At 44.4% G+C, this 142722-nt stretch overlaps 4 protein-coding genes and 1 long non-coding RNA gene across 28 annotated transcripts; 3 read left to right on the top strand and 2 right to left on the bottom strand.

Moving 5' to 3' along the window:
• The first annotated feature begins 13738 nt into the window (after positions 1 to 13738).
• On the top strand, positions 13739 to 15483 carry LOC310684086. Its single transcript, XR_014514682.1, has 2 exons — positions 13739 to 13819; positions 15237 to 15483. It is a non-coding gene; the product is annotated as an uncharacterized lncRNA (long non-coding RNA).
• Positions 15484 to 25481: 9998 nt separating this feature from the next.
• On the bottom strand, positions 25482 to 52408 carry SPOCD1 (SPOC domain containing 1). Of its 13 annotated transcripts, none has more exons than XM_083453092.1 (16): positions 52298 to 52407; positions 49891 to 51414; positions 48815 to 48868; positions 45597 to 45701; positions 44764 to 44916; positions 42652 to 42754; positions 39274 to 39409; positions 38747 to 38906; positions 38268 to 38384; positions 37712 to 37837; positions 36956 to 37058; positions 36530 to 36671; positions 34859 to 35012; positions 32133 to 32222; positions 29316 to 29502; positions 25482 to 27518 (listed from the first exon to the last, which is right to left on the bottom strand). In XM_083453092.1, the coding sequence occupies exons 2-16, from the start codon at positions 51196 to 51198 to the stop codon at positions 26722 to 26724; spliced, it is 3735 nt and encodes a 1244-aa protein (XP_083309218.1). In that variant the 5' UTR covers positions 51199 to 51414; positions 52298 to 52407; the 3' UTR covers positions 25482 to 26721. The 13 variants fall into 13 exon arrangements, with proteins under 13 accessions (XP_083309218.1, XP_083309220.1, XP_083309221.1 ...); XM_083453094.1 differs by having other exon boundaries at positions 52309 to 52396; XM_083453095.1 differs by having other exon boundaries at positions 52282 to 52351.
• A 3372-nt stretch (positions 52409 to 55780) lies between these two features.
• Positions 55781 to 82139, bottom strand: PTP4A2 (protein tyrosine phosphatase 4A2). Of its 4 annotated transcripts, none has more exons than XM_083453182.1 (6): positions 82041 to 82139; positions 67611 to 68267; positions 65614 to 65706; positions 61254 to 61384; positions 60119 to 60193; positions 55781 to 58141 (listed from the first exon to the last, which is right to left on the bottom strand). In XM_083453182.1, the coding sequence occupies exons 2-6, from the start codon at positions 67704 to 67706 to the stop codon at positions 58033 to 58035; spliced, it is 504 nt and encodes a 167-aa protein (XP_083309308.1). In that variant the 5' UTR covers positions 67707 to 68267; positions 82041 to 82139; the 3' UTR covers positions 55781 to 58032. The 4 variants fall into 4 exon arrangements, with proteins under 4 accessions (XP_083309308.1, XP_083309309.1, XP_083309306.1 ...); XM_083453183.1 differs by having other exon boundaries at positions 81790 to 82059; XM_083453180.1 differs by lacking the exon at positions 82041 to 82139 and adding an exon at positions 81413 to 81887.
• Positions 82140 to 90105: 7966 nt separating this feature from the next.
• Positions 90106 to 115078, top strand: KHDRBS1 (KH RNA binding domain containing, signal transduction associated 1). 5 transcript variants are annotated; one of them, XR_014514351.1, is made up of 12 exons: positions 90106 to 90682; positions 98651 to 98775; positions 99814 to 99930; positions 101980 to 102126; positions 103852 to 103985; positions 104124 to 104153; positions 105190 to 105403; positions 106949 to 107016; positions 107664 to 107722; positions 109498 to 109690; positions 112754 to 112803; positions 113912 to 115078. XR_014514351.1 is itself a non-coding variant. In XM_083453134.1 (10 exons), the coding sequence occupies exons 1-10, from the start codon at positions 90340 to 90342 to the stop codon at positions 109593 to 109595; spliced, it is 1335 nt and encodes a 444-aa protein (XP_083309260.1). In that variant the 5' UTR covers positions 90107 to 90339; the 3' UTR covers positions 109596 to 110814. The 5 variants fall into 5 exon arrangements, 2 of the variants coding, with proteins under 2 accessions (XP_083309260.1, XP_083309261.1); XR_014514352.1 differs by having other exon boundaries at positions 90107 to 90682; positions 114675 to 115078; XR_014514353.1 differs by lacking the exon at positions 104124 to 104153 and having other exon boundaries at positions 90108 to 90682; positions 114675 to 115078.
• A 2405-nt stretch (positions 115079 to 117483) lies between these two features.
• Positions 117484 to 131330, top strand: TMEM39B (transmembrane protein 39B). Of its 5 annotated transcripts, none has more exons than XM_083453126.1 (9): positions 117484 to 118260; positions 122726 to 122958; positions 124469 to 124688; positions 125441 to 125524; positions 126490 to 126644; positions 126757 to 127093; positions 127812 to 127999; positions 129029 to 129149; positions 130821 to 131330. In XM_083453126.1, exons 2-9 carry the CDS (start codon positions 122831 to 122833, stop codon positions 131055 to 131057), a joined length of 1470 nt encoding a protein of 489 aa, XP_083309252.1. In that variant the 5' UTR covers positions 117484 to 118260; positions 122726 to 122830; the 3' UTR covers positions 131058 to 131330. The 5 variants fall into 5 exon arrangements, with proteins under 5 accessions (XP_083309252.1, XP_083309249.1, XP_083309250.1 ...); XM_083453123.1 differs by having other exon boundaries at positions 125441 to 125533; XM_083453127.1 differs by having other exon boundaries at positions 118128 to 118260; positions 122838 to 122958.
• Positions 131331 to 142722: the final 11392 nt, after the last annotated feature.

Genomic DNA, 142722 nt, shown 5'->3' with positions numbered 1-142722 from the left:
CACACCCGCACAGTTAAGAAGAAAAGAATACTTAAAGCAATGCAAAAGTTTTAAAGACTGAAAAAAAATTCCAAAGGTCTTGTGCAAGTGCCCAAAAGACATCAATGCACTTCCACGAGGAAAACATCCCCCAAGTGGCTGTCGGCATGCAGAGGGCCGGGATGCCAGCTAGTTAGCCCCGGCTGGGCCGTCTCCTTCCTGCCATCCCGCTGCGAAGAACATCACCTCTGCCCAACATAAATCAGCTACCCGGGCTTACTCAGCCAGGGCACACTGTCAGCAGATCAAACTGCGCACACAGAATAGGTGTGAGGCTTGTGGAAGCATACTACAACTACTACAGATTCATTAAGCATAAATCAGGACAAAGAAACATGTCATCTCTCTCTCATGTTGTCTCAGAGAGAACAGCAAAAGCTATACACACAACGGAAGTTCCCAGCATACTGTGCTGGAACGTAAACAGACGTGTGACATGCAACAATTCCACATGCCTGTTCCTTAAGGTGGAATGGAAATGTCAACAGTGGCATGCCACTCACTGCTGTGAAAGGCGTCTTCCCCCTCCACCCACCAGAGCCGCTCCAAGACATTTTACTACTTAAAGGGCAGGGTGCACTTAAGAAACACATATTTACCAGGCCTTTGACACCTGAGATATTTATTTTAGGACCCACACAATTCTTTTGATCATAAAGAATTATTTTAACTGAGTTCAGTATTGTAGTTTTACACCATTGTAGCCTGTCCTGGGACCATGGGCAGGTAGTAAGAATAATAACGGCAGGCCCCTTGCTGTTCCACCTACAGAATCCAACCAGACTGGTAGGTGGGTCTTAGTTCAGTGCGGGTGATGATGGGATGACAGTGTCGTCCACTGCCTCCAATGGCAGGATAGCTTAGGGGCCCCAGGGCTGGCCATCTAGCACAAACAGTGGTGTCCCCCAACCCTATGCCATTGCTCCCCCACCTCCCTGAGGCATGGACGTAGCCAAGATTTTTGTTGGGGGGCAGGACCAATGTGATCGATCAGTTAGTTAAGCATTTTTATTGTTTTACTTGATCTAGGGGGGGCAGCTGCGCCCATGCCCTGAGGTGAATGCTTCTCTCTACCTAATGGAAGGGCTGACCCAACCACCTCCCACGTTTCAGGCAGCCAGAAGTGGGTCTGAGGCTAAACGTGTGGGCAGAGTCATGTTGTAGAAGGGTCACCTTCCCACGGTTCTCCCCGAAGGCGACGCCAGCATGTGAATTGTGCCCAGAAACAGAGCAGCAGCTGGCAATGGTGTTCTTCAAGCACTGCCAAGGTATCAGCTAGTCCCAGTTAGCCGCATGTCAGCTGTGCGTTCTGAACTAACTGTACAAGGAATGGATCCTGCCATTTCGTGCGTTCTCATGCAGCTCTTAACAAGCGAGCCAAGCTGTGTGTTCCACAGGAAGGCACATGTTGCAGGGGGTTGGGTCAGATGACCCTTGGGATCCCTTCCAACTCTACATTCCTATGACTCTATCTAATGTTTACTTGTAAGGATCTCACCGTTGGCGCAGCCTTTTACATTCCTCGGTTTCCTGTTGCTCCCATCCCTCCGTTAGCCTTTCAGCAGGATATGCCATTTCCCCTACAATTCGCTGCCCCCCTCCCACTGCCATCCACCTCCCTTCCAAGCAGTTGACGGCTGTGCTCTGCTGCAGATAATGATTTTGACATTTAAATTGTAAAGGGAGGAAGAGAAGCCGGGGTGCGCCTTCTGCTCAGGCAGAATTTGCTTCACATTTCCCTGATGAGACGTGACTGCCATTTGCTGCCTTCCGAAGAGCACGGAGGTGGAGGGGATAACAAGGAGGCCCGACTCTTGTGGCCTGCCCTTAGGCCGCTTCCTCAGGCATGGTGGGGCTCAGGGTCAGAGTCCTGAGCCCTTGAGAGGCTGGAGGAGGGACAATAAGCTGGAGTTCAATGCCAAGAAGACAGTAAGTAGGGAGTCGATGCTTCCATGGATCCAGCTTTGCCGCTCAGGGAGCCTTGTTGACAAGCTGGGGCTGCTCCGCCAGCTGCAGACACCTTGGGGCAGAGGTTGCTGCAACGGGGCAGGGCTTTGGGCTGTAACACTTTTGGCTTCTCTCAATGTCTCATTTTCCCAGTCCTAAATTCAGTTCACTTCATTCCTGAATCAGTTTGCAATACATACATACATACATACATACATACATACATACATAGGCAAAAGGTAAAGGTAAAGGACCCTGGTTAAGTCCAGTCAAAGGTGACTCTGGGGTTGCGGCGCTCATCTCGCTTTCAGGCCAAGGGAGCTGGCGTTTGTCCACTGACAGCTTTCCAGGACATGTGGTCAGCATGACTAAACCGCTTCTGGTGCAATGGGACACTGATGAGTGCCAGAGCTCACAGAAACACTGTTTACCTTCCAGCCACAGTGGTACCTATTTATCTACTTGTACTGGCATGCTTTTGAACTGCTAAGTAGGCAGGAGCTGGGACAGAGTAATGGGAGCTCACCCGGTTGAGTGAATTCGAACCGCCAACCTTCTGATTGGCTAGCCCAAGAGGCTCAGTGGTTTAGACCACAGCGCCACCAGCATCCCTTATACAGTGGTACCTCGGGTTAAGTACTTAATTCGTTCCGGAGGTCCGTTCTTAACCTGAAACTGTTCTTAACCTGAAGCACCACTTTAGCTAATGGGGCCTCCTGCTGCCGCCGCGCCGCCGCAGCACGATTTCTGTTCTCATCCTGAAGCAAAGTTCTTAACCCAAGGTACTATTTCTGGGTTAGCGTAGTCTGTAACCTGAAGCATATGTAACCTGAAGCGTCTGTAACCCGAGGTACCACTGTACATACATACATATATACATGTGTATGTGTATATGTGTATTTTGAAAACACTTCAGTGCTTATTTCTCCAATTATGCACATTTTGGGCATGCCATTTTGCCTAAGATGCATGCTAAGCTTGCCATATGTCCCCTTTTTCCAGGATACATCCTCTTTTTCATGGGCAGAGTCGTCATAGTGATCCATAGTTAAAAGTAGAAGTTGGCAGGTGTGTCCTCTTTTCGGCTCTTCAAAATATGGCAACCCTAAATAATGCATTGCTGTATGTTGTTTTCACAAATATATGCATTTACATGCACACACACACACACACACACACCAATGTACACATTTTGGCATGTGTTTTGGCTGGAGAACACCTGTTGCAAAATTCAAAGAAGTGTGAATGGCAAAGGGGTGACACGATGTGCTTTGTGTGTTTCTTCAGGAAGTGCAAATGAGGCCAGTTCACACACTGAAATGTGAACTGAGCGGCATTTCTCCCCCACCCCCACCCCCACCCCTGGCTGCCAGTGACCTCGATCAGGGGAAACCAGGCCTTAGCAATTGTCAGAGCTGGGCGATTTAGAAGGGGTCTCCAACAGGCCTCGCTGTCAACCACGGCTGTAATAGGGATCATGTGCTATTGATTTAATGGCAACTAAATTGATCTGATGTTTTCATTAGGCTAAACAAATTCTCACCACACAGGTTCATTCAAGATGCGCTCACTGGAGGAAGCAGGGCAGTCAGATCGCCTTCCCTTTTCGTCGTCGAAAGATGATTTATCAGGAACAGCACAAATGCTGACCAGAGGCTTAATAAGACCAGGTCTTTGAATCCATCTAGCAATCTTCATGGGTGAGACCAGGGAGAAGTCCCTTCAAGAGAATACAGCAGTCTCACAGAGGGAGGAGTAAAGGAGCTTATATGGCAGGCAGGGCTGGCACACTTGAGACAAAACACAAAATGCCCCCTGCCTCTGATACCTCTTCTGTCCCCACACCCGTGCTGCCATCGCCGCCTCCTCCACTGCTACTCAAGGCAACTGGAGGCAGCTTGGGGCACCGAAGAGAGTGGGGCAGGGGGAGAAGGAGCAGGCATCAGGGGGGCAGAGGAGGAGTGTCAGGAGCGAGCCAGCAGTAAATCATACCGTGTGAGTGAAGATAACTCTTTATTAGAGAAAACAGGATCTGCACAGAAGTGCAAGGCCTAATGAGCACAGCATCTCATCTCCAGTAGGTTTTGCCCCTATGAGGCAGTTTTGGAGATTTCCATCTTCCCACAGTTGCCTAAGTCCCCTCCTCTTCAGAGCTTTCCCAAGCAATCTGAGACTGTGCCTGCCTGCCTTTTCCCCTCCCACTTCATGCCTTTATGGGTACTGGGAGATCAGGCAGGAAGGGAGCTTGTCGCAGTATGGTAGATCGCCACAAACCTGGTGAGTACAGTTATCTTTTTTTCTAGGAAAAAAAAGCACTGGAGCACACAATAGTCATCATGTTTCTCCCACCGGTCTGGTCCACAGATGAGGTGGAGTGAAGCAGCCACCTTGGGCAGGAGAATCCCATGATGTGGTGTACCCATGGATATTCCACACCCCCTGCTGCTGTATTGATTTTAACACTTGATTGGGAGCCGCCCAGAGTGGCTGGGGAAACTCAGCCAGATGGGCGGGGTATAAATAAATTATTATTATTATTATTATTGCTAGGAATGCATGGCTGTGGCTTCTGGAGAGATCTTGCAAGAATCCTGCAAGACCTCACACAATCTTGCTAGAGGCTGCAGCAGCAGCAGAACTCCAGTAAGTGAGGCTCTGGTGGAAGGCAGTGGCTGTGTCACCTTCCCATTTTGCCTCCGGCACTGAAACAGGGCAGGCCACCCCTGGCCACAGAGCTCGTTCCCCAGCAAGGCTCTTCCTATGTCTTTGTGCAGTTGCCTGTAATCAAACAGGCCTTTTCCAAAGAAAAAAAGCCTCCCAGGAAGGAAGGGAAAGCGCTATCATCTATTCCCACCAGAAGTGACTGACACTGCCCTTTTAATCAGTGCTCATTGCATCATGAAAAAACATCACCGTTCATCTGCCTTTAATAGGCTTATTCATTTGCCCACTTAGACCCATGTCCCCTGCTCATTAAAACTCCATTCATAGCAGGGTGCTATTTCATGAAGTTCATTTCCCTAAGAGCTTCCCCCACCACCACCAGCAATCTGGCTCGATAAGGCTGTGTGGTGTGCCCAGCCTGATCGACATTCACTCATTCTCTCTCTCTCTCTCTCATTGCACAGACCTGCTTTTGCCATTTCCCTTCCTGGCCATCACTTGCCCCACCTGTGTGTTTGCCAGGTTTGGACGCCTCCTTCTGCAGCATGTGGCTCAGCAGGGGCACACAAGCACACACACACACACACACTCCACTGGACTCCTTCCACAAGCAGGTTGGAGATCACAACAATCTGGGCTTGCAGGAAAACTAGCCCACTGGCCCAACTAGTGGGGGAGGGGGCATCAGCCAGCCATGAGAGACAGAAGGAGGGGAGTCAGCTCTCTGGAATCACAGAGTTTGTTTGAAACCAATATGGGGCTAGCATGCAGCAGCATTTGCCATCTCGGCCCCCTTCTGCCAGGTGCACTATTTTAGATTTCAGGGAAGGGATGGTCAGACCAAGGTGCTCAGGGAAAACCTTCATGCAGTGGCGTAGCGTGGGTTGTCAGCACCCGGGGCAAGGCAAGTAATTTGCGCCCCCTAACCCGTGAGTGAGCCAGGTAGGGGCAGAGAGCTGCGAGTGCGAGCGCCCCCCCCCCCCGATGTTGCGCCCGGTGTGGCCGGCCGCCCCTGCACCCCCCACGCTACGCCACTGCCTTCATGCAGCCAAGATAAAAATACCCCAGACCAAAAGTTGTCTATATTAAGGGGGGGGGGATTCACAATAAAATGCTTCTGAAATTTCATGAAGACTTTTTAAAAAAGTTTGTGGAGATGCAAAGCACTGAGAGATGAGAAACAGAGAGAAACCAAAATGGAGAGATTCCCTCGCCTCTGTTGCTCATACTGGGACTATTAATGACACATTATATACTATGGTGCTGGAGGAGACTCTTGAGAGTCCCATAGACTGCAAGAAGATCAAACCTATCCATTCTGAAGGAAATCAGCCCTGAGTGCTCACTGGAAGGACAGAACCTGAAGCTGAGGCTCCAATACTTTGGCCACCTCCTGAGAAGAGAAGACTCCCTGGAAAAGACCTTGATGCTGGGAAAGATGGAGGGCACAAGGAGAAGGGGACGACAGAGGACGAGATGGTTGGACAGTGTTCTCGAAGCTACCTGCATGAGTTTGACCAAACTGCAGGAGGCAGTGGAAGACAGGAGTGCCTGGCGTGCTCTGGTCCATGAAGAGTCGGACACGACTAAACGACTAAACAACAACATACTAGATGTTGAAGAAGCACCAGTTGAAGAAGCCCCTTCTCAAGGGATCCAGAGCCAGGATTATGCCCTGTGCAAGCATTTTGGCTTGCAGGGGTGGAGGGTGCGGGGGCAAATGCTTAACTGCTCTGCCATATCTAAAGCAACAGCAGCAGCAGCAACCACCAGCCGATTCTCCCTGCCCATTCAGAACTACCCAATGAGGGAGAGTCTGATTCTCAGCAAGTTTCCTCTCCAACATGCTACCTTTGCAAGTGTGAATACCCAACCCCCAACCCCCACCTGAATCTGAAGCGATCCTGTCCAGAAATAGATACCTAAGCAAGAAGGGAACAAGAAGCAGCAGAGAGAGATTAGCAAATGCAGGTGGGACAGTGGCTGGTTGGCCCAGGAGCAAATCTGGTTTGAGGTGGGGGGGGGTCCCCTGCCAGGGAAGCAGACCACAGAGAGCGGCTGCCTCTGCCTTGCCACCCCAAGCCTTTGGAGACCAGAGCCCCCTCCTTCTGCCTGAACGGTAAAGAGAGAAAATTAGTCATCCCCCTATTGACATCCAGCTAACCTGCTCTATTCTCCCCTAATTATCCCACTGGTCCCTCAGCCAGCCATTGATTGGAGTTCAATGACAATAACCGTCTACCACTCAGAAGCCGCCCAGGGTGCTAATTAAAGGTTGCTCTTGATCTTGTGCGTTCCCCACATCAATGAGGACCAGGCTCTTGGGAGTTTGCTGCTACTTAGCTCGGGGGGGGGGGGTGACATCTTTGGCAAAGGCCTCAAGGGGGTTCTGGGGGTCATGCTCTGATGTATGTGAGTGTGTGGTGACCTGAGAAGAGGCAGTGGGGGGCAGGGAGTGGCTTGGCCTACCATCCAACTTTTTCAAGCCCCAAAACTGGACAAAAGTGTCTTCCAGGGTGGGTCGCGTGACCCATGCCTCACTCATGCACTGAAAAAGTGTTTCTTTCGGCATGAGAGGACACAAGAATTCAGAACCCAAAATGGCCATTACAATCTCATGCGAAAAAACAAGAGGTCTGGGGGTTTTCAGGGCATTTGGCAGGTATGGCTTTGGCTAACTGGCATAGGGCCTGTGTAGAGATGGGAAGGCCTCAGGGGGGAACAGAAAAATTGGAGGGGTCTGTTTTTTTCCTGTCCCCCCCATTTTTTCCATTTTCTTCCAAAGCCATTTTCCCCCCAGAAAAAATTGGAGAAAAAACAGTTTGATATAGTTTGAATATTCCACACACTTTTTCTTTCGATTTTTCTGGGAAAAAGCAGCTTTGGGGGAAATCAGGGGGGAAACTGGGTTGTTGTTTTTCAAATTTTTCGAGGGTTTTCCAGGCCTTCCCATCTCTAGGCCTGTGAAAGGCTTGCTGGGAGGCATTGCTGCCTTTGAGGCAAACAAAGGTTAGCCACACACACATGCCCTAAAAAGTTCCTACTCTAGACTTGCATTTGCTTTGCATGGGCCTGCCACAGCTCTGGGGCTCCATGCACGGGTGTGTAGCCACTGAACTTTGCTGCACAACTAGAATCCTGCTTATGGAAACCACCTTTGCCTTTTTAATTTCCTGCCCTCCCCAGCTGGGCTTCAAGTTCCTGCAAACGTATCTGAGGTAAGGAAATGTGTTAAATAGTAAATGATGCAAAGCACTAACACAACCTATTTCCAGCAGTCACCTCCCCTGCTCACTTGTTGGGTGTCATGAACTGGCGGGGCCACAGGGAGGAGGAAGGGGTTCCTGGTGAGGGGTGTAGCAGGACTGGGACACACTGGGACAAGCTGGGGAAGGGGAAGGAGTGGGTGCTGTAGGAAATACAGGGTGATATAAGCTGGTGAGGGGATGGGGGTCGATGGGCGTAGTCAGGATTTATTTTATGGGAGCAGGGTTTCTGTTGTGGGAGCAGAACCGAGTTATCTGTGATCAGTTAGTTATGTATTTTTTTTATTTACTTGGTTTGGGGGGACAGCTGCCCCCGTTGGCTATGCCCTTGTGGGGGTCAGTGCACAGGAACCAGAGCAGCAGGACCCATCACCGGAGCCAGAGGGGCCCCTGTCACCATGAACACAGTGGGCTCTGCAACATAGGGAGCAACGGGAGGGGAGCTCTAGGAGGCTGAGTCAGGCAAGGGCCCACAGCCCTTGGGACAGGTGGGGCTCACTAGCTCTGGGAAGAGGGATGTGATTCCTCAGATGGAGTAGGAACAGGTGAGGGTCCCATGTCTTGTCAAGCCCAGATGCTGCAGTCAGCATGCAAGGTATAAAAGGGCAGCAGAGCGGAGGTGCTGGGTCTGCTCAGCTGCCCATGATGGTTGGACCATGACTTGGATGTTCCAGGGAGCTCTTTGGGACTGCTGGTGTGGGATTGACTTCCAAGTGCCTCAACCCCTGGATTGACTGCAGAGGTGGGAACCTGGCCTCTCTGGCCCTGTTGGCCTGCTGGACTGTGTGGGACTTGCTGCCGGATACCTCGTGGTTCAGGACACAGGGTATGATGGCTTCCAGCATAGGGTGGTTTCTGCTGGTGTAATTTGGAAAAACGAGTGAAACTGCACTAAGTGCTTGGGCCATGTCTTGAACTGCCCACCCCCTCTGTCTGGCTTCTGCTGCACTGGGTGGCTTAGAAACAGTCCAAGGCTAAATGCCTGGAACATGACTCATCCACCCTCCCTTCCTCTAAGGAATATGTGTACCGGCAGAGGTGGCTATAAAGTCAAGGCTGCATTCAGCAGCGTTGACAAGAGTGTGAGGTATTCATTGAGAAAAGGTTTTTGTTCAGTGCAAGAGATCTATGGAGAAGCCCTCCAGGCCTCCCCACCTCGCCCTCAGACCCCTCCCAGCCACGCCCCTTCTCCCTAGGCCACACCCCTCACCAGCCCTGCTTTGCACCCTCCCTGAGTGTACTTGCTTGGCTGGGATGTGCCCTTGAACTCTGATCATGCCCTTTGCTTTTATAGCATTTCACCTCCTGTTTATATTGTTCTCTGAAGTCCCTGTGCCCTCTTTAATTCCATTTTCCATTTCATCCTTCTCTGGTCTGCTTTCATTCACCATTACATCAATTTCTGCTCTAATAACTTTTATTTGCTCATCAAACAATTGCTAAAGCATGCCAACAGTGAATGGAATGTCCAGCAATGTATATTTGCCATACTAAACATTCTTCACCTTATTCACAAGTCCGTCTCCACCTTAAGATCTTCAATCTCCCATCTCCACCTTAGGATTTTTACAGTGTTCTCTCTTATCAAAACACATTCCTTTCCCACAGAGGAAATATGAAGTAGCAACATTTCAATTTCAAGGCAACGCTTTCGTCGGGAAAACAGAGAATTAAAAAAATTAAAATTCTTAGCACTCAGAACTCCCTTGATGGTTTAAAACTTTCTTGGTTCAAACAATTAGAACATGCTTTTTGTTCTGCCTTCAACCCTTTAATGTTTATTCTTCTTAAAGTCCCTTGCTTTTATCAATGAAGGATGGAGAGTGGGGTCTGAGTGTATGGAGAAAGTAGCCTACTGCACAAAGGGAACATTTACATGTCGTTGCTCTGGTCCTGCCCACTGACAGAACAGAATGGGACCCTCAGGCAGCTCTAACAGCTGCAGAAATCATGATTCTCACTTTAAAGAGGAAACATGACTACTCCTCTCTCCTCCCTTACTGGCCCTCCCCCTGTGTCTTTAAAAGCCCAACACAGTGGAATTAAAGAAGAGGTTTCCCTGCCACTCTTCTCCAGGGAAGACCACCAGTGAAATAATGCCTGTCAGGCTGCTATTGAAGGCACAACAAGGTGGCAACCAAACTGACAATTGTCCAGATAAAACCAGAAACAGCTGCACGGCCCAAACTCGCCTCTTGGCCAAATCCAGTGATGGGCTGCCTTGCCATCCAGAGTCCAGGAGAGATTTCAGGCTGAAAGGAATGAGTTTCTCTCTGATGCACTGAGTTGGTCCAAAGTGTTAGGATGGGGAGTGCCTGGAGCTGCCTTCAACCTGGTGCCTTTCTGATACATTGGAACTACAACTCCCATGAGCCACAGCTGGCTGGGACTCCTGGAAGTTGTAGTCCAAAATTTATGGAGGGCACCAGGTTGGCAAAGGCTAGCCTTGAGGGAGGCAGGGAGATTCCATGGGAATCAGTCTCCAGCGGGGGGGCAGGGGGGAATCCATCTCACCCAGGAGAGAGGGTGATTCCCTGGGAACTGGGCCAGCGAACAGCATTCCTGTTGAGTTTGGGGGTGCTCAGCGTACACTTCTTGCCTGAGCAACAGGATTATTCTGATCACGTCTGCGCAGGCCGGGAGATTTATTGACTAGTCTCTTCTCCATCACAATCCCAGGAAGAATTTCCTCCAAGCTTTGCAGAGCAAAAGTGGCAGGGAAGGAGAGAAAGGAGGGTGGAAAAAGAGAAAGAGAGAAGGGGGAGAGAGAGAGAGACGACTTCAATTGTCTGTTAATTAAGTGTTTCGAATTGGCCGTGGCTCTGCGTGGCGTAATAGGGCATTAGAGGGCAGGAATGGATTTTGTGCAGGCTTTTTCAGCAGCTACAGGATGGATCAGGAGGAGAGTGCACAGCTCAGAGTTCCAGCAGCACTGTCCATGCATAGCCCTGCTTGGCAACTAGAATTGCCATTTGGCAACTTGGAAGGCGGGTTGGAGGAATGTGATGTGACAAAGGCAAAAACATCCCTCTGCTGACAAGACCCATTGCCACAGCACCAGCAACTTTTGCTGCCCCCCTCCTTGAGTTTTCCACCCCACTTGTAACTAAGAACTTGTACCTACCTGGGTTTGCTTATTTCCTCCTTCCTCCTAATTTATTTTCCTTTAGTGTCATGCCTTTTCAGTAAGTCTGGGGGACGATACTGCATATTTTTTTTGGTGAGAGATTTATAAGCTGCTCTAGAAGCCTTTTATTTTGGTGTAAGAGCAGGGTTTTTTTTTTAATATACAAATCTTTAGACAAATAACAACAAGCACATGTTATTATAAGGTCACAGACCCAGTAAAACAAATTAAAACTCCAAAACCATGCCATTAGTAACATACGCTGAGTTAAAATATATGGTACTTATATAAATAAAGCACAGAAGCTAACCAAGATATAATTATATTAACAAAATCCTTTTACCAGTCCTTGCAGCAGCAGAAAAAAAGAAATCTAGCAACTGATTATGTTATTATTCTGTTCATGCCAGCCAGTAAATAGGCCAAATACCATTCAGAGGTCCTTCCCTGGGAATTTAAGTAGGCGGAGAGTAAATGATCTACTCTGTAATAGCTGCATACATAGAGAGCATGCAGTCATGTCTCCGTTGCTCCATATAAATGCCTGTCGCCGGCAGTTGTGGCTGGTGCCCATTGGGACTGGTGGGGTAAGAAGCGAGGAGCCCAACAGTAGGTGGCGCCAGAGCAAACAGCAGGCAGATCCAGCTCATTCTAGTTTTGCTCCCCATCTGCACTACACATTTAAAGCAGTATCATGCCACTTTAAACAGTCATGGCTTCCCGCAAAGAATTCTGAAAACTGTAGGGTGACGAGAGTCGTTGTGAGACCTTTATTCCCCTCACAGAGCTACAGTTGGCAGAGTGGTTTAACAGCCAGTTCCTTTTCCCAGAAAACTCTGGAAATTGTATCTCCATGAGGGGAATAGGTAAAGGTAAAGGGACCCCTGACCATTAGGTCCAGTCACAAACGACTCTGGTGTTGCAGCGCTCATCTTGCTTTATTGGCCGAGGGAGCCGGCTTACAGCTTCCGGGTCATGTGGCCAGCATGACTAAGCTGCTTCTGGCGAACCAGAGCAGCGCACGGAAACGCCGTTTACCTTCCCACCGAAGCGGTACCTATCTATCTACTTGCACTTTGACGTGCTTTTGAACTGCTAGGTTGGCAGGAGCAGGGACCGAGCAATGGGAGCTCACCCCATCGCAGGGATTCGAACCGCCGACCTTCTGATCGGCAAGCCCTAGGCTCTGTGATTTAACCCACAGCGCCACCAATGTCCCTTATGAGGGGAATAGGGGTCTCCTAACAACTCTTATGCTCTGGAACACTTAACACTTATGCTCTGGAACACTAGAGTTAAGCTCTGGGAGAGCTGACGTTGTCTCCCCCACCCCACCCCACAACTTGGAGGGGGGCATGAGCTTCTAGGCAGACTTGCTTCTCCATCACTTCTCACTGTAATGATCTAAGCCAGCCTTCCCTGCCTGGTCCCCTCCAGGTGTTTGGGGCTGCACCTCCCATGTGCTGGCTGGGACTGGTGCGAGTTAATGGTAAGAAACATCTGGAGAGCACCCAGGTCAGAAAAGGCGGGGCAAGGCTCTTTGATCGTTCTTTCAGCTCAAGTCGCCAGGAATCGAGCAATTCCTTATGTCACACATCTCCAGCCTGGTACTGTTTGGGGTAGCGACCACTCCCACCAGCCCCAGCCAGTGCATGGCTTATGTCCTCTTTGCAATCACATCTAAAGGGCTGTCACATGGAAGATGCAGCAAGCTTGTTCTGTGCTGCTCCAGAGGGTGTGACCCAAACCAATGGATGCAAATAAGAAAGGAGATTCTGACGAAACATTAGGAGGAACTTTCTGGTGGTAAAAGACCCCTGTCAAAGGCAACTATGGCAGGGGTCAGCAAACTTTTTCAGCAGGGGGCCGGTCCACTGTCCCTCAGATCTTGTGGGGGGCCGGACTATATCTTTTTTTTGGGGGGGGGGAATAATGAACGAATTCCTATGCCCCACAAATAACCCAGAGATGCATTTTAAATAAAAGGACACATTCTACTCATGTAAAAACACGCTGGTTCCCAGACCACCCGCGGGCTGGATTTAGAAGGCAATTGGGCCGCATCTGGCTCCCAGGCCTTAGTTTGCCTACCCATGGACTACGGGGTTGCGGCACTCATCTCGCTTTCAGGCCGATGGAGCTGGCGTTTGCCCATAGACAGCTTTCCAGACAGCGTTTGCCCATAGACAGTTTAGTCATGTGGCTCGCATGACTAAACCACTTCTGGTGCAGTGGGACACCGTGACAGAAACCAGAGCGCATGGAAACGCCTGTTACCTTCCCGCCACAGCAGTACCTATCGATCTACTTGAACTGGTGTGCTTTCAAACTGCTAGGTTGGCAGGAGCTGGGACAGAGCAATGTGAGCTCTCCCCATTGCGTGGATTTGAACTGCTGACCTTCCGATCAGAAAGCCCAAGAGACTCAGTGGTTTAGACCACAGTGCTACCTGCGTCCCTTTTCTGATAGTAAGTGCTGTTCAACAGTTGAATGGACTGCCTCAGAAGGTGGTGGACTCTCATTTCTTGAAGGTTTTTAAGCAGAGGCTGGATGGCCATCTGTCGGGGATTCTTTAGCTGTGATTCCTGCATTGCAGGGAGTTGGACTAGATGGCCCTTGCGGTCCCTTCCATAGAACTCTACGGTTCTATTATTCTATGTCTGCCAGGCTGCAAATGTTTCGCTCTTCTAAAAGACTGCGTTACATTCTGAGCTTGGGAGCAGGGAGAGTGGGGGGTGTGTTTGGGGGTGGTATCTTGGCTGATTCACCTTAAAAGGTTTGTTTTCATGTTGTACTCTCACTACTTACACAATCAGCCTGCTCTCTCTGTGTGGCTGCCATGACATGATGCTGCTGCCAGAGGCTTCGCTGGAGCTTTGCTGCCCCCTGCTGCTCTGCACTAGGAATGTGAAGTAGTTTTCAAGAGTGGGGCTTCATTTCAGCCTAGCCAGAATGCTCCAGCAAGTTTCTACCCTTCCACATGCCAGTGTGGTGTAGTGGTTAAGAGCGGTAGACTCGTAATCTGGGGAACCGGGTTCGCGTCTCCGCTCCTCCACATGCAGCTGCTGGGTGACCTTGGGCTAGTCACACTTCTTGAAGTCTCTCAGCCTCACTCACCTCACAGAGTGTTTGTTGTGGGGGAAGAAGGGAAAGGAGAATGTTAGCCGCTTTGAGACTCCTTAAAGGGAGTGAAAGGCGGGATATCAAATCCAAACTCTTGCTCTTCTTCTCTCATGCCACGTGCATGGCCATCTCCACTTGGTTGCTGATTATTTCTCCAGGATTTGGGAGTCTGGGTGGCAGAACATCCAAACGGTCCCCTGTCCCCATTCCCATTATGAATCCACTTGCAGAGTGTTTCTGCACATGCAGCCCAGAAGTGGGATCTGGGCCTGCATTTGCTCCTAATGACACACACTAAATCCTGAGGATCCATGAAAGCTTAGGCTACAAGATAGCCTTCCCCAGGCTGCTGATGCCCTCCAGAACATAGAACAATAGAATTGTAGAGTTGGAAGGGATCACCAAGGGTTATCTAGTCTAGCCCCCTGCAATGCAGAGACTGATGGGAGCTGTCATCCAAAACATCCAGAGAGCACCACCAGCCTGGGGGAGAGTGCTGCTCTATGGAAATCTATTAGCCTTTAAGGTGCAACTGGACTCTTAAGGGGAAGGGCTACAGGTCAGCAGTAGGGCATCTGCTTTGCATGCAAATCCCAAGCTCAGTTCTTGGCACCTCCAGGCAGGGTGGGAAAAGCCTGAGGAGCTACTGCCAGTCAGTGCAGACAGTACTGAGCTAGATGGACCAGTGCAGCCACACTCAGCATCAGGCAGCTTCCTACGTTCTTCCGGTTTTTGTTGTTTTCACCTGCCTCAAGGGAAGGTGACTTCTGTTTCCCTGTCTGAGCAAAGGAGAAAAGACTCCTGGGAATGTCTCCTGCTCAAGCTCTGTTGATGGAGCAGGAGCTGCACCAGAGACAGGCCCTTCCAGTTAGCCCCCTACCCAGGAGCGATGGCTCCCTTCTGACACCCCATGCTCTGCTGGCAGCATTCGTCAGCAGCATATTTCCTTCCATGGCAGCTGCCACCTGCATTAACATAATTAATTATATTAGGGGCTGGTGGATTAGCCAATTATGAATGTGCCGATGTTCTAATTTTCCTTTAATTAATTTGTTTTGTTTACAATGCAGCAACATCTGTAGTGTCCCCACTGGACTGTACCAGGAATGAGGCAGGACGTTTCTCCTGGGAACTGGGGAACTCTTCCGCATGACAGAACTGTCTTTGAAAATCCATCATTTATTTCTAGGTTGATGTTTAAATACACATTTGAAGGGGCCAAGCAACTCTTGGCTGCATCTGCCAGCAGCCACCCTCTCTTCTGCTCATCAACATCTATGAAATTTTCCTGCTTAATAAAACTTACCAAGCATCCTATAGCAAGAGTTGCTTTGAACTGCCATCCGCAAAATCCATTAACACAGCTGAGAGATTTAAGTGCTGTGTGGGTCATTTTCTCCCTATTATCATTTTCTCAGTATTTGCCCAGCCATGCCTACACTAAGCTTGAAGATATATATTAACATTTGTAGAGGGCTGGAGGCAGCTTAAAAGAGGAATCAAATTTCACTTTCATTGCTGGTCAAAAAGGTTTTTCAGGTTTTGTTATTGCATAAGAAACCTGCTGCACCTGTTTGGCCAAATAAGACCATAGGATAAAATAAATGTTTGTGTATACTCCTGGGACAGGACTGATGCCTATTTAATTCTCTGGAAAACTATTATCTGACTCTAGCTTGGACACACAGCTTTTAAGTGCAATCCATGTCATGGGATGCGGGTGGCGCTGTGGTCTAAACCACTGAGTCTAGGGCTCACTGATCAAAAGGTCAGCAGTTTGAATCCCTGCGATGGGGTGAGCTCCCATTGTTCGGTCCCTGCTCCTGCCCACCTAGCAATTCGAAAGCACGTCAAGTTCAAGTAGATAGATAGGTACCTTTCCGTGCGCTGCTCTGGTTCGCCAGAAGCGGCTTAGTCATGCTGGCCACATGACCCGGAAGCTGTACACTGGCTCCCTCGACCAGTAAAGCAAGATGAGCGCCACAACCTCAGAGTCGTCCGCGACTGGACCTAATGGTCAGGGGTCCCTTTACCTTTACCTATGTCTGGAAGGAGCGGAGGAAAGCCAAGTATGTATAAGCCCTTAATTTCAACAGGAAGTGATCTGGCCATAACAAGAGACTGATGTCTAGATCCCCCACTTTCAGAGCACCTTCTTCCTATCCAGTTGAGAAAACAAGTTCTGGAGTGTGGCCTGCCACATGCATTGGGCTGATGACATGTTGGGTTGTCATGGCAGTCATGAAGTCCTGAGCCACCCCAGAACCAGTCACCTCAACATGGATGTTGAGGTCCCCTGGAAACAGCAGTCTGAGTCCTCAACACCACCTCCCAAACCAGCTCTGTCAGCTCAGGCAGGCAGGCAGGCAGACTGCTAGGTGGTAAACCAGCAGAATCCCTAAGCTGTGCCAGATGCCCAATGCCAAGAACAAACCATCTAGATCCCTCCTCAACTGGACAGAGAGCGTGGAGAGAGAGACGGAATCTCTGCAGGCTACAGCAACCCCCCTTCCCCGACCCCGAAGTCTGCCCTATTGCTGCACTGAGTCCCCACTTGGGCGAGACCAACTCATTCTTGCTCACCCACCCAGAGCTCAGTGACACAGACCAGATCAGCCTCCTCATCCACAATCAGATCATAGATGAGGGAGGTCTTCAGAGCCAACCTAGCATTCAGCAACAGCAGCCACAGACCCAAGGGCCAGCGGTGGAGCTACCTGTTCCGGCACTGGGAGCAGTGTACATCCGGGGGCATGGCTGCCGCGCGTCCCAGGGGGCGTGGCGTGCACCCAAATTCCCCAGGTGTGGGGCTGGAGCTGGCATGTGGCAGAGTCACTAACTGCCTCTGCTGTGTGCCCCTTACCTGGCCTGCCCCACTGCCCACACCATAGCTCCCCTTATGCTCAGTTGGTTCGAGCACGGTGCTGATAATGCCAAGACTACAGGCTTGACCCCCGTAAGAGACAGCTGCATAGTCCCCTCTGTTGCACTAGATGAATCACAGGGTCTCTTCCAACTCTATGATTCTGTACAGAACCATTGTGATTGCGGTCCCCCCACTCTCCCCAGCTTCCCTCTGTAATAATAATAATAATAATAATAATAATAATAATAATAATAATAATAATAATTTATTATTTGTACCCCGCCCATCTGGCTGGGCCTCCCCAGCCACTCTGGGCAGCTTCCATAGAAACAAAAAATACAGTAAAATATCACAGATTAAAAACTTCCCTGAACAGGGCTGCCTTAAGATGTCTTCTAAATGTCAGGTAGTTATTTATCGCTTTGACATCTGATGGGAGGGCATTCCACAGGACGGGCGCCACTACCGAGAAGGCCCTCTGTCTGGTTCCCTGTAGCCTCACTTCTCACAGTGAGGGAACTGCCAGAAGGCCCTCGGCGCTGGACCTTATAAGAATTTTAAGGTCTCAAATATAGAATAAATATTCATATAGGCACACATATCTAAATTCATGAACCATGTGTCTGAAATAGTACGGGAGAGCAATCCTGAAGCCATTTTGATTCTCCCAACGACTTCAAATATTCCTCAGCAGTAAGGGAGGCAAATTGGGAAAGGCTTCCCATTGTCTTTTCGCTTACAAATCCTGACAAGGGCATATTTGTGTATGAACAGGGTGAGCCTGTGACCTGGATTCGGAAACTAAAGTATTAACCATCACACAAAAGAATGGCCAGTCTGCCCATGTAATGCAATCAACAACCATTATCAGGTATCCTGGCAGACAGGATTTTTGCTGTAGACCACCTCCTATGATGTATGCATGGTGACTGGGCGGGGTGGTTATTTGGCTAAGGGGGCTGGGCAATGTCAAAAGTCTTTAAAGCTTCCTGCACACTTTTGTTCAGCGACTTTCCCTCCTTAGGAGAGGAGAACTCTGTTGCAACAGAAAAATAAAGATCTGCCTTGCTTTCCACTGGATCCTGCCTCCATCCATTCTTCTCATGGACTTAGGGGACTCAGATTCCCATGGGGAGTTGGGCAGCAATAGCCAAACCCCAATTTTTACATCACCTCCCTCCCACACAACAGCAACAATACAAATCAAAAATCAACCACAAGAATTAAACCCAAAACAGGTGAAAACACTTTAAAACAGGGCAAGGCAGTCACCCAAAAGGTGATGTTAAAAGGGTGGCTTGCTCTGGTGGTGAGCCTGACCCCACAGCAGCCCACTTGTACTCCACCAGTACATTACTAGAGAGGTCAAATATAGAATACATATTTATAACAGTATAATTAGCAAGAGAAGATATTGTCTTAAACGTAGAATATATCATCTCCTGTTGCTGCCAATGGTGGCTCATGAGCAGCCTTAGTTTGCTGGCCTGTGACTGGATCCCATCCGAAAAGAGCAACTGTCTGAAAGTGCATCATAAAACATCTTACTGAGCAGAAGGGGACACTGAGGTGCCAATGGTGCGCTCTGCCCAACAGGGGGCAGCAGAGAGACCTCTTTCCAAAGCCCTGCGGGAACTGAAGGTGGAATAATAAAACGATGCACTTTAGCACCATTTCCCAGCCAGATAAAGCTTGAACCTCTCCACCACTTTCTTGCACAGGGCAGATAGAAGCTGTTCACAGGGAACCTCATTAGGAGGAATTAACTTTGACAGCCTGGCACCCTTGAGCTGTTGGCAAAGGCTGAACTAACTGAAGGAACATCTCCCCTGCACCCACCCCCTCCATTTTATCCTCACAACATCAACAGCCCTGTGAGGTAGATTAGTCTGAGAGACAGTGACGGACCCAAAGACACCCAGGGAGCTTAATGGCTGAGTGGGGATTTGAACCCTGGTCTCTTCCTGGCCTTAGTCCAGCATTCTAACCGCTGCACCAAACTCTCTGGTTTTCACACGTCCTTCTGCAAAGCTAAAGTAGCTTTTCAACCAGCTCCAAACAGATCCAGTCCCACAGTTGTTTCCCTCTACTGGATCATCTTTACAACAGGGATGAGGAGCCTGTGCCATAAGAACATAAGCAAAGCCCTGCAGGATCAGGCCAATGTCCTATCAAGTCCAGCATGCCTGTGGGAAACCAGCAAGCAAGATTCTCCTTTGTGAATTGGGTGGCCATCACTGTGTCCTGAGGGAGTGAGTTCCATAGTTTAAGGATGCATTGTGAAGTACGTTCCTTTAACCCCTCCTGAATCTTCCAGTATTCAGACCCCTGAGCCGCCTGAAAGAAAGCCTGTATAGGGAAGTTTTTAAAAAGGTTTTATTATGTTTTTATATATGTTGGAAGCTGCCCAGAGTGGCTGGGCAACCCAGTCAGATGTGTGGGGGTATAAACAGTAAAATTATCATTATGGAATGGGACGTCCTTATTTTCACCGCAGAAATGTTGGAGGGTATGGTACCTGTCCCTCCTTGGCACAATCCCTGCTGTGTCTGTGTCTTCCTCCTGGCCCTCCAGAAGCTTTTGCCCTACTAAGCAGACAGGAGCAACACCATCAGTTAAGGCTGCACTTAGCGCTGAAACAGAAAGTTTCCTGGTTATCAGCAGGACCCACCACCACTACCCCCTTGCTTTGTTTGCTGCCCCAGGGCCCAGAGCGGGAGACAGAAGCTAGCACATGCTGGGGCAAAGGAGACCCTTCCTCAGGCACTTGGAAGTTCTGCGGATGAGCCCCAGCCCTTTGCTGCTTCTAACCATCACATATGCCACCCTGAAGCCAAAAAACACTTCTTTGGTTGCCTGTTTGAAAAGCAGCAAAGATCAGCGGCTGGAAATAAGACGGCAAGGGGGAAACAAACTCAGTTTGTGTTCAAACTGGGTAAGAGGTCAGGGGGGTGGGGGTGGAGAGAAAGAAGCAGGAAAAAAGCAGCTCCTGTTCCAGAGAAGCTGCAAACAATGACATAGTTAGGGTAGGTTTAGACTCTGGACTTAATATCTTACCAGGGCTGGGAGGGGCAGTCTTTTCAGGCATCAGTTGTGTGTTGTTTACCTTCATTCCAAATGTAGTAAGCGAGCCCTGCTCATGCTCATTTTGCTGCTTGGGGCCCTGAACTTCTGCCCTGATGATGGCACAACGGGCCTTAAAACAAGGCTGCAGGGCCAGCGCAATACCTGTTCTGTCTTCATAGAGCTGTCCTCTGGGCACAAAGTGTTGCATGGTCAAGGGATGGGCAACTGAGTTGGGACTGATCATTTGGGCTGGAGGGTGAAGGGAAGGAGTCCCATATTCTTCAGAGGTAGTGTTCCTTTTCTGATTCCTCTCATGTGCCTTGAAGGGGGTGTCCCAGGGAACGGTGGCCAGAATGATAGAAGGCTTATTCCTCACAAACGCCGCAGTGAACCAGTGTCCTGCGGTGAAGAGACCTTTCTAGTTGCCCAGGAATTTTAGATTCTAGATAATTGTTGGGATTGTGCTGTTTTGCATTTGGGTGTTGGTGTTGTTTCATTGTCTTGTGCTTTATTATGTTTATTTGTTGGTTTCAAATCACACTTGTATGTTCTGCAAATTAATTTTATTCACCCTTTTGTAGGCTGCCATGGAATCCTGTGAAGAGAAGGTTAGAGATATTTAAAATAAAGGCCGCATGCTCAGAGACATTAGTGAGCAGCATTGTGAGGGAGAAGGGGCAGCGGTGGCGGCATGGAGAGTTCTGCTTATTAGTAGATGGGGACTCAGCTGAGGCATGAAGGCTGCCAGCAACACCAACCCCTGAAGGCAGTCCAAAGGAGAGCCAACACAAGGCCACACAAAAGTGGGTCTGGAAGCAGTGGAGTTCACCTGACTTACCTGGGGTGCCAACAGGGTACCTGCAACATTTCAAAGAGCTGGCACTGCCTGCTCTGGGCCCTTTCATTGGAGCAACAGAGGTGAAGTGTGAGAAAGGACTTTTGCAGGTCGTATAGAAATCGCAGAATGCCCTCCTTGGAGAGACCAATTAGATTTTATTTTCATATCTGGAAGCACTTTTTAAATTGCTCATTTAAGCAGACTTTTAATATTTACAATGACAATTTTATTATTAGGCTTTAAAATAAAAATAAATAAAAATATGCTTTTTTAATGTTTTCATCACCTTTTTATTATTGATGTTCTGTAATGTGTTTTTAATGTTGCACACCGCCCTGGGATTTTTTTTGATAAAGGGCAGATTGTTTTTTTGTTTGTTAATTAAATGAATGAATGAATGGTAGTGCAGCTTTCACCAAGCTGAGGATTACACGGCATGGATCTCACAAAGTGATCTCTAGTCTGTGAAAGTTTATGATGTAAGGCAGCCTTTGCAAAAGTGGTGCCCTCCAAAGGCTTCCGACTACAGCTCCCATCAGCCCTAGCCAGACAACTTTCTTTTCATTCATTCATTCATTCATTTATTTAGAATAGCATTTGCGCCCTGCTCCCTCAGGGTCAGAAAGGTTTCCAGTGTGGATGATTTACAATAGATTAAAACAAACTGAAAGACTTGCAACTAAAAGCCGCAACACAAAAGGAAAAAGGGGTGAAGGGTGAAGCAGGGGGAGAGAAAACCCAGGCACCAATTCTTAAAGTTAAATAGTTTTCATAATGACCAGCTGGAATTGAAATACTATATTCTCTTGGAATGGAGGATTCTCTCAGGCTACAATCCTTCCTTCCTAGGTACTATATGCAAAGTGGAATTGGTAGCATATGTTGGCTATGTTAATAAAGTTTTAATTTAGGCACACCTGTGCCTCACCATATACCGTAATGTGGAACTGATCATTACTCCCGCGAACAACAAATGCAGCCTATGGAAAGTAGAACGGTGGGTTTCAAGGCTAGTAACAAACAAGCATCATTTTTAAAGAGCAATTATCTCCCTCCATCAAATGGGGTAATAGAGATACTCTAATTACCAGACACGACTATTGGGCAACTGGGGATTGTAAAGTTCGCTTTTAGCAGCAGCCGTTAAAAGACACTCTCTCTCCCTCCCCCTCCCTTTATTAATTTATTTAAAGCACCTACCCCATGCATTTGCCCAAAAGGTTCTCAGGATGGCTTACAAATCAACAAGAAAAACTGCCATTAGACGATCTCTAGAATAATTACCATTTATACTAGTTAAACACCAGCAATCCATAAGCAGTAAAATGATATATAGTTCAGCTAAAAGCAGGCCCCTTCTTGCATTAAGAAGACGAGAATGAAAATGCATCCTCTGCTGCTTTTTGGAAGGCGAGGGTGGGCTTAGTCTGCCAGAGTTTCTTGGGAATTGATTACAAAGCGATGTCCCTACCACTAAGAGAGACGGTGTTTAATTCTGAGCGAGGAAGAAACCTCAAAGATCACTGTATGCAGGCAAGCACATCCCACATAAGTAACTAATCCTCACCCCTTAGGTGATTCGGACACTAACTAAAGGCCTTTGAGTTTAATGCACCACTTTGTAATGGTATTCAGAAACTAATCAGGAATTTTAGCACAGGGTACTGCTCTACCAGATCAGAAGGTTGGTGGTTCAAATCCCCACGACGGGGTGAGCTCCTGTTGCTCGGTCCCTGCTCCTGCCAACCTAGCAGTTTGAAAGCAGGTCAAAGTGCAAGTAGATAAATAGGTACCGCTCCGGGGGGAAGGTAAACATTGTTTCCATGCACTGCTCTGGTTCGCCAGAAGCAGCTTAGTCATGCTGGCCACATGACCTGGAAGCTCTCTGTGGACAAACGTCGGCTCCCTCAGCCTATAGAGCGAGATGAGCACCGCAACCCGGGTCATCTGCGACTGGATCCAACGGTCAGGGGTACCTTTACCTTTACTTTTACTGGTCTACACAGGCCACAGGCACTAAATCCAGGATGACTTGCAAAGAGCTTTGTTTGCCCTAATGCAGCCTTCCCTGTTATGGTATAGGATGGGACTGATGGGAGTCCAAAATATCTAAAAGGGCATCAGGTTGAGGAAGGCTGCACTAGTAGATGACCTGCCCTAGGAGGAGGAGGAGGAGGAGGATGGCTATGGAAGTGCAACTCTGTTGGTTCTTCTGAATCTGTCAGCAGCTTTTCATTCCATTGGCCATGATATCCTTCTGCACCAAGGAGCCAAGATGGTTCTGGGAGGCAGTTTCATGGAGACTTCAGTCCTTCCTGCAGGGAAGGTCCCAGAAGGTACTACAGGGAAACTGCACAACCCAACAGAACAATGAAAGGCAGACCGCAAAGTTGCTCACGACCATCTCTAAAGAGGAGTTTTGAAGGATCTACAGGCAAAGGCTTAAGTTCCACAGTGGAAGACAACTCTTGGGTCACCTGCATGCATCACATCATGGACAAGATCCTTGGGGCATACCTCTCGGATCACACATGGATGCTACACTTATGCTCCTCAAACACTGCTGTCCCAAGGGACCCTCTTCTTTACTTGCTTGTGCGGTTGCCCTGTTGCTGGTGGATGGATTTGTTACATATGATCAGGGATGCTGCAGACTGTTACTGACATGTCTTAGAAGCACATCTAAATCTTGGATTCCTACAGCTTCTGCCTGCCATGTGAAGCTAGCTAGAGCAGCTACTCAACCAAACGATCTGATCTAAGAAACTGAAGCTCACAAAGTAATCCTTTAGCAGCTACTCTATCCTGCAACATCAAAGGTCCTTGATAGCTCACTTTCATCTTATTTATGTGTGGCTGATCTGTATGCCTCCAGAAAATGGCAACTTTGCCTTAACTCACCAAGAAAAATGTGGGGGAGTGGGAGGCACTGCACAATTTTGAAATAGATACCCACATGCATTAAATGTCAAATTACAGACTGCCATAATAATAAGCTATTATGGCGGTGGGGGGAGTGTTTAAAAATAAAGTCATTGTTCCACGTGCCTCAAGTTAAAAATAACTCCATTAAATGACTTGCTTTTGCAATTAAGGCTACCCATCAAGCTTGAAGATTATAAGTCTGTTTTTTATTGCCATAAGAATAAATCCATGTTGTACAATACAGGGCCACTTAAAGGAAAGTTATGCAGCTATATTTAAAGATTGTTTCCAGCAAATCAAATAAATGCATTATGAAACAATGTTTGCAACTGGAAGATCTATTATTTTTGCTCACTTTTGTAATTTTGCCTCCCTACTTTCCTATTTGCACCAACGACAGCAGGAGGGTCTTGCTTTATTTCTTTAGACCATGAGTCAAGTGAAGCTCCACAGGTGCTGGAGCAATGACTGAATGCAGTGGTGGGTTGCGTGAGGGCCAATAAGCTGAAGGTGAATCTCAGTAAAATGGACTGAGTGTGTGGCTTGGATAGCTTACCTGAAAAGGATGAGGATGAACTCCGTCTGCAACAGGGGAACGGAACTGCCAGCCAACGGGTCAAATTTGGACCAGGACAGATCCCAATATGGCCTACACTCACCAGCCTCGCACCTGATGTCCCATGTGGAACACTAACATGCAGCTGATCCCTACAGCAAGCTGCTTTCTCCACCCTATGCTTGGGACTTGGAAAGCACCGAGCGAGCCTGGCAAAGCCCCTTGAGCTGCAGCTTCCAAGCACCCAACAACCAGCTGGCTTTTGCGTGCTTGGGAAGTGCTTTGTGAGAATCTTTACAGGTGAGTTGCCCCACCCACCTGTCAAGGATCTGGGCTGTTAGACCCAAAAGGTTCCCCACCTGTGCTCTGAAGAGTGGTTTACCAGGGAAAGCAGAAGGGCAAACAGAAAGCTCAGACCCATGCTTTCTAGAAGTGGGACAAAAACCTGTGGACAAACCCATAGTCTGTAGGTTCTCCTTGATTTGCTGTTGTTGCTGGAGGCTGAGCTGGCTTCCACATCAAGGAGCATCATTTTCCAGCTATGGATCGTTTGCCAGCTATAGCCATCCCTTCACAGGGAGAACCTGGTGAAGTGACCCATGCACTGTTAAACTTCAAGGTTGGGCTAGCGCAATCCACTCTGTGTGGGGCTGCCCCTGAACTTGGTTTGGAAGCTGCAGCTAGTGCAGAATGCAGCAGCTAGGTTGTTAGCTGGAATGCCTTACACCACGAGCATGCAACAACTATTCTGAAAGAAATGCATTTGAGCTGAAGCATTTGGGACTATTGGTTTTGCAGGTGCCTCTCTGTAATTAATGAAGAAACATTTGCTTTCAAGCTGATTTTGGAGGGGATGGAGAGGCCTGCTGCTAAAAAGAAGACTCTGGATCAGATATTCCTTCCCAATCTTGTGGTCCTATTGCATTTTACTAGCATAATGCTATCAACCAACTCTGCAGGATACAAGTTGTTGGAAAACCAAGTTTAGTAACTTTTTGCAACCTCAATGAAGCTTTGGATCTATCTTGAACCTCTTCATACACAATACATCTAGACAATTCCTCTTATAACAATTAACAAAGCTTTTATTGCTATGAACAGCTTAACAGAAAAACAGAAAAATCTGTCATGCTAGCATTCTGTGTGCAGATAACACCAGTACCAACCCAACTTTCATCTTATAACATCAGTTTTTTTACCACTAGGGTCATTCTCTCTTACCCCACACAACCACTTCTAATTTCAAAAAAACCCCAGAAATAGTGAAACTTTATTCACTTGTATCTCTCACCATCAAACCCTTTTGTTCAGGAAGTTATTAAGCATGAATTTACATGGTCATACTGGAGAATGCTTGTTTTCAGGCTATACTGAAAATGTGCTTGTGGTGTGCCAATCAGCTTTGCCACAGACAGTTTGAGATTTTGCATGCCAAGGCTCACACATTTACAGAACCAATCAAGATGAACCACAGTGGCAAATGCATTATTTTAAAACCCAGATCTGCTCTGATCATTTAGAAACGAGGGAGTCCAATTTGAAGGGTAACGGAGGGTGATAAACCTTCCACCACTTGAAGCTTACACAGTCTGTTCCCCAATGTGATTTCCCCCTACCTGAATGCTGTTGTTGTTGCCATTAGAATTCCCACCTGCTGTTTACAATATGGTTGGCAGAGATCCAAGTCTCAATACATTGACCTGTGACTGTTGCATCCAATTTGGTAGCAAGAAAGCTTTCCAGGAAAATAGAGGTGGCCCTTTAACAAGTGGTGTGCAAACATTACTTGGCAAACCAGTCCATGTGGTATCATCACCCTAACAAGAGGTGAAGATCACATTATCTCTCCCACTGGTTCTCCAGTTTTCTGGCCAGGTACAGAAGCATGGCAAGATTCTCACTGGCAGGACAATACAGCTGACTGACTTACCAAAATTGTTATGTGAATGCTTAGTAAAATTGGTCATCAGTATTCACCTCTTGCAAAATCATCACCAGTGGTCATGTCTTTTTCACCACGAGCACATTCTGAATATTGATCAAATCTTGCCAGAGGACAAGGATTATGAGAGTCATGAACAACAACAACAAAAGCAAATATATATTTAAAAAATTGGAAAAGTAAAAGCACAAATCCAATATTAGGTTTCCTTCCCCAGCCCCAGCCCCCCCCCCCACTTTTTCTCTGAGATAAATTCTTAATTGCATTGCCATGCCTCACCACAATCTTTAAAGCCACCTTTCCCTTTCTTTGCATTTTGTTTTTAAACAACTACAGCTTAGTCCTTGAGGGCCACAAGGGTCTCAGGGCATCTGTGTATTAGGCCCCTGGGTCTGAAGATGGGACTCAACCTGCTGGATGAGGGATAAAGTTTCCTGCAACAATGAGTTGGGTTCTCCAGCAACATATGCAATGCAAGGAATCTGGGGCGAAGATAGAACCTGTGACACTTCACAAGGTGGCAAAGCATCAGCACAAAGGATGCTCTGTAAGAATGAGGAATCTATTATGTTTGCTCCATCTGCTTCATGTTGATCTGGGCACACAGGCTCAGAAGACAGAAGAAGCTCAATAGTCTTCCAGATATGTGATTGATCAGAATCACCACAGAGCTGCACATGATCCCTGTCCTGATGTGGCTGTGCTCCCAAGATTCCCAGACTCAAGTTGCTCCACTGTTCCACTGCCCAAGAAGAACTACTTAGTGACTGGAGAGTATCACCTACAGGAAAGAGGTTGGCTTCATTTCCTGCCTCTTCATGCTGCAAAGAGGAAGGATCTCTATGAAATGTCTCTCCACCAAGCTCTTCAGGGTGAACAAAGACAGCATCAGCTGCTAAAGGCTCTTGTCTTGGAAGGACTAGCACGGGCCCCTCATTTCCACAGAGAAGGCTATCTATGGACAATTGTTGTGGTGGCCATGTCTGGCAAGTGTCCACTTGAGGAAGAGAAAAGCTATCCGCTCCAGTGCTGTCCTTTAAAGTGATACTCTTTCTCCTGGCTTTTGGTAAAGGATTAGATATTGTTTCCAAACTGCCTGTACATGTTCTCTTGGGCAGAATTAGTCCCAGCAACAAAGAAGGGTGGCATGGCTCAAGCCCTATGGAAAGAAAGAAAGAAAGAAAGAAAGCAAATAAACAAAATGACATGTTTCTGTAACTCTAGTGACAACCCAAGGACAAAAGTATGAGAACCTCAGCTGTTCTTAAAACAGGTGCCTTAGCTAACGGAAAACTACAATAATTTGACTGCAGTATGCACCCTGACATTTTAAAAGCAAACTGGGGGGAGGGGCAAATCATTCAATAATTTTAAAAAATCAAGTCCTTAAACACACTAGCAATCATCTAACCTGTTTAGAAAAAAAGCAGACGTGTACTGCTTTAGAAAATGTAAAATTTATGGTGTGTGTCTAAGGGTTTAACACCAGACACAGACCGAAGTGATGTAGTAGAATAATCCTTATTATGAAACTTCATTTACATGATGGAATCACTTCAATCAATTTGGTGCTTCCCACTGCCCTGCCTGCCTCTCTTCATCCCCTCACATCAGTCCTAGGAAATAGCATTCTTGATAAATGGACACATGGTTCCCTAGCACTTTGCAATGAGAAATAAAAGAATACCACCACTTCCAAATGTCAACAAATACATTTTAATATCCTGCTCCAGCCAGATGATCAAATTCTGTGCTGTCTCAGAATAGGCATGCAAAGGTCATATCAGATAACATGATGAAAAAGGCCAACGGCAGAGGGATTCAGGAAAGTGGACTTTTTAAGATGACCAGCAATTGAAGGATTCTGCTCAGGGGGGCATACACATATCTGCCTCATACGCCAAACATTCAAGATTCATTTTCAGACTCTGGGAAGCTGCATCACTCCAGAAGCTCCAATGTGAATACAGCAGTTTCAATGAGTACAGGCAGCTGCACAAAATCAGTAATGATCCAATTTGCTACACAAACCAGCTCCATGCGCATACTGGAGTCAGGGCCAACATCTAGGGTGGACTCAGAAGCCCCAGAATCCTTCAGTGTACTCCTTATTTTCTTTCCATGGCCTGTATTCTCTGGCAGATATTTTGCAATAATATATGCTAAACATCTGTTTCCTAGTTCCAAAATTTGGATTTGTTTTGGTAGCAAATATACAAAGCCTTGGCACTCTTGCCATTAGCACTGGGCTTGGTTATTTTTCACTGAGTTACTCCGAGGGAAATGTCATTCTTCACACCATCCAGTATGTTATCTCTGGCGAATCAATGAAAATAATAAATGAATGGAAAGAAAACCTACCCACGTGACTGAAAAAATGAAAGTTTACTAGCCCCTTCTCTCTCCCCACCCCGCTTTTTCCCCAACTCTCTTCTCCCCCAACTATATACTGTATACATCAAAGTTTCACATCAAATATAACTGATCTGTAGAAAGAACTTTATGATCTGAAAATAGAGATGTTGTATGTATTTTTGGAACCCCAGAAAATCTTTAATAAAAAACATTTTTTAAAAAAAAGTCCTCTTGTTTGCCTTTACACCTTCTGCCTATCACTGTCATTAGATTTCTACAAGCTTCTGTATGCTGAGAAGTAAAATTTCTCTTTTGTTTACCCTCTCTGTGCCATGGTACAAATAATCTTATAAACCTCTATCGTGTCCTTCCCTCCTCAGTCTCCCCCCCCCCATCTAACAAAACTACTTATACAAACAAAATTCATGCAGAAAAGAAATTGTAATAGAATAGCCATATTAGTTTACAGTGGAAAGAAAAATCTGAGTATTGACTTAATGTGGCACAAAGTATGTTTTCCAGAAAGATATCTATAATAATTATTCAATTCCACTTCCATGAACTTCAAGAAAAAGGAGAAAGATTTGTTCCCAGTTCCTACCTGGACCACCAAATGCGTGCAGTTTAGAAGGCACAGGCTGGTAAGCTGCTAATGGCACCATGAATATCTCCATCTGGTTGCTGTCCACGATGCCATATCTTTGTTTATTGTTCAAGTAGGAATACAGTGTGTTATAAGGGTCGAAGCCTTTGGGTAAGCTGGGGTGGAATCTTATAACTCCCATCTCCTTTGCAAACATGTGAAGAAAAAGAAAAGAAGCTATTATCAGGGAGTACCGAGCTCCTATGAAAAGGAACATTTTGCCTATTGAGCACCTGCTCTTCTTGTAAGTGTCAGGGCATTCAGGCCCACACAACACAGCTGCCATATCAGGAGGGGCTCTGTGGCTGAAGAGCTTTTCACACCTCCTTTGGAAGAAAGCCTAACACCTCCCTTCTGCCATCTGACTTACTGCCGCTGGTGCACCACTGTGGCCTCAATCAACCCTACAGATCAGGTCAGGTCGGGATGAAAATTTCTTCAGTCAAGATTAAGGGTGGCAGCAGGGAATGGCTCATCAAGTCCGGGGCCTGGAAATCACATCCACTCCTGTAAGGTTAGGTCATGCTGGACTGCTTCTAGCTGCAGTTTGACTCAAAGCCAGAAGGCAGGGCCTGAGGATGAGTTTCTTATCTGGCTCCCTGCTACCACTTTATAGTTGTTGGTAACTTCTAGGTTGCCACATCTGGCAGCAACTGGGGGTGGGTTGGGGGGCATCAGTTGCTGCACAAGATATCTGGGAGTTCCCAAGTGGTGTCCACTCCAGTTGCAGCCTCTCTGACGGAGAGGAAAGAAGAATGCATTTAGTTTCCAGTGGATGTGAAGCTTTGAGCCCTTCTGTTCCCACATTAAGCTTCTAGTTCTTGCATTCTTTATCTCTTTCTTTCTATTTGTACTTTTGTTTTTTTGTATACATTGCTCACTTCTAGCCATTAAGAGGCTCCGAGAAAGAACCTTCCCTAATCAAGGCAGGAAGATGACAGGAGTTCAAGAAAGATCCTGCCTCCTCAGGAAGTGTTTCTTAGCCCCAGCTACTCCAGCCCACAGTCTGGTCCTTTGCTATCTGCAACTGCAACACTTCTGGAAACAGGAAAGCGTAACAGAAGAGAGTTCTGGATGGTGCTGACATATTTTTTTTTTACTAGGAACTACCAACATAGTAAGATAAAATCCTTGTACTTCTTTAATAATAATAATAATAATAATAATAATAATAATAATATATTTATACCCCACCCATCTGGCTGGGTTTCCCCAGCCACTCTGGGTGGCTTCCAACAGAACACTAAAATACAATAACTTATTAAACATTAAAAGCTTCCCTAAACAGGGCTGCCTTCAGATGTCTTCTATGGTTTTCTTTCCTTATAAATGCCCCACCACCATCTGTGTGATGAAACAGATTTGCATGTATAGGAAAGGCAAGAAGTAATTACTAAATTTATTCTTTAGCTCAGAAATTACAGATGTAACTATCAGGAGGCCCTAGATTGCTAAGAACAATGTTATTCACCTTCCAATCTAGCTACAAGGGCTCATGCTGTTCTTTGATTTATGCTGCGCATCTGGTGCAGTATACTGGGTGTTACTTACTTACTTACTTACTTACTTACACACACACACACTAGGGCTGGGCAATATAATGATATATCATCCAAAACCAGTTTGAAGTCTATAACGTGATATTGGTTTCATAGTTTTTGACCGGGCAATATGTCATGAATCATGATGTGTGTTAGGGCTATGCAATATATCATCCAAAACCAGTTTCAATACCATATCATGATACTGGTTTTATCATTTTTGACCTGACAATATATTGTGAATCACAGTGTGTGTGTGTGTGTGTGTGTGCGCGCGCGCTATGCAAAAATCACAATGTGGCGAAAACCATAAAACCAGCCAATGCCTCTACATAGCTCCATCGTTATTTCAGACATTATGATTTATTTGTATATTGCAATGTTTAGCTGGTGAAATATCACAAAGTTGAAAAGCAGATATCGCCCAGCCTTACTGTTCACCTCTACATAGTTCCAGACTTATTTCAGACACCGTGATATATTGGTGTATCACAACACTCAGGTGGTGATATATCGCGATGTTGAAAACCAGGTATCTCACAGCCCTAACACAAACACCTTAAAACAATGTCATTAAGCTACAGCCCTAAAACAGTTCAGAGCAAAACTACAATCCTTGAATGATATATCTCTGGACCCAAGGACTCAGTGGAAATATCAACCAGCAGAAAAGCAAAGTCTGGATGAGAGAACTTTTGTTCAGAGCTGCATCTATGCTACCTTCCCTATACAGATGGCACACACATGCACCTGCAGAATTACTGTATTTTTTGCTCTATAAGACTCACTTTTCCCCTCCTAAAAAGTAAGGGGAAATGTGTGTGCGTCTTATGGAGTGAATGCAGGCTGCGCAGCTATCCCAGAAGCCAGAACAGCAAGAGGGATTGCTGCTTTCACTGTGCAACGATCCCTCTTGCTGTTCTGGCTTCTGAGATTCAAAATATTTTTTTTCTTGTTTTCCTCCTCCAAAAACTAGGTGCGTCTTGTGGTCTGGTGCGTCTTATAGAGCGAAAAATATGGTACCTATGGTAATTACAGAAGCAAAAAATCTGCTACATAGCAGATTTGTAACATGTAATTTGGCTCCAAATCCCACTCTTTGCAAAGGAGGATCCTGAGGAGGCACAAATCTGCATTGGATGTCCCTGATGGGGCTGTGGGAACCTTCAAGGTCAACTGTGGTATCAAATAAGCAACAGAGCCTGGTTAAAATAAGAACCTTTCCGAGAGATACCTTGCTGTTTGCTGGCCATATGCTGTCTAGATAGGACCAGACATCCTCCGGGAGAATACAGCCCCTTCCCTGTAGAAGATGTGGTAAGGCCTGGATGAATCACAAGAGCATAAAGGAAGATCACTATCATAAGAGAAATCCACATGTCTGTGATTGAATTTTGTACACTGATCTAGTGGAAACAGATCTAGAATGAACATTATCTTAGCAACCCTTCTAGGGCTGTTTTAAGGGCAGCAGTTCTCTCCTAACTGAAGATGGGGAGTGAGGGGAGGCTTCCTAAAACTTTCATGGAAGGAATATGATTTGAAGCATGGATTTTTCATCTCAGAATTTACTGTCTTAGTACACTACACTAGCTTTATGACTTATTGTCGCAATATCAGAATCCCTGGAACATCAGTTTCAACTTAACCAGGGAAGAGTAGAAAGATAACTTATTTTGTCCTCTCTTTTTACCCTGCTGCTCTAACAGAGACAGTAAGGCCTATTTAGCTGTTGCTTATCCCTCCTCCAGAGCTATTAGGACTTGGTCAGCAACATAAAAGGGATGCTCCGATAAGAGTAGTGGCAAGCTTGCTGAAAGTTCTTAAATGGGTGGAGGGAATGTGGAGGTATTGCGCTGTACCTAATCTAGCCCTGCTCATACCCAGTAGAGGCTCTTACACTTGGACTACTGGGGCACAACCCTCCCAAGGAGAATGTCAAACACATTTTTAAAGGACCCCCCCCTCCCCAATTTCAAAGCCACCCATTCTTTCCTGTCCCTCTGGAGATATTTCCATCCATCTCCTTTTCTCTGGCCAATCTACTCTCTGTATCACTTAGCCACACTTAATCCAGAAGTACTGGATAGTAAAGAGGTCCCTCCCATGTTCCTCAAGGAGAACTGTCAGTTTTTGAGCCCTGCTAGAAAAATGCAACCTGTGCCGTTAATAAAGATAGTGCAACTCGTACAGCACGTAGGCGAAAAATATTCAGTTGTTCAAAAATAATTTTACACCATTTATCAAATATGTGAGAAAGAGACAATTACTTACAAAGTGCCATGGAAACTTACAAACTACCTAAAATAAAATGAACTTGCAATATCATATTTATGGGCTCTGGCTGAACGGTTTCCCCTCCTTCCTGTTATGAAGGCAATCTACATTGACTAGAGAGGACCTAGTCTGTTCCAGCCTTATCAAATCATACAACTGTTCTGAGCAAACTCAGAGCCATTTCCCTGAAGGCCAAATCTCCTAATAGGTTTTAGCAGTACTTTTTTCTGGAAAAAATGTGGAGGAACTCAATACAAAGTTTGTTTGTTTGTTTGTTTGTTTGTTTGTTTGTTTAATGCCGGATCCACACACATACAGGCAGTGGTTAAATGTAAGATGTGATTAATAAACTCAAGCAAACAATGATCTGGATTAAAAATGGCCACAACTTTATTGATTACAGATATAGGTGGATTTTTGGCTCAGGCATTAGCTGTATATCTGTTTCAGGCCCCCCCAAAAATTTTTTTTAATTAATTTTATAAAGGTAAGGGAACCAAGTTCCTGCTCAAAAAAAACCCTTGGATTTTAGTAACCAGAGAATTAACATGTTTCCTTCCCCAAAAGAGCCTTTTTATTTTAGTATTTTGTTTTGTGACTTTGCTAGAGAGCAACCAAGCAAGCAATAGCGGGCACATTGTGAGTCGTTTTCCTTTAAAAATATCTTTTTTTTTTTATTTGGTCACTTTGCATTTATTTTTGTGAATTTTCTGGGAGAATGGTGGATAGCTTGTGTATATATTGCAACGAACTGTGCATTAACCATTTCCCTGTACTCACTCATTAAAAGCTGCAACAGATGTTGGTAAGGATTCTTTTAATTTAGAAAAAAAATGTGTTTTGGATAATGAAAAGTTAAAATTGATTTGGGGTGAGGATAACTACATGCAACTGGAAGCAAGTGTTCCTCACATTTTAAAACTTTTTGCATGTTTCTTTAGTTCTTTGGAAATGGATATGTAGCTGTAATCAATACACGAATTCACAAACTTATGCTGTGAGGTCTGCCTTAATTTCTAAATAAGAGATATGCAGTCAATATTGTCTGAAAATGATACTTGAACCCTCTTGCTTAGGAGCTCTCCCCCTGTCCATAGATGTGCAAAGAATAATGGGTGTTTTCCATCAAGGAGACGGTTGCAATCTGCACGTCTGCAATTTCTTAAATAAGTGTTGTATGAGTCCTATTGTGATGAAGCAAGGTTAAAAACTGCAACCTGTCATGGGCCAGGAGCCAGCTTCTCCTGCTGAACAGCAGCCTGAAGGGGGAGAAGGCAGAGTGACTCTACCTGCAGCTGATCAGCCTTCAAGGACACAAAGAAGGCACTGATGAGAACCAGCTGGCTCCAGCCTTCTTAAACAGAGCTCTCAGCAGCAGTCAGAGTCTGGAAACAAACCCTGTGGTTCTGGCCCTACCTTGCTGCTTCCTGCTCTCTGTTTGGACCCTTGGCTTCGTGATCATCTGATTCCCCAACCTCTGGATTGTCTATATGGATTGCTGTTTGCCCAAGCCTTGGAACGGACTTGACTTTGTATGCTGACTCTGCCAGGTGCATCTCAAAGACTCTTATTTCCTGTTTGTTTGGGCTCGCACTCCACCGAGCTCTGCACGCTGTTGCTTGGCAACGGGACTATGACACAGCACTACCAAGTCAAAGTGTTGCCAGCCACCAGTGCTCATACCTGTGACAGATTACAGCTGGATCCAGAAACAGGATATGCTTTTGCCACAAATTGCTTCACACTGAACATGTGAATGACTCCTTCCCAGATGGCGGAGTTCCTGGGCTGCTTCTCCACTCGTCGATGTTTCTTTGGAATGTGAGGTGAGATGGGGCTAAAAGAGATGAGGAAATATGCAAATCCAGTTCTGTTCAAAATTGTAGAACTGGAAGAGACCTCGAAGACCATCTAGTCCAACCCCCGGGGCTCAATGTAGGATCCGAAATACAGGATCTTGCAACTACAACATCCCGAACAGATGGCTATCAACTCTGCTTAAATACCTTCAGAAAAGAACTCGCCACTTCCGGATGCACATTCCACCATCAAATAGCTCTTAGGAAATGTCTTCTAATGTTGGCATTCTGCCAGCTCTTGAAGACACACCTGTTTACGCAAGCATTCCCCTGAACTGAACCTCTGGTTTTATTGTTTTAAAAACTGTTTTTAAATGTCATTCTTTTCAACTGCTTGTTTTATTGGGTCCAATCCAGACAGACACAAAGGAATGTGGTAAATGGAGCCTGCTATTCCTCCTGCTCCTCTCGCTGCTAGCTATCCCAAAGAGTGCAGCTATTGGCTATTGAAAGTGGGATCGGCAAGGCTGGGGAAGGACATTTCAAGCTATTGGGACACTCTGTTGTGGACCTTAAGGTAGCTATCCCTGAACAAAGGAACTTCAAAGGGAAATCCCAACATGAAACGGCCGAGTTACAATTTATCAAGAAATTTGATTCTAGTTCATTTGGGCCTGAATAGAGACAATTGTTTCCTGTCCAACTACAGGTGTTATTTTACTCAGCAATGCTAAGCAGATTCTGTTATCGCCAATTGTTGTAATGTTTCATAGTGTTTGCATACAGTTAAGCTGTAATTAATTTGGCACAGGCTGTACTTTTGTACTTCCTTACTAATGAACTCCAGTTTTTATACTCCCTCACTCCCCCGCCCCCTTACACACATACAAACTGAGAGGTATTGCAATGCATCTGATGAAGTGGACTCTAATCCATGAAAACTAACACCATAATAAATTTATTAGTCTTTAAAGTGCTTCTTTTCTTTTCTTTTCAAGAGACTAACAAAAGTACCCCTCTGGAAGTTGTTGCAATGGAAGCCATCTGTTTCTGTGGATCACTGTTTTTTAAACTTTTGTTAAGTTGGAACGTTCAGAACTATTCCTCAACAACTCAGCCAATAACAGAGGACATAATGATACCAAATATGACAGCCAACAACTACAAAGGTTCCAAAAACACCAGACTAAGTCTCAGAATTTTTCTTTTATCTGTTGGATGGGTGGTTGAAGAGTAAGAATCACATTTCCCCTATAAATCTAGATGTGCTGTGCTTTATTATCTCATTTCTCTCTTGGACCTAAAAGGCTATCCAATGGAAATTTTCCTCTTACCCTTGTATGAAATGGAAATGGCAATGCATACCTGAGTTACTGCTACAGCTTAAAAGTAACTGTGTTGATATCCACCAAATGAACAAAGCTTCACACATCTCAGACTGACTTATTTCTTTTAAGGTTTAATGTATCGCATTTTTAAAAGTGTTGCGTTATTTATAGGGTTTCTATCTTCAATATTAAAGTTCTGGGGGTTGAGAAGTATGAATTATACAGACCTGTCCACATGAAGAGGCCTTTCTCCTTCCTCTGAGAACATGGTGCTTGGGTGCCAATGTTTGGTGGCATTTGCTTTCTGTTTTAAAGCGTGCTTGTACGGAGGTGGCTTAAATCCCTGCTCACCACCGGCAGTAATTTTTCCTAGAAAGCCAGAAGGAACAGTGCTATTTCCCCCCCACATTCAAAGATTCTGAATCAATTTTCAAGAACCCTTTTTCTCCGTTGTCAAATTTAATTGGCAGGCCCAAGATTTTTCTACTGCCGCTTGGATTGACTTTGGAGTTTTGTATTTGAAGAAATAATAAATAAAAACTCACAAACTCAGAAGGTCAGTCTTATAAAGAATGGCTGGAATCTTTAATTTGGTGGTCCAAAAAAGCAATCCCTCTTTTTGCTGCAGAATGTTAACAAGTTTGGTAACTTACCAAAACAACTAAGATAGTTAGGATCCTCAGAACGATTCCGCTGAACATCAGATACTCTAGGAATCTCAGAACTATGGTTCACCTCTTTGGGTGACTGTGATCCCTAAAAATAATGCAAGGTGGCAAGTTACTGTGCCCTTAACTTTTGGTTTCACTGACTACAATTAGTCTCATTAGTTAAACAACTCAATAGTCAATTAATCGGGAGGGGGGCAATTAAAAGTCTGCAGCACTTGTAAGAGCTAATGTTGACTGCTTTACAGCATCTGGCAAATTATGCAGCTCTCTGATCCTATCCAGAACAGGCTCTGACCAAAGCACTACTGAAAGCATAATCAAACTCACTAACAAAAAGTCGAAGGGACTGTAGTGTGAGGTGCACCATTACTTTTCAGACCTGCACCCCCAGGGTCCCTACGCAGGTTCCGTAGTAGAAGCAAGTGCAACCCATTGCTCTTCTTTTATAGTGATTACAGGAAATTTTAATGACGAGCAGGGAAAAGTCTAGGGCCACATTTAGGCTCTGTTTTTGCTGCGCCTGCTTGGACTCAAGGCACTGGTACTGTTAAGTAGTTCTCTACTACCCAACAATCTGCACAGAAACCTGTGTCAGAAATTCATCACATGCAGCTCAAATGCCTGCTTCATGCAATCTGGTTGATCTCAGGCACCTATATATTTTTCCTTGAGCATGAAATGATTTGCACAGTATATGCTCAGTTGGTTGTGCTTGTCTGAACATCGCTATCTACTCACAAATATTTCTTGGAACATCAAGTCCTCTTCTGCTTCTCTCTCTATCTCTACAATTCCTTTGTGGTTGAATTTTGCAGAGCAACACCTTGGTGCTTCTTGTTCCTCTCTCTCTATTATTTCCAGCGCCTGCAAACAGCACAGTGATGTAGGCATGGCTCTAAATATGCATTTTGGGGGGCCACTTCACATATAAAGCTTTTGGGCTTACACTTTATATATAATGCACAAATGCAATAAACATGTGTTTACCAAGATAGTATCATACACATACACTTGTTATAGAACCAGAGTTGGCTATGACCTGAAGCATACACTCAGTGGCACAGGTTTGCCACCACGTATGTGTGAGAGAGTCCTAAGGCTAGGACACACATGGAAAAATAAAGCCAAACATGTCCCGCCGCTGGGCTTCTATTAGGACATATTTTTCTCTAGTAAGTAAATTGCCGTCAGATAAGCATAGAGCAAGCTGCTGACTCAGAAACAACTTCGGGGTCCAAGCTGGAAACTGATTCGCTCTGCTTTGTCTTTTCCTGGGCATAAAATGATTACTTACACGTTTGTTCTCTTTGGCTCTCCACTCTGCTAGTTCCGGGGGTGCCATCTCAAAGGAGCTCATCTGAACTAGTCTCTTGGGGGTAATCTCCCCAAATATTAATTTGCGGAAGAGGTACTGAAATAAAGTGAAGCAAGCAATCCTCATTAGAAAGATTATTTATTAGAATAACAATAAATCAATCCACAGCAGCAACCTGAGAGAGTGAGCCATTTTGCATAGTCAAGGATAGCTTACTAGCACAGCCAATTTAAAAAATAACAGTGATGGCCAGACACATCTTTCAGCCCTAGAGAGGGAATAAAGATTACTGGATGACAAGTGTAACGAAGGGTACAAGTCAACAAAACATAGGGGGGGAAATGTCCATCTTTCACCGCAATTTACAATCTTTGCTTAATAAGGAGAATCACACTGCCCATTAAAAATATCGAGGCAAATAAAGAGTTTTGTGTGCTTTTTCATTTTGTTTTTCTGACCTGGTTTTCTGCAGATTTTAAGTTGAAGAGCAGACTGCGGTACTTGTTCTTGTAGTTTTGTTCAACACAGCAAAACCGTTTGAAAATCTCCTGCTCCACTTTCTTTGCTATCTTCAAGATTGTTTTTTTCTGTACACACAGGTCAGGCAAATCATCCAACCTGAAACACAGAAGGCAAGGAATGTGTTGATTTACCTAGACAGGGCATCCACACAAGGGCTGATCTGCAAACATGTCTGCACTTTCACAAATAAACTGGTCAGTGGGCCAAGCCCAGAGTCCACAACATCTCAATGCAACAGATAAATGTGTAATGCCAGGGTGGTATAACTGCTAGTTATTGACTTGGGCCATTGTGAGGATATCATGGGATATCATGATATGTATCATGTCTTGTACTTTTTGAAGGAATGGTGGGATAAAATGAATAATGCTACAAATGTTTCAGATTAACTTTACCACCTTACAATCAAGACTCATACATAAGTTCCTTTCCTGTGTAGACTGAGACGTCCAGGCATTTTTACCTTTTCAAAAGAGCTTCCCTCAAGGCATCCACAACCTTACGACGACTTTGTTCCTGAGTCAGCTGAGAACTGTGAACTGGAGCTGGTGCCTTATTAGGTCCCTGGCGTCTCTTATTCTTCCTTGTCCTATTATCATCTTAGAACAAAAGAAAGAACTTTCAGATCTTCCAACATTCTCCCAAAGGAACTTACAGAACAGAAATTATATGAACTGCCTGCTTTTAAGGCAGGGGTATGGAACCACAGGCCTGGGGGTCAAATGTAGCCTTTCAGACCTCTCTGTATGACCCTTGGAACTCTCCAGACCACACTCATCACTGGCCTTACTTTAAAGCAAGAGAATTTTTGCCTTGTGTGCTTGAAATATGCGGCCCTTTTTTTCCTTGATGGAGGGGTGTGTGTGTGGAGAAAGTAGCCTACAGTACAAAGGTAAAATTTCTATTTGTTGCTCTACCCAGTTTTGCCTCCGGCTCCACCTACCGCTGGCATGTGGCCTTCAGAACATTGCCTAGAATGGAACAAACATTATTCCCCATCTGTTTAACGGGTTAAGCTTTTCTGAAAATCAATGGCTACATTCTCAGTTATAGAAGTGAGAAACACACATGCACTCAAAACAGCCAACCCTCATTTTCTTCTCCCAGCTGAAGACTGCTCTCTAGTAATCAGCAGCCAAAAGCAAAATATATCATAAAGGTAAAGGTACGCCTGCCCGTACGGGCCAGTCTTGACAGACTCTAGGGTTGTGCGCCCATCTCACTCAAAGAGGCCGGGGGCCAGCGCTGTCCGAAGACACTTCCGGGTCACGTGGCCAGCGTGACATCGCTGCTCTGGCAAGCCAGAGCCGCACACGGAAACGCTGTTTACCTTCCCGCTAGTAAGCGGTCCCTATTTATCTACTTGCACCTGAGAGTGCTTTCGAACTGCTAGGTTGGCAGGCGCTGGGACCGAACAATGGGAGCGCACCCCGCCGCGGGGATTCGAACCGCCGACCTTTCGATCGGCAAGCCCTAGGCGCTGAGGCTTTAACCCACAGCGCCACCCGCGTCCTTCAAAAACTTTATCATATATATATATCATATATCATAGAACTATATAATTAGAACTTGTATAAACAATCCTTTTTGGGGAGTAATGGCCCCACAATTTTGTTTCAAGGCGCAAATATTATTTCCCCCCACTGCTGCCCCAGGCTGTGTTTGTTTTATACAACACCTTTGTATTGCTGGTTAAATGCAATTCACCCTCAAGCTAACACCTGTTGCCACTGAGACACTACAAGATGACTGCATGATGGTCAGCTACATGAGCACTTCCCCATTTTTAACATCTGAACATTCATTGATATAACCTATAAAAAGGAGGGGGAAGTAGCCAGCATGAGCAGACCCTGGAGTCTAGAGCTGTGAAGATGTTGTGAAATGCTGTTGCTTTCATTCCACAGTACTTGGAACCACTGAGGAATAAAAAGGAACATTTTGCTACCACAGCAAAAATGCAAATTCAGTGTTTTTTTATCAACACTGTCTAATTTGCCTAATGTACTCCAGCTGCTGAACTGCAGCATTTTAAAATCAAAATTTGAGTTTATTTCCCCTCCTAAGTACTAGCCTCAGTCCTAGAGTAAATTTTAAAATATCCACAGAATGAAAAAAAAGTGTGAGCCACAATGTGTCACAGCAGTTGTTGTTCTGGGCATAGCAGGACTCTCAACAGTTTGGTACCCATGATGGGCTTGCTTTGGTTACTGCCAGTGCTGTGATAAACCGTTCAAGAAATAAAGAACTTGTCCTCTTCACAGTTCCGTCCCCAGGGAAGCTACACTGCCAACAGCTTTCTCTACACTTGGAAAAGCATCAGAGCTGAAACTATTTGAGCACACAACCCTTAACTGCTTCAGACAAGGTGTACTATAAGCATTTTTCATTTGCTGCTTTTTTAAAAAAGAAAAGAACATTCTGCCCTGAGAAAATCTTCTGACTCTAGGCCACCAACAGGTGGTTTTGTAACACCTTATGGACTCAACTAGCCCTTCATCAGTGTGGAAATATCCTGGGATTTATCAAATACCACTTCAATATTGAACTGGTTACTGAAATGTTTGAGCTATATAGAAGTAGAACACACAAATCTGTAGCTAGTGAGCTGTAACTGAGCAGGGATAGGGACCCTTCTAGAAGTTATGATTGCAGGGCCCTATCCTCTTGGGCTGTATATAAAGCATCTATTTAATGCACATTTAAAGGACATGAATTTCCCACCCCACCCCCCAAAAAATCCGGAGAACTGTAGTTTAAGGGTGCTGGGAACTGCAGCTCTCTGCTACAACTGCAGTACCCAGGATTCTTTGGGGAAGTTGTTTTTTTTAAATACATGTCGTGTACACAGCTTTATACCACATAAAGCACTGTGAACAGTGATACCATGAGCCCCCTCCTGCCAACCAAGCAGTTTGAAAGCACACCAGTGCAAGTAGATAAATAGGTACCGCTGCGGCAGGAAGGTAAATGGCATTTCCGAGCGCTCTGGTTTCCGTCACGGTGCTCCGTTGTGCCAGAAGTGGTTTAGTCATGCTGGCCAAATGACCCGGAAAGCTGTCTGTAGACAAACGCCGGCTCCCTCAGCCTGAAAGCGAGATGAGCGCTGCACCCCATAGTCGCCTTTGACTGGATTTAACCGGCCAGGGGTCCTTTACCTTTGCCTTTATTATCTATGAGCCCCAATGGATCAGACCAAAGTTTCTATGGGAAGTTACAGGCCTGAGTGCAACTGCATTCACCTCATGCAATTTCCAACCAGAACCTTCAGAGGCATACTGCCTCTGACAGTGGAGGGCAAACATAAGACATCCTGGCTACATAGCTTTTATTCTCCATAAATTTGTGTCTTCCTTATTCATTCATTCATTCATTCATTATTTGTAACACTGGTGAGAGGGAAGACTTCAGCCTTGTGAGCTCTATTCTGCTATTCTGTATTTTTGCTATATCTCCATTGGATAACTCCAATATCCACCAACCAGAGTCAGGCATAAAATTATGGCTGAGTTTATGGAGTCAATTGTCTATTGTGTCTCAAAAGCCATACACTAGAATAATCTGCATATAGGAATATAGATCTGTATCTGTGTCGTGGCAAATCAGTTATATGAACAAGAACTCTTATATATATTGTTAACAAATCAATATTCAAATTTTACAAGAGGAACACAGAAACCAATATGCAACTAGCAAAAGCCCAGCCACGATACAGAATTATTTTTAATTAGAATTTACGGATCTACTGTAAAGATGTCTACCTGTCGATTTTACCTTTTGCCCATCCATGGAGACTGATGGCTAAAAGCCATACATGTTCAGTAAATAAGCAGCAACTTACCTAAATTCAAAGGCTTGTGCTGAATGACAGTTTCTGAATACAGATTCCCTTCATTTTTACTATTTGGTAGCAGAAAATCACAGTTGCCTTGGCTTTCCTTGTGCTGTGGAGTTGCAGTGAGGATGGTTGGAAGAAAAATGGAACTAAGTTACTGGTTTCTTTGGACCTTTAATCATGAAAAATTGATAAAGTAAGAGACCTTTTGCTGAATAGCCATAAACGGATTCCTTCTATGAGCCCTAACCATGGCCAAGACTGGTATTGATGAACTGGAAAGAATAAAGATATGGTCCCCTTTAATTGATGGATTGAAGACATGACAGCGCTCACAACATATGAACATTGCTTATTGACACAGACTTCATTTGGAGAAATATATTGGCATTTGGAAATAATTTATACAGGATATAATAATTTATACAGGCTGTCAACAATCATATATATATATATATATTATGACAATAACAGTACTTACATATCTATAGAAAAATGCAAGTGTAACTGATTATATTGCAGGGGCTCAATTAGTGCCGGCACCTTCTGTAAAGAGCTTGGGTGTAACCTTTGACGCCTCCCTTTCCATGAAGGCGCAGGTTGCAGCCACAGCAAAGGTGGCATTTTTCCATTTCCGCCATATTAAGCAGTTGGTCCCTTACCTTTCTCGCCCTGATCTGGCCACAGTGATCCATACAACGGTCACCTCCAGGCTTGATTCTTGTAACTCGCTCTACACAGGGCTGCCTAGAAACTGACCTAGAAACTCCAGCGGGTGCAGAATGCCGCGGCGAGGCTCCCTACAGGGTCCTTGCTGTGGGATCACATTCATCCAGTGCTTTACCCAGTGGAGTACAGGGTCCGGTTTAAGGTGCTGGTTTTGACCTTTAAAGCCCTATGCAGCCTAGGACCCACGTACCTACAGGACTGCCTCTCCTGGTATGCCCCGTGGACCTTAAGGTCCACAAATGACAACATTTTGGAGGTCCCAGATCGCAAGGTGGTTAGATTGGTCACAACTAAGGCCAGGGCCTTTTCAGTACTGGCCCCGACTTGGTAGAACGCTCTGTCACAAGAGACTAGGGCCCTGCGGGACCTGACATCTCTCTGCAGCGCCTGTAAGACAGAGCTGTTCCGCCTGGCCTTTGGTTTGGTCTCAGTCTGACCCTTGTTTCCCTCCCCTTATGGTTTTTGATCTATGGGCTATGTTTAAAATGAGGCTGCATTTTAAATTGCATTTTAACCTGGATTTTAAATTAGTTTTTTCCTATTATGTTTTTACTGTAATTTTATTGGTGTTAGCCGGCTCTGGCTGAGGAGGGCGGGGTATAAATAAATTATTATTATTATTATTATTATTATTATTATTATTATTATTTAGTCTGCTATACCCTACTCTATATATCTACAGTGGGTGGGTGGGTGTGGGTGTAAATTTGTTATTCTTTTTATTTTTCTTTGCACTTTTTTCTTCTTTTTCTTTTTTCACTTTCTTCTGTGAAACTGAAATTCTCTTAATTAAAAATTAATTGAAAATAAATGGATTCTTGATCTGCTCATTATGTTAAATTTCTCTTTTCAGATAAAGCAGTGTGAGTGCTGCACAAATAAGTAATCAAACTGACAAAATAGAAATGGTACAATACTTCATATTCTCTCTACCCATCTCACCAACAGGATACCTTCTGTCTATGATAGGAATTGACAACTTGGTGCTTTCTTGGCATTCCTAAGTCAATCTGTCAGTAATATTGCTGGTCTATAGCCTTCCACTCTGAATGGTTTGTAAGTTTCTAAGGGGGAGAAGTGCAGAGATGGGTTTCCCTCCTTGTGATCCTTCCCATCCACTTAGCCTAAGTTTTGTTGTCTATGCTCTGACAACCTCTAGCGTGTATTACTGCAATGTGTGTGATACATGGGGCTGCTTCTGAAGACGATTCAGAAACTACAGCTGGTGCAGAATCTGGCAACCAGGCTGCTCACTTGGGCAAGATGGTTTCAGCACTGGCTGCCAATTAGCTTCTGGGTCCAATTCAAAGTGCTGGTTTTGACCTATAAAGCCTTTAATGGCTCTGAACCGCAATATCCCAAGAACTACCTTTCTCCAGATGAACCTACCCAAACCGAGATCATCATCTGAGGACCTTCTTCCTGTGCCTCCTTCATGAGATCCAGAGGGTAGCAACATGAGAACAGGCCTTTTCTGTTGTGCCTCTCCATTTTGTGGCATGCTCTCCCCTGGGAGATATGGCTGGCCCCTTCATTATACACCTTTAGACGCCAGACAAAAACATTCCTCTTCAATCAAACCTTTGGTTGATTAACATCTGATACCCTTTTAAATCTGCTGGGAAGATACTTGGTTTGTTTTTGTTCTTATTTATATTACATATTTTGTGGATTTTATATTGTGTTTTTGTGTTGTGAACTTCCCAGAGATCTATGACTGAATGGCTGCATGCAGATTTCAATGAATAATAATAATATTTCAGCAGCAAGGATAGCAAGAAAGGAAGTTTAAAAAGGGGATATTTTTGTTGCATGACATTTGCTTTGCTGGATTTTTCAACAAGGCAATCCACTTGACACCAGAGGCAAGATTTAAAAAACGCAACAATGAACAAAGGGATGGATGAACAAATACTCCCTTTAGCCAGCTCAGTGCTGAGAGGTATCAGTCACAGTCTCCTTTCACACAGCCTCTGCAGCATGACTGGCACCAGAGACAAGTTCGGCTTCCAACAAATTAATAAGCTTTTGACATCACTACGAAGCAGAAAGAGGCCTGAAACTTATTGCAAACTCCTATCCAATCATCTTCATTAAAAAGGAGCTTCCTCAACTATCTTAGCCTTTTTTTGCTGTCAGCTGCTAATCATTCTACTCAGTTATTTCATCATGCTGCAATGTAAGAGGGAAATATATACTGAATGGGATCTAGTAATGTGCACCTCGTCATCTGATGAATCCTCCAGTTCTATGAGCTTCCCCAAAGTGAACATTTCATCACCGTGAGTCTGAGTTCCAAGGAGTTTGACTGTTGACCCAGACAATTCCTAAAAGAAGTAAATTATAGAACAAATAGAATCAAACAGAAAATGGTTTTAAACATAAGACTAGGAGAGTATGGGGGAGGAGTGGGAACTGTCGTAAATCCCACCATGGATCTATATTTGGCAGCTAAGCTTTCTGCTTTATTGGATCCAGGAACAGGAATTCATACATGAGGCTAAAAGGCATTAACTGACACATTTGGGTTTGTAATGTAGGTATAATAAACTGATCAAAGCGCTTGTTTCCATTACAAATGCCTCTTCTCTGATTTCTTTTTGGAGATTAATAAAGCAGCAGGACAAGAGAGAGGCTCTTATAGTGTTTTTTGCCCTTTTCTGTATCTGTAATACAGATGCAAAATCTAAAGTGGACAGACTGCACAGTCAATTTAACATGACTCTACTTGCTACCTCACATTAATATTTACATGGTCACACCATCTTATTTTATTTTTTAAAATTATGGACAGCTCCTTATTTAAGTCACTTTGTCATCATAGTAAAAAGAAAGGTTGAGGAAAGTTTTAGTGTTACGTAGAAAAAATCATCTTAGCAACAAAAGGCAGCTGTCAATCAATATGCAGCAGAATCCTATTCAGAAGCAAAACCCATTTATTCAGTGGAGCTTACTCCCCCAGTGACTGCAACCTGAAAAAAATTATTGATCATATACATTTTTCTACCAGTTAATAAGCACATGTGCCCTTCACTAGCAGTCTCACAAATTATAAACTGAAACTCATTGATTAATCAACTAACACTGTAATCACAACCCCCTCTTGCATTGGGCTGGGGAGGAGCCGGTTTAAGAGGTGTCACTCCACAGGTAACAGAGCTCCCAATTTGCCTGTTGGGTGGAAGTGATGCAAGTGGGATCCCCTCCACCCCAAGTGGCAGCTTGCATAAAACCCTAAAACAGGGCATTATGGGAATGGGGAAGTGCTGACCTGACCTGACTTGACCTGCTAGATCTCAAGTCAGCCTCACTATCATCATGTGATGACATCGGGCCCAACGGCTGCACAAGAAAAAAGGTGGCAAAGTTCCATTAAGACTTTTCAGAACTTTACACCTTAAATTAAAAACATCTTCCTTGCATCTTCTGTTACCTCAAAGGAACAATATTAGAGTCAGAGGGTGTAAGTGTCTAATTAATGTTGATGTGTACCTTTGCTAAACAGTACTCAACATTATAGGAAGATCTTGGTGTTAGGAATAGACATTGCTTGAGTTACATGAAGTACTGTGTAGAACTACCATTCTAATTCCAGTTCCAGCCAATCATGGAAAAACAAGGCTTCAACCAAAAGCACTAGGATATGAGTGTTCAATTCATCCAGTCAGTGCCTGGCCATCCCACACTGAACCACTTCTGATTTCAGAAGTGCCAACTATCTAAAGCAGAGGTTTTCAACCTTTTGGGGACCGCAGCTCCCTTGACCAACTACATTCTTTCTGCGGCTTCCCTGTGGGGAAATGCGCTCCAAACCTCAGAAGCCCAATTATGTCACCCCTTTCCTGCAGAGTTCACAGCCCTTTACCCTTTGCCCCAAAGAGAGGTGCCTCTTCACTCCCCACTTGTCTATCCATTCCCCACAGCAAGGACTAGTGGACTGGCTGGCTGGGCTCCCTCATCCACTTGCTTGCTTACTCCAAGGCCGCCTCAGCTCCTGGCAGCCAGAACCCCCTGGCCAGCCCCAGAGGCACCATTGGCTAGGGGAAGCTTATAGCCAGGCCTGCTGCAACCAACAGCCACGCAACCCCTAAGGGGGCAGAGACACAAGAGGGCAAAAATCCACATACAAAAAGATAAAATTAGAGAAAGAAGAGAGATGAAAAAGTGTGGTATCTCAACATCCCAGAGACAAATCTCAAGGGAAGAAGAGTCCACTAGAAGAATCTGATTCCTGTTCTGCAATACTGATATTTGTCAACTCCTTGTGATGATTAGGATCATTTTCACCCCTCATTTCACTTCATAATTATCCTCTTGGAAAGTCTGTAGCTTCTTGCTTTCCTCTCCCTTCCATTTGGCTGCTGGTAGGACAAATCAAATAGGCCTACATATGAGCTGGCTCTAGCACAGACACATCTACAGATAGTCACAAATATAGCTGCAGAGAGAGGCTGGGTTGCAAGTAATTACTGAGCTGGCGCAGATTAACCTGCGTGTGCAACAGCTAATTTACACCTGTCTATTCAGTACATCCACAAGATGAAGCAGCAGCAGACTGCTCCGCAGGCCATCACAAGCACACACTGGGGTTCAAAAGTAGTGCTGTGCAAACTGCCCCATTATCAGATTTTAAGTGGCCATCACAAGCTCAAAGTTAATCTGCATCAGTTTACAAATTCATAGAGTTGTGTACACAACCAAATGCCTATGTAGTTCAGAACACTGAGACAGAACTACTTATTAACTTTCAGAGAACAGGCCCAGCTTTAGGCGTTGGTGTGATTCAGGGGAATATGACTCTTCATGTCAAGCCTGATAACCTCACAATATTTTATCCGCTGTATTTCCAGAGAACACGGGAAGAAATGTCAATCTAGCTTAGTGCTGCCTACAATGGTTGGCATAGGCTCTCATAGGGACATTCTCAGCCCTACTTGGGAGATGCCACACATGAAACCACTTTGACCTTTTTTTATAATCACGTGGTAGATTTTATGAAATGAAATTAAACAAACATTGGACCTGCATGGTGAGCTACAGCCCTTCTGATATTAACATGCCCAAAGGGCTAATAATTGAAGCTGCAGTCCTAGCCCTACTTACTCCCAATTTAATGGGACTTCTGAGAAGACTGCAACCTTAAATTACAATTAGCACCCAAAAGCTGACCAGTTTTAACAAGGCATCTACGGTAGGTAATTAATGGTTATTCAAGGGGATAATTAATCAGAGTCAGCTTATTTCCATCCCAGTGCTGAAGCTGTATATCCTACCTCTTTATTATTAAATTTAAAGGAGCTATGTTGCATAATCATACTGCAACTTGAGAAGTAAGATGGTAAAGCCTAGAATTCAAATACTGCATTAAAATTAGATGTATTACTTAATCCTCACCAAACTATAACCATAAAGCAATGAGGACAGTAAGAAGATGACATACGTAAAAGACCATTTTTACACCGTGAGATTGATGTGGTCGCAGGCTTTCTTCCTCCTTGGACAGAAAGAGAACACACCAATTATAAACCAACTTTTAAAAGCAATCTGTTTTTTAGTTGGCTGATTAAGAGAAATATCTAACAGATCACCCATTCCCCACACTCACTGTTCCCAAAGAACACCTTTCCAACCATCAGTGTTCAAAATCCAGATAATTTTTAAAGAGTGTACAAGTGTTCTCTGAAGCTTGCCAAGTATGGCAGGAGGAATTACATTTCTTACTCTGGCGGGATTGGCTGAGGCTTTTATCATGAAATTCTGTAGAGGTCTCATTTTAGGGCCAGTTTTCGTAGATGATATTTGTATGTTATAAATAGTCCTGAAACTGTGATAGGATAAGATAACAAATCCCTTTTTTTAAAAAAAAAAATATTCAGGTTTTCTACTTCACCAAGATGCTTAACCCAGGTTTGAAACTAATTAGAATTTTTTAAATTCTTTTTTATTTTTCCATTTTACAAATATTTTGACTAAGTTTACAGTCAATGTGCCAAATCTTTATGACCCCCTCCCTGCTTTCTGCAATTACTTATGGTGTATCATTTACCCCTGCATATCCAATTCAAACCTGTTTACTAAATTTTCCTTTTGTATCCCCTTTAAATTGTAACTGCACATTTTTATGTCAATCCTGCTAATGACTTAAGTTATTTACAATAATTTTTAAAACAGTCCACAGATTTTCCCTATTCTATATTAGGTTTGAAGCTAATTAGAAATCATTGGTGAAGTGGGAAGGCAGGTTATTTGGGACTTACATTTTTAGACTATTTTAATTGATACATTTTACCAAGACTGCCAGCCTCTTTGAGCTTCCTGTCTGGGATGTAAAGGTAAGATACATATGACAAACATGGGTATTACTTAACGGCTGCTAAGGCCAGGTAGGAAGAATTTACAATAAAAAGCATGTGGAATAGGGGGAGGGAATATGCTATCCTAATTGGCTTACTCTTGGTCACTTAACCACAGTAGTGTTTGCACCAGCCTACAGTGAACATGCTACTACAACCACACCTGCACAGGACTGCTTTCTTCGGCTGGTTGAGTATTCACACTTTCTTCTACATTGTTGATCTTGCCATCCAAGTCCTCTTGGTGATCACTTGACATTCTTTTTTTCTCAATGAGCTTGGTAACTGCAGTGCCATCTGTGAATGACTGATACCCTGACTTGCTCTCCAACTGTGGAAAGTCAAGACCATGATCTAAAATAACATCTCCACACTCCAGGTCTCTGAATTTGTTTTCTTCATCTGTGGCACACACAGAATCTTCCTGATCTATAACTTCATCAATTTTCAGAAGAAACCAGCAACTATCCATATTCATGTTCCCATACAAGGTATTGTTTGGGTTTAGAGTCTCTTGTTCTTCCACACCCACTTGTTCTCCGAGAAATTCTTCAGCCGATGCATCCATAGAATCTGAAACAATTCTTTCTCCTATGGACATCTCACTTTTCATTATGTCAGAAACTGTGTCCTTCAAGTCTAATTTAAGATTGACCCCTGAAACAAAGTTAGGTTCAAATTCAGAGTTTGCCTGACATATGTCTCCTTTCTTAACAGTTGTATCAGGCGACAGAGGAGAAGCAGCACCCATTCTTCTGGATATTTTGGAGACCTTGGTTTCACTAAATGAATTTTCAGATGAAAAAGAGGAATAAATTTTGTGAGTCTGTAAAGCTTCTGTATGAAAAGTAGCTATCAGATTTTGACTAGTATCACTGACTGATGTTTCTCCTAAAAAGCTAGGTGATGTGTCCAGATCTTGATACTCTTGATACTGCGTCTCATGAACTGGAGAAGTATCTAAACACTCTTTCTCTTTTTCGATTTCTTCTTCATCACAAAGATGGATAATGGAATTATCATGGCATGATTCCTTAGAAGAAAATCTTGCAAAAATACCTTCATCACATAGGGCAGATATATCTGTAGATTTTGCTCTTTCAGCTTTAATGCTAAAATCATTATTTGTTTCCCCAGAGTCTGATTCTCCAGAACTTAGCACTTGAACAGAAGTGTCGAGTTCCAAGCCACTTTCCACCTTGTTCACTTTTTCATATTCCAGTTGTCCCCCAGCATTCTTAATCTTGGGGGATGTCTTTAGCTTTTTAGTACAATTTTTATCCAACAAGTCAAACAGGGCAACCCTTAGTTTTTCATAAATACCGTCCTTCCTTTTGTTTTGCATTTTCTGTGGCAATTTCTTTGGATTCGGATGCATTAAACAATGCTTTTGTTTTTGTTTTCTTTGCTGGTTGGTATCTTTCAAAAGCACATAGCAAGGCTTTGTTAATTTTGTTGCTATACCTTTCATTCTGCTTGGCCAAGGTTCTGACAAAGTTTCAGAGGCCAACAGTCTGTGTGAGATTTTTTCAGATGGTACAGATTCCTTTCTGAGACCTTATCTGCAATGTCTTTCAGAGTAAGAGCAACTGTTGTTTGTACTGTTCTTTCCCTGCTAGGTGCTCATTGACCCATGTTGTTTTCTCCACCTTGACTGCAACCTGCCTATTCCGGGGAATGCTGCAAACTGTGGTAGAAAAGAAAAGGTTTTAATTATGGTAGTGCTGTGGTGTAAGGCACAGCATCAGCTCTGCCTCCTAATCCCCCCCCCCCCAATGTCTCTAAAGACTAATGTACCCTATGCACGCTCAAAATATATAGGCTGAACCAAAATTAACATTTTAAAAAATCAGCTTTGCACACACTCTGCAGAAGCCACACATGTGCAGAATGTACATGTTCACATTAACAGATAAGCCCAGCATATCTAGAGGTGTTCCTTCTTGCCAGATGTTGTGATGCTACTATCCACATAGAATACATGTTCATATCAGCCTAACAACTAATATCACCATCGTACACTCTTTGAAACTCCCTCCATATACGTACAGCCTCATCACTTTAAAAAAACACACCAATGAAAGCATGCTTACTCAAGCCTGTTTGGCAGAATTCTGTTATATATATATATATATATATATATAATTAATACAAATACATATATGTGTGTGTGTGTATACAAAATACACACACATACCTACATTTTCCCCTATTTAAATAATTTCCATGTGTTTAAGTGTCTTGTAAGCATGCCCAGAAAGGCAGGTTTAAACTACTTTTGCTTTTAAAAGCTGCCCAGACTTCCACCGTCAGTAAAATAATATATATTGTTCTGGGAAGAGGATAGGCTGGCTTGGAACCTAAAGAGCTCTTCATAACTCAAATTTCCCTCCAGAGCAGACCCCCGTCTCTCCTAGCGATTCTAGAACACCCCTCTCCCTTCCTCACAAACGATTCAAAAAAACGAGACGGGTGTGCCAAACAGGCGCAGGATGGGGAAGAACAATTGGGGGGAGGGGGAGGGAGAGGGAAAATGCAGAGAGTCAACAAGCACGCGCTTCTCCCTTAACGATTGCCACACCAGCTTCTTTCCCGGGCGCTGGCTCCCTCCTACGCCTCCTCGCGCTCCACCTGCAGCGCCGCCCACGCCAGCGCGACGCGAAAACGGGCGGGGCGGGGATAAATAGGAATCTGCGCCACGTGACCTTGGATCAAGCGGGAAACTTGCAGATTTTTTGCCTAGACGCACGTCACAAAGAGGAGGAGGCGAGGCTTGGGGTTTGAAAAGGAAAGGTCGTTGGCCGGCTGTTAATAATTGTGTGGGCGGGGCCCGCCTGGGCAAAATTTACAGAAAAGCAGCAGGAGCGTTTAAAAATGGGGTTTCCCCCCCTTCGGAGCGGATTCCTCCCTGCCTCCGAAAGTCGTTTACAAAAAAGAGTAACACAAAATTATCAACGTGCGTGTTGGCACCCGCCCTTCTCCGGGACACAAGCGCAAATTATCAGTAAAAACAGTTTAAAACTAATTAAAATAATTTAAATTAAATTTAAATTTAAATTTAATTTAATTTAAATATAATTTAAATTTAATTTAAATTAAAATAATTAAAAATAATTAAAAATTAAAATTAAAATAATTAAAAATAATTCAGCATTTTAAAAAATCAACGCTTAAATGCTGCATTTTCTCAGGTCACACCAGAGAAGGTGTGAAATTCACCTGACACGAGAACTTTTTCATTTACCACTTTCCCTAACAAGGGGGCTGCAGAGGGTGTTGACACAATGGACTTTCTTGGGGGTGGCTTCCAACCTATGCAACATTCTCCCCTGGGAGACACACCTGGCACCATTTGTGTCTTTTTGGCCCCAAGCAAAAATGTTTCTCGTCCACCAAGCCATTGGCCTTTAATTATCTGCAGCATCCTTCCGTGGGTGGGATGCCCTAGGTCTGTCTGTATAGATATGAACATGTTTTTAGCTTTGACTCTGTTTTAGTTTTCAGTTGGTGTTAATGTCTGTTGTTTTTTTATTTTGTAAGTTGCTTTAAGTTACTTTTCATTTAAAAAAAACAACCCCTAGAACAACTACTAGAAAGTGCAGTTAAAAGGTATGTGCAGAATGCCTCCACCCCACAAGAACCAACATGTAAAGAGAAAGAGAACAGTATTATTAATAATAATAATAAATTGGCTCTGGGGAATAAACTTTCCTTGCCACCTTCCTTCAGATGCTGATCCCAAGAGTCCAAGGTTCATATAGGGGAAAGGCAGTTCTCTTCAGTATAGGGGTCCTAAACTGTGTAGGGCTCTGAAGCAAAATTGCTCTAAAACAAATTAGCAGCCAGACCAGAACCAGTTTTATGTTCACTTCTTCTTGTTCTAGCCATATTCTGCACTAGCTGTTGTTTCCAAACCATCTTCAAAGACAGTCCCAACATCCAGCACATTGCAATAGCCTAACCTGTAAATTATCCAAGCATAGACAATTGAAGCCATTCCTTTCAATGAAAACTTGCATGCCAGGTACTATAAGCCAGTGTTGAAGCAATGACCCACCTTAAAAAAAAAAAATCAAACAATTTAAACTGCTGGGTGGAGAAGGCAGTTAAGTACCACTATAAACCCTGATAGACTAGGGTCAGAAAAGATTTCTTGCAGACCACACCTGAGGAGGGTAAACTGCCATTATCCAGCTGGAACCAGTTCGGGGATAGTCTGCTTCTTTTCGTGTATTTTACAAATGTATTTAAATCCAGTTCATTATGATCTGCAGTATCAGTCTCTTTCCAGAGTTAATCCACAATTATATTGGTAAGCAATAGTGTATCATGTTTATCAGAGGAGAGATGGAAAGAAATGGTGGAATGTATAGCTACTATGCCTTTCTTATGAAAGTTGGGTTGTTGACATGTGTCAATATACCCACATAAATGTATGAATTTTAAAAAATGATTATCTGGTAGACTGGGGGTATGATTGGAAACAATAGATTGCTGATACTTTGGAAAAGGAACTTTCACATCTCCCTTTAAGGTTTTTCTATTTAGATGAACACTACTAGTCTTGTAAGCTGATGAGGAATACACACATGCAAACTCCAGCACTGAATAAGCTTGCAAATACCTCCCTCCCAATCCCTGCAGGAGATCCGATCTCAAACTACTTCAGTACTCCCTGCTTATTGATTGTATTCTAAGCAAAGATAAAGAGCAACTTCAGAGTTTCATCTACCTAAAAATAAGTTTCTATGAATCAGCCTTTATAGAGTCAGAATATGGAAGGCGCCACCTTCTCAAAACTCAGTTGTTTTCTGAAAGCAGCAGATATTTAGGTAGTGATCTGTAACATCACAGTTAATGTTCACCTAGTGTAAAACCATGGTTTCCTGGATAAGTTGCAGAGACTTGGGGCTGTGTATTCCCTTCATGATTTGTACGTGATGGGTTTAGAAGCATTTGCTTACATTTTTAAACAAGCTATAGTTCCCCATAACAGTCATACTGCAAAATTGCAGCAGGCTTAAACTCAAATCAGTGAGAACAAGCCAGGATCAAATCACAGTTGAAAGCGACCATGAGGATCATCTAGTCCAACCCCTTGCAATGCAGGAATCTTACACCCAATGTGATGCACAACCCTGAGATTAACAGTCTCATGCTCTACTGACTGAGCTATGGTGGTTTCAAATCCTGTTTTCTTTTTTAAAGCATATGCTTCAGATTTCCTCCTTTGGTGCACAAAAAGGTTTTGAAGTGTACAAAATTTGTCATAACTCATTCACGTTGCAGGAAATCATGGTTTCCTATAATAAGAGAGCTGGGCCCAAAGTGCAATTAATTGCCAGGTTTTATATCACATATGCAGTGAGATCCAGCCAAGGACTTTTGACAACTGTGTTCTACTGAGCACTATTTTACTAGCTGGTAACAGCCGTATTTTTAGCACACTGATTGTCTTGTGGATGTCGATGCATGTGATGGCCACAGCTCACCACATCCAGGAAAAAGATGCTCCCACAGCCCAATATCACCTTTTCACACTGCTCTTCATGCAAGGTGCCAAGGGCACCATTCATGTGACTGTCCTTTATCACAACCATCATCTTCACATCGTATTACCAGAATCACTTAGCAATATGAATCAATCCTGGCCTTCCCAAACTCAGTCTACCCACTACATCACACTGGCTCTGTCAGTACAGGGGATCATTGGGCTCTTGCTCCTGACAGCCCTGCATGAGGCCAAAGCTTGGACCTGAGAAAAATCTGGTGTTGATCATGGTGCATTTCATTCCTAGCTTCCCAGATACCAAGAGGCACAGCAAAACGTAAGTGCTCATTCCTGGATCAATTTTTGCCAGACTGCATACCTGACACACACAGCTATTTGTCTGAAGAAAGTATCTTGTACCAGTTTGGCATGGTTATTCTACTGAAGTGGTGCATACAAACCCCCTCTATCCAATTCACAGGACCACCACCCTCAGGTACTTGCCCTGACATACCACCAGAGCTAGTAGTTGTAAACAAAATTCACTGAGAACCAGGGAGGAGACTTTATACAGTAAGAACTTTATTGCACTGTGTTCCAAGTGCTGAACCAGAAATGTTTGTGCCTGTTGAGCCCGACTCACAATGAAGCTCTAGCATTTCTACTCTATGACAGAACGTGCATCCCTGTGCGCTTAACCGCCCCACCTTCTCAGTTCTGTTAAGGTTGCAATACAAGCTAATATACTGTAATACATCGATGTGAAATTAAAAGGGGGAGAAACAAAACTATACATAGGAAAAACAAAAGTAATCCACTTGTTCTACAAGTCTGGGGCTGTTTTATATTTGGCTACAACATCTTAAGTTGTAGCTTTTTTTAAAGCAAAAAACTCTTACACGTGTTGTAGAAGTGAGACTAGTTACAAGGACAATTTGTGCCTTTATGTGCACGAGGGCAAAATGGGACAGAAGATGAAGAGGAAAATTCAACAACCTGTTCTTTTCCACATTTCGCAACCTATAATCATTGTTCCAGATAAGCACTCTTTTTTTAACAGTCCATGGTACTATGATCATTTGCATGTTTTAAATATAATGCCAACACCCACTCCAAATATATGCCATATTTTAGAGGAAAGAGGGCATTTGTAGCCAACATTTTCAGACTTAAGTCTATTAAGCCACCCACAAATTAAACTGATTGGCATAGTACCATCACAATTAGATTGATTTAAGTCTGTATGGAGCTTTAAAGACTGTGATCCACTTTCTGCACTAAAAATGTTTAAAGGGAATGTTAAGTGATCAGATGCAACGCAGAAATAGTGCCCTGTTTATAAGGTCTGTAAGGCCTTGTCTATACCCACTGAAAGAGCTGCTGAGAGTGACTTACCAAAGCCTTTGACACTGTGCAAGAGACTAAATTGAAAGCTAATTCATAATTTTGAGTAGCCAAACAAATTTTAAAATAGAAGAAAGGGACATGGGTTCTGTTGGCACTGCAACTGTGGACCCAGCTTAGCCAAAGCAATTTCCTAGAGAGGTCACCTAAAACTGGCTAAGCACAAGCAATGCTCTTCTGCCCTTCTGACCAAAATTCAGGACACATCCTCCGTATTTATTACGCTCTGAATACAGCATATGCCAATGAGGCATTGGTTGTGTGCAACCAGCAAGGCTCCCTAAAGAACCTGGTGAAAAGTCAGAAACAAGGCAATCAGTGGTTACAGTAAACTATACATGAGCCCAGTCTGGAAAAATACAGGCATTGAGAACTCAAGATCAAGAGATGCCAATGGGCACCAAAGCCCTATTAGAACTAGACTTCATTCAAGTTTATTCCCTTCAGAGAGGCGAGGATCATTCAGACAAGCAGCACACAGCCTTCCCATTGAGATTTTATAACAGGAGTTGTTTTAACCTTAATCAAACACACATGCCTATTCTCTTCCTATGCTGTGTCAGTTTTTCTGCCTAAATGGCAGGAAGCTAACTTCCAAATTATTTAGAGAAATCTATTTGCAGCCAAATGGTGGGCAACATTTCAGCACAGAGGATCCCATCTGAAACACGTGCCTTAATGTGTGTGATTTGGACATCCGCACATCACTCTTTTAGAGGGATCAGATCCTCAGCTACAGAGTCCCAAGGGTTACAAAGTAGGCCATCCTTCATTTCAAATGACTGTTTACATGTTAACTGAATGATAACTGAAAATGTTCAGTTAAGAAAAGGACTTTTACCCATTGTGATAGGTTTACCAAAAGCAACTCTCCCCAAATGCCTGTCAGCTGCAAACGCAATGTACAGAACTTCTTGGAACACCCACTTGGGATTAAGGCTGCCAACCACATACTAGCTATACAGGCGCTCCTTAAATTCTGTCTGCCATCTTTCACCAGTAAGAGAAATAACTAGTACAAAACTAAAAAATAAATTTGGGCTAGGACCTAAGTGAGGGATGCTATCCTGCTCCAATGGTTTCTGCACAGTCTGATACTCTGGTTTTCCTTGAGACATAGAATTCATTTTATTAATTTATCTCTCTCCAAAAAGTTAAAAATACAGAAGGTTCAAATAATGCTCGTCTCTTGGCAAATGTTCAGACTGCAACATGAGAAGACAATCCTTCACTGAAATGTTTACTTTTAATTTTATTTTTTATCACAATCATCATCATTGGGACAAAGGCAGAGGAGCACCCACTCCACTACGGTAAATATGTCGTTCAGCTCCAGAATTACATTTCCAGGTTCCACGAGTCCAAAAAGACAGCCATGATAGCGTCAAGACTTCATGGAGGGCCTCCCCCTTACTGCATAATGCAGTGGCCGTTGGCATCTCTGAAGCGTAATCGCATCTTCGGTCGGTATTTCTCAAGGTAGAGCAGTTGTTTAGAATTGAAAGCTCCCCTCCTCTTCCTGAAACAGAAGCACATCCAAGACATTAGATCTCAAGCACAATCACTAAATGCATTTATCCAGTTGGAGGCAGCAATACCAGTTGCTCTGGTGCTTGAATTCTGCTTGCTGGTTTCCGACAGGCAACTGTTGAGCCACTGTGAGAGTAGGATCCTGGCATCATCCAGCAAGTTTGTCTGACATTCTTAATAGACCTGCACAGACCTCCAGGCCTGCACAGCTCAGACCTAACTTCCTATATGGTACCTCTGCTTCATTTCAAGCTTGGCAGAAGCCAAGAGAAAGAAAACATGAGGTGCATATGCAGATGAAACTGGATCGATAAAGTATCATTAAGACTGCAAGCTCTGATCAGTTTAATAGGTTGATCAACAAAAGCTTTAGTTAATTAAGACAGAGTTATTACATTACTGTCACTCTTTCTTTTCTGCAACGTTAGCCTTAAACCACAAAGGAAAAGCTCACTGCAGCTCCTCCACATGCTAGTGTCAATCTTTGGAAAATGCGTTAAACACTGGCAGGGAGGTCCACAAACTTGTTTGCCATACGCAGGTGCATTTTTCATTCTGATGAGATCCCCCCAGACCCTATATTGAGCCTTAAGGAACTCATATGGCCCCAGACTTATCGTGTTACCCGGTGGGGTTGGAAAGATATGGCTCCTACACCATCAAGGTAACCCAAGAACCCAGTCTAAATAGTGACAGCCAAATTCTAATCTGTGAGGAAAAATAATAATATATTATTCATGTTCAAAATCCTACTCAGTTTATGAAACTCATTATGTGACTTTGGGTCATTCACCAGTGTCAGACATAATAAATCTATCGTTTGTTGAGATGAGAACACATTCCAGTGTACCTTAGGCTCATGCACTCCCCTTCTTCCTCCTTTCAGCACAAATATTATTAAAGTGTCCATTACAGTGATACCTCTGGATACGAACAGGAACCGTTCTGGAGCCCCGTTCGCATCCTGAGCAGAACGCAACCTGTGTCTGCGGGTCACGACTCGCCGCTTCTGCGCATGCACGTGATGTCATTTTGAGCGTCTGCGCATGCACAAACTGCAAAACCCGGAAGTAACCCATTCCGTTACTTCCGGGTCGCCACGGAGCGCAACCTGAAAACGCTCATCCTGAAGCGACTTTAACCCGAGGTATGACTGTATAAATATCCTGGTTTAATTAATTATGGTTTGCACAACTCAATTTGCCTTAACTGGACAAAACAGGGAACTGCAGTTTAAATACACAAGCTGAAGCTTTAACTTTAGCATGACTCCCAATATGACCTTTCAGCCCAGCCTGCCTCACACAGGATAAAATGGGGTGGGGAGATCATGTGCGCTGCTCTGGTCTTGTTGGAGGAAAGGTAGGGTAAGAATGCAATAATCAGTAAACACAGGGCGTACTGACATGCTTATCTCTGCTCTGAGGTGAACTCATCAGACTACAGTTCATGTGGAGCAAAGTGTCCCATTAAAATAAAGAAAGAAAAGCATGATGTGCCTAAGAGCCATCTGCCTCTTATTTTAAAAGCAGAAGGAGGGGGCTCCATGACCTGCTAGCCCCCCCCCCCCCTTCTGGATTCCTTTGGAATGACTGACTTCTACTAGCTGGGTTGTAGCAAAGTAATGCCTAAGATCAGCAGTGCCAGCCAAGACAGGCTACATTTATTCTGTATTCCAAAAGACTTGGTCAGTTTCCCAATAAAGAAAACGGGGGGGGGGGGGGCGCAGTTCTGTAGCTTGCTTGTTCTTAAGTGAATGTTATATCCAAGTGGCCCAAGTCACAAGCCTAGCTAATTCTGTCTAATCACCACCCAGAAGGAGGGACTGTGCCTAGGCCTCAAACATTTTTGTATGTCACAAGCTCAGCAATGCTATGAGGAAGCAGCAGCTGCTAACCAACCTTGTGACAGAAGATTGCTCAATGCAAAGAATGCTATAGAAAGTGAGAAGAGGGGCAACACTTACTGTCTTATAAACTGCACAGCGTCCTCATACTTCATTCCACATTCAATGAGTGCTAGGGCAACCAGAACTGGGGCTCTGGAAGGAGAAGAGAAATCAATACAAATTTAAACTAGGTCCAGTAAACCTCTCAAAAATAGATCCAATTAGTGCAGCCATGAGCCCAAGACTGCTTTTCTCTCTCTCTCTCTCTCTCAGCTACAGAACAATATTGGCCTGCTTTGTTTAATGCTGTGTGCAGTATGAAATCGATAGCTTTATGGGTGCCCAATATAGGACAGCAACACTGTCTGCACATTTCAGTTAAAAAGTTTATCAACTATAATTGAGACTAGATGGGTGATGCATCTTAAAGAAAAATACCTGCCACCTGCAGTTTTTAAAAATACTTTAAAATATTTATTTTAAAGTTTTTCCAACTAATCAAGGGAATATTTAAGGTCAAAATGTTTTGATAAACTGATCCATTGACCAAATGTTAACAGTCCTGCTGGCATGTGGCACAAAGTAGCTCAGGGCAGCGGTTCCTGGCACTCCAATTTTAGCAAGTGTATTGTTTCACAATATTGATTATGTTGAGGAATGCAATTGCAATTAAGAAGGGAGTGCCAGCAGCTATCATAAGGAACTTAAAAATGACTGGTCACTGGAGAGGTCAAATCATCAAGAGCCACAGCACGCACCAGCAGATTACAATTCTTACCTCATGCATAAGCATGATTGCAAGGGAAGGAACTATCTACCCATTTACTACTTTGCAGCTGTCCTAGTTGTGGGCAGCTTGCTTCAAGAGTGCCCAAGCCAAACTTAGTGATTTAAAAGGTCTCCTCTTAAAAACCCAAGGGCCTATTCTTCTTCATGGTGTAAAAAACTTAAAATTTAATTGCAGTGCTTTACAATGGAGCATGGGGTTGGCGTTAGATGAGAACTATCCCTGTTGATTTAGGAATCTTGAAAAAACGGCTGGAGAGGAGGACAGCAGTGTTTGAAACCAATGAGTCAGCATCCTAGCAGACAACCAAATGTGTCTCAATATACTGGTGGGTTTGTTGTGCTACAGACCTCAAATCACAGATTTAACTGCAAGAAACAGGAAATGCTGAAATCAACCTCTCCAATCAGAGAACAGGAAGTTTACCTTCCAAGCCCTGCAACACAGTGTACAGCAACGCAGCAGCCAGGTTCCTCACGAAATTTTGTTTTCAAAAGGTTAAGCCAGTCATCCACGATTTCACTTGGAGGTGGTGCTCCATCATCAAATGGCCAGTCCTTTGGAAGAAGGAGACAGAACATGTTACTTCCTCTCAGTATTCAAAGCAGGGTGGAATGCCACCCCACTTCTTTTCAGAAGACCCGTAACCATCCCATTTCTCGGGCATCTGCAACTTAAGTCTGCCTGAATCATTGCACCTTCCTTTTCTCCCTCCCACTCTGGGCACTGCTACCACTAAATTGTTGTACCTGCAACCTGTATTTATTGGATTTTAATTGACTTTCCATGTGTTGTGTCTGAATTTTTAAACGAAGAGTGATATAAATCTGTTTTACAATAAACAAAACAAATTTGGCAACTAATTATACCACTTTGGCAATAACAAGAGAAAAAAGCATACTCTCACTTTCATGTGTGTGACAGCAATACCTTGAATACTGAATATGATATCTGGGAGGGATATCAGTTGTAAGCGTTTATGGTCTGCATTTTATTGTGGCATCAATACACTGTTTTGATGCTAATTTGGTTCATATAGTATATTTTTAAAAATATTTTATTTATAGCACCTTTAGTGTGTACAGCACTTTCCAAAAACAGTGGACACTCGGGTTGCGAACGTGATCTGTGTGGGAGGCACGTTTGCAACCTGCAGCACCGCATCTGCGCACACGCAGGTCGCGATTCGGCACTTCTGTGCATGCGCGAGTGCCGAAACCCGGATGTAACCCGTTTCGGTACTTCCGGGTTAGGCGCGGTGCACAACCCAAAAACATGCAACGTGAAGCGTCTGTAACCCAAGGTATGACTGTACTTGAGGAAAGATTCCTGCCTCAAGAAGCTTATAATCTTAAATTCAACACGGGTAAATCAAACACATGGAAGGGGAGGCAGGGATAAACATGGAAGCAATATGCAGTTGTTTCAGTTGCACATGTTTAGGCTGGGTTACAGTACAATGTTGAAATTAAAGGCTGTGCCAAAAGCTTCAAGGAAAAGGTGAGCTTTTAGGAGTGATTTGATGATCATAAGGTAGGACACCTCTAGGAGGTAGTTCCAAACAGTACAAGGCAGTAATGAGAAAAGGCTGGTATCTTTTGAGGGACAGGAGACAATGTTCACATGGCTCAAGGTGAGGGAGTTTTATTGTTTTAGCCATAACAAAATATTTAATTATGTTATCTGTTTAAGTGCAGTGTAAGTTAAGGAACATGACTGGCAGCCCCCTCTTCTCATGGATTCCTATGAAAAAACATTATTGGATATTATGTTTATGAAGGACAATTGCCCAGAATTATAATGCTGCTGCTATTATTATTATTATTATTATTATTATTATTATTATTACTGCTCCTTCCTCTCTTCGTATCCCACTTTTCTTGCTTTGATTTCTTCTCTTACTTTTTTATAGTTGCCATTATTGCTTTTGCTTTATTAGAAAATGGAAACCAAAACTTCAAAAGTGTATTTTCACGATTTGGAGGGAAGGGGAAGAACGCCACCCTACAAAGGTGTTCTGAGAAGAAGGGGCAGAGACAGAATGGGTAGAATCCTCTTAGAAAACAGGAAACTTAGAGGTGGCAGGCTTGGAGGAGCCAAGGCCATAGACAAAAGATATGACCCCCAAATAGGGCAGAGAGATAAAACATGTCTTCCTTTGAGCACCCTGAGGAAAGATCCATTGAGAGCTGAAAGGAAAGAGCAAATCCTTCATTGTATCTCTTCTGCTGAGATGCCTGCTCAACAGAACACCACGTTATCAGCATGAAACTGTCAGCCACTGATCACAGTTCCCAGAATAGACCTCAAGCACCACAATAAGACTACCAATGCTGAGACTGCAAAGCCTGGGGTTTTTCACAGGTTAACAGCTAAACAAGGCTTCCACTGCAGCAGCTTATCAGGCCAGATGCCAGCACCAGGGGGACTTCCAATGGGCAGATGAAAGGAAGTACAAGAACTGACATTCAGTGGTGGAATCACTCAAATGAAAAGTTCCCCCTAGCAGACATTCAGTTAAATTTGATTAAGCATGGCCTCTTCCAGGAAAGCACTGAGTGCTTCTTTTAACAAGCCAAGTGGCGCTGAGGAAATTCCACAGCTCAAAAGATCAACCCTTTAGATTAACAAGCCCTAAAAGAGTCTAGAAGCATAGACGCTGCCATTCATTGCTACTGGGAGTAATATTTATATTGTACTACATTTGCTTCATGTTTATTTGCCTTCACAACAAGCCTGTGAAGCTGGCCCCAATTATCCTAATTTTACATATGAGGGAACGGGTGGTGAGCCAGAGGGATTTGCCAAAGGCCACACAACGAGTCTCCTAGATCGAACTTCAGCTTGTTCAACCAAATCATTCAGCTTATACTCTGCTCTCAGCTTGTTATCGCTCAGCACCTAATGACAGCAGACATGCATTTTGGGCCAATCCTGATCTCACAGCAGCCTCAGGAAAATCTACTGTTTTTTCAAAAGTACACCTGCTTTTCTGCAGGCACTATATTGCAGAAACATTTTCAGAAGATAATTCAACCTTGTCTTTCCTAAGCCATGTCTGCTGTTTAGACAAGCTATTTTTAAAATCAGACACATGAACCTGTGAAGTGTCAGCAGCTGGCATGGAACAATGCCAGCATTATCCACCCCACCTCCCTTGCCTTTTCCTGCATTAAATGTATTGAACACTACCAGTTCAATCAGCTTATGTCTAATTCTGATGACCTATTACCATGTGTTAGGGTAGAATAAGCAATTGCTTTGTGTGTTCCATCTCCTAAGCATCTCTACAAGTAAAGTCTGGACAAACGTTTTATCTTTGCAACCATCCTTTGAGGTAGTGTAGCTATCCCTCAGCCAAACCTATCTCACAGGATGGTTGTGACACAAGTTGGGAGACTAGAACATCTTGGTGGACAGCTTGATTTTTTATTTCCATTTTCTTCTAACAGTTTTTTCAGGTTTTGCTGGCAAATTAAGAGCCCAGAGGTAAGTCAAGGCATTGGAAAGATCTGGGCAGAGTTCCTTATCCTGTGGAACTGGTTTAGAGATAGTCTGCTCAGAATGGACTGAACTACTGCTGCAGGCAGTGGAGGCACAGGTGGGGAATGAGGTATACATAGCAAGCTGCTTGTTGCAATTGCTCAGATCAAGGACACCATATGTGGCCATTCTTCTGTCACACTAGAGAAAACAAGGGCAAGAGGAAGGGCTAGCCTACAGTCACAAGATGATGCTGTTGACCTCCAGGAGAGAGTGGTCTGAGTATCAGGCAACATAGATCTCTCTCATCACTACCTTTTCATGCTGCAGCAGAGATTATTTTCCAGGCATTGCTTGGCACAAGAGATGATCTTGGCTGTGACTTCTGGAGAACCTGTTCCCTTGCAGGCCTTTGCCACCTGGCCTGGGAGGGTAGGGCCCTGACCAACTCCAGCTACAAAAGCTGAGGCAGATGAACAGAATCTTGGGTTGGGGTATTGTTTAGGGGGGTGGTTGTTGGTGGATTCTGTTGCTGTTATTATTGTCCTAATTGTTTAAAGAATGTTAAAATGTTTTCAACCGCTTTTTAACATGTGTTTTTAAATCTGGGTTTGTTGATGACACAATTGTTCCTGAATGCCCCCTCCTGCTTTGTGGAGCCCACTTGGCTCCCTGTTATACTCCATAGCTTAAGTCAAGGAAACAAGCTGGAAGGTGGCTCGAATGCGAGTGGAAGAAAACTCTGGTCAAATGCAATCAAATACTGGTGAGGGCTCATCATCAAGCCTACCTAGTGACAGTGAAGGCAGCAAAGAAGGCTTACTTTGCTGCCTCTGTAGTTCCCCCGGCCCTGAACTACTGCAATTTACACACACACACACACACACACTCCCTTTCTCCCAGGACAAAATCTTTTTCCAGCCAAGAAAACATAGTGCTGTGCCGTGGCACTCACTTTCTCATGCACACACACTTGTTCCTGGCTTTAAAGCTGAAGGCGGGTGGGTATCCCCACTGGCAAGGTTTATCTAGTTAACACTCACAAAAGTCTATCTTTAGAGAAACACAGAGACATTGGAACTCAATCCCCCAAACTGATTAGCCGAATACTTGAATGCACCTGAAATGGCAGGACTGTAGATTGCTCAGTGACCCAGAATCCATGCCCAAGTGTTGCACAGTTCCACAGCTGCAGGCTAGCCCAGACAGTGCTATCTCACTAAGAAGCAAGACCACTAGGCAGTTCAAAAAACCCCACCATTTTCTGCTGAATCGTAATTCCCTCTCAGAACTTTATACTCACCAGAACTTGAATTCCTTCTTTTTCAACTGGTGCTTTATCATAGGTAGCATCACAAACACGCACCAAGGTTGTCACTCCATACTTCTTCAGCTCCTTTTATAAAAAAACAAAGTCAAATCAACTTTTCATACCAAGTGAAAAAATACCTTTGCTTCCAGAGGCATGCAAAGCTGTATGAATAACTGATGACAGGTGACAGCCTGGGGCAGCCTTCCAAGGAAAACTATCTCTTCCTTGAATTACTGCTGCACATACTTCAACTGTCCAGAAACAGCAGGGTGTAAAGGAGGATAAGCAGAAAGGATGACCTGCCAATGGAAGGATCCACAATGAAGCAATGGGTGTGACAGACTGAGAAGTCAACGAGCGTCTTCTCTTAAAACAGCTGGAACTACAGAGCTCTTAAAAGCCTTGGGAGCTGCACAAAGCCTGTTCCTTTCTCCTTCATTATTTAATTTGCAACTGGTTAAGTTGAAGTGTGCAAATTTTGGATAGACTCTTTAGGTTAATGTAACTGACTTTGCATTGCACACTATTGCAACAGTGGTACTCTGAATCCATTTATTGTTAATATTTGTTACCATGGTTGTTATCTGTATATTTTGAAAATCTATGAATAATAGTATTTATTTCAAAAAGTTTAAATCTGCAGCACAAAATCATCTAAAACATAATCTAAAGCCTAGTAGGCGATATCCAACATTAATCATACTAGGTTTAAGTGTGCCCACTCCAAGTAAGACTTAGCTGGATACCATCCCATTTGTTTAAGAAGCACCCTTGTCCTTAAATTGGAAGCGAGTTATTCAAAACAAGAGAGAGAACATATGGTAGCATAAAAGAAAACACATTTAACATTTTACAAGCTAGAAGAGAGGTAAGTACTGAAAAGTATTACTTGTAAAGTGGCCCAAACAAGAAAAAGGAACACAAAGGCAAAGTGGAACAGCAAAGTTAGCACCCCAATCTTCTTTAAATGGAAGCATGTGGTTGTCTGGGTTATGTAGCCTCAGACATTTCTGGTCTAAAGGACAGCCTTGTTTTCTGGCTTGTGTTAACTTGTTTCAACCCACATACTGTTGTGGGCTCCAAGCAATGTAGTCTGCTTGCAAGAGTGCCTTTCTTGGGGGGAACCCTACAGGAAGAGAGGTGAGGGGGGAGAAAGACTAGCAAGCAGCCCTAGTGCATGGGGATTCCAGAAAGAAATAGGCTATGCAAGATTTGAGTCACTGCAGCTTTACACTCCAGAAATCCTGGGACTGCAGGTTTTGGATAAGAGTTCTAGAGAATTACTCTACTAGACCCTACTTTAAAGGTAAAGGTAAAGGTACCCCTGCCCGTACGGGCCAGTCTTGACAGACTCTAGGGTTGTGCGCTCATCTCACTCTATAGGCCGGGAGCCAGCGCTGTCCGCAGACACATGGCCAGCGTGACAAGCTGCATCTGGCGAGTCAGCGCAGCACACGGAACGCCGTTTACCTTCCCGCTGGTAAGCGGTCCCTATTTATCTACTTGCACCCGGGGTGCTTTCAAACTGCTAGGTTGGCAGGCGCTGGGACCGAACGATGGGAGCGCACCCCGCCGCGGGGATTTGAACCGCCGACCATGCGATCGGCAAGTCCTAGGCGCTGAGGTTTTACCCACAGCGCCACCCGCGTCCCTCAGGCTCTACTTTAGTCCCACATTAATCAAGTACTTACTTTAGAACTCACCCAGCAATTTCTATGTCTGTGTATTGCCAGGGGAGTTTGGCAATATTGGGAAAGTTACCTTTTAGCTATCATCTGTTGGAATCTGGTCTCAATAACTGCAGGATACAGTTGTCTACCATTACTGATCTTTCCACTGAAGAGTCCTTGATAAGCTTCCCACTTCCACTAGGCTTCCCGGAAGAAAATTTGAAAACCACTCATCTAGGTAGACTACTACATTGGCCTGCATCTTTTGTGCACTCTTTGGCTGCCTGTTCAAACATACAATACAGATAGCCTCCTTACCTCTGTGAATTTGTTGAGGGTTGCATTGGTTGGGTTGTGGGTAATTAGGAAGCGCATACTCTCATAAGTAATCTCCACTGGAGCGGGACGGTTCATAGTGGCAGGAGGAGTGATGGGGCCCAAAAAAAAATCAAACGTTGCAACGTTTCACAGCAGAAAACATTTAAAAAATCACTAAAGGTTCAGGGGATAGATCAGAGCTTTCCTTGTTAAGTTCTTTAAGATGATTCTTCACTTCAAGAAAAGCAGGTTTGCTTAAAACGTGCTGCACTTCAACTTCAGCCTCAATTACTACAGGCGGTTCTCCTCAAGACTCTGCCCTACTACATGCACAAAATAGGCAGCCTTTATTACATTTAGGCACTGGTGAGGCACAAAGAAAATTTAAGGGCAGATCTTCTTTCCACTTGTGTTTGGCCAAGCTTTGCTTCTCTAGTGTCACCAAGAGGAAAAGGTGTCCAATGTGCAGAAAATATCCCCATATATTTGAGGCTTATGTCTTGGTGTCTGGAGTCTTCAAGGCAAAGTTTCGTTATGGCACGTAGGACCCTGGCCCCCAGCTCACTTGTCAGCCAGGGTGCTGTGCTGGGCCCGGCAGAAATCTGCCCTGACGCTCAGAATCGCCATAAATGTGTGACGTGGATTCGAATGGAAAACCTAAGAGGGGGGAAATATTCATGTTTAGAGACAGCTGTGCACAGATTATATGTACAGAAGCATCAAAACACCTACAGCATTAAGATTTCAAATGGCAAACAAGTATCTGAAATTGCTTTAGTCATAGAGTGAAGAATATATATTAACGAAGTGAAACAACATTTCTGTGATCTGTATGCTCATTCCGATTAATCAAGGCCAGTGCTCATATTACTATCTGATCCTTATGCCTGGTCTGTGATTGCAATCCTAGGGTTTCCAAATCTCACACGGCACTATTTCCTCTGCATGCAGATTCAAGCAATTATCACAACTTAGTTTAAACTAGTCCTTAAGTATAGCAAATATGACACTTAATACATATCAAGAAACATATGCTATCCATAAAAATCTTTTACCTTTCATAAACTGCTTGTGGAAGATTTGGTTTCAACTCAAACATGTGAGCTGAAAGTTTCATTAAGTGCTCTGTTTGCCTCAACCACATGCACACAAGTTGTGCCAAAAGGAACTTGAAAGCCAAGAGCAGTCCAGTTCACATTTTCACAAGGCAAATTGTTCCGTGACGCACAGTATAAAACAAATACCAGGAAATTCTAACCTGCTCACTTCAGTGTTGATCCTTACCAAGGTTATGACGTATATCATCTAAGACAATGCACCAAGGAAAGGATTTTATGTAGCCTGGTTACATATTCCAGTTAAACATTCAAACAGTATCCTCCTCCACACTATTCTGCATGGTTAATACAGATGAGTTTTGTCCTGGAAAGTGCTACCAAGCATCCACATCGAATTACAAAACTTATTACATGTGAAAATTACTGTATGTTAGCCCTCACAACATGGGAATTCCAAATATAAATTTCAGAAAGGCTGAAAGCAGCCTAATCTCATGTTCACCTGTGTGTGGGTCTTTCCCTTCTAACCTTAAAGAATGACTGGTTTTCAATGCTGAAAGGAAGATTTCCAACAAGCAGCTCAAGTACAAGTAACCCATGCTGTATGACAGAGGCTGCATATGCATATGCATCTTTCTGTCTCAAAGCCTACTTCCAAGGCAGGGAGTGAGGCAGAGTCCCACACTCAAGAGTCCATATTTTTTAGAAGCTGCTTAGTAGTTTAAAAATCTCTTAAGTGGTGTACAACCTAAAACAATACACATAATTAAAACAAAAATATAGCATAAAACCAGTAAATCATTAGTGCAAAAGCATATAAAAACAGAGTTCAATCTTTTAAGCCAGGGAACAAAACACAGACAAAAAACACAGTCCATCACCCTACAAAGTCTCAATGCTACCAGGTCCTGAAGTTGTACAGAGACATATAGCCTGCACTGTAGTAGGAAAACTTTCTGATTTAAAGAGTATTGAATGCAAAGCATCTATTAGTCAATTTAGCACTGGGGATTCAATTATGTAAACTAGATGCAAGAGGGAGGGAATTAGTATAACTGCTGCTGTTCACAGAAGACACTGAAGCCTGCATATAAACATGCTTGCTGTGGTTCTCTTCTGTAGTCTCCATGGGGATGAAATTTCTCATGGGTAGCAACCAAGCCTAGACTATGCACCTACTCTTCAGTTTCCTCAGCTGTGCCTTTCCAAAATACGACAGCAAAAAATTCACCTGTGGAATGCTGAGCAAGATGTTCAGCAAAAATGAATGCAAATCCACCTGCAAGTGTGTCAACAACTATCAGAAAAACTTAAATTTCGTTAGTTGTAATACTTTTTTAAATTTTACATGAGACTTTATCAGGTATTATGGTCCAACTACTATAGAACCTTACAAGCTAGGTAAGGAAAATTACACAAAGGTAGAAACATTTTAAGAAATTGAGTGTGGGCTATCTAGAGGCACAAATTTAACATGAAAAAATGTATTGTTCAAACCAGGCTTTTAGAGGAATTCACAAAGGTTACTATATTTTAGTAAACTGTCTACTAACATATACAAATAAAAAAACACACTGTTTTGTGGGGGGAGTGAGGAATCTCAAACTTTAGAAAATGGAATTTTAAAAAAACAAATGTTCCAGAATTACAGGTTGTTGGTTTTTTTTTAAAAAAAGTATACATAGATGGATGTTCACAGGAGTATACAAAAAGGTCAGTGGCACAAACACAGTAACTTCATTACTGGCTCCCTTTCACAGATCCTATCTGATAAAAACCTTTTCTGGCTCAAATTGTCACCAATTTACTCTTCACAGTTTTGTCTAATGAACATTCAGTTCTCAACTCTTCCCTTCTGCTTTCAAACTAAGCTTGTGTTTGCTAAAATTGAGGCCAGAATGTGTTTTCACTGGCAGAGCTCAGTCCACAAACTTGTGAAGTAAAGGTGTTTCTAAGAAGTAATCAATTGTCTTTTTATTCCTTGGCTTAACAGATGGTCATTCATGGTTTACGAGGCTGAGTGTGTGGCATTTATTTGAAGGCTTCTTATTACATTGTAACTAGGTAACTCTGATTTAGTATCTGATAACAAACTAGAAAAATAAGCCAGGATTCCTGATTTGTTAACATATATTAAGCCAGAGAGGCACATTTCAAACACAACAGGGTACTCTGGCTAAATACAAGCTAGCATCTTTGCACCAAAGCCAGCATGAGGGGTGCTCAGCCCTGACCTTTGTTCCATCAACCATGGTTTATGAAGCCTTAAATAACAGCCCAAACCAGGCCATTGAGTAACTATGAGCTAGCCCTCAAATAGATTTCACATGGCAGAAGCAAAAATAACAGCCAGCTAGAGTTATTTCACACCTTACCGTCTGACGGCCTTAAGGAAAGGAAAATGTACACAGAAAGAGGTAGAATCTCCTTCCAAAAACAAAGACTATAGTCACACAATACAGACAAATCTACTGACTGAGGTTCTGCCTTCATTTACTGGATCTTGATCAATGTTAAGATGATAAAAACAGCAGAGCTTTGCAAAACAAAGGTGGCTTCTGGTCCAGATATACTAGGTCTAAGAACTGACCAAAATCCAATCAATACAGAATGAAGCATGTCCAAAAGTTTGTTCGCAAATCTGGGGCTCTGAGTTAACAACTGGTCTCCAGGGGAGGGGGCAGTTTCTAGTCACCAGTGGTGACTAGGCAACATGTTACCAAGTAGAAGAATTCTACATTATGTACTCAAAAGCAGGAGGGCAAATCACAGAAAAGATTCTCCCAATTGTCATGTGTGCCTTTATTCACTGTTCATAGAATTTTAATAAAATACAATTTAAAAAATTAACTCAGATAACAGTGGGCCACTGGCATGCCCTTAGTCACTCCTTTGCAGGTTCTTAATTGCCTCCATTAAGTGATGCTCCAAAACAAGACAACATTTTAGTTAAGTTGTCAGGGGCAAGGACAGAGGTGTGCTCAATCACCTAACTGAGGTCTAGTCTTCCCCGCACCACCACCACGTTAAACATGTGAGTGGAGCTCTGGAATATTAACTGGATTCAACTGTGAAATCTTCTCCTACAGAATGCTATACTTGAATCTTAGCATTATCACTACTTCAAAACCATCACTAGACCTGCAGCTACAGAATATGGAAACAAGTGTGCCCATTAAGGAGAAGAACAAAAGCTGTTGGGAGCTTGGCCCCTCTTCTCTTCCAGCTAGAATAAACAGGTACCAAAGAACTTTTGATGCTTTGTGTAATACTTAGAGGAAGAGATCCATTTTTATTTCCTTTTTAACAATCAAAAAAACCAGTAGTTTTGTGTGAAGTCATACAAAACTGAATGGAGAGGATACTGGTAAGTCGCTTACATCAAGGGAAAGTTACCAGATCTTCTTCCTTATTTCTGCACTCCAGGTAAAGCTCTCCCAAATAAATGGGAATTTACTCCCAAGGTCTAGCTATTAAGCAAGCGATTGAACAACTGAAAATCTGTATGTGGGTATCAACTCCCTGGCAATGAAGGTTTTAAGAGCAACATAGTTCCTGCTGACAAAGTGTTCCTAGACTACCATCCTGGATTATCAAGCCAACTTTAAGAGCAAGAGGTCTTACAAAGGTATTCATCCAGGGGGAAAAAATTGCAGCTGCTTAAGAGCATCTCAAGTTAATTCTCTTTCCTGCCAAAACCACAGAACGTCTTAAAGTGACATAAAATAATCCACATATGCTTGTCAAGTCAAATTGTTAATTCTACCCACTTATTAAAAATCAAAACCTCTTGATACTCAAGTGTAAGGTAACAACTATTTAACATCCAGCTATTATATACATGCCCAAACCTTACTTCAGGAATATATCAGAAAAGTCTCAAAATTAACTCAACATCTTAATTTGTCCACCAATTAAAACTGACCATGATAAATTAACTAATGCTTTAACTTATTGTCCTACTGATGAAACTGAAGGGAACTAGCAACCCTACCACAGTCTCCCAAGGATAAAGCGAGATTTATTTTGCTTTATTATCCCAAAGACCCCAAGGCAAGTTACAAATCTGGGTTCAGCCCTACTACTGAATTCTAGGACTAAGCGAGAGAATAAGAAGTTTGTTTGATTGTGAGGTGGGTGAGAATATATTTAGAAAGAGGCTATAAAAGGATGATTGAACAGAACCAGAAGTGAATTTTGTGGGAAAGGACCAGGTTGCACATTATACGGTGTGGGGTGTTTAATTTTTAAGGAGAAAATGGTGCTAGATCTCTGGCCTATGCAACAGTCATGCCATATGCTCTCCAAGTGTGGGAAGAGAGCAAATAACCTATAGTTCAGAGTCGGGAAAATGTGTTATCAACATGCACAAAGGCACCTTCTGCGGAGTCCAGTATTCTGTCTAGGAACGCAAAGCAGATTCCAGGTTTCATCCCTATTGTGCCCTAGAAGAAATGAAGCCTAAAACAGGGCTTTACTCTTTGCAGATTGGTTTGTACACAATAAATTTATGTGCACATGAGAGCCTTTTGCTGCCTGAGAAGTATCAATTAAAGAACAGCATGTAGTGAAGTAAATGGCAAATGATAATATAGGCCCAAAAGAAGGTATCACACACCATTTCAGAACAACTAGAGTTCTGTAACACTAACAAGCAGAGCGGGGGTGAACACAAGGAAGTTTTGTAATCTGTGATTTAGGGAACCCAGAGAAGCTTGGGAAGGGACCTAAATAATTTTTACACACTGACTGAAACTTTATATAAACGTGGCCTGGCAGGCCATTAGTCTCATCTCATGAATCACAGTTAGCAGAGTCCGAGATAAAGCAACCTGCCAACAGCCTGGCACTAGGCTTATAGCTGTCCAGGAGAGATTAACCAGGATCACTACAATGGCATCTAGCTGACCCATAAACTTTTAAAAGTAACAAATTCATCTGTACTAGATGCCTACATTTCTGATTTACCCAACTTTTAGTTCAGTTTCCTACTGCAAACAGAACTAGTCCAAAAATACTCCCTGCCTTTGAAGACCCCCTTGCAGCTTGCATTTCAGCTTGTTGCCTTCAGGACTGAGGCCATAAGACGGACTGCACCAGCTGTACCTTTCCAGGACTGCAAGAGACATACTTTGGAAAAGGTTATTTGGATCACCTTTCAACATAGCATAGCACAACAACATAGTACAAAGCAAAACCTGCTAATTTGTCAGACATTCATCAGAGATTACCCTCCAGTATAGGCAAGCAACCTCTTGTAAGATTAGCTTATCTGAACTCATTTTACTTCTAGCTGAATTCCACACTTGATTATTTTTCATATGCTTAGAATGAACTGCCATGAAGAGTAGTGCAAAAATTGCTTTCTCAAAGCAGCAAAAATTATTTGAGGGACAAATCTCCAAAAGTTCCTTGTTTCTTAAAACTTAACTTGTAATAGCACAGAAATAAGAGAACAGGTTTTGGAATGTTGTTAGATATAATTTTACCATGATCAAATACTGTCACATCTCAGCAAGCCAATAATAAATACACGCCAGAGTCTGCCAAGATTCTGAGCAGCAGCTAGCTTTTCAACAGTTTCATGGTGCTGGTTAACATGGACAGAGGTGCCTGCTCTTTGTTCATTCATGCAACCATGCACTTCCTCCTCCAAAGTTCTTTTATATGCCTTATGCAGTGGTACCTCGGGTTACATACGCTTCAGGTTACATACGCTTCAGGTTACAGACTCCGCTAACCCAGAAATAGTGCTACAGGTTAAGAACTTTGCTTCAGGATGAGAACAGAAATCGTGCTCTGGCAGCGCAGCGGCAGCAGGAGGCCCCATTAGCTAAAGTGGTGCTTCAGGTTAAGAACAGTTTCAGGTTAAGTACTTACCTCCGGAACGAATTAAGTACTTAACCCAAGGTACCACTGTATAATGCAGTTTGCTCACATTTGGGAACAAATTTATCTTTTCTCTGTTCTTCTCTACAGAGGTCCAACAACTTCCTGCCCTTTGTGTGGACATGGGTTGCAAAGCTGCAGGCCTATGCCCTTGAGAAACTCAACTAACACTGCCTATTAATTTCAATGTAATTTTGTGGCTTGATGTAATAATGAACAACTTCCATTTCTACTTTTCTAACAGTGCACTCTCTAGAAATCTGCTACCCAAATACTACCCAAATCTTAACAAAGAAGCCCTTTTGCAATAACTTAACAAAAGCTACTGTTAGTTGCTTGGTCATCTTTAACATTATTGTACAGTGCTTTTCCTCTAGAAAAAAGGGTGCTGGTACTCACCATGAAGTTGTTACAGTAAGTGCCACACTTTTAAACAGGGCTTTTATTCTAAGGGAAAAGGTGCCAGAAGTGCGTACCATTGAGTACCCCCAGAAAAAGTACCATTCTTGTTCATTCCCTTTTACAACCTCGGAAGCAAAGCAGCCTAAAACATACATATGCTCATTTTGGTGCCAGTGCTTAAAATATATTTATAGTTTTTTCATAGAACTGCAAGCTTTAATGTGGTCAATCCAAGATGCAAAAACCTAATCCTGGTGCTGCACAGAGGGTTTAAGGATTAACAGCCTGAAAGCAATTACAAAAAAAGTATAATTGAAGTGCTGAAAATGGAAAGCAATGTTGTCACAAATGACCAGATACAAATAAATGATTTCCAGCTGTGGCTAGATCTGCCTGAAATTTCCAGGCAGTGCTATCAAATTTCTAGAGGTTTTGATAACCAAGTGCCCTGAATTTTTCAAGTTTCCAGGCCCAGAGAGAGAGAGAGAGATGCCTGTATACAAAACACATACACATTAAGCACAGCCTTGTCTTTAACCATTCGCTTGGCCAGCATTGGTGCTTTCCTTCAACAGATTTGACTGGCAAAGCTGAGCAGTCTTTCTGCTTTACCACCATGATTGGTTCCCATACTGACTACAGAGGAAGTGAAGCTGATCAGGCTAGCAAGAGCAACACTCTTCCATGCTTCACCTGCCTAGAAGGAATGTCAGTTACTTTTATAAATAAAAAACAGGTGAGTGAAACAAAAACTGGCAGGTTATTGAAAGCTTAGTAACAAGGGCTTGTGAGCCCATTATCCTAGATGAGTTTTTGGACAAACATTTCATTCCCAAGTGCTACTAAGTTCATCAATGGAACTAAGTAGATATCCACAGTAGATGGAGCAGAGAAGGATGTGCACAAGAACATTTTCTACTGCAAACTCACCATCTCACCTTAAATTTCCTATCCCTCAGTCACTCTGCCCACTTCCTTCCCATTACAGTCAAACCTTGGCTCCCGAACGCCCACGTTTTGGAACGTTTCAGCTCCCGAACACCAAAAACCTGGAAATAAATGCTCTGGCTTTCGGAAGTCGACTGTCCAATGCGGCTTCCGCTTGAGTACAGGAAGCTCCTGTAACCAATCAGAAGCTGCACCTCGGTTGATGAACATTTCGGAAGCTGAACGGGTTTCCAGAACGTATTACATTCAACAACTGAGGTTTGACCTTATCACAAACGCCTCATTCACCTTTACAAGCCGTATTCTGTGCAAACTCCACATATTTCTAACAGTCTCAGGTTACTGTCCACTTCAGTCTACCCCTTAAATACTTTTAACGTGAGTAATCTAAAGTGACAAAGAAACATTATTTATACTGTATAGACATGCTCTTTCTACATCAGAGTTCACCCCTTTTGGAATCATGGGCACATTTACAAACCTTAGAAACTGTAATGGGCACTATGCACACACCGCAGCTTAATCAACTGGCTACAGTAAAATGCTTCTTTCACATTTCAATGGTCCTTTCAGGCACCAGGAAAAGCATCAGTGTCACCTATGTGTGTCCACAGGTGTCATGCTGACAAGCACTATTTTTCTCAGATTCCCTAAAAAGGCCAATTCTGAAGTGGCCTGAGATCCAAATTCTGTTAGTATTTATGAAGTGCCATGCTCTCTCTCTCTCTGATTAAAAGTACTATGTAAATAGCATGCCTTTTGGAGAACTCCAGTATTTTGGAGAACTCCAGTATTTATACCAAAGTGACGACATACAAAATAATTTAGTTACACTTTTCACTTCTAAAAGTGAATTAAATTTAAAATCATTAGAAGATAGCTGATGGATTCCCAATTTTAAGCTTTCAATTATGTGAATGTGTTCCCAGTTACATTTCCAATTGGAGGGTAGAATATGTAGGTGGATGGAAAGTGTTGTTTTTATAAATAGCCAATTTTTCTATAGTCAACATTCAAAGCCAGATGTCAGCTTCTAGCAACTTGATGACCCACCCACAAGCTTCTATGACCTACCGGTATGTCAACAGCAGTTTTGTTTACCCAAATGACTAATTATTTGATGTCCTCCAGGTCACACAGAAAATTAAGTTGGTGCAATTTATTTTCAGAAAGCAAGTTTACTATAAGGAACTTATAGCAGGGAGATCAAACCCAAAATATTATTTTAGGGGATAATATTTTTATAGAATGGTGTTATTTAACATAGTACTATGTTAGACCGGACTGCATCCACTAATTAGACTAAGTCCATTTATCCTCTGCATTCTGATTATCAGAAATGGCCAGCCAGATACCATGGCACAATCAATATCCACTCTATTAGCCTACAACATCTGGTAGTTAGAGATACTTTAAAGAAAACACACACAGACAGACACACAATTTGCACTTCTGGCTATCACTATCGGTAGTCCCATAAAATTATCTACATGTGGACACACTATACACTTCTACAGAGCAATTATGTGGATTTAGAAAGAATAAAAGTTTTTTTCCTAAGAATGCAACCCGGTCACTTGTTAAAAAAATGAATTTTCTCTTCACTTTAGAAACATAGGAAGCTGTCTTATAGCAAGAAAAACAACTCTTTCATCTAGCTCTATACTGCATTCTGGCTGGCAATAGCTCTCCAGAGTTTCAGGTGAAGTCTTTTCCAGCCCCACCTGGAGATGCCAGACTGAACCTGTTACATCCACAGGCCAAACATGTGTTCCAAAACTGAATTATAGTCTGTCCCCTGTCCGTTTAGATTTGTGCTGCTGCCTGATCCCATGTTACTTTAGTTCTGATGTTAAATCCCACAATTTCAGAGGAGCTTCTTACTCCCAAGAAAGCATAGAGGATTGCAGTCATCTCCTCGCAATATAAAAATATAAGATGAACAGTAGTGTTGTATGATAACTGAGTATGTTTTCCCCACCATTCTCTTTTTACAAAGAAAAGCAGCTTCTTATAAGTGAGTCAAAAATCCAGTTTTAATAAATATTTTTGCAATTTAAATTCAGATTTAATTTTAGACCAGTGTATATGTAAAATAAAACATTGTAGCTGAAAACGAAATTTAGTAAAATCAGATTTGTTTCACCTAAATTGGTCTATCATTTTTGTCTACCCTTGTTATAAAGCATTTATCAGTAAAGTGTCTTTGTCAAAGACACCACTTTTTTTTAGTAAAACTATACAACAATATCAGAAAAGATGCAAAAAGAATCAGTACATTATATTGTATTGCTATGGCTAGTGGCTGATGCAAATAAAGATTCTTCTGATTCTGATGCTAAAAGAAGCAGGAGCCTGAAGAGATTATTTTTAATTTAAAAAAATTGCAAGCAACACTACAATCACATCAGCTCTATTCCTTAATAAGGCCCCTCAACAGTTAACTAGTGCAGTGTTCTATGGAAGGACAAAGTTCAAAATGTGGACAGTAAACTGAAAATTATTCACAAAGTGTTAGTGAAAACTGTTTCAATTTAGTCGTGTCTAGACGTTCTATAGCTAAACCACGGCATGCTCAAAAGATTCCTCCTCACTACCACAAATAAAATCATATATTAGTTTGAGACCTCAACTCCCACCTCTTGTAGACGTTCCAACCCCACAGAAGTCTAAGTGAAGATAACATTTCTGCACTTTGAGTCACATAGGGAGGTGCCTTTTTTCCCTTACTACTGCAGTTCTGAGTCACAACCTTCCCTGTTCATTCAACAAGCAGAGAGAATGTTCATACTACAACTTGCGAAAAGTGCTAGTCTGCTCATAGGTACCCAAAATCACACACACATAGTTATTTCACATGGGGAAAGTGGTTTGTAACAAACCATAGCCAAAGAAACCCAGGGGATGCCAGCAGATTTCAAATGTCAAGGGCTGTCCTGTGCTTTTATCTCATACACCCCCCAAGAAACTTATTTCCAGCACAAAGACTCCCCTTTTAATGATTTAACTAGACTATGTTTCCTTACACCATCTTGGTCTTTTATCACCTAACACTTCTTTGTTGTACTTCTTCACTCTAGGTTTGACTACTCAATGCAACCTCACTTCCCATTTATTTCTCCAGCAACCTCTGCCTCTGTTTCTTTCTTTCAAATCTGCTCCAGCTTTCCTTGATAAACCTCTAAACTATGTGGTGGCATGCGCACTCCAGGCTTTGTCCTGCACTCCATTCCAATATACCACCACCTCTTCCTACATGCACTCATTCTTCTCCTTGGTCTTTCAACACTGTCAGTTCCTGTAAATACCTTCCTCAACATCTGTATTTCCTACACAGTCCTTCCATAAACCTCCACTTAGCTTCCAAATTATTTCCCCAAGCTATAGGTACATCTTTGAAGCTCCAGCCTTGATGCTCACTTGCATAATCTCTCCTCCTTTCTAGAGACTTGTAGGTCCCCCTGGGAGACATTCTCCAGTACACACCCACTTCCTCCATTCTTCCACAGGTCTGATCCTAAGGCTCAGTTTTATGCTACTCTCTTACTGCTCCTACCTAACCTGCAATTTTCCTTGTAGCATTTCCCCATCATAACATTTACTGATTCCTTGTGGTCTAGCTGCCCCTCCCTTTTCCCCCTCCAAATTACGAATCCTTCCTTAAGCCTCCACTTTTTTGTCTTAGTATCCCCCACAACACCATGACCCTCCTTTACCAAGTTTGTACGTATGTTTTTCCGGGCAACTCAAACAAAAAAGCAACTCAAACAAGAGACAAAAAGCAAATCATTCTAAAGATAGCATGCCTATTATTTACAAATGTTTATCATCTATTGGGGTATAATATTTATCACGGGGTGAGCGCCCGTTGCTCAGTCCCTGCTCCTGCCAACCTAGCAATTCGAAAGCACATCAAAGTGCAAGTAGATAAATAGGTAGCACACCGGCGGGACGGTAAACGGCGTTTCCGTGCGCTGCTCTGGTTCGCCAGAAGCAGCTTAGTCATGCTGCCCACATGACCCAGAAGCTGTACGCTGGCTCCCTCAGCCAATAAAGCAAGATGACCGCCGCAACCCCAGAGTCGTTCGCAACTGGACGTAACGTTCAGGGTCCCTTTATCTTTACCTTCCGGTTCCATGGAGGACTTGTATTACTTCTAAATCCAAAGTTTTTGCTCCTTCAGGTCTCCTCCCTTCACTTGTTGCTAAAGCTCTACACTGTTCCAGTACATTTCCTTTCCATGATGACCACTCTTTTAAAAGTAATCTTTTAAAACAAAGTACTGCCCCTAGGCCAGGTCAAGCCAGCTTCACCACTCCTCCACAGATCAACAACTTTGCCCATCCTCCTTCACAACGGAGCGATGAAGCTCACTGGGTGTTCTTGGGCCAGTCACTTCAACCTAACCTACTTCACAGGGTTGTTGTGAGGATGAATTAAGGAAGAGAACCATGCATGCCACTCTGAGCTTCATGGAGAAAAGGTGGGATATAAATGTAAAAATAAATATATAAGAGTAACCGAGAGGTCTGAAAAGACTTTTCTTCCCTCCACCAAATCAGGCCTTCTCTTCCCTTTGGCCTACCCCATTTCTGCAAACCTTCCTGTGGTATTCCCATTTTTTCCTCACTGCATCCCCTTAGCAATCCTCCCTTTAACCATACAATCAATCTTCTATCCCATGTTATAAGCAACCACTCAAAAAAAGGCGGGGCTTACAAACGTCAAGAAGAAATATATGACTATGATGGACATCTCTCTCCCCAAACTCGAACAGGCCAGGCCCCTCCTCTAGTTCAGCTTCTCAGACCCAGTCCCAGACATCCCCCTGCTGCCAGCACCCCAGCTGCCGGCTCCCAGTGTCTGCCTTAGACTTAGCCACTCTCTCCTTCAGACGCCGCTTCCTCCTACTCCAAATTTCAAGCGTGGCCCCATTCACTGCAAGTCGCACAACCACCAGAGGAAGTAGCGTATGAAAATGGCCCTTTCCCAATCCCCATGCCCTTTTAAATTCCGCATCCTCCCCATCTCCTTTCCCTGCCAGCCTGCCTCCCATTCTTCCCCTTAAACCCACTCACCACCACGGAAACCTCCTAACTCGAAAGTCCCAAGGGTGGCTCTCCCTCTCTCCACTCAGGAAAATTCACAGCGCCATCAAAAGAAAACTGAAGGGCCTGAAAAGGGCCCTGTGAAGATCCACTGATGACCCTCAACGCTCACCCCCATAATGTCTTGACCTCCCTCCCACCCCTTCTCCCCCCACCCCACCGAGCAGCTCCCCAGTTCGCCACCCCGTCCCCCCACTTCCTTCCCCAGACAGCCCACAAATACCAGGACATCCCCCCCAATCGAAGTAAAGGATCTCAAAGCGGCGTTCACTCCCCTCCCTACGCGGCCTCCCCCTCGTGCTTCAGCCTTCCCCCATTCCCCCCCCCCGCGCGCCTTCATCCCCCCCTCCCGCAAAGGCCTCGGCCACCGCCGCCTCGTCGTCGTCCTCTCACCCACCGAGAGCATTGAACGTCCAGGCGCGGAGCAGACCGGGCGCCTCCCACACGGCCCGGGCAGGGAGGGCCCCTGTACCTGCGTCAACGCGCGGAAGCGGGCCAGAGCCGCGGAGGGGGAAGAGGAAGAAGGGAGCGCTGCCGCGTCGTCGTCGTCGTCGTCGCTACCGCCGCGTAATCGAAGCCTCCCAAACCGGACCTGACCGGCAGCCGACGCGACGCGCGATTCCCCCTCAGCCAGCCACACAAGACAGACAGGCGGCCACCCGCCAACCACAAGGCCCGCCGGGAGAAAGGCCCCGCCCGCCGCCCTCGCGCAAGCGCACGAGGCACCTCCCGTCCCCGTCGCGCGCCTTGCCACAATGGTACCGTCCGGCTCACCTCACGCCACCCTCCCCCCTGCACCGCGGCGGGTGATGGTTCAGGCTTAGGCGCCGCCGCCGCCGTTCTTCTCCGGCTCCTCTCCCTCCATTTGCGATGGTCTGACGCACAAATGAAGTTGCCCCTCTCTTTGAGAATGGTCCACGCCGCCCCTTTTCAGGAGAATGGAAGCGGCGCGCTCAGCTCCCGCCCCGGCGTGACCCAGAGTGGTACGGCCTGCTCGGAAAAGAAAGCGCGCAAGCACTACTCACATCTGCAAGTGTGGCAGTTGGTGTGCTAGACAGTTGCCTTCGCTCGATAATGGACTGGAGAAGAGCCAACATACTGAAGCTCAATCCAGATAAGGCTGAGGCCCTGTTAGTGGGTGGTTCCCTAGACCGGATGGCTGAGTGGCTGCCTGCTTTTGATGGCAACTATGTTGCAATTGAAGAAGCTACATAGCTTGGGGGTACTTTTGGATCCATCACTGTCCAATCGTATTTTATTTAATGTTGCTTTAAATATAATAAAGCCTAAAGACAGGAAAGCCATTTACAACCAGAAAAGATAAAAACAAAAATACAAAATGCATAAAATGCTAAGATATCACAATTAATTTAATAAAGAGAAATGCCAGTGTTTAAAGCTGCATGCCAACTGCAAGCAAAAGTGGTCTGCTATTCAGTTTAAACTAGGTGCATATGTACCTAGACTGAGCATGGGAAACTGCTTTATAGGAAGTCAAACCATTGATCCATCTAGCGGTTTTGCCTATATCACAGGCAGCAGCTCTTCAGTTTCAGGCAGGACATCCCCACTCCTACCTGGAGATGCTGGGGCTTCAGCCTAGGACCTTTTGCATCCAAAGCAGATGCTCTGCCACTAAGCTCTGATCCTTCTCTGCTTGCCTTTCCAGTAGTGTACTGTTCAAAGAATTCCCCAATGAGAATGAGCGGGTGGTTCTCCCTGCATGCATATAATCTCATTTAAATTTGATGGATTACAGCTACAGAAGATTAATTTAATAACTGAGTTTTAAAGTGAAAGTCTTTCAAGTAGTTTGGCAGAAATATACTACAGAGTAAAAAAAGGCAGCTTGCCAAAAAGATGATGACTAGAATACTCTTCCTTAATGCATTGATGCATACAGATTTTAATCCACCGTGGTTATCAAACTGTTTAAAAACCAAACCAAATTGCTTCCAACCTAGTTGCTGAAAGCCAATGTGTTAGTGCTTCTATACTATAGATTAGTGTTTCCCAAGTGGGCGATACCGCAACCTCAGGGGCACTGGAATGATCCAGGGGGGCAGTAGTAGCATCGGGTGCAATTGGGAGGGCCTTGAATAAAAATAAGGGACTGGTGGAAGCATGAGGAAAGATGAGAATAAAATTTTGAAAAACCATTAGTACATGCCTCATCTGTTGTGTAATCATGCTTACTGCCAGGTCAGGTGCCATTGTGCGATGGCAACACCACCTCCTCTGAATCCAGTGGTCCTGCTGAAGACGAGGGGTTTTCGTGGGCTTGAGTGAACTGTTTTCAGCTTCACCAGGCTGGGGAAGTGGATTGCAGCTTGCCTGCCTATTTGGCCAATGGCTGGCAGGTTGCAGCACTGGCCCCACCCATGGGGCAGATTGGACTGAGCTTACCCAAGCTAGTACACTCCATATGTTTTGAACTACAATTCCCAGGACTGGGGCTGATGGGAATTGTACACCAAAACATCTTGAGGTTGGTGAAGGTCTCTCTAACTATACAACCTTGTGCAAGTTTACTCAGAAGTAAGTCCCACTGCCAGGGCTGGTATCAGCATGTGGCATTCTTGGGTAGCTGTTGAGGCCCCAGCACCACAGTAGAGCCCACTCCTGCTCCCTCCAGTCTGGGGAGCTGATATTTTAATTTCCTATTATTATGACTCCAATGTAACCTTGGTCCAGGGCTTTGTAGGACATTAAAATGACAGGCCTCGAACTGCCCTGGAGGCCTGCCATTGACATTTCTCATTGTGGAAAATTAAAATGGTGGCTTGCCATCTGACCTTTGTTTGAAACTGGTGCCACTTCCTAATACTGGCAGGGGGCAGAGGCATTTTGTTGAGACACCCCTCTTCCTTGTATTCACTGTGGCTTTCTCTCAGATAAGTGCACAGTATTGCTGCTAATCAGATGGTGACAGCAGTCACGAAATTAAAAGACGCCTGCTCCTTGGGAGAAAGGCGATGGCAAACCTAGACAGCATCTTAAAAAGTAGAGACAACACCTTGCCAACAAAGGTCTGTATAGTTAAAGCCATGGTTTTCCCGGTAGTGATGTATGGAAGTGAGAGCTGGACCATAAAGAAGGCTGATTGCCGAAGAATTGATGCTTTTGAATTATGGTGCTGGAGGAGACTCTTGAGAGTCCCATGGACTGCAAGAAGATCAAACGCATCCATTCTTAAGGAAATTAGCCCTGAGTGCTCACTGGAAGGACAGATCGTGAAGCTGAGGCTCCAATACTTTGGCCACCTTATGAGAAGAGAAGACTCCCTGGAAAAGACCCTGATATTGGGAAAGATGGAGGGCACAAGGAGAAGGGGACGACAGAGGACGAGATGGTTGGACAGTGTTCTTGAAGCCACAAACATGAGTCTGACCAAACTGCGGGAGGCAGTGGAAGACAGAAGTGCCTGGCGTGCTTTAGTCCATGGGGTCACAAAGAGTCGGACACGACTAAACCACTAAACAACAACAATTGCTGCTAATATCAGTGACCATTGCACTTGGAATATAAGATGAGGCCAGAGTAGTTAACAAAAGGCTTTGCTGAAGGAAGAGGACAGGGAGCAATATTTATCTTTCTATCGCTTTCTATCCCATACCTCCTCCAATACACACACACACACTATAGAGCTGTCCTCACAACAATCCTGCGAGGTCTGCTTAATTTTGTTTTTTAGACTTGAGGGGGAAGCTGCTTTTCTATTTCAAATGCAACATATTTCAGTTTTTGCCACTAGAGAGCAGCAGGAATCAACATTCCACTTGCAGAGAAAGCCTGCTCTCCCATGCTGGGAAGGAATGATTGAGCTAGATAGTTAGATGATACACTATTAGATGGTCATCATGTTTTGTCTTTGGGAAGATTAGCACAGGGCTCTGTGAACACCTTATCTGGAGTCACTTTATTGAACTACGTAGGTGGGTCTTTTTATAATCCTACTGCCATGGCCATCCAATTGCTGTGTTAATGGAGGAGCCATTTAAACAGCGAAGGGAAATCTGGTCCTCCTTTATGTTGTAGGCTTATAACTGATTTATTATTGATTCATTGCATTTATATCCCACCTTTTTATCCAAGGAGCTGAAGGTGGCGTTCAGAGTTCTACCTCTCCTTATTTAATCCCCTCAACAACCTTGTGAGGCAGGTTAGGCTGAGAGGCAGTGACTAGCCCAAGTGTGGCTCATGGCCGAGTAGGGATTTGAACCCTGGTCTCCCAGGTCCTAGTCCAACACACTAACCACTACACCACACTGGCTCTGTTCCATCAGCCCCAGCCACCATTTCCAATGGCCAGGGGTGATGGGAGATGCAGTCTATCAAAACATTTCCCCACCATTGTATTAACACAAGAGATATGCTTGCAGGGGAGTAGTGTTCTAATCTAATGGGGGGCAACATCTATGAGGGGTGTTAAAAAAGAACTAAGAATCTCTGGAGTCACTCCATCTCCAGCTACTTAGCACAGGCCCTACAGACCAATGTCTTCTGAAAAAGTAGGCTCTGGCCTATGAAACAACAAGTGGCCATGTCTTTTAAAGGGCACCACAGGATGAGTTGGAGTTGTTGCTGCAACAAACATGGCTACCCACCTGCAATTTATCTAGAAAATGCTCTAGCCAACCACTTCTATACTGAGGCATATTTTTCTGCATTCTATGTCCCCATCCCATGGAGAGTTTACCATGGGGAGGTAAATGGTAACATCTGAGATGTCTATGCATCTATGATAATTCCCTCCTCACCAGAGGTATTATGTGTCTGAATGTGCTTTCTTGGGTTAGGCTGCAGGCATCTGACCTGGTCCTAGTTATGCTACTATTATGCTAGTTATGCAAGAGGACCTGGGGCAGTGGAATGTGTTTGTTTTCTCTGTTAATATCTACTTCCACAAAGTTATCACCTTTCCAGACACTGTTCTGGCAGGGCCAGTGTGCCTTTAACAGCAGGCAGAAATAATGTAAGAAAAAAAGGTTTTTCTGTGCTGGAGAAAGAAACCAGCACCTGTGGAAAGCCCGCCATTTACCCAACTGTTTAAAGCACAGGGTCTTGGCTGTAGCTCCTGCAGCACACGCAAAATAAATCTGTGGTAACAGGAGTGGGGAAATGCCACTCCAAGAAGCACAAAATGGTTCAACAATGCCAGCTGCATCATCAGCATCCATGGCAACACCACTGATGCCATCATCAGTCACAGATTGCATGGCAATGGCGCTGCTGTGAAAAACCGCTACAGAACAAGCCAGTCTACAGATGGTGATACACCCACACAATATTTCCCGGCACAGCCATGCCTGCCTCAAAGAAGAGAAAGAATGCTAGGCCCCAACCTCTGCTAAGAAGTAAGATTTCACCCTCCATTAAATGTTGCCTGGCAGCAGCCACTGCATCAGGCTGTAAGAGAGAGAAAAGCAAGGATGCAGGCACACTCTTTGGCCACTGTGAGAATAGGATACTAGTCTAGATGGGCCATTGGGTTAATCCAGCTGGCTTATGTTCTTATGCTGAGAGAAAGCAATATTTGGTGTCTCCTCTCCTTGAACTTTTCTATCCCAACTGGTCTTCAGAACAATTACCTATGAATATGAATGCAAGTTTGCTTATTTTTTCCTCTATCTAATCCATTTCCTGCTTGTGTTATGTCTGTGGAAATTGTAAGTCTGAGGGCATGGACTGTATTTTTTGTTATATGTAAACAACTCAATCTGTAGCTGAAGAGTGGGATAAAAGCATTCTCCAAATAAATACTAAATAAAAATGAGTCTTGCACCTGGGGGTTCCAGTCCCAGTATCTACACACACACAATTGTTCATAAGTACCCTTTTGACTGCACAACAGAGAACACACGGGGAGAACAGTTTTAAAGACCACTGGTGTCATGACCTTGGGATCAGATTCCCCTTTTTCAGGGGATAAGATGGAGAACTCTGAGCCAGAGAAGGAAATTGCATGCAGGGCCAGTCCCAGAAGCACATCTGCAACATGAGCCTGTAGTGCCAGTCTCCTCCCCTGCACCAGTGAGGATGCCCCATTGTCATCCTGGAACTCAAAGAACACCATCACAAAAGCCCCAGTATACCCAGAACCACCCTTGCTCCATTGGAATAAAAGATCATTGGAGCAGGCTGGGTTCCTTTAACTGAAGTGGCAACTTCCCAGCATAGGGCACAAGGCTGAGAACCACGGTGGGAATGTATGCTCCACTACGTTGGAAGTGTTGGGGTACCGCTCAGCTTGCACTGTAGGCAGACATACCTGCATGGGAAGAGTAGAAAGAGAGGAACCTCCAATCTTTCAGTATCAAAATGCAGTTTTACAAATTATGCTGCGACTGCTTTTGGAATACTGTGTACAGTTCTGGTTGAGTTGGGGGGGGGGAGAAGCTGTATGAGAGAGTCATGTCTGATTTCTGCTGGAATCCAAAGCTGTAGCTATAGGAGAAGCAAGACCCTCTTGGGGTGTCAATGCTGCGGGCCCCTCCATTGTACGCTCAGGTTGTAAATAAATCATATAAAGTGGTACCTCGGGTTACATACGCTTCAGGTTACAAACTCCGCTAACCCAGAAATAGTGCTTCAGGTTAAGAACTTTGCTTCAGGGTGAGAACAGAAATCGTGCTCTGGCGGCGCGGCATCAGCAGGAGGCCCCATTAGCTAAAGTGGTGCTTCAGGTTAAGAACAGTTTCAGGTTAAGTACGGACCTCCGGAACGAATTAAGTACTTAACCTGAGGTACCACTGTACCATAAAGATACCACTGTCTCCGCAGTTCTTCAAGGGAACTGAACTTTGGTCAAGCATCCAGAACTCCTGGAATCTCACACCACTTGGAGATTGGGGCACTTGGAGATTAGGGCAGTGTGCAATAATATTGTGGAGTTGGAAAAGGTTCAGAAAAGGGCAATCAACATGATCAAGGTGGAGAAACTTAAGAAAGGTGGTAGCATTTACCACCTTTTGGTTTAGAGAAAAGGTAAGTCAGAGGTTACATGACAGAAGTTTATAAAAGCAGGCATGGCATGGAGGAAGCGGACGGAGAAAAGTTTTTCTCCGCTTATCATAACTCTGGAACTCGTGGACAAAATCCAACAGAGCTGACTGTTGGAAGACTCAGGGCAAATAAAAGAAAATACTTCTTCACACAGTACATATTTAAACTATGGCCACCAACTTGGATGGATTCAAAAGATGAAGGAGGCAGCTATCAATGGCTACTAGCCACAATGCCGCCGCCTGCATGGGAAGAGTAGAAAGAGAGGAACCTCCAATCTTTCAGTATCAAAATGCAGTTTTACAAATTATGCTGCGACTGCATTTGGAATACTGTGTACAGTTCTGGTTGAGTTGGGGGGGGGGAGAAGCTGTATGAGAGAGTCATGTCTGATTTCTGCTGGAATCCAAAGCTGTAGCTATAGGAGAAGCAAGACCCTCTTGGGGTGTCAATGCTGCGGGCCCCTCCATTGTACGCTCAGGTTGTAAATAAATCATATAAAGTGGTACCTCGGGTTACATACGCTTCAGGTTACAAACTCCGCTAACCCAGAAATAGTGCTTCAGGTTAAGAACTTTGCTTCAGGGTGAGAACAGAAATCGTGCTCTGGCGGCGCGGCATCAGCAGGAGGCCCCATTAGCTAAAGTGGTGCTTCAGGTTAAGAACAGTTTCAGGTTAAGTACGGACCTCCGGAACGAATTAAGTACTTAACCTGAGGTACCACTGTACCATAAAGATACTTCTGGCGCACTGCCGCCGCCAGAAGAAGCAATCCCTCTCAGTATCAGTTGCTGGAAACCATAGGAGGGCAGGGTGCTCCTGCGCTCAAATCCTGCTTGCAGGTTTCCACAGTTATCTGGTGGGCCACTGTGAGAACAGGATGCGGGGCTGGAAGGACCATTGGATCAATGATGGCCTAATCCAGCTGAATTCTTCTTACGTTCTTATTTGAATGCCCCGGATTTTTGCTTCTTCTTAAACTGTGCGCTCATTAGGGTCTGGCACATGCGAGATTAAATGCTGCTATTATGCAACTCGGCATTTAACAACGCACATCGTTATCGTACGGTAACTGTTGGGAAATTATTTGCATTTTGTCTTTTTGTAAACTTCTAAGAAAATTATTCACTGAGGTGGCGGTGGGGAGACCCACGCGGGGGCGCGCTCCCGCGCCCTCCATGATTCCTGCGCACGCGGCTGTGCATTGTCCTCCTCGCTTCGCCATGAGGGCGCGCGCGCTCCCGCGCTCGGCCTCTCGCTCTCAGCTTTGTCCTCGGCGAAGAAGGAACTTGTCACGAGAATTAGACTTACTAATGTAGACTCGCCCACAGAGCACAGATTCCGGGTTCACCTAGACAGCCACAAGTGCGGAGGCGTTCCCTTGCTTGAAAGGAGGAAAGTTGCCCAGGGAGGACAAGAGAGTTTGGCACGCTTTTTAGCATCCATTAGGCGACAGGAGCGAGTTCCCGTCGCGAACCAAAGCTAGCAAGAAAGGCAGCTGCTCTTTCTTATGGCGCGAGGATTGATCTTATTTCGTGCAAAGGAACGTGACTGGAGTTCTTAAACAGCTTAAGGCTGCGCTCTCTTGTACACACTGCTGCAGAGTCGGTACTCCTGGCTCAAGTTTTGAAGAAGTTTCGTTTCCCAAATCATATTTTCACACGGAATAAAGCTGAATTAGAAAGAGCATTAACTTCTCTTTTTACTGCTGTTTCCATTTCGTTTCGAGGAGGCCACGCTGCTTTCCGAATCCAGCTAAAAACTACGTCCTATTGTTCTCCATGAGCAGCGCTCACTTTTCTCTTATGGAAAGGAACAAAAGGAGAGAGTAGTAGGAGGAAATTTGTACAGTGAACCTTTACTTCCAATGTATTTTCTCTCTATATATGTAGTCTACGAACCACGCATGAGCCCTGAATTACATCTAAGACGCATGCGCAGGGTGTGTGCGCACGGCGAGCTGATAGGAAAGAGGGCCGTCTCTTCAATGGAATGCTGCGCCTGCGCGGCTCATCCCGGCGCTTCATTTTTTTTGTTCGTGGCGAAGAGGCCTTAGGCTGGCGCGTGCGCAGTGGGCGCCCTCGCGAGGTCTGCGCACGCGCATTCCTGGCTTGAGTCGAGAAGAACGGTTGGAGGCGGCCGTACTTTGGGCGCGAGGCAGAGGAAGAAAGAAAGAGGCGAAGAAGCAGAAGCAGTTCCCGCGCGCACGAGGCGTTTCCGCTCCGGCCCTCCCTCCGCTTCCTGTCTCGGCGGCCCCGGCGCTCAGTCGGCGTGGCAACCCTGTTCCCTCGCGCGCCTTTGCCGCTCCTTCGGCCGCGGATGCAGCGCCGCGAGGACCTCGCCGCCCCCGGCCGCCTGGGCAGGGCCCCGGGCCCGGCGGCTCCCCCGGGCCGCCTCCAGTCGCCTCAGGCCGCCGCTTCCCCGAGGAGGCCTCCGCGGGGCGGAGGTGGCGGGGTGCGCGGGCCCCAGCCTCCGCCGCTGCTGCCGCCCTCGGCCACCGGCTCGGCTCCGCCGGCCCCCAGCGTCGTCCCTACCCCGCTGATTCCTGGAGCCGGCTCCGCGGCCAAGGCCGAGCCCGAGAACAAGTACCTGCCCGAGCTCATGGCCGAGAAGGACAGCCTGGACCCTTCCTTCACCCACGCCATGCAGCTGCTGCAAGCCGGTAAACGCCCCTGCCGCGGGGGAGGGGAAGGGAGAGGAGAGGGGCCGCCGACACTGTGGCGACTACTCGGCTGATTTGGGGGTGGGGTGGGGAGATGAGTCCCAGCGTCCTGTAGAATAATAGTAATAGAAAAGGTGGAGTGCCTGATTCCATCCACTGGAACACTATAGTTCAAATTAGTAAGCCCCCCTGCCAGTCTTTGTTAGTCTGACATCTTTACTTTTCCAGGCATATACTTTAAAATGTAATCAAGTATAAAGGTGTATGAAGAAGGCCATATGTGCCTTAACTTTCCCCTTCAGTAGAAGTTTTGGTAGGCTAGAACCCATTTGATCTGGTGCTGATCCTATTTGTTCATCAGAGTTAACAGTATGGGAGAACTCAGACAGTTTATACCCCAGTTAGTTGAGCAAATTCGTTGTCTCTTCCTCTTCCCCGCCACCAAACCCCCATCCTGTATTCTTGTCAAGGTCATAAAACTGGGCTCCTTTGCCATTTTAAATAAACTCCCACCCCCATGTAACCCATCTGCTTACATATATTTTCAAATGGTAGGTGTGGCATGTTGACTGTATGAATAAAGGAATAGTGAACAGAAACTGCTCTTCTAGTTTAGAGAATCCTTGCCTAGTTTATGGTGGTAATTCCTATTTTCCATAGGCAAGTGACTGTTATACCCTTGGAGCAGGGTTCGAAATTGGCAGGGCGCCAGGCGCATTTTGCTCCTAAAGATTCTCCATTTGCAAGCACCTCAAAAAGTCTGGGTGTTATTTTTTGCCCCTGGCTGACACTCAAGGATTAGTGAAATGTATGCACTTTGAAGCCTCGAAGTGTATGTTAAGGATTGAAAATATGTTATGGAGTTTAATAATAAAGAGTAGAGTGTTTTGAAAACTGAAGTATGGTACCAATATTTTTTTTGTAAACATTAAATCAAATATGTATTAACAATTTAATTCAAAAATGTGATACCAAAATAACAAAAAGTTTCACCAACCTCCCCAAATGGTGACTAGACATTCTGTTTTGGTGCCCACAACCCAGGTCCTAGGAGCCATTTGGCTCCTAGCTTTTCTATCCCAGTTTCCAACACTGCCTTGGAGAGCATGCCTATGAGTGGCAGAGAGTGTAGTAAAGCAGGAAATTGGAAGTTTCTTAACATGGAGTGTGAGGCATGTAATCTTTCATGTGGTGATGGAAAGGTGGGCCTTACCTCCAGAATCTTATTTATCTTGTTTCTGAAAAAGGGAAGACAGATGTTTTCAAATGGAGGTGTGAAAGTACATAGGAATGACAGAAATGGTGATGAGGACTATAAAAGTGATCGCCAAGGTAGAAGTAGAGTTCAGGGCTCCTGTTATTCTAATATTGATGCAGAGGTGCAGCTTTTCTGGACACAACAAGTTCAAGCTGTACCTGCTGAAAGTATCCTACACTACTTTACATCTGTTGGGAAAGGCTCGTTTAGGTAGTTGGCAGGCTGTGTCAATTCTCTGCCATCCTCTCTTGGATCTGGAAGTTGTGGACGAGGAAGGGGAACTTGAGAAGCTGCCTCACGTGTCAGATCTTTGCCCCCTCTCGTTCAGTATTGCCTACACTGACTGGCAGCAGCTCTCCAGGGCTTCAGATGAAACTTTCCCAGCCCTGGAAATGGTGGGCATCCAGTCTGAGTATGTGCTCTACCACTGAGCTCCAGCACTTCTGCTTAGTGTCTGTGTCTTACTAGTCAGGTGGTAATGGTTAAAAAAACCCCACAGTTAATTTGCATGTAGTGTTGGTCACCTCTTACCCTGGTCAAGCTGGAGAAATTACAGTGGTTTTCTGCTCAGTGAAGTCTGTAGTTGCTCTAGTGTATCTGTTATGACGATCGGTACTAGTGGCACTATTAGCCTTTATAATGTGATAGTGGGTACAGAAATGTCATCTAAGTTGGTGGTCAGAGGTAGACTTAGAGAATTGGACCCTAGAATTTCCACCCAAGTATTGGGATTTTTCTTTTTTTTATTCCAGGAGATTTCAAGCAGAGCATTCTGTGTATCTCCCCCCTTCCCCTTTTGCCGAGACAGAGGGCTTTGTAATCTCATTGCTATGCATATCTGTATTTGTCCTTGTTTCCAGTGAAACTATTAAATAGAGTGGATATGGCAGTCTTTGTCTTGCTAGCACCCTCCTTCCCCATCTTGACAGTGTCTAATCGCCTGCTGTAGCCGTATCACCACAGTGCAGCTGCTGTGCTTTCAGGCTTTCACTATATCAAGAGAACAACAACTGTTTGGAAATAACCAGTCAGAATTTAGAACAAAGAGGAATGCTAGATTTTTGACTTGTGAGTAAGGTGAGGAACATTCTTGATCTAAGAACTAATTAACTTTTTAAAGCAGAGTTCATGTGATTAAGGCAGATTTCTTTGCTTTTTGAAACAGTTCAGAGGTGCTTTGATTTAATCTTGCTGGATGACAGGCCTGTTTCATTGCTTTATTTCTCTGCGAATGAGAAGCTTCATGTTGTATTGCTATGCAAGAAGCAGTGCTTTTCTGTGGGTACTCAGGGGTACTCAGTACTGGCACCCCAAATGTTAAAAGTGTTGCACTTACTGTAACAACTTTGTGGTGAGTACCAACATTTCCCCCCTTTTTTCTTTTTTAAAGCACTGGCAAGAACAATGAAAGTAAAGAAATTGTATCAGTAAAGAATTTTAATTTGAGATTGAAGTCAAGCACCCCAAACAGTAAATTCTACTGTTGCAAAAATATTTATACAGTAACCACAGGCAGAAGAGCTTTCTAGACTCTTCCTTTATTCCACAAATAACTTCTAAGTACATAACAAATTTATTAATTGCAAGAGTCATTGTTCTAGTTGTCCTATATTTTTATGTTCCAAAAATTTTAGAAAATCCTAGACAAATTATATGTGAGCCAGCAGAAGCCTCACAGCTGGAGAATTCAAATCAATATGTGAAAGTTGCTTTGCAACCACCTGCTGTGTCTTGGCCCTTGCTGTCCCCTTGGGTCACCTGGCCACAATGCCCAATTATGGCAGAAAGTGCTGTCAGGGTCTCAAGTTTAGACCATAACCTGCAATCCAAGAGATGTGTGGAGCCTCATTTTTTGCTACCCCATTCTTCCATCTCTTCTGAGTTCCTTCCTGTTCGTTTTTTAAAAGTGCTCCCTCCCCCCTTTCTACGTAGTTTCAAAAAAACTGGAAAGGGCAGTTCTTGATTAGAATTAATTGATTGGGCTTTTTTTCTTTTTACTGGTTGTCTGTTGGGAGAAAAAGTTATTTTCCTCAGCTGTTTGAGAACAGATTGGTAGACTTATATGTGTGTAGCCATAACACACTGAAGAATTTGGTAAAATAAAAATAATCTGTACTAGAGAATAGCCCTATCACACATATTATGGCTTCCTTATGAATAGATCTGATAAGGTTGGAACTTCTAAACTGAGGGGAACATGGTGAAAGTTTATGCAAGGCGCTTTTTATTCCAGATTAATTAAACCAGGATACTTATTTATTTCCTTCAGCCCATCATTGGCTTTAGCTCCATCCACTCCCAACCAGCATGTTGCCCACTCCTGCTTTAGACCATAAGTCTCTATGTGGCAGCCACAGGTGCAATACCAATGGAGGGACCTCCAAAGAACCTATGAAATCCCTGCAGTCCCTTCCTCCTCTTACACCAGGCTTCCTCAACCTCGGCCCTCCAGATATTTTTTTGGGGGGCCTACAACTCCCATGATCCCTAGCTAGCTGTACCAGTGGTCAGGGATGATGGGAATTGTAGTCTCAAAACTTCTGGAGGGCCGAGGTTGAGAAAGCCTGTCTTACACCAGTCTCAGCCTTTACAGCAAAGCTCTGCCCATTTCTTCCTTTGCCTGTATGTACTTTTTAAGGCTGAGATTGAAGCCAGGCTCCCAGGCACAAGAAACAGCTTTCATGGGCAATGACCCAGCCAACAGATCCAGGGCCCTGGGATGGGAGGCAGGGAAGAGAGCAGAGTGACCGGGGGGGGGGGCAGGTCTTAAAATGCTCTTCCAGTAGCACAATGAGTAGGACAAATGCTACCCTAGCTTAAATAAATTGGTGCATTGTTTGCATCCATTGTATCTCCATGAGGACCCATGACTTGCATAAGTGTTCTTGTGCCATGGTAATACTGGAAAACACCAGAGTGGTTTTTATAGAACTGCTCAGTAACAACACCTATGTAAAATTTTATTTTATTGTGGTTGAGTGGGCCAGTTCCCATGTAAGAAACATGTAGTTACAGTATTCATTTTTTTTATTTCCTAGATCTGACTCTATGCCTTTGTGGCAGCCATTTTATGATTTGATGACACCCCCCATGGCAGCCATTTTGTGGTGGTCCCCACCACACACTTTTAAAGTTCCCAGTGTGTCAGTGGAGTTGAAAAGATCAGGGATTAGAGAAGTTGGGAAGCCCTGCTTTAGACTTGTACTTCCTAGCCTCTTTTTACCAACATGCTTTCTTCCTGTTAGTAGTGTACCTCTGGTGAGTAATTTGCATCAGAAAACTGTTGCCCTAAAGGTGATCTAATTAAGCATATTTAGTTTACTTGTATTTAGTAAACAAAGTTAAAAACTTTAAAACAGCCAGGGTTGCCTAATAATATTGTATTTGCAGTTGGCTTCCATTCACTCTTACTAATGAACTTATAAAGCCAACCATTTCCGGGGGTGGGGGGAATAAAGCAGTAAAAAATCCCATCCCTACCACCTGCTCTGTCCTACTTTTTGCCATCCTGCCTCTTAGCCAAACTCCTCTTCTTTCCCTTTCCCAATGATATACAACCCCTTCTGTATACAATGTGAAGTTTCTTTGCAGCCCTCTCATGTCTTGTCTTTCACTTGTTTTTCTACTGATTCTTTCCAAATAGACTGCTCTTTCTTTTATCAGCAACTTGCTTCTGATTTCCTTGTCTCTTAGTTCCCCTATATCCAAGGGAGTATGCTTACTCCTTATTCTCCCTAAATGAAGTTCTGATTCTAGCCAAGTTTACACTTTCTGTGCATAAGTTATACTGTAATTCAGTTATTTTAAGTTCATTGAGAGACTGGACAATATAAATTTAAAATTTTCTATAAAACAATAAAAAAGGCCATAGATCAATAGGTCTACAGTATTTCTGGTTAAATTATGGTACTGATATATATTTACCTAAACCGATTGTGCTTCCTTGAAACTATGCAAGACTAGCTCTTAGAATTTGTCCAGTCTAGCATATGCTGTAGCTTTTAATTCTTTCATCAGCACTGCCCTCTGGCAGTCCCTTATTTCGGGCCTTTTTAGAATCCTCTTGATGGAGCCATATGAGTGAATTATAACCTTGCTAATTCGTGCACAGTGAATGGTATTCTGACCTTGTTCAGCAGAGTGCTGGGTGTATGAGTGGGAGTTGAAATAAAATATTATTACATCTGCCAAATAGCCTTCTGGCTAGATATTTGCTTTTTTAAAAAAGGTAGAAGTAAAAATCCATTTGTCCAGGTGGCAAAGTATCTGCAATGTTTTGATTGTTTTGTGCATTAAAGACTAGACTAGGCCTTGTATTTAGTTACATGAAACAAATGGAGGTGCCATATTTTCCTTTACATTTGGACTTTGCTTAAAAGGTAGGTGCTCACACACTGCTGCACTGCAGTTCGCCACAGCTTTCAGCACCAGTGAACATTTATGCCAGGTTTGGGAACCTTTTGACTTCCAGATGTTGCTAAACTACAACTCCCAACATCCCTGACTGTTTGCTGTACTTGCTAAGGCTGATGTAGTTCATCAACATATGAAGGGGAAAAAGTTTCCCACTCCTGTTAAATGCAGAAGAATAGGAGTGTATGAGGATCCTAAGAGTATGTAAACACTTTCAGATACAAAAGCCTTGTTAACATAAGAAATGTATCATGTTTGGGGTGGCTGCAAACTGCAGTTTCAGGTACCAGTATATAATATTTTGAGCATGTGGAGCTAGTTACCCTGGTTTCGTGGGCTTGTGAACCCCTGAGAAGTTCTGGGTGGTTTCCTGGCAGGGTCAGCAGTGCCATCATAGGGCAGCTTCAGCTTGGATAGCTTTTACAGCAGCAGCAGCCATAAATCTAAAAGTGTCGCTTTTTGCGTTAGAAAAATGTCCATCTATACCTTTCTGGAAGCTGCTTTTTGAGTTACTCCAGAACAGGTTATTTCCAAGCAATTTTGTTGAGAAACAAAAGGAACTTGTTTCTGTTGGTGAGACACTTGTCCATATCTGCACATGCATGTCTATGGGGGGGGGGTAAGATGGTGGCTGCAGTCTTCTGCTGCCCCCAACCAGGTCTGGAGGCTTTTGGCAAATCAATTATCAACCTTTTGGTAAATAACCTAACTCACCCGTAGTTCATTATGGAGTTTGAGGTCAAAATGTTACAGCAAGGCTAGTTATTCCTTAAAATAGAATTTATATTGTTCGTGCGCATTGATGCATAAAACTCTGTTTCTCCTGGTGAAGGCAATCTTTTTCTAAAATGTAGTTCTTAACAGAATAAATTGGTTTCTGTGCTTGAGTAATTCTCTTAGCAATGTTGAACAGCTTGTGGTTTAAAACCTTTATTCTTCATGCAAAAAAAATCAAGAAATTTTAGCATGCTTCGGTGACTTCTATGAAAATCAATTTAATATTCAAAGAGCCCGAAATATGGGTTAGAAGGGCTCTTCAAGGTCATTTAAATGAAAGGGGAAAAAGTAAAACCTACTGATCAATTTCTGTCTTTTTATCTTGAAAGTTTGGGGGGGGGGTTTACTTTAGATGGGCATCTTGCATTCAACCTGAAGATACCTATTGGTCCTAGTATTTTTACTGTTGGACTGACTTTTGTTCCATAGTTGCTGAGTAAACTCTTAGAGCAGGGGTCAGCAAACTTTTTCAGCAGGGGGCCAGTCCACTGTCCCTCAGACCTTGTGGGGGGGGGCAGACTATATTTTGAAAAAAAGAATGAACAAATCCCTATGTCCCACAAATAACCCAGAGGTGCATTTTAAATAAACGGACACATTCTACTCAAGTAAAAACACGCTGATTCCTGGACCGTTCACAGGCTGGACTTAGAAGGTGATTGGGCCAGATCTGGCCCCTGGGCCTTAGTTTGCCTACCCATGTCTTAGAGCTTCTGTCACTTAGGTGTTTTCCTTCTTTCATCCTTGGAAAACTTTGGGCTTTGTTTAGAGAAGGCCTACCCAAAAAGTAGTATTATCTTCTTGATATTCCTATATTTCCTTCAGCCTGTCATAGGGAAGGCCTTGGAACTTGGCAAGCAGCCCAGTCGTGTCACTTGCAAATTGAGAGCTTGCCAGTTACATTCTTGGACTTCCTTTTAGTGCAAATACACACATCTTCAAATATTTGATGTCACAACCAGAGCAGGAAGGGATCGTCCTGTTACAAAATTGCCTGGTAAAGACAGTCAGACAAGAAAGAAAGGGTCTTGCACCAGAATGTTTTCCTTTACAGCAGACGTGGTTGGCTCAGAATTGGGGGTGTTGTGGTGTGGCATGGGTCTGTAGAGTTTTCTTAGAAATGTTTGGGGGAGAACTGGGTAATAACTGGCTCCCGCGTGGCTACTGCCTTAATAAAATGCAATAGGTAAGATGTTGCTGGGAGCAAATGAGAAAAGCTACAAAGTAGCAAAACTGTAGAAAAGCAGCTTTCCCCCTTTCACTTCGGTTTAGAAACAGTTAGCTAACATAAGTGCATATAGGACAATGTTGTTTGTTTGTTTGGTGGGCCTATTGGCTAGGTTGCAGAAAAACTTGAGTTTGGGGCTCACTTGCACAGTCATGTAGCTTGACTGGGGGTGGGGTGTGATTCTAGACAAGTTGCCTCTTCTACCTGCTTTTACATGTACATCCTGTTGGGTTTTTCTTTTTTTAAAAAAAGGTTGAAGTGCTGTTTCAATTGTATGCTTTGTCTTGTTTAGAAATCGACAAAATTCAGAAAGGTGAATCAAAGAAAGATGAGGAAGAGACCTATCTGGACCTGTTTTCTCATAAGAACATGAAGCTGAAAGAACGAGTTCTCATCCCAGTCAAGCAATACCCTAAGGTGAAGGCCAGCAAATGCCTCATTAATGTCCTGTAAAAGGATGCTTATGACAAGTTCCACTCACAGCAGCTGTTTGCTTTGAGCTGTCCTGATTTATGCCAATGCATTTATTGCTGTTGTTAAATATTTCCAAGGCGTTTCTGCTGTATTTTCTTTGTGTGTTTGTAGCAGGCCAGAGCATAGGCTTATGAAGGATATTTCTTGTACTGGGAAATGTTTATTATTGGCAATATATATATATATTTCATTCCTTGTGCATATGGCACGTCACAAAACATAAGAGGACAGGCCCCTGCCCTGAGGATGTTACAGTCTAAATTTGCCATAGCAAGAAAAAAGAGAGGAGGGGAGACAGTGATATACATGGGGGAAAGGGGCCATATTTCAGTTACAGTTAGGTAGTAAGATAAGAACGAGAGTTGTGCCACAGAAGTGGCATTGAATAGATCAGGGCTTTTGGTGCCCCCCTAAAGTCTGTCATTTTCTTTAAAAATAGACAGGGAAACCATCTTGACTGATCCTGCTGTGATGTCAAAAGGCTTTTGTTAGGGTTACCAACTTTTTTAAAATGACAATTTCTAGATTTTTTTTACTAGCTGTTTCTCTAGGTTCCCCATTGTGATGTCAAAATAATTTTTTGGGGGGGTGTCCCTAATGCCCCCTAATTAGTCCAACCTTTTAAACAACATACCTTATACAACATACCTTAAACTATACCTTATAGTTTACCGAGCATTCCCACAGGCCCCCAGATGTGAATCTGTGATACCAAAAGTCTTTTGCCTCCAAACCACCTTTCTTCCAGTGTATTCTTTTAAAATGCAAACACTTTCATAAGGCACACTTTGATATGCTTGATTGCTAACTTACCAGAATTTGGATCATTCACCCTTTGGTTTTTTTCTAGAAGGCCAAAATGAGTACAGTTTAAAATTTCGGGAAACTTATAATTGCTGATCCTAGTCATTGCAGTATAAATTTTAAAGTAACTTAATTCAGTTTTTGAAACTAAGAAAAAATCTGTTTCTCTCCTTTTAGTTTAACTTTGTTGGGAAGATCCTGGGACCCCAAGGCAACACCATCAAGCGACTGCAGGAAGAAACTGGAGCAAAGATATCTGTACTGGGGAAGGGGTCAATGAGAGACAAGGCAAAGGTAGGGGCACTGGGCTCAAATTACAAGTACTTTTGTGTGTTTTAGAACTCTGGATTTTTTTCATAGATAGTTGGGTTGGCCGTTGCATCCTCTCCCCGTTTGTTGACCACACATTGCCTTTAAGTAAAAGTGTTGTGTTAGTGTCAGGGAACTGCCATCAGTGTCCGAGGGAGAGAGCAAGCTCCGAAGGGATCCCAGAGAGCGTCCCGGGAGTGGGAGGGGCAGCCCATCTTCTGGGGGAGAGAATCAGCGTAGCTCCAGTGGAGAAGGGGGGGAGATGGGGGAATCGGCGAGGCGATCCCATGACTCCTTGCCGGGGACCAGCAGGGAGAGAAGGGGTCCTCCGCTGCCCACGCCCTCCTTGCACAGAAGGCTTCCATGCAGGGAAAGTAGGCGGAGACTGGGCGTCAAAGAACTTCTTTGCTGGAAGAAGTTTAAGAAACGCCCACTGACGGATTCTGCCAGCGATTGAGACGGTCACGGACGAGTGGCTGCCCGGACAGGAAAGGTTCACTCAGGCAACCCAGCCAGACGTTGGGACAAGCTTACGCACGAGCAACCCCTAGAACCATTACAGTTAGGTACCTTTTAAAAATGCATTGATGACTTAGAACTGCAAAATCCCCAGGAGTGAGTACTTGTTGCTTTGCCATTAATCACAGAATGAGCAGGCAGCTGACTAACAGAATTCAATAGTCTTTTCTAATACAACCAATGTCCAAGTGTTTGTTGTATCTAGGCTATGTAAAGAAAAGAGATTCATAGAGCATCACATCAAAGTTGAGCTCTTGCTTCTCACGTTTCCATGTGACTTTGAAGAGGGCATCTAACTGAAATCTTTGTTTTCTTAACTTTTAAAAATTGTACTTGTGAAGGCTACTGTTAAGCCTCTAGATTGTTTAAAGCCAAGTAAGTAAATCTTGAGTTTATGCTAGTCAGGATTTTTCATTGCCAGGTAAGTGAGAAGAGAAATAAATGAATGAATGAATCTTATTGGAAGGCCTTTTTTCATATTTCTTTGGAATATCAGTTGGCAAAATTATTTGGAGTCAATATAAGCAAGCAAAAGTTTAGGGCCAGGACCATATGGGGATAACTAGTTTAGGTTGGCACAGGTAAATAGTCTTTTAAGTAAAACTAATGTTAGACTTTGTTTTGATTCCTGTTTTTAGAATTATGTACTAGGAGGCATAAATGAAAGACTGTTGTTGGGGTCTGAGATTTCTACCAGAATGTCTAGTCCTGTACTTGTGTTTTATCCTGCCACCTTTATTTGCAAATCGGTGAGCAGTTGCTGTTGCAGTCATTGGGTGTGAGGAATCCACTTGTGTGTCCGTGTCCAAGCACAGAGCAGTCTCAGCTTAAAAAAAAGTTTCCAGATTAAAAGTATGGGTGGGCAGTTAATTGTGCACCAAAGGATTAGCACCACTGGCCAGTAAAGCAAGTGCTGCCACAATTAAATGGGCCCCTCCAAATGGCAGTAAAATTCACCTAGGTCAAACAGTCATGAAAGTCATTATTAGCCCAATAAAATAACTCAAGGATTGAAGGGTCCAGAGCTGCAGCAACAGCCTCCTAAACCTTAGTAGTTAGTTCTGTCACGAGCATATGGAGCCCTTCAATAAGGTGTTGAATCCAGTTTCACACATGCAAACTGGAAGCAATAGTAAAATTACCTTACAGCAGGCTTCCTCAACCTCAGCCCTCCAGATGTTTTGAGACTACAACTCCCATCATCCCTGACCACTGGTCCTGCTAGCTAGGGATCATGGAAGTTGTAGGCCAAAAACATCTGGAGGAAGCCTGCCTTACAGCAAGCAGGTAAGAATGATCATTTTTTTCTTTGAGAACAAGCGAAAGATGTGAGACATAATCCCAACAGCATCTTAGAATTTGTCTCTGCTTCCTGGGAAAAAAATCTGAGAGGCTGGTGGCATCTATTTGCAGATGTGGCAAAGCAACACTTGTCTCTTTATGTGAGCAACAGGAAGGCTTGTGTTCTCTTTTAAAACCTCTAGCCATCTACTGTAACAGTTGTTTGTTTTTCAGGAGGAAGAACTGCGCAAGGGGGGTGACCCAAAATATGCTCATTTAAATATGGACCTGCATGTCTTCATTGAAGTTTTCGGGCCACCCTGTGAGGCTTATGCTCTTATGGCCCATGCCATGGAAGAAGTCAAAAAGTTCCTTGTTCCGGTACATACCACCTTCTTTTTCTAAAATGTTCTGCATAATGACATGTTTGGTCTTGGCAAGGTGTGTTCAAGTAGAACAGATTGTGGCAAAGCATATTCCATAGAATAAGCTCAGTCAGAGAGAAAAAGGAGATACTGTTTTGAGTAAGGCAGTACTAAGTATTGACAATTCAATCACCGGAGCTGAACAAATGCTTTGTTCCAAAACTTAATTGCAGCCAACCCACCTGTGCAGTTGGATGTCTTTCTGCAAAAATGACTCCAAAGCAGCCATAGATACGAAAGACCTTGTCCTATTTTGAAAAAAAGTGTTGGGTTGACATTTAAAAATTATAATCTCAGAGATTTTGCAACAGTTACCTAAGAACTTAAAGGCTATTAAAGGGTCAAAAGATTGGACTCTAGGGAAGATGCCATCAAGAGATTGGCTGCTCCAAAAGTTGTCAGGAACTGAATTTTATTTGCTAACATCTGCAAATGTTCTTTTTGCGGAGCGGGGGGGCCACCTGATCTTTTATTCATTTTAGAGAACCAAGGATTCTAACATCTGGATTGCTGGTTTGGTTTTGCCTTCTGAAATTTGTTACATGAATTGTAGGTGCGTTTGAGCTCTCCGAAACGGAAACTCCTGAGGTTTCAACTCAACTAGAGAAGGGAACTTTAGCGCTAATACACCATTTTAAGACTACCTGGGGGGTTTTCACCTTGGGTTTAATATCTGTCTTGAAAAGCAGAATGACCTTTCTAGAAATATTCAGAAATGACTAGCTTTCATTATTCATCAGCAGAGGAAATCGTTGGATCTCATGTTCTAAAGGTGTGAGGTGTGTATGTGCACACATTGTGGAGAGTACACAGGAATTTGGGGGTGGGGGTTGTCTTAGTTACCCCTGTTGAGCTGAGGGAATTGCAGAAGCCTCTTGGACAGGCATTGCTGTGCAGCTAAAGCAGAACAAGAGTCCCATGTCTGCTCTGCTGTGGATAACAATGGATTTCTGATATATTTATTTTTGTCCTAATGCTCACAACACAAAATGACTGTGATTGCCTCAGTTTTGAATATGGTACACAAAGGGGTGGAGCTACATAGACACTGCATGTAAGGTTTGTGAAGCTTTGAAGGCTTCCACATATCCAAAAGGATACAAAAGTGGTCGCTCTTCTTTGAAGCCATCTGTTCCTTTTGGTTTGCCAAAACCACCTCCTATCTTTTAACACTTTACTGTGTTACTGTTGCACCCCTCCCAACAGATTGGCATCAGTGCCTGGATTCCCTACTGGATTTAGGGAGTGAAATGCTTTTGCTCTGCTGCTAATCCCTCCACAGATTGCCTGAAATTGTACCCCCTGGAGAGTGCAGAATGCACAGAGCAGGGACAGAAGTGGAAAGAGGCAGCTTAGAGTTACTGGTGAGCATTTGCTCTTTGGACTGAAACCATTTCCTGCCTCCTCTGAATGGGAACAAGAAATTTAGGTTGCTAAGGGAGCCCACTTCTCAGAGCATTTGACAGACAGGAAGGACAGCTGTTCTACAAGGGTGCAGAGGATGTTTTGTGGCAGCTGTTGTGACTTAGGCAGCTCCTGCCCATAGTACTCACCTATGCCTTTCCAAACAGAGCTGTTGTTAGCAGCACAAAAACCCATTTCAAATAAAATGAATGATTTTTATTATTATTATTATTATTTTTGCATGGCCTAGAAATTAATTCCCTCTGTTTTTGCTTAGGATATGATGGATGACATCTGCCAGGAGCAGTTTCTGGAGCTGTCTTATCTCAATGGTGTGCCAGAGCCAACACGAGGTCGAGGGATTCCTGTACGAGGAAGGGGAGCTGTGCCCCCACCTCCACCTGTTCCTAGGTAACAAATGGAAATGTTGCTGGAGATGAGCTCTTGCTAGTTGCAGTTGCATCTTTAAGCAGTAAGATTGTGCTTCTGATGGTTTGGGGAGGTGGGGAAGCGATATGGGCTTAATGGCTGTTTCAATTTTTTTTTTAGTGTGTGGAGTGGGGCAGCCTTGCTGAACAGGTGAGAGGCAATAGAAAAGGCACTCAGTCATATTTCCCATAGGTGGTGGGTTTTAGTCTTAGTTTACTCTCGCAGTTGCAAGCTTTTTCTTGTTCAGCATGTTGACAATACCAGATCTTTGAGGGGGTTCATGAATTGTCCAATAGGGTGAATTGTCCAACTTTGGTTTTCATTTAAGAAAGTTTCCAACCCTTGTTTCAGAGAGACAGTTGAATGTTTTCTAAGTCTCTCAGGCCAGGTGGATATAGCTTTAAGTGCCCTTCACAGCTGCCTTTGCTCTGCTCTTTGCTACTTTATCTTAACCCTTCTTGACCTAGACATCACTGCTCCATAAAATTGCTAATCTGCTTACCTACATCTGTGCATCTGCCCCTTACTTCATGTCTTTCCTTTATTATGTTTCTCTTTGGCAACTCCTGTCCTTAACATTAAAACCCCCCACAAATTATTCAACTTGTTTTTATTATTGGTTGTTAGCTGCCCTGAGCCCGGTCTTGGCTGGAGAGGGTGGTGTATAAATAAAAATTTGTTGTTGTTGTTGTTTTTGTTGTTGTTAAAAATCCAAATATCAGAAGCAGCCTCAGTTGTGTAGGTTTTTCCATACACATCTTTATATATATATAGAAACTGGGCTGTATGAACATCAAGTGATAATGCTTCCTCTCTCTTTCGCTTCCAAAAACTACTTTGTGCTAAACTTAGAAGCCTATAAAGACCCATTTATGTTTTGAGATTTCTTGGGCCTTTTGCATTGACAGCTGATGCTGCTAGTTTGCCTTATCTTTGAAGTGATTCTGGTAGGTATGTAAATCTTTGCTACTTGCTCAATCCAAGTTTCCCATTTGGGCATTTCCAGCTCTGTCTCCGTACATCACACAGCAAATTTTACTAGATTTAATTTTGTCATTCATCTCTGCTGCTAGGCCTCTGCAAATTGAGCTTCTGTATAGACAACAGATTAGATTTAGTGGGTGTCCAGAACATGGTTGTGTGCAGATTGTGTGTGCTTTCTAACTCTTCTGTCCCCTCTTTTTAGGGGACGTGGTGTGGGACCTCCGCCACCACCTCCACGTGGAGCTCTTGTGCGGGGGGCCCCAGTGAGAGGTGCCATTGCAAGAGGAGCAGCTGTGGCCCGGGGTGTTCCCCCTCTTCCAGCAGTGAGAGGTGCCCCTGCACCAAGAGCTCGGGCAGCCGGCATTCAAAGAATACCTCTTCCTCCCCCTCCTGCACCAGAGACCTATGAAGATTATGTAAGCAATTTTTAACTTTCTGAGAGGAGGGAAAGAGTCTGATAACAGATGACTTGTGCCTAAAAACTTTGGTTTATCCGCAACACCCAAGATTATATATATGTAAGAACATAGAGCAGCCTTTGTCAGAGTCAGATGAGTGGTCTGTTTAGCACAGTATTGTCAGCAGTGATTGACGACTGCAATTCACTATGGGATTTCAAACCAGGGTCTTTCCCAGCACTGCCTAAAGATGCTGGGGATTGAACCTGGGACCTGCAAGCAAATAGCCTGCTCCTCCCACAGAGTTAGACCCAACCTCTCTTTTCGACCACGTTAACACTATACATTTAAAGCACTATAATATCACTTTAAACAATCATGTGTTCTCCCAAAGAATTATGGGCGCTATTGTTTGTTAAGGGTGCTGAGAGGTGTTAAGAGCCCCCACCCATTCGCCTCACAGAGCTGCAATCCTCAGAGTGGTTTAACAGTCAGTCATCTCCCAGAAGCCTGAGAAAAGCTATGACTGTTTAAAGTAAAATCATACTGTTTTAAATACAGTGGTACCTCGGGTTAAGAACTTAATTCGTTCTGGAGGTTCGTTCTTAACCTGAAACTGTTCATAGCCTGAGGTACCACTTTAGCTAATGGGGCCTCCCGCTGCTGCTGCTACACCGCCACCATGCGATTTCTGTTCTCATCCTGAAGCAAAGTTCTTAACCTCAGGTACTATTTCTGGGTTAGCGGAGTCTCTAACCTGAAGCGTCTGTAACCCGAGGTACCACTGTATATGGTGGGGTCTTCCTCTCTTGTGCAGACACCCAACTTTGAAAGATTATAACAGATGTCGTTTGATAAGTACAGGGGAAAGGCATGCCTGCTTGGTACTGTACAGGAGAGTTTGATAATAGCACGGGCCTTTGGACCTGGCTACTTTAAAAAGTAATGGCCCTTAAGAATGAATAAACCTTGTCTTCAGTGGAGAAAATAGCACCAAGCAGAGACAGAAATTGTATCTGCTTGGCAGTTGTTTTCTTGAGGTTTTCCTCCCTGCTAGCCTCATCCTCCTTACACTGCATCTTTAATGCTTTCTGATTCACAGAAATAAGACTTGATCACAGATCCCGGTGAAGGACTGCTTGGCAAAGGACTGCTTGCATAGTCTAGGTGACCTTGGTTGCTTGGAAGTATGGAGGAAGGATGATTGTACCAGTTCTTAAAGAAATTTCACAAACTTTGTAGTAGCAAACCAGGTTTTGCCATGCTGACTGGGGTGATGTAGTCCAAAATATCTGGAATACAACAGGTTGGGGAAGTCTGGTCTATTCCATTTATTAGACCAAGATTGTTATATCTACACTGGGCAATTGTATTTTTTTTGTACGTGAAATATTTCCAAGGACATTGTTTGGATAACTGCAAGGTAAAGTAATGTGTGTTTGAAGGGGGTACCTGTGTATCACTTTTGTGATTTGGACTTTTATAGAAGGTACTTTGCTTGGTATTTTATTTTTTATTTTTTTACAATAACTGACTCCACCCTTGCCTCTTTGTCTATTCCAGGGCTATGACGATGCTTATGCAGAGCAAAGTTACGAAGGATATGAAGGCTACTACAGCCAGGGTCAACAGTAAGTGCTTCCTTTTGATTACTTAGAATCAAGTTGGAAAGAGGACTTGGCGGGTAATGTTGTCCAACCCCCTACAATGCAGAAATATGCAGCTGGCTCATACAGGGATCCAATCCACAACCTTGGCATTATTAGCATCACGTTCTAACCAACTGAGCCACATTAGTTCTTAATTGCCCTGTATCTTCAGCAGAACACAAGCATATTGTGCTTGTGTGCGCTTTGGCATCTATACCATGAGTATCTGTGTTACAAGGATCAGCACTGTCCAGCATTCCCTGGGGCTTGAGTGATTGGGTAACTACAGCCTTAGCAAAGCACTGTGTTCCTCAAAAGTCAGGTAAAGGGCCCCATCGCATCCACTGAGCCTTGCTCTCATTGGCATGGACTTTTCCTTTACTGTTTGTGAAGAGAGCTGGGCCTGGGCTCCTCCTTCCCTTACAACTTTAGCTAATGGACAGTATTGCAAGGAAGCGTAGTATCTGGTCTAGGGAGTCCCTAACTATTGCAAGAAGCATGTCCACATTACCCTCTCTGTGAGATAGATGGTCATTTGGACCATCCTAAATAATAACAGCAAGATGATTAGAAAGATACACCACCTCAAGGAATAATAATAATAATAATACTCCGTCTTGTTATTGCAGGGAAACAGAATATTATGACTATGGACATGGTGAAGCACAGGAATCTTATGAAGCGTATGGTACGTCTGCATGCTCTGTTGCCATGGCAGAAGCAGAACTGTGTTCAATATATTTTAGTCAGTTATTTTTTGCCTTGAATGCAAAAGATAAAAAGGTTATCATGATCTAAGTTTTTTGAGAGGCAGTATGTAGGATATAACGAGTCTTTTCAGCGGAGAACAAATCTGGAGATCTTGCCTTTAGCTGATGTTACTCTGAAAATGTCCAATAATCTTAAGAATATACTGGCTATATTAGTGCAATGAAAAGGTTTACTAGAAAGTCTAATTACCAGTGAGTTTTATCCCAAGTTTTCATTCTGCACCAAAAAAGCAGAGCTGTTATTGTTCTGCTAACCACTAGAAAGTGCAAGACACCCAGCAGGGAATAATAAAGCCCTGTGGTCTTCTCTCTTTCATTTTTAACTTGCAAGATTTCAGCTGACATTTTGCCACACATTCTAGACCATTTTTAAATGCTTAAAGCTAAGGACTGTATGTGTGTATCTTTGTAAAGGAAAGGTTGGATTTCTCAGAATGCTGAATTCTTTGCCAATAATTCCATTCCACATTGGCACAGTACAGTCATGAAATCCGTGAAGCTTTAAATATCACCAGGGTGAGACCAGAAGTATTTAGCTGCCAAAGAATTCTTGGATGAGTATGAAGAAGATAAAAATGAGAGCTCCTTGCAACTCTAAGAAGGTTTGTCCCCTTCTACACCGAGATACTGGCAACTATGGAAACAGCTTTCTGGTCATGACAATATTTGGGAAAAATTGCCAGTGTTTCCATTTATCTGTCCTCTTCCTTTGGGTTGACTCTAAGCATTATTTCTCTGCCTCTTCAGTATTACTGTTGCATCCTCTGATTTTCCTGACTGAAGGGACCAAACGTCCTCTGGGCCACTGGGCACGACAGTGCTTCTCTTAAATAAGTTACAACTGAACCAATTTAGTGTATGTACCTGCTTTCCTGTGAACCAAATGAGAAAAATAACTTGTGTGAGCCAGCCATGTTTAATTAGAAGTGTGAAGTTTTAGCTAGTCAGAAGAGGATGGATTTCAACAAAACTAATTTTGTCTTGATTTTGAAAGGAACCTGGTGTTTTTCTGATGTTTCATTTCCCCCCAAAACTGTTGATATTCCTCCTAATTATGCCTTCTATGTTTGGTGAAAATAATAGTTTCCTACTGCACCTGAGGACTGTATTGTCTCCTGTTGGGCATGTGCAAGGAGGGTGTGTTCTGATTGCACATGATGCAGCTTGCTGAGGTCTGGTCTGGTCAGTCCTTTGGATAGGAAGACATCTTGGAAACCCCAATGCCACCTTGAGCTCTGTGATGAAACAGAGGCGAGATAGAACTTGTACTAAATTTTAAAAGTATTTTCTCAGGGCAACAAAGGCTATGGTGGTAACATATGAGAGCAGACAACTAAACCCCTCAGTTGAAGCTGTCCACTTGTAGAGAAGCATGCATCCTTTAAAAATATATGCTCCATTAGTAAACTACTAGGAGTGGAGTTGTGTGCAGCAAAAGTTTGGCCAATTCTGTGCTTTGATTACTTGCAATGAGCCATTTGGACTCTTGATGATTTGTGCAAGACTTCTGTTTCTTGCCAGCTCTGAATAGCACTTCACATACATTCCAGTTCCTTCCAAAGCACCATTTGGTAGCACACTGAAATCTATGCCTAGGTCTCTTTTCAGGGTTATTTGCTGACACCATGATTCATGAAAAGCAAAACAGCTGTCCTTTTTCTGCTGCCTACATGCACTATTTTCTTTCCTGCAGGTCAAGATGATTGGAATGGAACAAGGCCCTCGCTCAAGGCCCCTCCGACTAGGCCAGTGAAGGGAGCGTACAGAGAGCACCCATACGGACGCTATTAAAGCATACATGAGGGGGAAATATCACTTTTGAGCAAACAGTTGTTTCTGATTCTTGTATCTCCCAGGATTCCTGTTGCTTTACCCACAACAGACAAGTAATTGTCTCCCTGATTTTTCTCTGGCTCCCTTTTTCTCCCACCTCCATCCTCCCCCACCACTGACCTTGCATTCTGGCTTCTGTATGTAGTATTTTAAAATAATTTAGATTTAGAAGACTGAATTCAATTTTTAAGTGTGTAGATGGCTTTTTTTTTCTCTGTTTAGATATATAAACACAACTGTACCTTTAAAAAGAAAAAGTTGAGGTAAAAAATGTTAGTTTCCAAAGTGACATGCTTGCTTAACAGTTATGAAATTAAAGTTTGTTAATCTTTAAGTATTTTTTGTTTTTTAGGCAACCCATAAAAGTTGTAGTTGCAGAATCCCAAAAGTAGGCTACATTTCAAAATTCAGGGTTGGCTTTTAATGACTTAAAATCATAATGTAATGGTAGCAACTGCCGCAGTTTAAAAAGTAAGCTCAAATGTCAACACTTTGCCCTTAAAAGCAGATTGCTTGATTAATCTTAAGTTTAAATGTTAATAGAAAGAATTCTCCTTAACAGATAAAACAGTAATTTTTTTTCTCAATCAGTTTAACTTAAAAAAAAAAATTAGGTTTGTAACATTGACCATGTGGGTTTTGAAATCTAGCCCCAGTGTTGAGATGCTAGTGACGGACGTTCTCCAGCAAAAGGTGTTCTTGGCTTAATTCTGCATGAAGAATTTTTAAGAGAAGTGGACATCTAGCTGCTCTGTAATTTTTATATTGCTCTAACTGCCCAGTGTTTTGATATTAGGAAGTATTAAATGAATAGCTGTGCATTGTGTCTCTCTCTTTTTTCTTTTCTTTTTTCTTAAAGGAAAAGCTGAACACTTGAGTGTTTGCAGTACATAATACAGCTCAGGCTTAAAATTGGCAAAACTGTAAAGCTTTTAGCCATTCCAGTGACATGTTCAAGTGCGTCTCAACACTAGCTTTATGTTAAAAAGGGACATTGCAGCTGAAAAAAGCAAGGAGCTTCATTTTGTACATAGATTTGTACACTGTTCTCCCATTTTGTTCTTGGAAGATTAAATGCTACTACTTGTGTAAGCCTGCCTAAATAGGTAGCTAAAATTTGTCAAGATGTCTGCAGCAGTTTGTCAATAAAGTTTAGTCCTTTTTTAATCAAAGTAAATGTGATGAATTGTCATTTTTTTTTAATTTTGGTCAAGCAGTAAAATAGATTGTCCTCTTTCAATTAATTTAAATTAATGCTAAAGTACTTGGTCTGTTTTTTAAAAAGAAGTTCTCTTAAAATCCGAAGACGTTTTTAAAATGGTATGTTCTGAAAGTTTTAAAACTTTACCAAGCTGAGTAAGCTTAATTTTAAAACAAAATTGTTTTTCACCCCCTGGAAGTTGAGCAGTTGTGCCAGAAACGGGGCTTCAAGTGGCAGCATCAGTGTTCTGTTGCACTGAAGGGTTGAGACATCTGCTGGCTTTTTATCTTTAGTCTGCGGACAGCTGCTTCTGCACCAGCCCCTTTGTAGCTGCTATTGATTTCAAAAGGGCAGAGTGGCCTTGCGCAAGCCCCATTCATTTTGGTGACACCTGCGCAAGGAATGTCCCCAGGGGATTGTGCCCTCTGCAGAGAGGCGGAAATTGTTGATCCAAAAGTAACTTTCATCAAAACAGTGTGACTCCAAAAGCCTTTTTCACAGATAGAAAAGAAGACTTCTTCCTTTTGCTGCATCCACAGATTTCCCTCTCCTCAGACTGCCTGCTTTTCAGGGCGGCATTCCTTGGGTTCCAAAGCAATTACAAAGTGGTGGCTTATGTAGGGAGCAGGCAGATTGTTCTCAATAGCCCATTAGGAAAGGCACATAATGCAGCTTTGCTAACTGCCCACCTGTCCACACATCCCCACGTTAGTGATTTGCTGCCTTCAAAGAAAATCAGGTTCCCTGCCTGGTTTTCTGGAGGAAAGTCTCACTCACTGCAGATGACCAGATTAAACAGCTGTTGACAAGCCTGGCGTGATAGCAGAACTGACTGCTGTGAAGAGCTGGTGGCTTGTACTTACTCTCCCTTCTTGGCAAAATTTAAAATCGAGTATTCACTGGGAAAGAACTGCTTGGGGGTGAAAAAAAAGTCCACTGTTACTGTCAAATTGCTCATAGCAGTGCATGATTGAGGGAAGCTACTTTTAAAAGCCAAAAAGAGTTGTATTTGTAGATTGTTATTTTAAAAAAATGTAAATAACTGAATTTTCCACAATGGTTTGGAGTCAGCTTTCAGGGCTTAATGTCTTGCTTGATGAAAAGAACGCCCAAAACCCCCCTTTTAAAGGAAAATTATCGCAGGAGAATTCAGGATGTCTTAAAGCTAACATGCACCGAAAAACTCAAAAGGTAACCTAAATGTCTGATTTTAATGGCACATTTCTTTTACATAAAATGTGACGGCAACTTGCATAAACTTTTATTACTGAAGACGTTCTTCAAATGTTAATTTTAAATGTAAAATCTTGTTTAAAAAAGATGGTTTAAAAATAGATACTTAAAATACATCCACTTGCTTATGCATAAATTAGCAATAATGTTTTAATACTTGTGCCCTTTGTCATTTGCAATGGACCGTAACCTTGGGCAAAAAAAAAAAAAAGCAAAAAAAAAAGCAAACAGAATCGAACCTTAAATATCAAAAATGGATGTAGCTAGTCCTCTGTGTTTACCAACAAAATCTACTCAGTTATTCAAGTAAAACTCTGGCCCTTATTGACCCAGTATTGCTGTTCACTATATTAAAACATTTAGTACTTAGGTATTAAGTTGCATGTGTTGGTTTTTTTCCCCTAGAGCAGTGGGTCCTAATTGGTCTGTGGACCCCGGGGTCTGCGTAACCCACCCAGGGGGTCCGTGGCACCATTCACATAACAAAACTACCCTGGAGATAACAAAAAATTCAAAAGTAAGGGATCCATGGCTTAGCTTTTGAAAAACAGGGGATCCGCAGTACTTAGCTAATTGGGAACCACTGCCCTAGAGTTTTTAAATTGCATGCCAAGAGTGTATCAACATTTGTTTTGATTTGTGAGTCGTTATGAAGATGCTTACTACTCTTCTCTGTTTGCAGGAGGTGCTCTGCTGTTGGGGTGAAAATGACTTTTGCTGAGGACGAGTTGGGTATGCTATTCGGCTGTTTCTACTTTTCTGGTTTTGGAACAAAGAACTTTTGTATCTCGTATAAGCTACATTTGCATGACCAGTCACTTTGGTTCAATAAGGCTGTGCTGGCGCTTAACTCGTCATTTAGCCAAAACAGGCCAAAATTCAAGACAGAAGGATGGGCAAGGCTTTGTACGCAATGGTTTAAAAACAAATATTCAGTTTCGACAGTATGGGAAGTATCAAAATGCATAGACTGCATATTTTGCATAGTTCACTCTAGTCTGGGGAGGGTCAGTCAGTGAAGCCCCAGCCCCAAATATCGGACATATTCACCTCTCTGGCTTCTGAAACTGTAGCAGGCACTTCAAGCATACTTTGAAATCTTCAGGAAGCTAAAATATTTGCACCTTCTACTTGTTTCTAAGTGCCTGTGGGATTATGTCGCACAGAACACGAATACAGCCTGCCCTTCAGGAACGATTTTGGAGCTGTTTGTTCATGTGAATGTTGCCAACCCCAGTTGACACTTGATTCCTTCCCCCTTTGCCTTTAAAGCAATTGGCAGGTTCTCCTTAGACAGGTGTGGGGAATTTGTTGACTCACCGGGTGCTGAAGCCCCAGCTTCCATGCCTAACAATCAAGCGTGATATTTGTAATCCTGCAGTGCTGGGGGGGGGCACCAGTGGGTCTCCCTTGTCTGAAAAATTTGTGGCAGTTAGGACATGAAGCCTTTGCTGGCCAAAGGAAAGTGCCGGAAAAGAAAATAGGAGAGAAATTGCCACAGTATACAGCTGTGAGGTCACCAATTACCTACTGCCGAACCTCTGCATCTTCTCAGCTGATTAATTAGCATCTTGAACTTCCCAGCTAAGCTAGATGATCTTATGAATAAGTCATTCAACCACAGTGGCCCCTCACTGACCAATAATGACCTAGCAGAGAACTTAAGCTAGTAAAGCATTTTACATGCTACAAAAATTATATAAATTACTGTTTCCATAGAGTTGAAAGCACATGTGTGTGGTTTCGTATGTTAGGGTGTGAACCATTGACTAATGGAAGAGCTCCCTCTAGTGGCTTCAGAATGATCACTTAACTATCTAGCTTGTTTCTTCCCGCTCAGATCCAAAGAAAACAACACTGCAAGCTGGGAAGAAACTATTGATAAAACAACTGAGGGAAACTATTTAACAGGCAGGACCACAGTGAGTCGATTCTGGATCTTTCTGAGCAATGTGCCCAAAAGATGAGCTCCCCAAACCTAGAATGCTAGCCCCAAATCAGGCCAGGGTTTATCATGGGAAGGGGGGGAAATTATGAGCCAGAAAACTTAACTTTTCCATTACAATAAACTGGGCAAACAGAATGCTTGAATCTGCCTTCTCCAACCTGGTGTCCCTCAGATGTTTTGGATCACAACTCTCATCATCCCAAGCCAGCATGGCCATGGGGACTTTGCACTGTGGGATAGTGTGTGACCCAAAATCACCCATTGCTGAGCATAGATTTGAAGCTGAGTCGCTGCAGTTGGAAGCTCTAACCATTACATCACATTGATTGGGTACTTTTTTTGAGACACAGCATGATTCTTGAAAGATTTCCAGATTAACAGTTCTCTTTGCAGTTCTTTTGAGGTTGCAACCCAGAAAGACTATATGTGTGCATGGGATGAATATGTAGCTAGAAGAGTTGTCTCTTTACCACGTAGGTGTATTACAAACCTATATGTCTTCAGCACTGCCCTCCATATTTGCTGTGAATTTAGGGGCCCTGGAAACCCTGACCTAAAGGAACTACAATATGAGAACCATTGACATAACTTTTGCAGCATAATTTACTGATTACATCCTGAGTTTCAGTAATTCTCTCCTATTTTTCTCTAATAGATGGAATCATCAAATACAAGAAGAAGAGGCAACATTATTATGAGGCACATTTTTACCAAGAAGTGCTCTTTGGAGAATTTCTAATCTCTGTAAACTATATGTGTACTGGGGCTTCAAAGACCTGTTTTCAGTTGGTTCAGTTTTCAGTCTGGAATCCTTTAAGTTCAGTTTAAATAATCCTCACACTAATCCTAAAATTTGGAAGTTCTTGTGAAAGAATATGTAGAATACAGGGTACATTTTGTGCTGGCACAAGTTCACTACAACATTCATTGCAGGCAGATCAAGGCAGTGTACATCTGTTTATTGCTGGACCATGAAGTAGATGAGCCCCAGATACATTATTTGAGTGTGCTGTGGTATTGAGTACATTTTAATAAAGGTACTCCATTTTTTTAAAAAAACGATTTCATGTTAAATCATTTTAGTAAATTTGTATTATTTCTAAATCTCCCAACACTAGAATGGCTTCCTGCCTCTTTTGATCCATACCAAGGTTGAATTGTAATTGTACAGGTAATTCAGTTGAAGTTTTTAATATGCTCAAACACTGAAGTTTTGGGGTTTGGGGAAATGATGGTATATATGGCGTGTTACAGAAATGTGTAGGCTTTAATTTTCTTGTCTGAAATTAATTTTTGCATGGAAGCCTTCTGGCACTGATTAGCTGGATAAATCCCTGCTTTTCTCTGCAACCTTCAGGGCTAGAAATGAGCTTCTTATTTTCTCCTGTTTTTCTTCCCCACACTACCACAACTGGGTGTTACAATAGTTGCCAGACTATAAACATCTGGTTCTAATGTAAGTGTATTCTTGATTCTATGACTCTTTTTACGTATGCTTTTTTTTTAAAAAAAAAAACAAAAACCCTTGATAATTTAAAAATCCCTGTCTTAATCTTGAAAGTGAAGTTTACACCCCTGGGGAGGGGTAATCTACTCTTTAAAAAAGGAGCTTCTTTAAAAATACAAAAGGTGACAAGCGTATTTTTGGGGAAACAGCAGCAGTCACATCATAACTGGTTACCACCTAAACCCTAGATTAATCTCAACTTTGATTTAACCTTACCTTGAAATTATTTACCAAAACAATATGTCAAGGGAGGAGTCTTCCAAAGAGAGGGTTAACATACAGCAGCCTTCTCCAGCCTGGAGTCCTCCAGATTGATTGATTTTTTAATTTACTTATTTATTTACTGGACTACAACTCTATAATTAGTTTTAGCCAGCATTGCCAGTAGTCGGGGGTTATTGGTGTTACGGTACAAAACATCTGGAAGGTGAAGGGTAACGAGAGAAGGCAAAGCAGGATTTATTTTGTTCTAGTCAGCAACCATAAGGTATAGGTGTGCTCAGCTCTGCAGCATGCAATACAGTGCTTCTGACTACACACAGAATGCATTTCCTGGTGTATATATCTAAATCAGGAGTGTGCTTTGGTGTGGAAGGCATGGTGACAGGATCTGGAGCTTCAGCATCTCAGTTTAGAAATTGAGGAAAGAGTATGCCCTTTGGTGGACATTGTACACAAGTTATATGTGTTGTGGGTCGAAACATTGCTTTGGTACCATTTTGTGTCTGCTGCTGCATTGTGACCTATCTACAGATGCCTACTTCATCAGATGTGTTAAGTGAAACATTGGAAGGGTGCAAAGTAAGGTAACAGATTATGCAAGTGGTAAAATTTGAGCTGAATACAAAAGGCCCTCAGACCAACCTGTTGATGGCACTGACAGCTCTTTAGTTGAATAAAGGTATAAGAAAAGTGAAGGACCCTGGATGGTTAAATCTAGTCAAAGGCAACTGGGGGATTGCAGCACTCAACTCACTTCTGGCCGAGGTAGCTGGCATTTGTCCACAGACAGCTTTCCGGGTCATGTGGCCAGCATGAATAAACTGCTGGTACAACAGAACACCATGACAGAAGCCAGAGCACACGGAAACACCGTTTACCTGCCCACTGCAGCGGTACCTGTTTCTCTACTGGTGTGTTTTCGAACTGCTAGGTTGGCAGGAGCTGGGACAGAGCAACAGGAGCTCACTTCGTCTTGGGGATTCAAACTGGTGACCTTCTGATCAACAAGCCTAAGAGGTTTGGTGGTTTAGACCATAGTGCCAACCGCGTCTACAAAAAGGTGTAAGAGCTCAGTGGTGTGTGTGTTAATTGCCTTGCAGGCTGTTCTCATTTTAGAAGAACATAGCTCATTAAGGCAGTTACCCTTCCAAGTTCTGGAGTGGTGGAGCCTATGAAGTCTACTAGAATGGCCCTCAGCCAAAAGAAACCTGTTTCTTAGGCATGCTTTATCAAATGACTGCCTTCTCTCTCTAGCTGACCCCCTCCAGCAGTCCTATGCTGGCCTCTCGTGTATCTACGTATTGTCATGCTGCAGTTGGTGGTTGTGGTAAGCAAGCAAAGGCCCCTCCATAAATTGTCATGCAACAGCACTGTATTGCAATGTCGTGATTGGGCAGCAAAAAAGGGGGGCATTATTTTGTAAACCGCCCCCCCCCCTTATATGATATGAGGGGAAGAGTTGATTCAGTGGAGTGCACAATCTTAATTGTCAGCACTAGGGTGGGGTTTGTTAAAGGCCTTAGAAAAATACAAGTGTGAAGTACTCTTTAGACCAGCGGTAATCAACCTTTTTATATGTACCACCCACTAATGCATCTTACTTGAGGGTAAAATTTCCTTACCGCCCACCAGTGCTGCAGTAACGTGTCGTAGAACCCCCTACCGCCCACATGGAATCCTGAAACACCCACTAGTGGGCAGTAGGGACCAGGTTGACTGTTGCATCATTATTCCACAAAGGAGATCAAGGTGGTGTCCGTTATTCTCCCTCTTCGCAGTTAAGCCCCACAATAGCTCTGGAATGTAGGTTCGGCTGAGGAGATCCCGCAGTCGGTGGCAGTAAGCCAGGACCGGTGGCTCTCGATACTGGGCTTCAACTCCCATCCTAAGAAGCTTTTGTCCATGTTGGCCGGTGGCAGCTAGAGGTCCACATGCGCATCCTTTCCTCTCACGTAGCATGTGGCGAGTACACAACAGCCGCGGGGGAAAGCGGGGTGCGCGCATGCGTGTGGCTGGTACTGTACTTGAGGGATTCCAGCAGTCGCCCGTTAGGATCCTCGCAGGGGCGAAGAGATCTCCGGGCTTCATCAGAAGTTGTTCACCAGCGATGAGGCATGATGGGAGTTGTAGTCCAGTAACTGCCTGAAGGTCCCACGTGGCTGGCGCCGGGTCCTAGAGACGGACATTTAACTATCCCCTGAACTGACAGCGGCTCTTCGCGCGCTTGAAGGGCCGCCTCCCTCCATCAACCCGCCCGCTATCCGCCGCCCAAGGAAGAGGCGGCCTGAGGCCCCCGCCGTTCTTCCCGCCCAACGAGACACGTGACTGACTCCGCCCCCTCCGCCAATGCTTTTTTCCCCACCGCCCCTTTTGTCCTTCGTCGGATGCCGTCGTCTTCCCTAGCCGAGAACGCGAGGCTCCGCCCGCCATCTTCTTCCTCGCTGCTTGTGGTGGTGCTGCCGCCGCCGCCGCCACCACCCGGTTCCGACCGAGCTCCGCCTGCGGGAGATGGGTAAGGGGGCGGGGAGAAGGAGGGGGATGTCCGCAGGCTTCCCTCCGCCGTCGCTGGCCCCTCCCGCCGCGCGCGGCCCCCTCTCGCCCCCTTGACGCCGGGCCCATCCGCGCCCCCTGGGTGCCCACCCCCCACATGGCCTGAACTTCCCCGCCCCACCCACAGAATCTGTGTTTCTTAGTTTTTTACGCTCGCTGTTTAGCTGGGTGGGGAAACGGGGGGCGGTTCCCACTTGTGACTTACAAGTGTTCCAGATAAGACCTGTCACCTGTCTCTGTCTTCGGTCTTTGAAGAATTAAATGGCCTGGCACAAAAGGAAAATAGGAGGAGGGAGAAGGAAAAAGACACACTCAAGCATTTTCCCTGCTTTCTCTCTCCTTTACAGTGATCGCTCGAAGTTTTGGTCTTGTGTGTTTACAGGGACCAGGAGTTCTGTCCCTTTATGGCAGGGGCTCCCATTGCTCCCCCCCCCCACCTCTCCAACATTTTACTTTTTCTTTATATACTCCTCTGATTCTTTATCATTTTGGACCTGCTGCTCTTTGCCATTTTGTCCCGTGTTGCCAGCACGAGCCAGGTGCTGTTCAGAGTAACTGCCAAACTATCCCTGCTTGTCAGCAGCAGCTGTTAGTTTATTGTTATTGTCACACGAAGATTCCTTAGGCAGAGCCAGAAGCTGGTCCGCCTAACTCGGTGTTGTCTGCACTAACCCACAGGCCAGCACACAAGCTTTGGCCCACCAAGCCAAACCCAGCTCCTTAGCAGTGTCCAGCTGTTAAATGAGGGGTGTGATAAAACCTTGAGGGTTTGATGCCTGTCTGGGGTGCATGTGGGGACTCCTAGTGACTGTGATCTCCCGGCAGGCCACAATACATGGCTTGTGGGCTGTGTTTGGCTTGGAGAATCGCTGGTTGCACAGACCTGATGTATAATGTTAAGAACACACTGTAGCTACCTAGTTTTGAGTCTCAAACTACTGTTAAATGGGCAACCTCAGAAGATGGTGGACTCTCCAGGTTGAATAGCCATCTGCCAGGGATTCTTTCATTGTGATTTCTGCATTGCAGGGAGCTAGATGACCTTTGGGGTACCATCCAGTTCTACGTCTTTGATTCTGTTGGTCCATCCAGCTCTGTTATATTGACACCAATAGCTCTCAACCTTTTCATTTTATGCTACCAGTTTGTACAGGGATAGTGTTGCTGCTGCTGCCATTCACCATGTTACAGAGGCCCAATTGGCCTCCATTAGAAGCCAGGCATTTTGCATTGCTGGTCCCATGCTGCAGAACACTCTTCCAGCAGAGATTCAGCAAGCATCCTTCCTTTTGATTTTTAGGTGTTTCTTTAAGACTATTTAGTCTTAATGCAGCTATTGGAAGCTTTTTTTGACTCATCAGTCATTTTAATGATTGTTTTGCCATGGCTCTAATGAAGTCTTATTGCTGTACACCACCCTGATGTTTCAACATATAAAAGATAGAATATAAATACATCTATAAATAGAATAAGTATGCCTTAGGCCAGGCCATAAGCCACCAGTGGGTCCTTAAGCACCAGTTGAAGCCCAGTGGTGTACACTGGTGTTTCCCAACCTTTTCCCAATAAGCCCCGTTCTGACCTTGTTTCCTTCCTTCATGCGCATAGCCAAGAGGGGGCAGGGGGGCAGTTGCCCACCCCATAAGTAAAAATCAATGCAAATCTGAAGTTCTGCCCCCACCTAACAAAAGCCTGCGCCCTAACAAAAACCCTAGCTATCCCCTCCCCCTCCCATCCTACTGGTAGAAAGGTAGCTATTTAAATGTTTTGTTTATAAATAGAACATGTTTTGTTTGTAGTTTTTATAATTTATACAAAATACAATTACAGTGGTACCTCGCAAGACGAATGCCTCGGAAGACGAAAAACTCGCAAGACGAAAGAGTTTTCCGTTTTCTGAGTTGCTTCGCAAGATGGATTTCCCTATGGGCTTGCTTCGCAAGACGGAACGTCTTGCGCCTTTTTTTTAAAGCCGCCAATGCAGTCCTATGGGAAACCGTCAATACACAGCTGTGCTTCGCAAGACGAAGAAACTCATAGAACGAAAAAACTCGCAGAACGAATTAATTTTGTCTTACGAGGCACCACTGTAAATAAAATGATAGGAACATAATGAAATATTGTTGAAGCAGAAAAACATAGAATCATGGAGCTGGAAGGGACCCCAAGGATCATCTTTCTAGTGCAACCCCCTGCAATGTAGGAAAAGTGCACGGGGAGTTCTGTATATTATGGGAGAATTTTAAAAAGCAAGTGGTCCTCACTGGCCTGGTGCAAAAGTACCTTATCATCTGAAGGAGCCCTGGCTGCCTAGATAAAACAGTATAGCCCCCCAAACCCTTACCTGGGAGTAAGGCCAACTGAACTCAGTAGACAGTTATTTACATGATGCAAGTCAGCAGCACCAGACGACCCCGCTCAGCTAGGCGCTGGGGTGGCTTGCACCTTGCAGAGTCAGGCTCAGGCTGCCACTGGGCACAGCACTGACGGCATCAACAAGCAGCTCCAGCTCTCCCAGCCCTACCCATTGCCACCCCACCATCGCACTTACCTGACCTGGGGATATTAGATCGCAGACTCTACTGGTCAAAACAGGAGCCTCAGCGATCGCCCTCTTCTGCTGGAAACAAACCAGAACTGCTCCAAGAAAAAGCATACATGGCAAAAAGGAGCTCTAGGCCCTGGTGGGTCTCCCTCTTACCCACCTGTGATTGGCCTCCTAGCCTCATGCTGTGGCCCCCAATTTATGCAATTTTCACCTATGCCCCCCTTGGAAATCCTGGGGGCCCCCAGGGCGCTCTATGGCCCCTGGTTGGGAAACACTGGTGTACACTGACAAGCAGATGCTCTCTAGGACTTCAGGCAGGGGCCGTTCCCAGCTCTCTTTGGAGATGCCAGAGGTTGAAACTGGGACTTCTGCTCGCAAAACACATTTCCACCAAAAACTGTGACCCTCCCCCTTTTATTCCTTCCATAAATAGAAACCAGTGCCTACTGCATTTCCATACTCTTGATGTCACCGAAAAGTGGAGTTCAGGGTGGGGCTACATGGGTAGGAGAGGGTGTGGTTCTTAATGGCTAGGGGATACTAGAAAGTAGAGTTAGCCCCTCTCCCAGTGTGTCCCTGAGTGCTCTTCTGTAACTTTCTCCCAAAGAAGGGAATGACAACATTGGGTGCTAGCTTGTAGTAGGGGTGAAATCTGCCCAGATGCCAAGTGGATTTGGGGAAGTGGGCATGTAGAGTGCCCTCGGAAAACAATGATGAGTATTTTGCTGAGGTCTCCTTCTGTCACTAAGAGTATGGCAGGTGCGTCGATGACACAGGAGTATCAAATGCTCTCTTAAAGGAGGTTTGGTTGGCTCCATCTGTGCCTACCTTTTGGCAAGCTGCAAAAAAAATATGTTTCATCTTATTGTGCTTCTAGAAAGCTTTTTTCATGGACATTTTGTTTCATTGTATCGCTGCTGAGCATTAAAATTACTGTAATTGTTGTAAATGTTTATTGCCATGGACATTTTTATACTGCACTAATTATTTTAAAATTCTAAGCTGCTTTGGTGATTTTTCTTACAAATGGGAAATGGGAAGGTACTTGGAAATGGATCATATATATTGCCACTTTTATATCTCATTCCCCCATTGAAGGAACTCAAGGCAGCATGCATACATCTTTTTCCTCCTCCACCATCCCACCACCCTTTCTCCCATTGTATTCTCACAACCATTCTGTGAAATAGGTTACCCAATAGGATCTGGTTCAAGATCACTGTTTGTTTCATGGTTGAGCGAGGATTTGAGCCCAGAATCAAAAAACATCTTCCATTACACCACTGCCGCTTTTGCTCAACCTTCCCTTCCTTAATAACTAGGGCTTGGAAGAGAAAGTGGTATTCTTAGGAGCCAACATTGAATTTTTAGACACAGCTCTGATGTCTAGACACCAGCTTCTCATTCCTAGGGAGTGCATTGTACACACTAAAAATATTTGTGTTCTAATAGAAAGGCAGGCAGACACGTCTGTGAGAAGGGGACACACTACAGTGGAGCACCTGTTTGGCCTCTGTTTGGTTCCCCATGGCATGCACTATTTTACGTGAAGACATCCTAATACTATTAAAGGGCTTACTTATACTAGAACTAGCTTTTGAAACGATTACACGTGAAGAGTGTTGGTGTAACATAAAGCTCAAGCTCCTCGTTCCAGTCTTTCATCTATTATGAAGACACTAAGCAATTTTGGGTGTGCCTCTGACTCTCAGCCCTGAATCCGCAATATATGAGTAATGTTACTGATCCATCTTTCAGGGCTGTTGTAATGATTACTAAGAGAATCTTTGTGAAGCCTAAGGGTTCACACACTAAGGGTTGGTGTCAGTGTGTGTACCAAATTCCTCTGGAAATTTTAGAACTGTGTAATGTTTTGCAGATACCTAAGGAATTGCTATGACTACCCAGACCTAACATTTCCAGTTCTTCAAACCAAAGTAATCGTTTGATGAGAGAGCTCAACCCTCTTTGACTATCGGTGGTTATGGCAGGGGGAAGAAGGGGCCCTAACCGGACGTCCTACTGCCGCAATCCTCTCTGCGAAACTGGAGCCACTGGGGGCGCTGGCCATTCCACCAGTTCTTCAGTCACCAGCGTGCGCTCCCGTACCAGGTGGGCATGAACCCCCAGAGACTGTTGGATCATTCTGTCTGATACAGAATTCTGTCCTATCTGAATTCTCTCTTGCTCCTCCAGCACCCAAAGTGGACCCAGTACAGCTCATCAAGTTTAGCTACTTCTTTTTTCCTGTATACAGTGGCTTAGAAAAGTTGATAGGAAACTGCCATACACCAATTAAGAGCATTGGTCCAACCAGCTCAGTGCTGTCTGCACTGCCTGACAGCAGCTCTCCAGAATTTCAGACAGGTCTCTCCCAGCGCTGCCTGGAGATGCCAGGGATCAAACCCTGGGACCTTCTGTACGACAAAGCAGATGCTCTAGCACCGAGCTATGACCCTTTCTCTAAAAGGGAAATGCTGATTCAAATCTCACCCCAGCCACAAACACTCTAGCTGTATCCATCAACCACTGCCTCCACCTGCAGTATGGTGGTAGCAGTACTGACCTAACTTGCAGGACTGTTAAGGTTTTTCAAGTATGAAACACTGTCAGCTTTGAAAAAGCACTGCAAATGCATGGGATTTCATAGAGACTGCAGCTCCCAAAGAGAGCACCTTCACTGTGTCCCATTTAGGTCAGGCCCTACTCTAAATCCCTTTGCTGTGCAATATGAGAATTTTTGCCATATGAAACTGGAGGTCTACATGGCATCCACCAGCCTGACTGACCTTAGTGGGAGGCTAGAGTGTGAGGAGGCTGATGCCTTTTTAAGAGCCTGGTCATGCTTATATAGCTGTAGGGCAGCCTTCTAATGCTGTGCATCTAAGCCAGGGCTGAGACATCTTTCTGTGGTGCTTGAGATGTTGTTAGACTTCCAACTCCTATCAACCCCAGCCTCTGTGTGTGTGGCCAGTGCTCAGGGATGGTGGTAGTTACAGTCCAGCAATTTAGGAAGATCACAGGTTCTCCATCCCTGCCCTAAACCATTTAGGTCTTTAGCGGCTACTGATGCTCTAAATTCAGTGTTGAATGTGTAACTACTACAGACATCACCTAGGCCCACAAGCAATCTGGTGGCCGAATTTCTGGAAGTTTCAGGCTCCCTTTAGAAGTATTCCTTTGCAGAAAGCATTACAGTACAGTCTGGGATACAGTATGCTGCCATGACTGATTCTGTTGTTTTTAATTATTTTTGTCTTGAGCTGCCATGTGTTTCAAAAAGGCGCTGCAAATGATTTACAGAACTACTTCTTCTTCTTCTTCTTCTTCTTCTTCTTCTTCTTCTTCTTCTTGCTGTAAGACATTGGCAGTGCAGGCACATCACCCTTTCTTGCCTTGGGAAAGTGCACCATAGTGGCATTGAAGGGAGGGCGAGACAGGTAGAGTAGGGGGCATGGAGTGGGGGGCTGCTTATGACACAGAGGAGGGGAAATTGGGAGAACGCAGTACAAAAAAGTAGCACATTCATGTTAGCAATTTCAGGCCTAATTCTTAGGTGGGTGGATGCATTCGGAAGTTTTTCTGAGCTGTCTTTTTTCCTTCCGCCCCTCTTCCCCTGTAGGAGTGGCTCAGGAACAGGCCTTTCCAGCCCTCCTCTGGCAACCCAGACAGTGGTTCCCCTCCAGCACTGCAAGATCCCAGAGCTTCCCATTGAGAGGAGCATCTTGTTTGAACTCCAGCTCTTCTTCTGCCACCTTATCGCCCTCTTTGTCCACTACATCAACATCTACAAAACAGTGTGGTGGTACCCACCGTCACACCCTCCATCCCATACCTCGTTGGTGAGTATCTAGATATCTTGCTGCTCACTTGCAAGATTACAAAATCACATTGATAAGGTCAAGAAAAGTATAGACATATACACAAAATAACACTGAAGCTTTTTTATTATTCTCTAAAAGCTTTCTTAAAAAGGAAGACCTTGCACTGCTTCAGTGACACCTATTGACAGAACATGTTATAACAGGACAAGTTTTGCTGCAAAAGATGTGCATTACATAATCAGAAAGTGAAAAAAGCTGCTTCATTTCATATTTATGACTAGTAGCAAAGCTGGCTTCAGAGATCTAATCAGGCATTTGCCAGTGCCCAGAAGCATAATGGTGCACACTTTGCATGGAATAGCCAAGAAGGTCAGGTTTATTCTGTGAATTCTAGGATTGCACTCCCAACCTCTTTCAGATTAGGCAGGTCCACAAAGGTTCCTTGCCTGCAGGTGGTGGCAGGCAGTATCCTAATGCTGTGGGTATGGTGAGGCAAACCTCTCCAATTCTGTGGTCATAGAACATTCATCTATATGAGTTAGAATTAAGGCAAAAAAACCAGGTGGGATTCAGCTCAAAAAAGCAGTAAGTCTTGGAGTGAGTGAACCTTCCCTTAGTCTTCATGAAGTTGGATCTTTGGTGGGTTCTTTTTTTCTGCTATAACTTCTCATATATTTCCCAGTGGCCCATGGAAGCCTCTTCATTTTCATTTTCATATTAGCTTGTGGACCAATCAAGTCCTCTTTTTCTGTTTCTGCTTCTTTCTACAGAATTTTCATCTCATCGACTTCAACGTCCTGGCAGTGACAACCATTGTTCTGGCAAGGAGGTTGATTGGTGCTATCGTGAAGGAGGTGAAGGAGGTAGAGGCCTGGAGCCCCCCACCCTGTCTGGGGGGTTACTCGCTTCCTGTATTTAAGCCTGTACTTGTTTCAGCTTTTCTTTATTATGTAAAGAGCAGCTGTGCTCTATGGCAGCCTCCATTCATTCCAGTGGATATGTCTATTACTGGCTTCCCATAAGCAAGCAGGGATTAGCACTGGTGAGCTTCTGTAGGGAGGGAGTTCCAAAAAACATGACCCTTTGTCCTTTCACCCCAGCCTGTAAAGCATGGCCTTCCTCACCTGTCTTAATGGGTGCAGAGAGACCACAGATGGAGCAAAGCAGCCCTTAGTGGATGTTTGGCTTAAGGCACATAACAGTGCAATACCAAGCATGTTTATTCAGAACTAAGTCCCTTTGAATTCATTGGGACTTAGTGAATATGCTTAGAGTCTGCAACCCTAGAACTAGGAATTCTGACGCACTGCTGATTTTTCCCCAAAGAGAGAGGGAATATATGATTTAAGGGCTACTCTTAAAATGAGGCTGCATTTTAAATTGTATTTTAACCCGTATTTTAATAAACTGGGTTTCCTCCCATATTATGTTTTATTATAATTTTATTGGTGTTAGCCGCCCTGAGCGCAGCTCTAGCCGGGGAGGGCGGGGTATAAATAAAAAATTATTATTATTATTATTAGCCCACAAGATGGGGTGATGTTTGCCACTTTGGGAGACTTTAAAAAAGAATTGGACAAATTCATTGAGAATAAGGCTATCAGTGGCTGCTAGTCATGACAATGGCCTTCATGTATTGGAGGTGCGATGCCTTGGAATTCCAACAACTGGGGAACATGAGAGTGCTGCTGAGCTTGTGTTCTGCTTGTGGGCTTCTCACAGGCATCTGGCCACTGTTGAAACATAATGCTGGACTACATGGGTCTTTGGCCTAATCCAGCAAGCTAGACTCGTCTTATCTTCCTCTTCCTCCTCCCAGGCTTCTCACACTGGCAAAGTCTCTCTTCCGCGCTCTGTTTTCCTGGTGATCACTCGTTTTGCTGTCCTTACTGGGGCAGGTTGGAGTTTGTGCCGATCTATAATCCACCTCTTCAGGACATACTCACTCCTCAACCTCTTGTTCTTGTGCTATCCGTAAGTACCAGCAAACCCTTCTCATATGATTATAAGTTGCTTTGGGTTGCCTTGGGCAGATAAATAATAACAGTGAGAAATTTCAGAGCCCCTCTCTTTCTGTTCTTCCCAGGTTTGGCATGTACGTCCCCTTCCTGCAGCTAAACTGCGACTTCCGCAAGACTGGCCTCTTCTCCCAAGTGGCCAACATTGGCCCCCGTGACACAGGTGAGGTCAGCTCAAGGGGCAAGGACTACCTATCTGTTCTGAAGGAGACCTGGAAGCAGCACACCCGGCAGTTGTACGGCATGGAAGCCATGCCCACCCACGCCTGCTGTCTCTCCCCGGACCTGATCCGCAACGAGGTGGAGTACTTGAAGATGGACTTCAACTGGCGCATGAAGGAGGTGCTGGTGAGCTCCATGCTCAGCGCATACTATGTGGCCTTCGTGCCTGTCTGGTTTGTGAAGGTATGTGAACAATGGGTGAGTTGCCTATGCAGCACAAAATCTAATTGAGGGGGGACTTTTTTGACCCAGGGACCGCACTTCCTTCTGAGGAACCTTTCAGAGGTTTCATGCCAGTGGTGGGTCGGCCAAAAGTGGGCGAGCGATAAATGCAAATTTTACCATTGTACAGCAAGCTGGTTTCTACACACAATGAAGTACTGACAAAACAGATAATGTAAGAAATAAACACATAAACTGAAACATAAATTAACGCAAATATTTCTTTTGTGGGTGGCAACCTGGAAGGAAACAAAAGTGGATATTGTTGCCTTTGAATTTCCCTCTTTAAAGCAAATAGTCAGGCTTGGCAGCTTTTCAGAATTTGGGGTTTTTGTTTTTGTACATGTGTGGTCTTTGTTCCTGTTGGGCCACAGGTGATTTGCATGAGTGTGTTTTGTTTAGGCAAAGGCAGCAAATTGTGTCAATAGCTAGCAACTCTTTGAAATTTTGTACATTCTGGCCTCCTCTGCCACCACCCGTGAAATAGAGTGGCCCCGGAGTTGGCCATCCCTGCTGTAGAAAGTTCTCACAATCTCACTGCCTTGCACCCAGAAAAGCAGTTCTCTTGGTAGATGCAAATTGGATTGGTTTGCTTTGTGGAGCTGAAAGGCCAGCTCTAAAGATGCCATGCCTGTCTAACATCTGCGCATGCTCTCTCTCCCGCCTTGCTTTCCTACAGAATACCCAGTATTACGACAAGCGATGGTCGTGTGAGCTGTTCCTCTTGGTTTCCATAAGCACCTCTGTCATCCTCATGCAGCATTTGCTGCCTGCCCGCTACTGTGACCTCCTCCACAAGGCTGCAGCCCACCTGGGCTGCTGGCAGAAGGTTGACCCAGCACTCTGCTCCAATGTGCTACAGCATCAGTAAGCAGATCTCTGATCATGGCTCCCATACTCTTTCTAAGAACATTTCTGGGGCTGGTAGGTAGCTACCTGCATCCTGGGGCAGGATGCAGGTAGCTTATGTACAACCTCAACATTGGTCTGAGTAAACTGAGAGGGTGTCCTGGGACACACAGGGTGTGATGAGCAAGCTGCCTCTTGTGTAAGTTCCTGCTCTCACTGAGCCTTAATCGGTTTCTAAAGAACACCGCTTGAAAAGCACCGGTTGACACCATTGGGTATCCTTGGACAACTACCCCTTTGCTCTTCCATCCATGCCTTCTTTAAGGTGTGTATCAGAAGCCAAATCAGATCAAAAGTGAGAAACACACACACACCAGTAAAAATGAGTGCTTCGCTTTTCACCCTGGCATACCTGGTCACATAAAGCAATAGCAGAAGCAGGTAGGGTGAAAATATTGGGTTGCCAACATTTGATGTGGCCCAAATGCTGTGCATATGGGTCCTTTTTTCCTGTTTTTGTCAAGCTACCAGATACTGCTTTGAGCCCAACCAGCAGTGTATGAAGGCAGCAGATCTCCGCTGTTCATTGACCCCCCGGCTCTGGTACTCAAAGCCTGCCATTCCTTAGCATGGGGAGCTTTTATGGCAGGCATAGCCCTTGTTGGATTCTGGCTTCAAAGGCTTTAAAAGGGAGGATGATGATATGATAAGAGATTTCAACACTTTTTGCATAAAAGTTAATAGCTGGCAGCCCTAGGAAGATGTTCTCCACACACAACGTGCACGCCCACACCTGAAATTGTACTATCAGGAGTAGCTCATGTCTGCAATTTCATGTATGGGTAGATGGATTAGAACAGCCTTCTCTAAGCTGGTGCCCTTGTTTATTGACTAGTGGGAATTATAGTCCAAAATATCAGTGACTTGCTCTGCAGTTCTCTGAGTGCTTCCTTGGGACTATTCACCATTACACACAGTGGTACTGAGTCTATGAAGTTTTCCCATCTCTCTCCTCTCATCTCAGGTGCCACTTTATTTATTTTTCAGGTGGACTGAGGAATGCATGTGGCCCCAGGGGGTGCTAGTGAAACACAGCAAAAATGTGTACAAAGCCGTCGGCCACTACAACGTGGCTGTGCCTTCAGATGTCTCCCACTTCCGGTTTCATGTAAGCTTTTGCTCTTTTCCAATACAGAATGATGAATGCATGACTGAATGAGCTGACATCCTTCTAAGGAGCCCAGTGGTGCGAGGCTCAAGATAGAACCTTTTCCTTTTATCCTCACAGCAACCCCTATGTGAGGTAGGCTAATCTGAGACAGAGAGACTGATTGGGTCAAAGAGTTTTGAGCATAGACACACTAATCGCTATGCTGTGTTGGCACTCTTATGCAGTCTGTCTGGCGGACTACCTAAAGGAGCCACATTCTGCAGCCAGATCTTTAGGGAGCAGGCACAAATGCTTAAATTTGCCTGGTTGCCAGATCGGTACTTTTAAGAACATATGAAGGACCTTGCTGCTAGATCAGACCCAAGGCCAACCAGATGCCTGTGAGAAACCCACCAGCAAAACAGCACTTTTCCTCGCCTGTGATTCCCAGCAACTGGTATTCGGAGTCATGCCACCTCCAACATAGAACATAGCCACCATGGCTCTTCAGGCATTTCTTTCTGGCCTAAGTAAGCATGTGAAGGGGGCTGCAGGGATGAGGGTGCTAAGCTGTGCTCTCATGGCCATTCCTGCCACCCTCTGGGAATCAACAGGTCCCCAGTGCACATGGAGGCCCCCTTTGCTTTCAAAACCTTTTGTTTTTCCAGTTTTGAAATACCCAGGAAGCCTCTCTTGAGTATAGTTTGCTATACCTTGCCTCATGGCAAGAGCACAGATACTGGGGTGGTGGAGGAACTGGCACATTTCCCCCTGTTTCCCCTGCCCCAACCTTCTCACATAACACGGAAGGAAGAATGTCTGAAGAGGAGTCGGTAGGTAGGTGGGTAGGTAGGAAGGAAGAATGGAAGATTAAGAATAAAATGTTACTATACCCAGGTGAAATCATAGCAGTTCAACAGCTAGCATAGAAGAACTGATGCCCTGAAATTAAACTGATGCCTGTTTAATTAAAAGAACAGAAAATTCAGCATGGAGAATTCAAGATGGAGAGAGAGAGAAGGAGTTTGTCTTAACCTCAACCAAGGAAGGCTGTGTCTGTAGCCCCTGTCAGTTGCCCAGGCACCAAAGAAGGGAGACAGAAGGGCCTCTGAGGCCAGTATTAATGCTCAGGCAAGTGAATAAGGTGAAGACAACCTGTTCACACCCCCTTTAGGGCTTCAAAAGTTAATACCAGCACAATTTGTCTCCCGTGGATAGAGGGTGCACCCTAGAAAACACCCAACACTCTTCTATGGCTGCAGGTTGCAGGGAATGATCAGTAGTGGCTGGAGTTCAAGGACATTTGTCCGCCATTGCTGCACCCCTGATGAACTGTTTGAGAATCACTGCAATAAAGGTTGGAAGGTAGTCTCCAGATTCAAATGGCACACCTGCATTTACTTTAGAATGCACTTAAGTAGATTTAATCGTTTTAACAAAAGAGCAAGGTTCCAGTCTCCTTGCAGACAAAAGTCTAGGCCAGCCTTCATCAACTTGGTGCCCTCCAGATTTTTGGACTACAGCTCCCATCAGGCCCAGTCAGCACAGCCAGTGGTCAAGATTATGGGAGCTTGGAGTCCAAAAGGATTATGGGAACTTGGGAGTCTGGAAGGGCACCAGGTTGGGGAAGGCCAGTCCGGGCAGTTCCCAGAAAATTGCCGATGCCTCACCCATCTTTGGGCCGTCCAGTTCTTTTTCAGCAAACCCCTGCGGATCTTAAACATCCTGATTCTCCTCGAAGGAGCCGTCATCTTCTATCAACTCTACTCGCTGATCGTGTCAGAGAAGTGGCACCAGACCATCTCACTAGCCCTGATCCTCTTCAGCAACTACTATGCCTTCTTCAAGCTCCTGCGGGACCGGCTGGTGCTGGGCAAAGCTTACTCGTACTCCGCCACCAGAGACACTGATCAGAAGCTCAACTGAAAGCCTTGCACAAGCAGGCAAACCAACTCTGCCACTTTGTTGGGGGCAGCCGGAGATGCTTCTGCCGCCCCGGGCAGCTGCTCCTCCCTGCTTGAGAAGGAGGCTGCCACCCCAAGGGTGCAGGAGGGCAGTGCTTGGACGGCAGTGTGCAGCAGTCAGGCCGGCCCTGAGCTTTGTATGTTCGTTTTTTTACACTGCTTTTTGTCTTTGTCTTGTTTTGTTTTTCTTTGATAACTGATACAATGAGGTAAATATCTTATTTTTATACTCCCAGCTGTTGTCAGCCTGGTTTGTCCAGTAGCAAGAGCAAAGCAGCAGGTCCTTGGTTTAAATCTCAGAGCTGGTTTAGAGAAGTGGCAGAGAGTCCTGACCTGTTATCCAAGCAAAAGTCCCCTGTTCAAATCTTGCCTCTGTTACAAACTTGGTAGGTGGCCTTAGGCCACTCTTATTTCCTCCGCTCCCCACCCTCCATGGGCCCCAGTCTGCAGCATGAAGTCCTTCTGGCCCGCCTTGCAAGGCAGTTGTGAGGATTACTGGATCAATGGAAGTTGAAGCAGTTTGAAATTGTTGAGATATACTCTCTTAATGCTTGGGAGTTTTTCTCCCTTATCTGAACATTTGTGGCACTTTGTGGAGTAATATTAGCAAGCACAACAGTTGCCTGCCCAAACATAATGAAACTCGAGGAGCTAGAGAAAAGGACCACTAAAGTGATTCAGGATTTTATGGGGGCAGGGGCGTTAAGATGGTTTTTAGGAAGAAAGAGAGCAATTAGAAAAGGCAGGGCATGTGGAGCTAATAAAAGATTACTGCGGTGAGAACTGAAGCAGGTTTGTAGGATTACAACTCGAATCATAGAATTGTAGAGTTGGAAGGCACCCCCAGGGTCATCTAGTCCAACCCCCTGCAATTGGTGCAGAGCAAATGAATGGAGAAAAATGGTGTGTGCACATTCTCAGTGCTAAGTTCCTGAATGTGTACGCGACTCATGGAAATGAACCCTCCAGCTGTTTTGGGCCAGCTAGCACTGATGGGAAGCCTGCTCTTAACAGCTGCTAGGCACAAACAAGCTGGACAGCTCAAGGGGGCCCCATCAGTCAGCATACTGTGCCTCTCCATCCTCAGAGCTACAGCCTCTTCCCCCCACCCTTATGCCATCTCGCCTTTCTCTGCTACCCACAGGGTAGGCCAAACTCCCTCATTGTTTTTGTTTGCGGTGGCACACTTTTTGCAGTTCCGGAGGGAGCTGCGTCTGCCAGCAGCAGGTGCACAGCGCAAGTGAAGGCCTGCACGGCCAACCAGCAGCAGGCTGCCATGACCCTCCTGTCTTATTGGATTGGCACTTTCCGTACAGAGCATGGCTTGCACAGCAGAAGCAAATGGCCACCAGGTGGCAGTTGCTGCAATGTCTCCTTCCAGATCTCTCTCTGGTGACTTGTTGCTAGGGCTCTCACCATTTTCTATCCCAGAGGCAAGGGGCCTGTTGTTTTCGCTGCATATTTTGCCAACTGAAGTGGCAAGCAGCCCTTCTTTAAACAGCAGTTACACCTCCACTCCCTGGGGCTCCTGTCTGATGCTTGCTTTCTAAAAAGCAGGGGAGCGGGGTGTTGCATGGCCTTCATACAGAATTACCTTCATCCTTGAGGCACAGCATTCAACAGCAATAGAGGGACTAGAAAGCAGTTGTGGTTAGTCATTGCACAGGAATAGAGAGGTAGATCTTTCCAGAGTCGGCCATCTCCCTACCTCCTGGATGTGAGAACTTGGGACACGTAACACCTCTGTCTTTCCAGGATTCAGCTTTATTGTATTGGCCCAAATCCAGCTCCTCGCCACCTCCAAGCATTGTTCTAGCACCTCAATCACCTCTCCTAAGAGAGAGAGAGATGGGTGTCATCTGCATGTTGATGGTATTTCAGATCTCCTGATGAGAGCTCCCAAAGGCTTCATATAGATGTCAAAGGACATAAGGGGCAAGAAGAAGCCTTGTGAGACACCCCAGGTCAACTCCCAGAAGCCTCCTTTAACTTCTTTCTGTAAGTGGCTCTGTAGGTAGGAGTGGAGTTACCAAAGCACAGTGCCCCCACCTCCCTGTGATGCTTCAAAAGGATATTGTGGTCAGTATCAAAAGCCACCAAGAGATCAAGGAGAACCAGCAGGGCTGCATTCCCCCATCTCTCTCCCAACAAATTAATTAAATGTCATCAGTTAGGGTGACCAAAACAATTTCAATGCTATGGCCAGGCTTGAAGCCAAACTGGAATAGCTCTAAGTCATCTGTTCCCTCCAGGCATGTCTGAAGCTGAACTGCCTTCACCTTTTTGAGCACCTTCCCCAAAAGAGGGATATTCACCACTGGACAATAGGTGGTTAACAACTTGCTTGTTAAGCCGAGGAGTGGGGATAACTGACCAGTGCTGTGAAGAGCCGGTGAAGGAACATCCTCCCCCCGCCCCTTTCCTCTTTGTGTCACCACCACCACTTTGTGTCCTTTGATGCTTCCCATCCAGCTGTCTTTGCCCTGGAGGCTGCTGCTTGGCTGGTGCCCTCTTGCCTTCACCCACTGTGGATGCAAAAAGTTATCAGGCCAGCAGCTGGTGGGTGATGCTTTCAGCCGGTGCAAGTAGAACTGGAGCCTCTTCCTTGCTGTGCCTGGATCTTCAACCTGGTTTTGCGTATAGATCCAGCTGCTCGACCATTGTCCCATCCGTTCCTGTCGTCGCCTGCTCCTGCTTCGTGGAAAATCTCACCAGACAAGAGTTCTTTTCAGCCCCACCTCAGGCTTGCACGAGTCCCCGCCTTGTCCCAAGGGATGGGAGGAGGAGGAGGAGGAAGACTTGGTGCTGCTGCTGCTTCACAAAGCCCCTTTCCCACTGCAGCTCAGAGGACTCCCGCTGGCTATCTAGGCCACCAGGGCACCATCTGTCCCTAGCAAGATTATTGCAAATGAAATAAGAAAAGTCTTAGCCCAGAGATTAAAATATTTAATAGACATGTTTGTTCCACAGAGAAGACTGCCCTTACAAGAAGGGAGCTGGCTGGTTGCCCTCAGCACTTTCCTTGAGCTGGCCTTTCACACTTGCCCCAGAAGGGCAAGCAGGAGGCTGGAGAAAGAGCCAGAGCTCAATGACAGAGCATCTGCTGGTACAGTCCCCAGCATCTCCAGAGCTGGGAGAAATTTGCTACCTGAAATCCTGGAGCAAGAGCTGCTGCCTTTCTGTGTACATGATACCAAGCTAGATGGACCCAACGATCTGAGTCTGTATAAGGCTGCTTCCTTCCAGGGGTCAGCAAACTTTTTCAGCAGGGGGCTGGTCCACTGACCCTCAGACTTTGTGGGGGGCCAGACTATATTTTTTTGGCAGGGGGAATGAACGAATTCCTATGCCCCACAAATAACCCAGAGATGCACTTTAAATAAAAGGACACATTCTACTCATGTAAAAACACGCTGATTCCCAGACCGCCCGTGGGCCAGATTTAGAAGGCGATTGGGCCGGATCCGGCCCCCGGGCCTAGTTTGCCTACCCATGCTGTATTCACTTGGGAGTGGGTGCCATTGAGCCCAGTGAAGCTTGCTTCTGTGTAAATGTGCATAGGATTAGGCTTTGTTACTCTCCCCGCAACAACAGCTGTCTCGGGTGATGGTGCAATGTATATAAATCTACAGGCAGAATTAATTTTGGGGAGTTCCTTGGAGAGCAGCTGCCAGTCAGTATAAACAGTACTGAGGTAGATGGACTTTTTGGTAGCTTCTTATTGCAGCTTTTCAGCTTTGCTGCTATGCCAGGCCTGGAAGGAAATGCCTGTAAAGCAGAGGGATTGGGCTCTCAAACGCTGGGCGCACTGTTTTTCCATAATGATGCCAGCCTAGTTGCTCTGCTCTGCCATCGCAAATGGTTCACTTCTATCATAAGAGCTGCTGGGCTCAAGCCTGTGGGGAAATGCTGTCTTCCAATCCCAGGTGTGAATGGGCAGGCACAGCTGGTTAGCCTCTTTGGCAAGGGAATCGGACTCCATGCATGCTCAGAAGCAACTGAATTGCCACACTCATTGCTCAGCTTGCAGCCTGCTGCTGACGGCGTTTTTAAGGCTGTACCTCGCCACCTATTAATGAGGACGGAGGCAAGCCTGGTCCACTGAAAATTTGCAGGTGAAAAGTCTACCCAACTTTGCTGGGAAGATTGCCAGTTTAAAGGTGCAGGCACTTCCCAAAAGTGTCCTGAACATTTAGCAGTGTCCTGTTTTTGCTTTTAAAACAAACAGCTTGTGGCAGACACACTTGAGATCCAACATTGAGGCCTTTCATCAGTTTCAGCTGCTTCATTGAAGTTCTTCATGCCCTCCACCAGCCTGGGCCAAAATAAACGTTACTACCTAGAAACTGCCCACTCTGTGTGGAAGACCTCCCCCATCCAGATGGCTTGTGAGGCATGCTTGGGTTTCTTGGTGATGGCTGAGATGCCATGCGCCCAGAGCCACGCTCATCTCTGTTCTTACTTTGAAACACTTGAGGACTGGATCCTGACAGGAAAGCCAATTCCTGAACTAGCAGCAATCCTTCGCCAAGGGAAAAAGCTAATGCCTGTGTACAGGACAGTGTTATTTTGGAAAGAAGTTTCTTATGGGTGGGCTTGATTTGCACACCTGGGTCCATCTCTTGACCAAGCATGGACTCACACACATGGATCGTCAGTCCCAGATTTAGTACCTCAAGAGATAATTATTTCAATCATGGACATTTTGCTTGTGGTTGGGTGCAGTGTGGCACAGCATAACACAAAGTGTAGAGAACTTGTGTAATATCCACGTACGTGTGAATCAGATCTCGCCCACCCTGCCCAGTTTGGCTCCTTTTATCATTCCAGAAGTTTATTCTGAACATCTCACTCTTCTTTAGTTCTGGTTTAACTAAAAGAGTTGATAGAATTAATTCTGGATTTGGAGCACACGGAGTTTCCCCTTGCTCTCAGTTCATAGGCATCTCCCCTTTGCTCACAGGAACATGGATAAACATCTGCCAGAAAAAGAAAAGCAACTTTGATGTGGTTATACATAGGATTGTTTCAATATCCTTTTGGTGCATTATTTTTGAGGCAGCCAGGGCATGAAGGCAAAAGCCGTCTACTATTCTGTATGGGTGTATGAGTTTTCAGGAGAAAACCAGGCAGTGTGTATGTGTGGAACCACAGCAATATCTAGTCCCGGCTTCCCAAAACTCTGGCTGATGGGGACTGTAGTTTGAAATATTGGGGGGGGGGCACCAGCTTCAGGAAGCTTGGTCTGTTTGAAAACCTGATATGAGCTTTTAAAAATGACATAGCCCTACTTAACAAAAGGAAAAGGGATCTTTGTCATTGGAACCTTGGGGGTGTTGTCCCACAATTCTGACACAGGGTCCCAATCCCCTGGGATGTTCTCCTTGCACACAGGCAGATGGTGGGGAAGAGTTATGGGCAGACAGAGGTGCCCGGACTAGCCCAGCTATTCCTGCCAGTCGGAAGTTGCTCCTGGATGCAGGCACTAGTGGGCACCAGAGCACTGCTCCTGCCTCTGCTAGGAGACAGAGTCATGAAGGTGGCATCATTCTGTCAAACCTGCAACAGCACAGAGAAATGGGGTGTGTTCCCCAAAGGCAATGAAGAGCAGAGAAGGAATAGTTAGGCAGTGCAGGGAGAATGGCAGTGGGAAAAGGTGGGGTTGGAGGAAGGAGATACAGGCAATACTACACCATGTGAGAAGCCACAACCACCTCTGCTATTAGGCAGCTGATTGACCGTTATTGATCGTATTATTGTTGTTTTCTTACTGCCAGTAAGGGGTGCTTGTGGAATTTTCTGCCTCAAATGCCAAAACAACTTACCTTTGGTACGGTGCACATTGACTTTGCAGTGGGAAAGGACAAGGGGGGAGAGCAGGCATCACTTGCTATGCTGCCTCTGGCATCAAAATGACTTTGGCCGACCCTGGAGGAAAGCCCCCTCTGCACACAGAGCCCAGGGAAATGCAGTGAATGCAGGGGGAATTCCTGGGATCCTAGTTCCATCCATCCTGCATTATTCCCTTCTCCCTATTAAGCCAACAGAACCTGCGCTGCATGTCCACATGCTACTGCTGACGGTTTGCTACAGAGCAGTTAAATATTTGTGAATGTATTATTCCAGACCAGCCGAGGGCTAAGGCTGGGTTTAGAAGTGACAGGTGGCAGCCGGGCGAAAGGTGTCATCACTTCCTTTCCCTCATCATCAAGCAATCCAGCAGAGAAGGCAAAGCAGTTGGCTTCCCCTGGTGCTCAGCTGAACAGAACTGAGCTCCCCTGATTTGTTTTCAGTGCTCAGAACTGAGCAGATGGATATGTGGGGAAGAGGGTGTCTATGAGTATATACAGTGTACTGGACAACAGACTAATTTACACACACACACACACACACACACACACACACACACACACACACACACACACCTCTATTGATATTTTGTGTATTTATACAACTATTTCCATGCTGCCATGTCATAAAAATTCAGGGCAGCCTACAAATAGCTCCATTGGTAGAGCATGAGACTCTTAACACCAGGGTCATGGGTTCGAGTCCCACATTGGACAAAATATTCCTGCAATGCAGGGGTTGGACTAGATGACCCTTGTGGTCCCTCTCAATGCTACAAAATTCTATAAAATGTCATTAAAAATAATGCACATATTTATTAAAGTGACTGGCTAAATAAAATAAACAACTGCATAGACCTGTTAGCATAAAATGGAATTCGAGAGACACCTTGAAGTCAAAAGTGAGGCTGCCTGATGAATCTGCTGGGAGAGCGTTCTACACCATGGGACCAGCAGAACTGTGCCTGGCTCCTAGTGGAGGCGAGTCAGGCCTCTGTAAAATGCAGGGGTTTGAGGACACTTTCAAGCCAGGCCTGTGAAGCAGGGATGGTTCGGGGTGTGGCCTGGTAAGATTGAGATTGGAACAGATTGAAAGACCTGGAGGGCTGCATCCAGCTCCTGAAGTTCCCCACCCGGCAACACTAAGGGGCTGAGCCTCCGGGTAACAAGGTGTGGATTCAGTGCTGAATTCACTGCCCACTGCTGGGAGGGCTGTGCCCTCTGGTTGCCCACTCACCCTCTGGGCTTGCGATGCCACCTGTGTCTGGATGGGAGCAGCTTCTCTTGGTGGCTGCTTTCTGCGCCTCGTTTCCAGAGGGACTTGTCAGCCCACCTTGCGCTTGATCTGGCATGTCGGCCTCATGATGGCGGCAAACCCCACAGGCACTCACAGGAGCTGGCTGCCAGTTTCTGTCCAAGGATTTCCCCTCTTGCTGCGGGCATCTTTTCCCAGACAAGAGAGAGAGAGAGAGAGAGAGAGAGCTTCTGAATTTGTAATTAAAGCTTTTATCAGGATCCCTGGTGCTGGGCCAAGCTTTGGGGGAGAAAAGTTCCTTGTCTCCTCTCCATTCGAGTGAGCAGACTCGTTCTTCAACTCCGTGCTCGCCACATCTGGGATTTTTTTCTTTTTTCCTGAACGTGGCCCCACATGCTTGGATTTGCAGCGTAGGGACAGGCTGTGGGAAAACCCAGAGGGGAGAGTTATTTTATAGTCTCTGCTTGGGGGAAGAAGGTTTAATATCAGCTGTATTGAACTGTGAGCTGGAAATTAATTGCAAGCCTTAGACACACAATCACACCTCGCAAAAAACCCCCAAAACATTCCGTATCTTTATAGGATGATCCAATATAATTTTGACGAGACCAGTTGAAGGTGCTGAAACCAGGGTGATGTAGCCCCATCTGCTACATGACTCTGCCTGCCTGCCTGACCTGATGCAGCAAAATCATCCAACTTGTGCACTGATGGCATTAGAAGGGGTTGAAGGGAGTTGTAGTCCAAAACATCTGGAGGCTACTCGGTTGTGGGGTGGGGGCTGCTGTAAGGAGAGGCTTTTGAGGAGGGCAGCCTGTACTCCTCAAAAGCTGGGGCTGCACCAATTCTGTACTTGCACTATAGCTAGATCACCAATCCATCCATTCATAAAACACCTATGCCAAAGGCGCCCTCCCAAGGCAGAATTCATTTCTGTTCCAAGACTATCACCAACTGGCTCTTTGCTGACAGAGCTTTGTTTCCATCAAGAGATTGGGGAGGGGGGACACTTGCTTTGGGATCCACATCTACTCCTGGAATAATAGAATTGTAGAGTTGGAAGGGGCCACCTAGTCCAACCTACTGCGATGCAGGAATCTTCCCCCCAATGTTGGGACTCAAACCCACAACCCTGAGATTATGTCCTACCAACTGAGCCATCCCAGCTGAAAAGCCCTAGCTCCATACCCAGAGGCCTGGGACGGGCTCTCCATCTAGCCACCATGCACATCCCCACCCCCCAGCTAAAGGCCATGGGATGGAAGATTTGGGTTCTAGGATTAATGTGGACAGCACCTTTGACTCCACTCCTCCCTGAGCTTTCTGGGCCATGACCTTCCAGCCTTTCTTGCCAGTTCCCTACTTTCTTGCCAACACACATTCCTGTTCCCATCCCTCCTGATTCTCCATCCCTCCCACCCCTGTTTTCTTCTGTCAAAGAACTAAACTGCTTATTAAAGTGACTAGAATATTTGTGAATATCCTGCACCATCACTGCAGATTAGGCTAACCACTAAGGTAGGTAAAGGTAAAGGTAAAGGTACCCCTGCCCGTACGGGCCAGTCGTGTCCGACTCTAGGGTTGTGCGCCCATCTCACTTAAGAGGCTGGGGGCCAGCGCTGTCCGGAGACGCTTCCGGGTCACATGGCCAGCGTGACAAAGCTGCTCTGGCGAGCCGGCACCAGCGCAGCACACGGAAACACTGTTTACCTTACCGCTAGAAAGCGGTACCTATTTATCTACTTGCACTTAGGGGTGCTTTCGAACTGCTAGGTGGGCAGGAGCTGGGACCGAACGACGGGAGCTCACCCCGCCGCGGGGATTCGAACCGCTGACCATGCGATCGGCAAGCCCTAGGCGCTGAGGTTTTACCCACAGCGCCACCCGCGTCCCACACTAAGGTAGTAGGGGGGAAATCATAGGCAGATAAGCCACCTCCCCGCACCATTCTCTAGTGTGTGTCTTTGTGGTGTGGCCCCCATAGGGGAGCCTGACCTATTACAGCCGGTCATACCAAGTGCAGTTCACATTCTGCCAGCCAAAACAGGCTCTCAATGAGCAAAGACAGTCAGGGTGGGAGAGGAACTCAGCAGCCAACAAGTGAGTGGGCCCTTTCCACCTCAGATTGCAAACTCACTAGACGGGGTGTGTGGAGGGTGGGCAATATGTCAAAATCAACAGCTGAAGCTTTGCACAGAATGCACCTTTAATTGCTTGATAAGATTTGCAGAAAGAGTGGCATACTAGCAGGTTGAGATGTTGGCAACCCTCTTTCTGCCACGTCTGTACAATTGTTGGGTTCCCAGCCCTTCCCTTCTCTTGGAACGGAGGCATGAAGGTGGCACTGCAGTGTTGCTCCAAGCGTCACAGAGTGGCACAACAGCGCAGGCATCTCGCAGTCTAGCCTCTCTCCTCCCACCTTCCTGCCAGCCAGCTAAATATAGCTCACAGGAGCAATGGGGAAAGCAGTTCAGGTGCAGTCTAAATGTTGCTTTCCTGTCACTCAGTCAGCAAGAAAGCCCAGCTGCAGCTACTGGAGCCACCAGCCTGCAAGTGGATCCTGCCTTGCTCGGCATGGCAGACATGAGCTCGGCAGAAGTTTCTCTTTGGGTTTCAAGGAGAGGCTTTTGGGCTTTGTATTGACATTTCAGTGTAAAATGTATAACATATTATTAGATTGGGATACTAAAGATGAAGAAATTAAGGAGGTCATGACAAAATGGGCAATGGACCTCGGACATAATATAGAATATGAAAAGTGGTCGAATTTATGGATTAGTGGAATGAAATTCACGGCATGTGTTTTACTTAGAGAAAATTTGGAAAAGATGATGTATAGGTGGTACATCACACCGGCAAAACTAGGGAAAATATACAAAACAGGAAACAAGGCTTGCTGGAAGTGTAAAATTAAAGAAGGTAATTTCTACCATATGTGGTGGACCTGTGAAACAATGAAGAAATTTTGGGAATTTATATATAATGAGTTAAAGAAAATACTTAGATATACCTTTCCTAAAAAGCCAGAGGCCTTCTTACTAGGAATAATTGGGGACGAAATCAAAAAAGAAGATAAGACGTTTTTCCAATATGCTACGGCTGCTGCTAGAATATTAATTGCACAAAATTGGAAGAGCCCAAATATCCCAACGATCAGAGATTGGCAAGCAAAATTATATGAGTATGTTGAGTCAGCAAAAATGACACAAAAAATTAGAAACCAAAAAAATACAAAGTTTGTTAATGATTGGAAAAAATTTATGGTATACATTGAAGGTAACTACAGAGACTTAAAAACCATAGCAGGTTTGATATAAGTCCTACGACGCGCAAACCAGTAACAATTAATAGCTGCAGAAAAGAAAGAACTTCTTATTAAGAAACCCGAAAACGGGAGGGTAGGAGGTCAAGGGAGGTGTAGGGAAAAGGTTTAAATATTTAAAAAAAAAAAAAATAAAAAAAAATAATGCTTTAAGACATTTCAGTGACAGAGGAAGTGGCTCTTGGCTTGTGTTTATTAGGGTTAGGGGTGTGCAATCCTGAACACGCATCCTTGGAAATGAGGGCAAGTTTGCCAGAGTTCTTTGCTACCCTAGTCAAATTATAATTCCCTGCCCATTAAATGCCCTCTGCAGTGAGCTATCCAGAGCAGTGTTTTTAACTGCACAATTATTTTCAGTATACTCAACAAAAATACCTCTTTAAATACCTGTTCTTCTTGTTCTCTTATTCTACTTGTTAGACCTGCTAATTCTGCATATTCTGTCATCTTAAGTTGACAGTCTTCCTTCCTAGGGACCTATCTCACTTTCCATTCTGGGGCTAACTAGATCCGAGCCACTGTTGTTGCGTACATGAACAGGGTAGCCTTGCCCTAGGCTGCACCAACCAGCGCAGCATCTCCCAAGGCAGCTGAGGCAGAGGCAGAGATTAGCGGACAAAGGTAGGAGCGGGATGAGGCAAATGGGCAAATGATGGGGTCAGTGGGATGTGGAGGTGCCCCAATTTGCCCTCTTGAAACGTTTGGGGGGGGGTATGAGAGTGTGGCTGGCTGGCGACTAACTCGTTAATAAGATGAAGAGTAACATATAATTTCTGGAGGTGGAGCCACATCACCCTGTTGCAGTGAAACCAACAGGCTGTCTTGGCACTGCCGTTCTGCCTTCCATGTTTATCTGCTCTCATTTGCCACCATTACACAACTGGATGTTTTATTTTTTAATGGGGTTCTTTTGTAGCCCACCCTGGCATTGCCTGCTATGAAGAGCAGGTTGAAAATATTTTCAGTAAATATGTTAAAAAGAAGGTTGTGGCACCTGAAAGATTAAACAGATCTTTCAAGTGCCATGAGCACTCTTTCTTGCTTTTAACGAATTATAGAATGATATACCAGTAGAAGCTCACTCTCACTATAGCGCACAGCTTATGAACATGTAAGAAAGCATTATTGCAGCACGATATTGCAAGAATGCAACTGCAAGAATCCATCTGCGCTGCATTGCTTGCAAAATTCCCAGAATGCT

The sequence above is a fragment of the Podarcis tiliguerta genome, assembly GCF_965153285.1.
Source record: "Podarcis tiliguerta genome assembly, chromosome: 8".
Taxonomy (NCBI): Eukaryota; Metazoa; Chordata; class Lepidosauria; order Squamata; family Lacertidae; genus Podarcis; species Podarcis tiliguerta.
Note: the sequence above shows the minus strand (reverse complement) of the source record. Positions and strands in the feature narration are given on the sequence as shown.

Coding starts and splice junctions, on each gene's coding strand:
- SPOCD1 (XM_083453092.1), bottom strand. CDS start 51,198: ATGAAAGGTATAGCAACAAAATTAACAAAGCCTTGCTATGTGCTTTTG. Junction 38,385..38,746: donor TAAAATCTGCAGAAAACCAG/GTCAGAAAAACA, acceptor ACTTTATTTCAG/TACCTCTTCCGCAAATTAAT. Junction 37,059..37,711: donor TGATGTTCCAAGAAATATTT/GTGAGTAGATAG, acceptor CATTATTTTTAG/GGATCACAGTCACCCAAAGA.
- PTP4A2 (XM_083453182.1), bottom strand. CDS start 67,706: ATGAACCGTCCCGCTCCAGTGGAGATTACTTATGAGAGTATGCGCTTC. Junction 65,707..67,610: donor CCCTCAACAAATTCACAGAG/GTAAGGAGGCTA, acceptor TTTTTATAAAAG/GAGCTGAAGAAGTATGGAGT. Junction 61,385..65,613: donor AAGAAGGAATTCAAGTTCTG/GTGAGTATAAAG, acceptor CTTCTTCCAAAG/GACTGGCCATTTGATGATGG.
- KHDRBS1 (XM_083453134.1), top strand. CDS start 90,340: ATGCAGCGCCGCGAGGACCTCGCCGCCCCCGGCCGCCTGGGCAGGGCC. Junction 102,127..103,851: donor TCAAAAAGTTCCTTGTTCCG/GTACATACCACC, acceptor GTTTTTGCTTAG/GATATGATGGATGACATCTG. Junction 107,723..109,497: donor GGAATCTTATGAAGCGTATG/GTACGTCTGCAT, acceptor TCTTTCCTGCAG/GTCAAGATGATTGGAATGGA.
- TMEM39B (XM_083453123.1), top strand. CDS start 122,831: ATGGCAGGGGGAAGAAGGGGCCCTAACCGGACGTCCTACTGCCGCAAT. Junction 127,094..127,811: donor TGCCTGTCTGGTTTGTGAAG/GTATGTGAACAA, acceptor GCTTTCCTACAG/AATACCCAGTATTACGACAA. Junction 128,000..129,028: donor TCCAATGTGCTACAGCATCA/GTAAGCAGATCT, acceptor TTTATTTTTCAG/GTGGACTGAGGAATGCATGT.